This window comes from Trichosurus vulpecula, chromosome 4, assembly GCF_011100635.1.
Source record: "Trichosurus vulpecula isolate mTriVul1 chromosome 4, mTriVul1.pri, whole genome shotgun sequence".
NCBI classification, from domain to species: domain Eukaryota; kingdom Metazoa; phylum Chordata; class Mammalia; order Diprotodontia; family Phalangeridae; genus Trichosurus; species Trichosurus vulpecula.
In genome coordinates this window covers 142,251,826-142,396,004 of record NC_050576.1, presented here as the reverse complement: position 1 = coordinate 142,396,004, position 144,179 = coordinate 142,251,826, and the positions used below count along the sequence as shown (strand labels likewise).

Sequence of the window (144,179 nt, the reverse complement as noted above, 5' to 3'; positions counted from 1 at the left end):
TTTTTTTTAGTAATTTATTTATTTCAGTTATAAGTAAAAACAATGTTTAACATTTGTTTTTAAAACTTTGAGTTCTGGGGGTAGAGCTAAGATGGCAGCAGGAACTTGCCTAGGGCTCTCCCCCAGGACCCTCCAAACACTGATAAAAAATGGCTCCAAAAAATTCTAGAACTGCAGAACCCATGAAATAGCAGAGGGAAGCAGGGCTCCAGTCCAGGACAGCCTGGATCATCTCTGGGTAAGTTCTATCGCTCACAGAGATGGTAGTGGAGCAGAGCAGAGTCCAGCATGGGCTGTGCCCAGACCAACCACACCAAGAGCTGGGTGGAACAGGCCCTAGTGTCCTGAAACAGTGAGCTGTGGCAGTTACCAAACTTCTCAATGCACAAACACCAAAGACAACAGAGAAGGTTAGTGGGAAAAGCTGCAGGGGACAGAGTGAAAGGAGCTCATGATTTGGCCACCAACTTGGGGGCAGCAGATGTGGTGCAGATGCAGAACTACAGCTGCAGCTGCTTCTGGCCCCAGGCCCAACTGGTGGGAGGAATTAAGTGAGAGATCAGAGCAGGAGTGCAGAACCCGCTTAAGATTTGAGTAAGGTCTGGTTTGCAGTTCTTGGGGGAGGAAGAGTGCTGGTGTGGCAGAGCTTGCTATATAGAAAAAGCTCTGAAAACAACAGCACAGCCCCTCAAGCTTGGAACAAAGTACTCTATACTCTACAAGCAGTCCTACCCTGATGAAAAACCCAAGGGTCAAGTAAGTTGGCCGGGAACATGGCCAGGCAGCAAAAACAGACTCAGATTCAGATTTAGACTTTGGAATATTTCTTTGGTGACAAAGAAGACCAAAACATACAGCCAGAAGAAGTCAACAAAGTGCAAGAGCCTACACCAAAAGCCTCCAAGAAAAACATGAACTGGTCACAGGCCATGGAAGAGCTCAAAAAGGATTTGGAAAAGCAAGCCACAGAAATAGAGGAAAAATTGGGAAGAGGTATGAGAATAATGCAAGAAAACCATGAAAAACAAGTCAATGACTTGCTAAAGGAGAACCAAAAAATACTGAAGAAAACAACACCTTAAAAAACAGACTAAATCAAATGGCAAAAGAGTTCCAAAAAGCCAATGAGGAGAAGAATGCCTTGAAAAGCAGAATTAGCCTAATTAGCCTGGAAAAGGAGGTCCAAAAACACTGAAGAAAATACTACCTGAAAAATTAGATTGGAGCAAGTGGAAGCTAGTGACTTTATGAGAAATCAAGATATCATAACACAGAACCAAAGGAATGAAAAAGTGGAAGACAAAGTGAAGTATCTCATTGGAAAAACCACTGACCTGGAAAATAGATCCAGGAGAGATAATTTAAAAATTATTGGACTACCTGAAAGCCATGATCAAAAAAAGAGCCTAGATATCATCTTTCAAGAAATTATCAAGGAGAACTGCCCTGATATTCTAGAGGCAAAGGGCAAAATAGAAATTGAAAGAATCCATCGATCGCCTCCTCAAATAGATCCCAAAAAGAAAACTCCTAGGAATATTGTTGCCAAATTCCAGAGCTCCCAGATCAAGGAGAAAATATGCAAGCAGCCAGAAAGAAACAATTTGAGTATTGTGGAAACGCAGTCAGAATAATCCAAAATCTGGCAGCTTCTACATTAAGAGATTGAAGGGCTTGGAATACGATATTCTGGAGGTTAATGGAGCTAGGATTAAAACCAAGAATCAACTACCCAGCAAAACTGAGTATCATGCTCCAAGGCAAAATATGGATTTTCAATAAAATAGATAACTTTCAAGCTTTCTCAGTGAAAAGACCAGAACTGAATAGAAAATTCAACTTTCAAACACAAGAATCAGGAGAAGCATGAAAAAGTAATCAAGAAAGAGAAATCACAAGGGACTTACTAAAGTTGAACTGTTTTGTTCACATTCCTACATGGAAAGGTGATGTGTATAATTCATGAGACCTCAGCATTAGGGTAGCTGAAGGGAACATACATATACACATATGTAGACAGAGGGCACAGGGTGAGATGAATATGAAAAGATGATATCTAAAAAAATAAAATCAAATTAAGGGATGAGAGAGAGGGAGAAAGGGAGAGATGGAATGGGGCAAATTATCTCACATAAAAGTGACAGGAAAAATCAGTTCTGTTGGGAGGGAAGGGGGGCAGGTGAGGAGGGAATGAGTGAATCTTGCTCTCATTGGATTTGACCTGAGTAGGGAATAACATACACACTCAATTGGGCATCTTACCCCACAGGAAAGAAGGAGGAAGGAGATAAAAAAGGGGGGACAATAGAAGGGAGCGCACATAGAGGGAGGAGGTAATCAAAAGCAAACACTTTTGAAAAAGGACAAGGTTAAGGGAGAAAATTGGATAAAAGGGGATAGGATAGGAAGGAACAAAATACAGTTAGTCTTTCACAACATGAGTATTGTGGAAGTGTTTTGCATAATGATACACATGTGGCCTATGTTGAATTGCTTGCCTTCTTACCGCGGGTGGGTCGGGAAGGAAGAGGAGAGAGAATTTGAAACTCAAACTTTTAAAAGCAGATGTTCAAAAAAAAGTTTTTGCATGCAACTAGGAAATACAGATATACAGGCAATGGGGCATAAACATCTATCTTGCCCTACAAGGAAGTAAGGGAAAAGAGGATGGGGGGAGGAGTGGGGTGACAGAAGGTTGGGTTGACTGGAGAATGGGGCAATCAGAGTATATACCATCTTGGAGTGGGGGGAGGGTAGAAATGGGGAGAAAATTTGTAATTCAAACTCTTGTGAAAATTAATGCTGAAAACTAAAATTATTAAATAAATAAATGATTTCAAAAATAAAAAAAAAACTTTGAGTTCCAAATTCTCTCCTTCCCTCCCTCCCTGCCTCCCACATTGAGAAGGTAAGCAATTTGATATAGGTAATACTGCAAAATATTTCCACCGTAGTTATGTTACGAAAGAAAACATGGACAAAAAAAAACTCAAGAAAAATAATGTTAAAAAAAGTTTGCTTCAGTCTGCTTTCAGACACCTTCATTTCTTTGTCTGGGGATGGATTACATTTTTTTTTTTTATCAGAAGTCTTTCAGAGTGTCTTGAATGATTTTATTGCTGAAAATAGCTAAGTCATTCTCAGCTGATCATCCTACAATACTGCTGTTATTTCGTACACAGTATATTTCAATTTGCATCAGCTCATATAAGTCTTTTTAGATTTCTCTGATATCACCCTGCTTACATCAAAATACAAATTCCTTGGTTACAACATTGAATTGGACTTAGAAGAGACCTTGTTCTGAATTATATGTGACACGTATTTAGATGTACGACCATGGACAAGTCACTTAACCCATCTAGGCTTCACTTTTCTATTCCATAAAATAAATAGAATAGTTCTTACTGCATAAATTTGTTGTCAAATATGATGATACATGAAAAGCACTCGTAAAAACTCAAAGCACTCTTTAGACATGAGCCATTCTTAAGAAAGATCAACTTTTGTTCCTCCTTTCTTACACTTTGAATTCCCCATCCTGACTCTCCAGACTTCTTTCTCCACCCCTCCCCAGTGCTATCACCCTGAAATATCCCTCCAGCCCTGCATCCCCTTCCTCAGATTTTTTAGTAATTCCTAGAACTTAACATTTTAAGGAAGTAACCACAAAAACAGTGTTCATTCCTTCATTCCTTTCTAAGTTCTGTTTCTGTCTCTACAGACTTTTTTGTCCACCATTCCCCCATACAGGTACCTTTTTAGCTCCTCCACGTTTGCTTTTCACCTACTATTTATGAGCTGTCTTCCCTCATTAGAATATAAGTTCCACTATGCCCAAAGGGCTATAAAACTGCACACCCTTTGATCCAGCAATACCACTAATAGGTCTGTATACCAAAGAGATAAAAAAGGGGGAGGAGGACCCACAAGTATAAAAGATTTATAGCAGCTCTTTTTTGGTATCAAAGAATTGGAAATTGAGGGAATCCCCATCAGTTGGGGAATAAATGAACAAGTTGTGTTATATTAATGTAATGGAATACTATTTTGCTATGAGAAATGATGAGCAGGCAGATTTCAGAAAAACCTGGAAAAACTTACATGAACTAATGTTGAGTAAAGTGAGCAGAACCAGGAGAATGTGGTACACAGTAACAGCAACACTGTGCAATGATCAACTACAACAGACTTAGCTCTTATTAGCAATATAATGATCCAAGACAATTCCAAAAGAAATCTGATGGAAAATGCTATTCCCATACAGAGAAAGAACTATGGAGTCTGAATGCAGACTGAAACATACTATTTTTACTTTTCTTGTTTTTTTTTTCTCTCTTGGTTTTTCCCTTTTGTTCTGATTCTTCTTTCACAACATGACTAACGTGGAAATATGCTCTACGTGATAGTACATGTATAACCTGTATTGGATTACTTGTTCTCTTGGGGGTGGGGGGTTGCAGGGAGGGAGGGAGAAAAAATTGGAATTCAAAATCTTATAAAAGTGGATGTTAAAAACTATCTTTCCAGGTAGTTGGAAAAAAATAAAATCCTATTAAGTGGGGAAAAAAGAATGTAAGTTCCTTGAGGATATGGTCTCTCTTTTTGCTTGTGTTTGTATTCCTAGCACTTAGCAAAGTGTCTGGCACATAGCAAGTGCTGAATAAATGCTTGCTGTTGACAATAATATTTTTAAAATATTTTAACATCTGCAAAATTTTTTGAGGTAAATACTATTATCTCGATTTTACAGATAATCAGTGTGAATTAGTTGGTTAAGTGGATTGTTCACAGTTACGTAGCTAGTTAAGGTTACAAGGGAATCACATTCATGTTTTCCTGACTCAAGACCAGCACTCCATAATATTAACTCCACATTGCCTCTGTATATTACCTTGGTCTGAAATCACTATGGGGATCTAAAAACCAACTTTGTACACTTTCTAAACTCTACCCATTTACAGATCAGACCTTCTAAACCCTTCTCCCCAGTAGGATGTTGCTCATATACCATATAAGTCATTTTTTGAAATCAAAGTCCTTTGTGTGTAAGCCTGAGGACAATTACCTCAGATGAGGGAGGATGTGAAATGTTGTAGATGATGTGCAAGAAATGCCAGTGGCGGGAGTCAGCTAGCACAGCTGTACATTTTGCCTGACGATGAGGTGAACTCTCTACAAGAGCAGAAAGTGAAATTGAGTTTTGATAATGACTCTTCTACACAGCCTGCGTTTTTGAGTTGGGGGTTTCCTGCTGACAATTCAAGAAGTGAACAGCCATCTACATCACAGATGAGTCCAGGTGGGTGGTTAAAATAAGAAAAAATGAAAAGAAAATTTTACTGAGTGGAATATTATTATGAACAAGAAAATAAGCATTTATTTAGCACAGAGAGTATTTTCAGCTCCGTGTTTGAAATGGAAGCCCTCATTATCAAGCATGTCCCTCACAGTTTATATCCGTAGAGTGCTTGGCAGTTACTTTTATGGGCTGTTCATTTCAACAGACCAGTGAGGTGGATCAATATTATTCTCTCTGTCCTACAGATAAAACAACTGCAACTGAGGTAGGCTAAATGACCTTCTCAGGGTTATAGAAACTTGGTAGCAGAGCCAGAATTAGAATTCCGATTAAAGTCAATGATTTTTCAATGCCCACAAAAGGTTGTGTCTACAGTCAAATCAAATCAGGTTAAGTACTTTTCCCATGAATGAAGGCATGTCCTCATTGAATCTGAATAATTGAAGTGTAATACACATTTCCATATTTGTAGGCTTTCTGATGTTTTTACAAGGCTGGAAGTTTTAATCTTTCCAAATAAACCAAATAATTTGTTAAGTTTTTTTTATTCCACCCAGGGTTAGTAAATGTTCCCAAATTACTCCAGAAAATGAAAATAAGAATAATAATCATCATTTATATGGTGCATTTTAATTTTCAAAGGGTTTTACATACATTATCTAATTTGAGCCTTCAAACCAACCTACAAAAGACCAATTATAGGTATTAACATTCCCATTGACATAGGAGGAAACTGAGGCTCATAGAGGTAAAGTAACATAGTTACACAAAAATTAAATGTCAGAAATCAGTTTGAATCAAGGTCTTTCTGTCTATAAGTCTAGCACCTCTATCCAGTACACTCTAGTAGATTATTTTTCCACTGACCCTCCTTTTCATAAGCCAATACCTGTTGGTCATTCTTTTCATTAGGATTGATTAGCCTTCTGCAGTTGTAGTTACCAACCTGGATATCTGCTGTCTTCATCCTTTCAGTTCCACAGTAAGGTCTACTTCATCCTCCATTGCAAGCTTAGTAGCATCTCAGAGCCTGAAACTAATTGGACCCTTGGGCAGGAAAGAGATAAGATCTATGGATCCACAGTTCACACCACTTATTATTGAATGAGTCTTATGCTGGATTATATGTTGGTCCCATTCTAATCTAGTTCCTTGTTCCAGGTATCTGGGTCTTTGTTGCTTTGTCTGTTATAAGCAATCCCTTACTTTATTCCTCAGGATTATGTCCTAGCCATGTTGCCCTCAATGCAAGACACTGCCCTGGCTTCCTTACCTTTATCCTACTTATACTTGGACTAGACCCCAAACTTGCCCTTTCTAGTCCACTCTGGGACTTAACCTTACCCAAGAACCAAAATCTCTATGACTCAGCGTGTGAAGAGGACCCTATCTGGATTGCCTGCTGTACCTTGGCAGCTCTTCCAAGTGTCTAGGTCCCAATCTTGCTATCTTGTAGGCTATTATTCTCAAATAGTGATAGTAATAATGATTATTGAATTCAGAAAAAGATCACCTGTACTTCTGTTTGCTCCTTTTTTGTTTTTAGCATTTCCTTGATGTGCCACATTTTTCACAAGAAGGAAGCTAAGCAAATAAGTTATTTTTGAGAACATAAATGTAAACAAAGGAACAATCAATTGTTAGACATTACCAGTTGCTTAACTTTAAATATAACATAAGCATTTTTCTACATATACATAAACAAAAGTCATGAATAAAGAAGGAATACTAACACTTTACTATTTTCAACAGCTAATCTAAAAGTGAAGGAAGAATAATAGGCTAATTAAAGTGTTCCTATAATTTACAAACCAAATTCATTTTCTAGTTTAAAAAGGAACAAATAGATAACACTAAAGTGTTAATATTATTCCTATTAGAGGCCTAGCTGAAAATAATAACTGTTACCTATCATAAGTTAATTATTTTTTGTTTGTTGGTCATTTTGTTGAATTATATAAATTTTGGTTCGTTTCAGAACAAGGACTAGCTCTTTACCCCTTTTGTAACTTGCATAGTGAATAGTGATCAGCACATTAGAGGTACTAAATAAATTCTTAGTTGATTGATGAGGGCATTAGATTCTATGCATGAGGACTCTTTAAATACTTTGGAGAAAATTGTAAGCTAGGCGGCAACTAAAATTGTAAGATTATGTATCACATTTTTAAATTTGTGTGTTTTTTTCTGTATTAAAAGAAAATATTTGCAAATATTCTGTTCTGTTAGGTAAAGTATATAGTGTAAAGTAAAATGATACAAAGACACAACAAGGATCTACCAAGTATTTATTAGGCCAAGGAAAAGTTTACCCATTTATTTTATCTTTCCCTGCAAATAATCTTTACCAATAACCTGATATACCCCAAGAAGTCACTTGTTTTGTTTTATGGGACATTTCAGTGGTAATGGAATTTACAAATAGGTTGGCATCTTATTTGCCCTGCTCTATATGGCTTTGAGTTTGTTTATAGTGTACCTCTAGGGCTATGCTCAAGTATTGCTCCTGGACATAATGGGATTGACATTTGCCATGCAACTCTCAAGACTGAAATAAAACAACTGTTAATAAACACAGGTGTGTTCTATGTTTACACATGCCTACTGTAAATACTTTTAGCCATGCACACCAGGGAGGGATTATACCACATATCTTAATTAATGCAAGAAGAAACCTTCTGTATCACCTTACAATACTAAAATACTACACTTGTACATATTCTCTCTCTCTCCCTCTACCTCTATCTTGCTTTTCTTCCTTAATTCCTCTCTCTTTGGGACTCTTATGCTCTCTATATCCCTTCTTTATAAGGAGGCACTTTTCCAATTTATCACATAGAGACATTTATTACATTTAGTTTTTATTAGGTATTAACCAGGTCATTGTATGCACTCTCTATGGAAGGTGTATAATTAAGCCTAAAACATATTCAAATGCATAATCATAGGGGGTGAAAGACTTGGAACCCCCATTCCAAGATTCTCAGGTTGCAAGAGTAGAGCTTCCCTGTGAATTTCCAGCATATAATGAAAGAATAAATCTTCACAAATGTCTAGCTAACAGGGGGCTATAGGTATGTCTCAGATTCATATGGACATCCATTTTCTTCAAGAAAGGTCATCTGTTAATAAATGAAGGAAGACCAAGAACTGTGCTCAGTGCCTAGTAGTTCATACATTGTGTTCTTCTAATTCTGCCCAGGGCTGTTGACCTGTCAAGCCTCCAAGAAAATCTGGGCTTCAGTATCTTGTGCAATGAAAAGTATTGAGAGAGGGCAGCTGTATGCTTCCTAGGAGGGCTAGATTTCAGACAAAAATATTGGCCAGCATGTTAGGAAAACATCGATAATTTTGAGACACAATAAAATAAAATAAAAAGAGCCCATATATTTATCCATTCCCAAATTTTACTACAGGAACATGAGAATAATAATAAGGTCCTCTATGTACTGATATAAACAACACTAGATTCTGATTAGACAACATCATATTTTAAAGTGAACCTATGGCTTGCTACTATGGTAAATACATGATTATTCAATCTTTGAGAATGTGGTATTACATCATTTAATTTCCAAACTGTCAATAAAGATCTTCCTCTCTCAAAATTACTGGGACCTTCAAAAGCTGATCAGAGCACAGAATTCCCTTTGAAGGCAATGGGAGCTCCACATAGAAAAAAGACTCCATGCAGGTATCAGCAGATAGTGTTTTCAACCACACAGAGACACATAGACACACACACACACACACACACACACACACACACACACACACACATACACACACACGTAATCCAGGCCAAAGTTTACCTTGTCTTCACACTTCTTTGCTTATATCTGCCTGTGAATAGTTACATGGTTTTCTAGAATTGTTCTTTTTTATTGCTTTCCTAATAATATTCTTAAATAATCTCAAAACAGAACTACACTACAAGGAATATTAGGGGTGAAAGCACTTAAACTAGACCTTGAAGCATGAGTATGCTCTAGTTTAAGGGATGGGGAGAGAGTGCACATGAGGGGAAGAATGGTGAAAAGTCACAATAATAATTTAGATGTGTATTGGTTTATAACATGCTTTCATATGTACATATATATGTGTATGTATGTATGTATATATAGATATATAGCCTCATTATTTCATACTCTGTGAGGCAGGCACTGTTAATATTTTTATTTTCATTCCAGCAACAAGGAAATTGAAGGACAGGGAGTTTAAATGATCTGCTTCTGGTCACATAGTTGGTAAACAGCAAGGTCATGACTCATACCTATGTTTTCTGATTTTGATTCCAAACATCTTTCCACTATACTGAGCTGTATCTTAAGTAGTGGAACAAGGATAGGCAATGGCCAGAGGCAGGAATGTCATATTTTGACATTCAATTTGATTCAACATAAATTTATCAATATAAGAGGCCTGAAAAGCAAACATTAAGTATCTATTGTGCTCAACTACTGGGGAGAACAAAAATATACCTTATGTATAAAAGTATAGTCATTGCTCCTCAGGGAACCCAAACTTTAAGAGGAAAGACCAGTACAGACAACTATTTTGCAATGTAGAAAACTACAAAACAAATGTTATGTGAAGTTTAAGCAAAAGTTTGATGCTAGAGAGGGGAAACAAAGTGTGCTTCCTCAAGAATGTGTGTTTGTGTTGAGTATTGTTATTTGTTCAGTTATTTCACTTGGGTGGATCCCTTCATGACCCCATTTTGGGGTTTTCTTGACAAAAGTGGTGGAGTAGTTTTCCATTTCCATCTCCAGCTCATTTTACAGATGAGGAAAATAAAGCAAATAGGGTTAAGTGATTTGCCCAGGGTCATATAGCTAGTGAATATCTGAGGTCTTCAAACTCAAGCCTTCCTAACTCCAGTCCCAGAGCTCTATCCACGGTGCCACCTAGCTGCCCCTGTGTTGAGTGTGGATACAGATTTAATAGGTGAAGAAAGGAAGGGAGCGTTCTACAGGAAGTGGAACTATCTCAGCAGAAGTACAGAGATAATAAGAATATAGTACATGTTTGGGGTGGGGGGGGGAATCTAGATTAACTAAATCATGGAATCAACTGAGATGCCTTAGGGAGGCTGATGCAGTGGAAAGAGGGAAGAATTGAAAAGAGAAAGAGAAGAGAATAAGGTTTATATAGTACCTGCTATGTGCCAGGCACTATGCTTAGTGCTTTACAAACATTATCTAATTTGATCTTCATGTCATAGATACAGAGCTAGAAGGGATCTTCTTATATATACCCTTAATTTGTCTGTTTCCTAACACACTCCTTTTAACTTTATACCCTTGGGCAAATCATTTCACTACTGGCATTAGTGTTCTCATCTGGAAAATGAATAGTTTGGAATACATGGCATCCAAGGAAGATTCATGTAAAAATCTCTGATGCTATAAACCTATCATCCTATGCTCTGAATGACTATGGTTCTAGTGATGAGTGGTGCCAGACTGTGGGGGTCACAAATATCAATAAAAGGAGTCTGAAGTTGTTTCAGTGGACAATAAGAAATCATTCAAGATCACTGAGTGGAGAGATGACATGACCCAATCTAGACATAAGAAAAGCAGAACAGTTTGGAGAAGGGAGAGTAGAGGCAAGAAGAAAAGTAATGAGGTTACAACAGTGAAATGGAATTCTGTTTGGCACTGAGGATAAAAAATAAAAAGGATATAGATACCACTTTCAAAAAGAATAGTAAGGAGATGAGAGTTCTGAAGTCACAATTTGACTTTGATGATTTAAAGTGATATTCTGGATTCTATTTCACATTAAGCCTAATTCCTTTATTTAATTATCCCAATTCCATTAGCCAGTTAGTCTAATCAATTGTGCCTGGATTTATTAATGAGGCAGGGAGGAAAATTCTTCAAAAAAAGCAGCCAGTGCAGTGACGTTTGAGTTGTACAACATACATCCAGTCAAAAATCCATAGCCTTTTCATGCAAAGTCACGTTGGCCTTAAATCTTTGTACCCAGATGCATAGAGTATAATAATAAAGACAGTGAACTACAGAGTGTAATTAAAGGAGTAAAATTTTGTTTGTAGGCATCACTAACAAGTGGTAGGATGAGACTCAAGCCAGTATGGCTATAGAAAGACATACTTTTTTTTTCAAAAGTTAGTGAATAGATAAAATAGATTGTGAAGTAACATTAGAGAATCATGATTTATAGATTTGTAAGAGACAACAGAGGCCATCTAGTCTAATTTGTACATAAGAAAGTATCTCCCCTACAATGTATCTAAAGTGTTTCATCTATCCTTTGAAGACCTGGTATGAAGAAAAACAAATACTTTCTGAGGCATCTCATTCTACCCTCAGATACAGGAAATTCTTTGTTACATTAAGCCTCTCTGACATGTCTACCTATTGCTACTTATTTTATCTTCTTAGTCTATGGAGAAAAATTTTAATCTCCTTTCCATATAAGAGACCTTCAGGTATTTAAAGGCAGATACTGTTTTCTCCAACTTCTCTCTTAATCATCCTCAGCTAGAATTCAGACTAGATAGGGAACTGGACTTGGACTAAGGAAGACCTAATTTCAAATCCCTGCCTCAGATACTTGTCTACCTAGGTAACCCCATACCAGCCACTGTAGTTGGCTCAGCTTGCTCATAAATGTTGTCTCCTCCATTAGATTGTGATCTTCTCAGGGACAGGAACTATTCTTTACCTCTCTTTTCATCCACAGAACTTTACAAAGTGCCTAACACATAGTAGATACTTAACGAATGTTTATTGCTTGACTGGTTATTAGGAATTGTTAATAAATTTCATTTGTTAAATAAGGCAGCTCTTTGTTTTGTCTATTAACTAATTCAACTGGAGTTTTTGCTTTCCCTTTGTATTTTAGCTATTTGCTTTTTTATGCTTATTGTTAAATACAAGCTCACTTCATTAATCTTACCTTTCTAATATAAGCTTTCAGGAGTTAAGTTTGCTTGCAAGTTCAATTTTAGCTTTGTCTCAAAAATTTGATATGATATGTATTATTATTGCCATTATCTTTATTCCATCTTTACTTGTTTCTATCATGTGGTCTTTGAGGCAATCATTCTTTACTGAATTTTATTATTATTATGATTAATATTTATTGATGCCTTTCACTTCTAAATCATAGTAATTTCTGGATATACCTTCCCCTGCCACTCCCACATACACAGTGGAATTGACCTTACCTTAAAATGAAAGGGAAAACAGTAAAGAAAAGACAAAGGTGATATGAATTGACTATATTAGTAATCATCTACAACACGTTACTCATAATCTGCCGCCTCTCCACTGAAAGCAGGGAGGTACATTTCTCATCTCTTCTACACATTATACTTACACAGAATTAACATTTTGCTCTAATTATTTCTATTTTTATTTCAGTGGTCATTGCATTTGTGTGTGGGGGGGTCCTCCTTATTTTACTATATATCAGATCAAAGAAATATTATCATGTTTCTCTAAATTCCTCAAATCCATTCTTCCATATTGTGAAATTATATTCCATTATATTTATGTTCTGCAACATTTAGCCATTTCTTATCCATTTCAACAACTTTGATTCCAGTTCTTTGCTCAGCCTAGTCATAAATATTTTGGTATATATGAGACATTTCTTTCTTTAACCTCTGTGCAATATGTGTTCAACATCCTATTTCTGTGTTGGTCCGTGAAAACGAGGCAGCAGCATCAATTACATCAAGCTTAACATTGACCTTGGAATGAAAAAAAGGGGAAGAATATCTTCAACTCCCAAAGAAAGATGGGTATCAGCCTATTTGGTAGGAACAACATCCTAATGACCCCTCACCCCCATATAGATTAGGCTAGATTTTATTTTTGGTTTTCTTTCCTTCAAAGGTACTGAAACTATTTAGCAAATTTAATTGACTTGTGTGACTAAGGCTTAAGCCATTGACCAAACTTCCTGTACAGAAATAGCTAAGACACAAGGGGCTACAGTAACTCCCTCCTGTTTTTTTTTTAGCATGACTAACATCAACACAGAAGACTTGTACTCAGCTGAATTGAGGCTATATCTTCATTGAATATCCTTTCCCTGCTCTGAAAGTCCTTCAACTACTCTAAATGTTCCTCATCTGCTATTGTTAAGCAAACCTTCTTTTGTTAACTATTAGATACATTGTGTGCCTCATTTCATTCCAAAATTAAATTGATGTGACTAATCTGATCTGAGTTAGATCTGGCCTGCCATAGTAGTTAATTACATGTAGCCTGACTAGAACAAAAGAGATCAAAATGATCAAAACAGAAGAATTTACATTACTTTTTCATCTCTGTTGTGTGGTGGGAAAAGCAGAAGAAATAAATCTCCTCTCCTCCCCTCCCCTCTCCTTCCCTCCCGTCCTCTCCATTTCCTTTCCCTCCCCTCCCCTCTCCTCTCCTTCTCCTCTCTGCCTCCTTCACTCGCCCTTCCTCTCTCCCCTCTTTCTTTCTGTTCTGTCTCTTGTGTTTCTGTCTCCCTTTGTCTCTCTCTCACAAAGACTGTCTTAAAAATTTTATCCTAAATTTTAATGGAATTTCATATTTTATCTAGCTAGATATTTCTCCCACTGTGTACTTGTAAGAATTAATTAAATACTTCTCTTCTTCTGTAAAACTAAGTTGTCTCTGCATGAGGGTTAGCTCCCAACAGTGAACTCTGGGCCTTTTGCTAAAAGATCCCTAGGACTACTGGCAAAGAAAGGGCAGTATTCGTAGCATAGATGCATTTGGGTTGCAATTAGTAGCTTGGTTCAAACCAAAGTTGTCTGCAAAAAGGAATTTTGATAAAGTTATTTTGCAGCAACTTCCTCCTTTCTTTTCTCCTTTTTCTTATCTCTGCTGCCCTGTGATCACAGCCACTGTATAATTCTTCATTGCTTCATTGTTCTTCCAATATTTTGTATCACTTTATGTATTGCTGCTTTTTTTGAATTCTCACATGCAGTTCTAATGATCCATGTTGTATTACTTATTTTTTGTAAATGTTATATCCCTCTGAGAGACTACAAACTCCATGAGGACAATGATTTTTTTTTTGTATTTCTGCTAGTGCCTAGAAAAAACTTCGGAGTAAATATATAATACATTTTTGTTGAATAAATTAAACATGAACATGAAATAGGAATAATGTGTGGTCTATACTCACTATTGGAAGATGAATAGGGAATCCTTAGATGTTATCTTTTGGATCTAATATTTGCCATCTCCTGAAGAAGACATCAATTGAAAACACCAATAATGACGATCTGTGGTTAACTGCCCCTACCTCATTTGGCTGTCTAACAGGGAATAAGGCCACTACCCCATTCAAGCCCTAATTATTTCATACTTAGTCAATTGCAGTAACCTTCTGTTTGGCTTCTCTTAATCTAATTTCTTCCTTTTCCACCTACCAAATAAACATTCATTAGAACACAATATTCCCATATTTGAAAATCTTCAGTGGTTCCCTAACACCATAAATATGAATTACTGAGTCTAGCATTTAAAGAACTTCATGGTTTGGTACCAACTGTCCTTCCAGGCATTTCTTAGTACTCCATTTTACATACTGCTTAGGTTAGGTTTGTCTATAAGATTTTTGTTTTAACTCAACATGCTATTTTTTGTCTCTTTGCCCTGGTCCTGGCTGTCACCCCCACTTGGAGGTACCCCTCCATCTTGAAATTCATAGCTATTTTCAAGACCGTAATCTGCTACAGGAAGCTGTTTCTGACTATTTGAGTTCTTGGTGCTCTCTCTTTAATTCATTTGTTCAATATATTTGTATGCATATGTTTTCTCTCCCTTGTGGGAGGTCAATTTCTGGGGGGAACAATCCATTTCACTTTTGTCTTTGTATCTCCAGAACTTAGCATGATGCCTGGTTGATAGTAAGCACTTAATAAATGTTAGTTGGATGGTATTGAACAGTGTGGTCACTAAGCACTAAACTGTCCATGGATATGATCTTGGCTTAAGTGATGAAAGTCATTGTAAAGAAAAGAAATTCATTGTCCAATGCATCTTAAATAGTAGATTCTATACACAATATATGATACACCTCTTCATTTCAGGCCCGTTCAAGAAAAAGATTTGGTTGGCCATACCACCTCTAAAATGAGCGAGTAATGCCGGATAATTAGTAGTATATCTTCCAGCTTTAAATTCTGTATTCCTATGAATTTATAACCAAACAAGTTGCCTCCTTCCCTTTCCAACATATTTATTTCTTCATTCATTCATTCACTCATTCAATAAATGTTTTCTGGTTACATACCATGTGCAAAGCATAATGCAGGGAACAAACCTAATCTCATAAACACACACACACTTTGTTTTCATTCACTATCTATTATTTCATTTTTTAATTGTTGCTTATCATCTACTTAGTATGACAGATCACAACATATCTAAGCCTTATTTTCTACATTAGAAAAAATGGGAATCATAATTTTTGCACCATTTTCCTGGGAGATATTGTATGGATGAAATGATCAAACGAGACCCTGTGCCTAGAGCTTGCTAACTGAACAAAGCACTGTTATAATTATTGTCAAGTCCCCACTTCCCAATCAACCTTTGGTATCAGTGGATGAGGTACAGAAGTATTGTGCAGAGCAGGTCTTCCAAGTTTAAGAAACAAAAACAAAACAAAAAATTGTCCAACTATATAACTTCCCCAAGAACCCTAGTTAGAGAAAATTATTTTATGTTTTGAACAACTGTCAGTTTCTCATAGCAGGGGTAATATTGCTATATGTAAACCTGTAGAAAAGATTTTGCAAGGTCTCACTAGGTATACAATTTTATTCGATTCTGATAAAACGTAGTATATGCTTTATATGTTTTCATTGAAAGAGAAAAATGATCCCTAGTTTGCTTTGATAATGAAGTTTAGCTAAGATACAAGTAAATTAAGTTTTAGACTTAGGATCAATTAATCAAATAATAAGCACTTATTGTCTCTCATGTACTTGGCATTGTGCTAGGGATTGAGGATACACTTGCAAAAGGGAAATAGTCCTGGCTCTTAAGAAGCTTACAATCTACTGGAAGAATACAGACAGATGTGTAAAATTGAAGGGCCTATTGAGTGGGGCTATATGTGTGCATGTGTGTGTGTGTGTGTGTGTGTATCTTAAGTTAGGTTTTTATATTCCTTCTTCAAGACATTTTTCTGTTAGCTTAAATGCAAATAAAAGCAGTTTAGGTACATTTCATCTGTTCGCAACTAGGCACCTTCTAACAGCCCTAGGCAATCAATTTTGTTATGTTATGCATGGCAGTTACATTCACTCTTGATTGTTTTTCTTACCTTAAATATAGGTGATGATGATGATGATGATGATATCTTTTTTGTTCTCTATCACAATAGAATTTATGTTTTGAGTTAAAATAATGACATCCACAGTCTATGTGTATCCCTTTCAATTGTCATAATAACTGTACTATTCTCAGGATAGACATATACATATATATATATATATATACATATATATGTGTATAACATACATAAGATGATATAATCCTATATAAAGATGTAAATAATTTGCCCTTATTGATTAATAAGGTCTGTGGGGGCTTTTTCTCCCTGTTTACCTTTTTATGTCTCCTTTGAGTTTTGTATTTGAAGATCAAATTTTCCATTGAGTTCTGGCCATTTCATCAGAAACGTCTGAAATTCCCTTATTTCATTGAATGTCCATCTCCTTGCCTGAAAAAAATATGCTCAATTTTGCTGGGTAGTTGATCCTTGGTTGTAGTCCCAGCTCCTTTGCCCTTCAGAATATCATATTCCAATTTCTCCCGTCATTTAATGTAGAAGCTGAAAGATCCTGTGCGATCCTGACTATAATTCCATGATATTTGAATTGTTTCTTTTTGGCTGCTTGCGGTATTTTCTCCTTGACTTTGAAGTTTGGCTATAACATTTCTTGGTGTTTTCAATTTGGGATCTCTTTTAGGGGGTGATTGGTGGATTCTTTCAATGACTATTTTACCCTCTGGTTCTGGGACCTCTGGGCAGGACCTTCATTTTCTAGGAAAAGGTTATTTAAGTATTCTATTTCCTCTCCTATCAATCTGAGTTTTGTTGGGTAGGTTATTGTTTGTTGTAATTCTAGATCTTTTGCTTTCTGGAATATCGTATGGAAAGGCCTTCTTTTCATTAATGTGAAATCTTCTAAATTTCATGTGATCCTGACTTTGGCTCCTTGGTATTTTAACAGTTTCTTTCTGTATACTTGAAATATTTTCTCTTTGACCTAGGAGCTCTGTAATTTGGATATAATATTCCTAGGAGTTTTTATTTAGGGATCTCTTTTAGGAAGTATTGTTAGATTTTTGTCCCCATTACTATTTACTATTTTATCCTCTCTTTCTAGGATATTGGGGCAATTTTCCTGTATAATAATATCTTGAAATATGACATTTAGCCTCTTTCTTTGATCATGGCTTTCAGGTTGTCAAATAATTTGTATATATTCTTTCCTCAATCTATTTTCTAGGTCAAATGTTTGGTTTTTTTTTTCCTGATGAGACATTTGAACTTTTCTTATATTCTGCCCCCTTTTGACCGTTTTATTGTTTCTTGATGTCTCATGGAGCCATTAGCTCTGAAAACAGCAGCGCAGCCCCTAAAGCTTGGGACAAAGCATTCTCTACTCTACAAGCAGTCATACCCTGACAAAAAGCTCAAAGGTCAAGTAGTTTGCTGGGAATGTGGTCAGGCAGCAAAAAGGATGCAGACTGAGATTCAGACTCTAGAATCCTTTTTAGGGTGACAAAGAAGATCAAAACGTACAGCCAGAAGAAGTCAACAAAGTCAAAGAGCCTACATCAAAAGCCTGCAAGAAAAATACGAATTGGTTTGAGGCCATGGAAGAGCTTAAAAAGGATTTGGAAAACCAAGTATGAAGTAAAGGAAAAATTGGGAAGAAAAATTAGAGTGATGCAAGAAAACCATGAAAAACAGTCAACGACTTGTAAAGGAGACCCAAAACAGGGCACTAATGCACTCTTGGTTGATTTGTAAATAGGTCCTATAATTCTAAAGAACAATTTGGAATTATGCCTGAAGGGTGTAATGGCAAGCAAAGTGGGACTTTTTGATTTGCTCTTTTTTCTTTTGGAGTTCTAGATCTTCTCAGCACCAAGGTAATCAAGTGCCTTTGATTGAGATTTGCCTTTGTTTGAATGGAGTCATTGATTAATCAAGAGTCTTTGATGACCAGCTTAAGTCACAAGAAAGCCTAAGTCACATGAGTTTCAGGCACATGGTTGTGATGCTCTCTGTGGGCTGACCCTGAAGAAGTGTATGTATACTCTGAGGTTAGCATTTTGCTTGGGGCTCACTCATTGGAAGAGAGTTGCTGTGATTTCTCCAGATGAGATTCTGGGTAGCTGCTAAGAAGCCCCCTAGCTTTGAAAACCCAGATGTTTGTGTTTCTCTCTCTGGTAACTATGTATGTATTGCTATGGACAGATGGTTAGAAGCCCTGACTGATGATTTGTGTTATTTGCTCTATTTATATAATTTTTGCTTGTAATTTCTGTTTGTGTTTTCTCTGAAGTTTAGTGTTGACTTTTCTCCCTGAACTAAGTGAATAACACATGCGTATTTAATTAAAGTGAGATTGTAAACCCCTTAAAGTTGCTTTCCTTAGAAAAGCAGATCAAAGAATCTGTGCTAGCAGCCTTCCTGTGTGCTGGTGTTGTTGGTCTTACACCTCCACAGCAGCTGCTAACAGCATTGTTGTTACAAAGGGACAAAAAAAAAAACTGCGTGTGCCCTTTGAACCAGCAATGCCACTACCAGATCTGTATCCCATAGAGATCAAAGAAAAGGTAAAAGTAGTTGTATGTACAAAAATATTTAGAGAACTGCTTTTCTGTGGTGGCAATTAATTGGACATTGAGGGGATCCCCATCGGAATAGCTGAACAAGTTATTATGTATGGTTGTGATGGAATACTATTGTGCTTTAATTAAGGATGAGGGAGACGATTTCAGAAAAACACGGGAAGTCTTATATGAACTGATGCACAGTGAAATGAGTATAACCAAGAGAATATTGTACACAGTAATAGAATTATTGTAATGATGATCAACAGCGAAAAACCTAGTGACTCTGATCAAAGCAATAATCCAGGAAAGACTATTCCAAAGACTGAAGAAGAAAAATTCTAGCCACCTCCAAAGAGAGAACCAATGAATACTGATTGCAGATTAAATAATATTTTTCACTTTATTTTTCTTGGGGGATTTTTTGTATATGTGTTTTCTTTTGCAACATGCTAATATGGAAATATGACTGGCATGACTTCAAAGATATAGTCAATATCATTTAGCTTACTTTCTCAAGGGGTGAAGTTGGATGGGGAGGAGGGAAATAATTTACAACTCACATTTTTTTATGAAAAATAATGTTATTTTTAATGTAATTGGAAATTTTTAAAGAAATAAATAGAGGTGGCACAGTTGACAAAAATGCTGGGCTTGGAAACAGGAAGACTCATCTTCATGAGTTCAATTTCAGGCTCAGACATTTACTATCTCTGAGACACTGGGCTTGTTACTTGATCCTATTTGCCTCAGTTCCTCATCTGTAAAATGAGCTACAGAAGGAAATGGCAAACCACTCCATTGCCTTAGTCAAGAAAACTCCCAAAATGGGGTCATGAAGAGTTGGACATGACTGAAATGACTAAACAACAAAATAAATAAATAGATGAATAAACATTTTTGAAAAGAAATGCTAGGTATAGCAATAAGAAAGAAAAAGAAGTCAAAATAATGAAAATGGGCAACAAGGAAACAAAACTGTCACTCTTTGTAGATGATATGAGGGTATGCTTAGAGACTCATGGAGAATCAACTAAAAAAGTTAGTTGAAGTGATTAATAAGTTTGACAAAATGTCAGGATATAAATTAAACCTACATAAATCAACAGCATTTCTACATATCACCAACCATACCCAGCATGCATATCACCAACCATACCCAGAAGGAAGAGGTAGAAAAATAAATTCAATTTAAATAATTGAAGAATATGAAAAAATACTTGGGAGTCTATCTTCCAAGACCAACCTAGGGATTATGTGAACAAAATTACAAAATATATGTCATACAAATAAAGACAGATCTAAACAGTTGAAGAAATATTCATTGCTCATGGGTAGGCTGAACCAATAGAATAAAATGACATTCTATGAAGTTAATTCATCTGGAAGAACAAACACTCAAAAATATTAAGGAAATCAATTTGTTTTTAAAAGTGAAGGAAGCGGACCAGTAGTATCAGATTTCAAACTATATTACAAAGCAACAATAATCAAAACAATCTGCTACCAGCTAAGAAATAGAGTAGTGGATCACTGGAATAGATTAGGTACAAAATAGAGTAGTAAATTACCATAGTATTCTATTGTTTGATAAACCCAAAGATCTAAGATTTGGGGGTAAGAACTCATCATTTAAACAAAAAATGTTGGGAAAACTAGAACAAAGTAGGCATAGACCAAGATCTCACATCACAGACCAAGGTAATGTCAAAATGGAGAGATGATTTAGATATAAAGGATGACATCATACATAAATCATGGCAGCATGGAAAATATACCTGTCATCTTTGGGTAAGAGAAGAATTTATGACCAAATAAGAAAGAGGATCATGGGAAGTAAAATGGATGATGTTGATTACATGAAATTTAAAAGGTTTTTTTTTATTCACAAACAAAACAATGAGGTCAAAATTAGAAGGAAAACAGGAAATTGGGAAAGAATTTTTAAAATATGTTTCCCTTATAAAGGTCCTATTTCCCAAATATATGGGGAACTGAGTCAAATTTACAAAAATAAGTGTCATTCTCTAAGTAACAAATGGTCAAAGGATATAAACAGGCAGTTTTCAGGAAAAAAAAAATCAAAGCTATCGAGTCACATGAACAAAATGTTTTAAATCACTATTGATTAGAGAGATGCAAATTAAATCAACTCTGAGGTACCAACTTATACCCATCATATCGGCTAACATAAAAGGAAAGGAAAATGACAAATTCTGGAGGGGATGTGGCAAAATGGGGATACTAATCTGCGCTTGGTGGAGTTGTGAACTGGAAGCAATTTGGAACTATGCTTAAAGGACCATAAAAGTGTGCATACCCTTTGACCTAGCAACAAAACTACTAGGTCTGTATTACAAAGAGAACAAAGAAAAGGGAAAAGGACTTACATGTACAAAAATATTTATAAAATCTTTTTGTGGTGGCAAAGGATTAGAAATTAATGGGATATCCATCAATTGGAGAATGGCTGAACAAGTTGCATTATGAAATTTTCATGAAACTCTGTTGTGCTCTAAGAAATAATGAGGACAGTTTCAGAAAAACTTGAGAAGATGGTTATAAACTGATACAAAGTGAAGTGAGCAGAACCAGGAGAACAATATACATAATAACGACAGTCTTGTGCAATGATCAACTGTGATCAGACTTAACTACTCTGACAAAGGCAATGATCTAACATAATTGCAAAGAACCCTTAGAGAAAAATGCTATCCACCTCCAAAGAGAACTGATGAAGCCTGAATACAAATTAAAGCATATTTGTTTTATCTTTCTTAATTTTTTGCTTGTTTTGCTTTTTGAAATATGTCTAATATGGAAATATGTTTTACTTGACTTCACATAAATAACATATTATTGCTTCCCTTCTCGATGAATGGGTGAGAGGTAAGAGGGAGGGAGAGAATTACAGCTAATTTTATTTAAATAAATAAAAATAATTTAAAAAATAAAAACTCAACTCTTCACTTTCTCTTACCCCCACATCTAAGAAGTTTCATGTCCTTTTCAATTTTACCTCATCATCTCTCTGTATTAATTCAGGCACACATTAAGGCTCAACTCAAATATTGCAACAGCCTACTGATCCAGCTCCTTGCTTCAAGTTTCTTCCATCATTTAACTCTTCTACCAATCATCACCACAGGTACTGAAGTGATATTGCTATGTCATAGCAATGTCTATAGGTTTAGTGATCTTGGGTATGTTCAAGAAGTATTTATAGTTAAATAACAAAGCCTTTTTTAAATACCCACTATGTATCAGGCACTGTTCTAAGCACTGGGGACATAAACACAATGTTAATATATTAAACTCTGTTTACCTAAAAGTTTCCTTTTATCAACATACCAAGAGAAATATTATCATCTGTTCGTACCAGAGCAAAAGCAAAAGCATCATTTCTTAGAGCACAACTAGTATTTGGAAGTGTTCTATTTGACACTGAGATTCCCTTAACTATCCCATTTAGCCAAATCACATAGTACCTGCTGGTAAATAAGAAATCACAATATAAAATCTATTCTAGATAATGACTGGATAACTCTTTCCTGTAGTATAGGAAAGAAACAGTCCAGAATTTGGATAGGAATGTATTTATATATACATATGTATTCATATAACTGTATACACATATACAACACATAAATATAATGTCCATTTAGTGAGTCAAGAACAAACCCTAGTTCTCTTTGTTCCCAATTTTTGTCCTTTTTATTAGGCTACACTATCTCTTTTGGATATTATAAGTAGTATTACTTTATTTTGATGTGTGTGGTGGTGAAAGGGTGCTGAACACAATTTCTTCTGCCCATAAAAAGCACTATGGACTGGCTGCAGGCACCTAAGGCAATGCAAAGTATATGCTTACACCCTAGAGACATGGAGGTGGGGGAGGGCTGAGAAAAAGTCATTCTATCTTAGTTATCACAAGACCACAAAGTTATGTCTTCCAAAAGAGTAACCAGGATATTAGGTACAGACTCTGATCTGACAGTTCTAACAAAGAAGTGAGAACATCAGAGAGAAGTTAAAGTAAAAGGGAAGTTAAGCATTCCTCTGGATTAAGTTCTTCTATTCTGCCAATTTATTGCTGCTATACGAACCATAAACTCAACTTCATGATTCATAATTCTCTTTTGAAGTTGTCAGGATTATCCTGAATATGTTGCCATGTTTCCATGATCTAATGAGAATTCACAGGCTATCTGCCTGGTCAGGTATTGGTTCAATTTTCTAAACCTTTTAGTATTGATTCAGAGATTGTTGTGCTCATTTAGATGCCCTGGAGAACTTATTTTCATTGGTTTTAATTTCCTCTCTTGATTTATCTGCCTATGTTCAAAGTTTTTAGTGAAATTTTCTTCCTCCTGAGATCTTGGGTAATCAGAGCCTTTTTTTCCTTTATATTCCCTTATTGATTCCCTGATTCCTTGATTATATTCCTTTTCACATTTGATGGCAGAAATCCTAAGGTCAGGACCTTAAAATTGTTTCAATCTCCACTCATGTTGGGAAATTCATTTCATAATTTCCTTAATTCCTAACTCAAGTGACTTCTGGGGGAACACAGTTGACCCCAGCTGAATGTCAGCCCCTGTTTCAACAATTCAGCTAGCAGCGACTGTGGCTGTGTAAAACCAACAACAACCAGCACACAGAACACTGAAAGCCCAGGTTCTTTTGATCTGCTTTACTAAGGAAAGCAATGTTAAGTGGTTAACAATCTTACTTCAATCCAGCATACAAATATCATTCACTCAGTTCAGGGGAAAAAGCCAGCACCCTGAACTTCAGAGCAAACACAAACAAATTACAAACATCGACAGACTTTGTCTGATTCAAATCTCAATTCATAGTTACCAGAATTTAACAAAGTCTGAACATCCGGGTTTACAAGCTGGAGGGGTCTTAACTACTGCTACCCAGAGTCTCCACATCAGCACACCACCAAGAGTGAGAACCCTAAGCAAATAGCTCTGTCTTCTCTTTTTATGCACTCTTTAGCCATCATCAAATGACCAGAACTTAAGCTCTTACTATTGGCTATGGTCATAGCAACTCCCCTTAGGACCCCAGGGGCTTCATGCCCATATTGGCTTAGCACCTAGTAGCTAGGGGTTTTGGGCCTACCTGGGAGCAAAGATATAATCAGACCTCCTTTCATTGGCCCCACCTGGAACCCCACCTTAGTTACCAATGCAGCCACCTTTCTGTCAGGCCTGGTACAGGCCCAAACACATTCTGTCATCCAATCCAATTTTCTCTGATCTTTAGTTGTAAGGCAGAGACCTTATCTGCTTTCCTATACCCTGCCTCCTACATCATAGAGAGTGAAAAGGGGTAGAATTGCATTCTTCTGCTTGCTGCCACAGAAGAGAAGGTGCTGGTCAAGACAATATAAGTATATTCTGGCAGGTATTATAGTTGCAGTAAGGAAACTGTGGAGTACAATTGCAGTCAGAGTGTGCACATCTGTTAGAATGTAGCAGCTGGTGGAAGAAGCTAAGTAAGCCTATTAGGTATTAGGGGGTTAGCCTTCTCTGGTACTGAATCACTGAGGGTTTTACCTCACTAGACTTCTTGGTGTCTTGGCCTACAAAGATAGCTGTAATTTCTTTGATTCTCACATATATTTTTTAATAAAAGAAGTTTTGAGATTGGATAAGTGAAAATGTCCAGTCATCTATTTTCTTGATTATGTGACTCAGAAATTTGACCACTCAGCATTTTATTTTAATTACCTGTTTTGGTAAGGTCTGGTTTCCCTTGGTGAGAGACCTCATACAATTTATGGCAACTGTCTGATAAATCTCTCAAATTATCGTCTCTATAGCAAGGCTGTAAGCTAGATAATGATTCTTTAACTATTGTAAAATAGTTCCTGGTTTCAGGACTCCCCAACTTTCAAACTCTAAATTTCTGCCTTTCCTCAGTGGATAGACTAAATATGCAGGGAAATTCTAGAGATAAAGGAAAATATTTCTGATCTTTTCATATGTAATGATGTTGTCACTCAAACTCTGAAAGGCTGTGTTTTTTTTCCCCTAAGCCCTTACAAAGTGCTAATTCACACTAAAAGTGAGACAACTGTGGCACCTTTACATGTCATTGTCTCTCATATTGGCCCCTTACATTCCAAGAATGGCACCACTCCAAGTCTTAAAAAAATGTTTTACTCTTAATCCTTAAAACTTTTAAATGTGACTGCTTAGAGAGTGAATGAGTTACACTTTTACACAAAGACCAAAATTAAAATTAGAATTAAAAATTAACTCTAGAATCCTAACCAAATTCCATTTCTTGCATTTGAAATCTGCATAATACTTCCAATAAAATGAAGTATTCTTTGTACATCCTCTTAAAAACCATTTAGTAATGATGCTTAATGTCAAACAGCTGTTGTTTTCCACAAAGGAGGTTAGCTGTTGCTGCTGGATAAGTTATGTGTCATATATGAATGTGCAATTATCAAAATGATGCTAACAGTGTGTATATTTATGGAGGCCTATCTGTCCTACAGGATAAACTAAATGTCTTCCTGTACCTGAGCTGAAAATGGCTCCCATTAGGTATATAGAAAACTTGGAAACAACCTGGGCAAGAATGTGGAAACATTTTGTAGAATAAAAGGCTGTGCCATTTTACCCTACCCAAGGGAGTCCAAATATAGGTGGGAACTTTAGGTGTGTATGTGAAGAAATTTCATCTTCGTTTGTTCCTTGAGGGTACAAATTTGTATCAAAGATACTGGTGCCACCCTTAGCTCCTTACAATCTGCCATTATGCAGTGATTTTCTTTCCCAGCCTTCTCTTAGGTATCTAATCATACCTAGTAGGAGCAAGGGAAGAATAGGACATAAATTGGAAAGTAAGAACTACACACACACACACACACACACACACACACAAACTCACCTCCCCTTAGGAGCAGATGGCAATATAGAAAAATTTACTAATGCTAGGTCAGCCTTGCAATAAGGTAAATTGGGTTTCAAAACCTGCATTTGACACATATTGGAGGAGTCACCTTAAGCAAGTTACTTAATATACTTTCTTTTTGTTGCTCTTCAGTTGTTTTTCAGTCATGTATGATTCTCTGTGACCCTCTTTTGGGGTTTTCTTGGAAAAAATACCGGAGTGGTTTGTCATTTCCTACTCCAGCTAAGGAAACTGAGGCAGTTTGTTCCATTTATATTTTTCCAGGATGAAGGGGTGTGTGTTTGTGTGTGTGGGGGGGGGTGTTTAATTGTTTCTTGTGGAAGAAATAAATAGCTTTCTAATACCTTGTCTATACTGTTTATTGAGTATCTTTCTAATTACCTTTTTGGGGAGACCCTACAAATGAACCAAACCTAAACTTTAAATGATTTTTCCTTATGGCTCTGAGAAGGGGTTGTAAAAAGTCAAAGATAATGAGAAACCTCCTGACTTCTATCTTTGGTGACCGGATTCCACTCCAGCCTCCAATTTCAGACTAACTTTGAGCCCTCATCTGGAAGGCTCTTAGTAGTAAAGGGATCCTAGACCCCTGGTTCAGCAAGAGTTGTGGTTAAACCAAAAGAGGTAATAAATAAAATCTAACTGAAAATGAAGAGTACAGACAATGCATTACAGAGATTAAGAGGAGGAGAAGCTTTGCCATGGACTTGGATGGTCAAAGAAGGCTTCATAGATGAGGTGGGATGTGAGTTGACCATTGAAGGTTAGGTAGAAATTCTTTAGGGGGAAAGTTTTTCCAGGTAAGAGAGAATGAAAAAGGCACAAAGTTAAGAATGTGCACATTAAGTTTGGGTCATAGTCTGTAACTGATTTCTTCCTATAGAAGAGAAAAGCAAGATACCTAGAAAGGTGAATTTGGAACAGCTTACAAAGGGTCTCAAGTGTCAACGTAGGAAGGCTACACTTTATTCTGCAGGGAAAGAAAGATTAGTGAGCAGGGTAGAGATATTAAGAAATTGTTAATTTAGGAAGATCAAGATGATAGCAGTTCTTTGGAGAAGGACAAATTGGAACCTGGAAAAATGCTAATAAAACAAAAGTCAATTCTGTTTTGTTATCACAAAGAAGTACAACATATGATAAACATTTAAGTGTCTACTATGTGCCAGGCACTGTGCTGAGCACTGAGGATACAAAAGAGAAAAAGACTGTTCCTAGCCTCAAATAGCTTACAATCTAAACAGGGGAAAATTGTACAGAAAAGGAAGCTAAAGAGGGTGAGAGATGAGTATCAGAGGTTAGCTGGTACAGGGGCACAATGAAGATGATGGTGGAGTGAAGCCAAGCAGAGCAGCTGGTGGCAAATGAAGAGATGGCTGGCATTTTGAACCCTCTATAAAAGGAGGTTAGTGGGAGGAGTTTGGGCCCTGCCCTCCAGCCTTCTGAACAGAAGCTAAAGCAGCTAGGGAGGGTCCCGATAAGGTATGGGCAGCAAAGCTGAAGTAATTCTTATGATGATGAATTTCTTGATGATGAATTTATCCAGTGATAAGTTTATCCTAGAAAGGACATGAAGAAGTTGATGGGCAGAGCAGCTTGTGGCCAACAAAGTACAAGTAGCCAAATAAAGTAAGCCCCCTGAGTGGTTAGTGGGAAGTAAGAGATGTGGCAAAGCTTCAAAAACAATTTCTCTTCTTGACTTACTAGGTTTGGGGGATCCTGTTCATCCAAGGAAGTATCCATAAGAGTATTATTATTTTTTAAATATTCCTTTGTTGAGCAGAAAAAGAGTTATTTAATGAAGTGCTATCTCAGATCACATAGATAAGATTATAACAATGATTCTTGGTATTTAGAACTGCAAAGGATGTTAACTTTAGCAGAAAGCCTTGGGAGAATAAAGACAGGAAGTCTGTAGTCAAATTCTACCTTTGACACTTACTAGCTGTGCAATACTGCATAATTCGCTTCTCTAAGTCTCAATTTTGTCATCTCTAAAATAAGAATAATAAAAGATTCAATATGTCTTCGTGGGTTGTGATTAAAGTGCCTTATAAACTTATAAGCCTTAATTTGTGTAAACACATATGCATGTATATACATATACACATACATATAAGTCATTATGAGGCAGCCTTTTGGAGTTAGGGGGCCTAGGCTCAAACCCTAGTTCATTATTTATCAGTTCAGCCTGCTTGGGAATATCATTTCTTTCTTATTTTAAGACTTCTTAGCTTTAAAGAGAGCAGTGGATTGGATGATCCAATGAAAAATTAACGCATAATTGGCCATGAGAGAGTATAGGCTGAAAATATGAGTAACTGTTTTGAAAGCTTGGATAAATTCATAGATGACAGATCCAAAGCAGCCAAGGATATCTGGGACACATCTTTAGACTTTCAGTGTTATAGTCAGTGAAGAAAACAATCTCTTCTTATGACATGCCTCTTAGTATCACTGTCAGAGAGAAGAATGAACCATGAGTCTGAGGCTGTCTTTCTTAGTAAAAGAATTGGTCTTTCCTTTTTAGCAACAGATCATCAAAGTGTTCTCATAAGCAAGAAGATTATTATTTCTTCATGTGGCCTGTCTATATAAATGGACTCAAAAAATCCAAATCACTGAATTTCTGATTCATATTAAACTCTGTTTTAATAGAAACAGGTTTCAATTTCCTCTAAGTCTTAAGTCAACAACTAATATTCCAATTTGTCTACTTACTCATACAAAGCTTTAGGAATAACAAAATTAGTTTCTTTGTTTTGGTAATGGTACAACAAAACTTTGGCAGCCAATGATATGAGATATAACTAGGGTAGAGTCATCAAGGTTTTGTCCTAGGGCACTGAAATTAAAAGGAAGCAAAAAAATCTTGTTATTTAGCAGAATAGAATAGACTGATCTTCCCATCTATCAGGACTAGTAATTAACTAAAATGACTAAAATTGTGTTGATAATAACAATCTATATGAAAGTGACTAATTTCTCTTCATATACACTTGGGTTTAACTTAACTACTTCTAATATTTTTACACTGTGAATCACTAAGTTGGCTTTTTTGTGCCTTTGGAGCTTTTTGCTGCAAGTATCAATATTGCTGTCACCACTCTCCCACCATGAGACTCTTATTTATAAGTTATGCATACCATTACTATTAAACATCTCACTTACAGCAAGATTACTTTGCTCTTAGAAAAGAACAAAAATTATGACCATCAGCTCCTCATAGATGATACCAACCTGCTTGCTTCTTCCCTACAAAAAAAAAATACAGCTTCTTGTCAATTCTCCAAGAAGTATTTTATTCAGGTAGTTTTCATCATTCAAAAACTTCAGTTCAACAAAGATTTTTAGAATACCTAATATGTGTAAGGAGGATAAAAATTAAACATTTACATACACGGAAAAAGCATACAAAATGGCAAGCAGCATGAAGAGCACCCTCAAATCAAATTAACTCAAATTCAGTTTGGGGGAAGACCTCTGAAAGAAACACTTAACCCTTGAAACACTATGCCTCATGAGGGAAAATCCCCCAGGACATCATGAAGACCCCACCAGGGAGGCTAACTCTAGGGGGAGAATTAAGAAGGGGATAAGTCAGGGAAAAGTTCACTGTGGGAGTGAGCTGCCAGGAAGAAGCATCACATTTAAGAGTTCCATTTTAACTCATTATTGTATGTTACATGCTAAAATCAGTGACGTCTATTGGCTAGAGGAGTACAAGTGTTGTCAGTACCCTCTAATTTCCATAATCCTAGGACAAGCCTCAGATGGCTCAATCATTAAATAAGCTTTTATATGTATACATATATATATACATATATGTGTGTGTATGAATATTTGCATGTATTGTGTGTGTTTACACACACACATGTAAGTATATATTTAAATTAATGTGATTTCTTTGGAGTATTTCTATTATCAAAGATCACAACCTTTCTGCCCCTTAGAACATAGGTTTTGCCTTGCTATGGTAGACATTCTGAAACTAGATTAGTTGGCTCTGTCTTTCACTGGACCCATACTTAAACTTTCCTTCCTCTTTATGATCCTACAGTACTTGTGGTCCAATTTCATAACCTTCAAGAATTGAGTTCCCTCCATAAGACAATGAGGTAATGGAGGACATTAATAGAAAAGGTGAACATGTGACTTATTCAATTTCTGCATTCTTTTTTTTGTGAGAGACAGTACAGCAAACTGAAGAGTCAGCCTCAGAGCCAGAAAGATCTGGGTCCAGATCCTATATTTGAAATATCCTAAATCTGTGACCCTAGGTCTTAGTTCTTTAAGCAACTCAATAAGATGTGTTGTAGTAAAAGTGCTGACCTGAAGTGATAGAGATAATTTCCTCACCTGGGATTTCCCTTTACAATGAAATCACATATCCCCATCCTTATGTGGTGACGTTAGGTGATACAATCAATAGAACATTGGATTTTCCTGTAGTCTTGAGGACCTGAATTAAAATTCAGACTCACATACTTACTAGCTGTGACCCTGGGCAAATCACTTAATTCTATTACCCTCAATTCCTTCACTTGTAAAATGGAGATTATAACATCACCTAACTCACATGGTTATTGTGAGAATCAAATGGTATAATATTTGTAATGCATTTTCAATTCTTAAAATAGTATATAAACGCTGGCTGTTATGTCATTATTATTATTATTAATTATTACTATTATTATATCCACCTCAGAGATAATAATTCTGTTTCTGTGTCTTTCAGTCAGATAAATTAGTGCTGTTGGTTTACAAAAATCTTAATGTAATATATTTTCATAAGAACGCCATTCAATTTGGAGACAGGGAGCCTGGTTCACTGTTCCTGACTCACTGCTATATTGGCAGGGCAAATGATCAGTAACATCTCTTTCAGCTCTAAAGCCTATGTATATTTATTTACTTTATACAGTGCTCATCCTAATGCCACATGCTACTGTGCACTTAACAAATGACTTTTAATTATCATAATGATATGGTTTGATTGTTCTTAATTGGATATAGCACTTAGCATTGATAATCATGATCTGTAAACAATCAATATTTTGGCTGTTTACACTGTGCTCTGCTACATTTTGCTTTTCTATGCTGTGAGGAATTTGTAATTTCTCTGATGTAACAAGTCAGCTGAGGACAGCCTATTATTGTGAGTAGCTCATGGAGCTACACAGCATGTTTTCTAATCACTAACGCCACTTACAGAATGGAAGGGAAGTCTTGTCTTTTTTTTAAAGAATCATGTCAATATCTGAGAAGTTAGTTTATGTTTTACATCACTCTTGTATGCCTTATAGACATTCATCCTTCCTTCAAAGCATTTCAAAATCCGGGCTCAACTTTCCTTGTCATGTTATGGCTTAGTATTCCATACACTAAGAACATAGAGTTGGAAAGGTCCTCAGAAACCAGTCAATAGAAGGTGTTTGCTTTACAGATGAGAAAAGTGAGGCCCAGGGATTTCATGAGACTTGCCTTACGTCACATAGATAGCAAGCACTGAAGGCAGGATTGGAATCTACGACTATAGGGAGTGAATTTTTCCACTCTGCCAGGCATCCTCTTTTCTTTTCACAGAGGGGATGGATATTCAAGTGTTATAACTTGAAGTGTTAACCTCAGCTATTTATTTCTCTGGTGGGAAGAAAGAAGGAAGAAAATGTCAAAGGGAATCTAGCAGAGTAAATAGGAGAGAAGTCCAGTAAACATTTACAGATGCTTAAAATGAGGGAGCAGAATTTAAGTTTTCCAATAAGATTAGCCCCCTTCCTTTTTTCTCCCTTTAATTTTAGTTTCTAGGTGCAACTCAGTTTCTTTCTGTGTCTGTGACTATTTCATCACTGGAGAGAATATCCAAATAAATAAATGGGTCACAAATCCATTTGAGCATTGTATATTTGGCAAATGAAAAAGCTCCTCTATGCAGCCAAGATACTCTGGTGAGCCAGTAATGAACCTAAGTCAAATCTTTATCTAGGACTTTTGCACCAGTAACTCACAGCTAGCCCTTGACACTTTTCATTTGAATCCAAACAAATAATGTAACATGTAGTTAAGATGGGTCGGTCAGTGTATTTCCATGAAAGCTATAGTAAGAGAATAAACTGATAGTCTAGGCTTATCCCCTCATTTGGGACAAATAATTAGGTGCACTTTCAAATCCTACTTAAAACCATAATATTTAAACTTTTTAAATAAAAAGGGATCAGGACTAGTTTGAATTCTTTCATTTTTAATGTTGAACATCATTTTTCTCCATAGCTTCATAGGATTCAACTATTTAGAATTAATTCTTATTCATGTCTATATAAATTTTCTATAGGTTAATATTTCTAATATGCAACATAAGTACAGCAGGAATTTGATTCAATAGAAACATTTTTTCTCATCTTAAGGAAAAAGGGAGTCTAGTGCCTATTTTTAAAAGTATTTTTCTTTTAGAAAGTTGAAAAATATGATTACTTGGACATAGTTCCATAGCATTTTTTTCAAGCAGAATAGTAATCATGGTTTACATTTATGTACAATTTTAAGGTTAACAATGTGCTTTCCTTAAAATAGCCCTGTGAGCTAGGAAAATGTATTCATATGCTCATTTTTGAAAATGAGGAGAGGGAAGCAGAGAGATATGATAGAGATATAATGTCCATAATCAAGCAACTCACAGTAAGCATTGGTATATTGTCCCAAACCTTGATCTTCTAATTGCAAGCACATTGGCCTTTTTATTATACCATGCTGTCTCTAAAATATCTAGTGTCTGTATTCAATAATACTGAGAATACAAGCCAACACACTGATGATATGGCAGAACCAGTAAAAAACCTTCCAGTCTGAATTTAGTTAAATTAAAAACACTTATTAAGTACATTCTTTATGCAAATTAATGTTCTAGGTGCTAGGAATATGAAATTAGTCTCTGCCTTCAAATATCAAATTCTACTGGGGGAAAATATTGTGTGACAGGCATTGGGTAATCTTCAACACATCAACTTGCCAAAAGAAAGACAGAAAAAAGGAATAAAATTGAATACATTAAAATAATACCATGGGAGCTGCATGCCAAGGATTCTCCACCCATCCCCCACCTCACCTAAACCCAGGTTTGCCTTAAGTAGTCTATAGGCATGCCCTAAAGCCAGGCAATTGAAGAACATCATTCAGGCGCTCATACTCAGATTTACTCCTCAGTGACTCCTGCAAAGACCTAAAAATTGTCCCCAGTATTTTTACACTTTTTTGTTTCCTATAGGGTCAATAGCTAATTGATGATTTTATTAAGAACTGGATCTCCAAACCTTTCCTTTTGATAATTTTCCTAATTCACTGCCCTATCACTATCTGCTACTTTTGATCCTGTCTTCCTAAAACTTCCTAGTACAGTTGCCTCTTCCACTGAGTTATATAGGTTCCCAGACCAGATCTCAGTGTCTGATCATCCCTTTCTCAATAGCAGAATAGACTCAAGCCAAATCCCACACAAGGAGACTCCTTTCATACCTACCATTTCTCTGTCACTAAATGCCCTACCTCTATCTGTAATAGGATCAATCACTGCTGTTCCATTTGTCATAGTTTTTCTCTCATTCTCCACCCCCAGCATTGTCCTCAATGAACAACTCTGGGCTCACATTCAGCTATTCCAATGAGAAATGACCACAGAAGAGTGTTATACGGACTTCAGTGATCACCCTATGTGAGCTAGGAAAATTGTTGTCTGACCATTGAGAGCTCATGTGAACTGGCTGAAGAATTTTAAATTGATATTCTCAAAGGAGCATCTTAAGGTTGATTCCATAGGTAATTCTTCATTAATGTGGCAATTTTTACTCCATAATTAACAGCAGCAACAAAAATAGTGCTGCATTCAAGTTTTTCTTCCAAGTAGCTCAGAGGTAAAATTTTATTTTCATATCCACCTATCAGAGCTGGATTGAACATTTCTGTTTCCCACAAGGATATTCGTGCCATTGGGAGCAGTGAATGTCACTTTTTATCTGTCACATAGCAAACAATTTGACTTTGGCCTTAAAATTAACCAAGAATATAATATGTTCCCTTTTTTAACCAAATTGTGAATTACTCTTTGATTAAAGTGAGGTCTCTAAATTTAACCCTTGAACATTTTATGTTTCTATCCTTGTTTCCCAATGATTTTTGTGAAATAACTTGACTAGGATCATAAGATCATAGACACAGAAGTAAAATGGAGATTTGAAGGCATCTATTCCAACCCCCTAACTTTAGAGATGAGTAAACCGAAACTCAGACAGATTTATTTTGGTCTTGACATTAAGGGTAAAAATGTAAAGATTGAATAAGAATTCATAGAAATGTAGATTCTCAGAATGCTGAAAGTTTTATGAAGGTTCTCAGAAATTCTGGAGGTTCTTGATTTGGTACTTAATATGCAATATAATGCTATTTACATAATATATTAATATCTAATATGTTTAATTCATTGTATAGCTTCATTATACTTAGCAATATTCCCTGCATAATTAACAATAGCAATATTTTCGTTCAATGTAGTTTGGAAGCAAAATGCTCCTTTCATATACCTGTACTTGAGGACCCGTTCATAATCTTGAAATGAAAGGTAACATCTAGCATTTTAAAAAGAGGTATATGCTCTATAATTTTCATAGATTACTGTAAGGTTTTATAGGGCATGGATATAGCTTATCAAGGTATTTAACTTACTGTGTGGGAATTATATTTTAGAGACCATCTACTACTTTTCACAAATACAGCAAATGGGAAACTAGTCAAGAACAGGAGCTGACAGGTTCCACTGGAAGAGAAGTCATCTTTTAATGGTCAGAGGAAAAAGATCTAAGTACTGGTGATTAGTCACTGAGAATTACCAAGGAAGACATTCTCACCTGAACAATAGTGAGGATTATTGTCTTGCCAGAATGGTTGTGATATGGAGCCTATTGGCACTTATCAAACCCACTGACCACTACCCATTGTTGGTGATAGAAGTGGAGACAAATGTTACCAACAAAAAGAGTCTGAAAATCATTATTAGGAAAGCTTCTTAAATGGAAGGATTATTTCAGTCTTTGTACCTGTCTCCCCAAGGCCTAGAACAGACTGTGGTACATAGTGGCTTGTAATCAATACTTGTAGATTAATTAAATTGGTTGGTTAATAAGAAACTAGAGCCCTCAAGACACAGGCATTATTTTCATCACTCCTGTCAATTGAATGTATGGGCATCTTATAAAATAACTGAATTTCTGACCATGGCATAAGATTTTAAAATAAGTAGTACTTGACAATAATAAATAAATTAGCCTTGGCACATAACAAAGACTGGTAAAATGTATATTTACCCAAATTATCACAAATCACAAGACAAAGAGTTTAAAATTAAAAAGAGAAGTGGTACAAGAAACTGCCTATGCATATATGATTTGCAAAGCTAGATCCCAAAGAGATCACTACAAAGTAAGGGGAAAAAATAACCATAGGGAGGACAAGCAATTCAAAGGAGGAAAAAAATTAATTTAATGGGTGAGGGTAAAGGCCCTAGATGTTGATACACAAATGAACAAAATGTAATAATAAAGATTATGAACTATAGATCTTGACAAAACATGGCAATTTTCACTTTATATAATTACCATTGAGATTTAGTGAGATTGGACTCATGAGTGGAATGTAGATATGAAAGAGTTTAGTTACTCAAAAAGAAACAAATAAAAGGAGTTAAGGGATGAAATCTAGGAACTTGAAAGGAGAGGTGTGACACAGATCATTTGACTAAAGATCAAGGAAGGAAAAACAAAACAAAACAGGAGAAATGTTGTCAGGAAAGTACTCTATAAATCATGAATGGAAAGGAAGAAATAGACAAGGAGTTTGGGAAACACCGTAAACTTGTCACAGAGGCATGATATGGTAGTGACAGAAGATCAATTATTTGGACATTCTTTAAAGTTCTCTCTCTTACAAAACCAGAGCAAAGGATCATATTAAAAAAAAACTTGTCTTAATAATAATATCATGGTTCGAAAAGTAGAAAAACATCAAAGGGACTTTCTATTCTGAACTTCATTATAAACACCACTGTTTATCTTGGAAAGCCTGTCACTACCCAGTCCCAACCTACTTTTCCAGGTTCATTCTATATTACTACTCCACCTCTCATACTCTGCATTCTGGCCAAACTACCATTCTCTTTGTTCTTTGAACAAAGTATTTCATTGCCTGTTTCCAGGTCTTTATGCTGTTTGATCCCCATGAATGGAATGCTGTAACCCCTCTTCACCTCCACTCAGGAGTAGGTTTATAAATGTCTAACTACCAGCTCTTTGAAAATGCGTCATCATCATAATCATTATTAACAGTTTATCCATCACTTCATTCTCTAGACAATAAAGACAAGAAATTAAGTACTGTTTTTTTTAACATTCGCAGATTTCTGAGGTATAAATGCTCATCCTGAAAATTTTATGATGTAGTTTTCAAGAGCATTTTCATGCTGGCTCCAGCAAAACCATGTCCCCAAATAATATAATATTTGTTTTCCTTCAAGACACAACTCAATTATCTGTAAAGGTGGTGGCCAATTAAAGTCAATCAGTCAATTTCCCCATTTAAAATATTCCCAGTCCCTAGGTCTACCTTCAGACCCTGAAAGGATCCGTACTAGTCAAACTCTGGGGATGTGATTGCAAATGAGAATGGAGATGGGAGTGTGAACCCAGAGACTATATCTGTACTACACATCACCTTCTACATGAAAGCTTTATTGATTCCCCCAAAATGCTGGTGCCCTTCCATCTAGCCACCTCATATGTAACTACCTTGAATTTATTGGTATGTATTATACTTTTTGTTTCACAAATAGATTTTAAGTCACTTGAGAAGAGAAGCTTTTTCAGTCTTTCTGCTTTGTGTCTCCAGTTTCCAGGAAGGTTCTTGTCACTTAGTAGGTACTTAATAAACATGTACTCAGTCATCCTGATCCTTAAGGAAGAACTGAAGAATTTGTGGGGACTAGAAGATAAATAACCATTTTTATTAGAATTCATAACAGATAGTGAGAGAAAAACTGGTTACACTATGACATGTACAAATTGGGAGGAATGGAATTCTAAGGACTCAAAAAATGAGAGGTAGCATCTCATGGCCAAATATTCTAAGCAGCTAGGTGGTAGAGAATACAGACCATTGGACTTTGTGTCATTAAGGCCTCAATTCAATTCCTACATTAGAAATTCATTAAGTATCATCTTTGACAAGCTATTTAACTCAGTCTCAACTTCTTCATCTGTAATATTGGAATAATAGTAGCATCCATTTCACAGTTTTCTGCTGAAGCTCAACTGATAAATCAAGTTCTTTTCAAACCTTAAAGTGATACATAAATGCAAGCTTTTGTTGTTGTTGTTATACTCAAAGGGGGAGTTAACCAGAGAGAAACAGGAAGTTCTCAAGAACAAAAGTTTGAAGACACATTTTCACAAAAGGAAAAAAAAAACGGTTAGCTGTTTGTGTAAATAGACAAACATACATGCACAATATACGCATTGACCAATCTGGATTTTAAAAAGATGGGATTAGAAGATGGAAGTCAGAAGTAATAGAAATGTAAAAAAACTCAAAATGAGTTGAAATGGATATAAATGATATGGATGACAAAAAGGGTTTTTTTCTGCTATATTGTAAGAGGAAGATCAAAAAACAGATAGGATCACTTCTTGCAATGCTGAGGATAATAAAAATAATGGAGAACAGAGAGAAGTCAAAACCATTTGATGTTTATTTTGCATTATTTTTTTCTTCTAAAGATAAAGGCTAAAGCTGAAAACATAAAGAAAGATACTCTATCAATTATACTTTAGAAAGGATGTTCCTAGTTTCATAAAATCAGAGAATTAGAGCTAGGAGGGACTTCAATGGACACCAAACTCTCTCCTTTTAAAAGGGAGGAAATCGAGGGAAGTGACTCAGAACACAGTATCTGTAGCACAGTGAAGGATCACATCAAACAGGAGTAAATTTTGCCCTCTAAGATGTCAGTGCCTTGGTAAAAACCCCAGATGCCCTATTGTAGTTACAGCTCTGAAAATAAAGATCAGTAGAAAGACTTGTTATTGTTTAACGCAGTAAAGAGAAAATTTAGTGAGAACATAACTGTCTTAAAGTATCTAAAAGGCCATCATACTGAAATATGATTAGACTGTTTTGTATGGCCCCAGAGGGCAGATCTAGAAGCAATGTGCTATTCATCCTTTGAAGAAGACCAATAGCCTCACGGGGTAATGTCTTGACTTATGCAGGAAATGTATTAAAGTGAGGCAGAGTTATGATAATTTGTCAGCCTCATTCTCTCTTCCAGAACCATTTAAGCTAGTGTCGACACAAAAGTCAGGATGACTGCTGATGGCCCAGGAAGCAGTGGATGACCCTGGAAAAATTCAGAGGAAGATTAAGACTTTGAAAAAATGCAGCACAATCAAAGAATTCTCTCCCTCAAAAATGATGATTCCCCCTTCTCTACAGAGCTTAAAAGGGAGACTAAATGATTTGGGGGTAGGCTGGGGCAGTGTGGTAGCATGGAAAGAGCACTGGGTTTGGAGTCAATGGACCTGAGTTAAAATCCTGTCTCTAAAAACATTACCTGTATGACCCTGAGTAATTTTTTCTGGGCTTCAAGTTGTTCATTTGTAAAATGAGGGAACTGAACAAGATAACCTCTAAGGGAACTTCCAAATACTAATCTATAACCCTTCATTCTTTCTTTTCAGGTATGTCATACAGGTGATTACTTCCAGGATATGGATCATAATATATGACACCTGACTTCTCCTTAAACTCTGAGATTCTGTTCTGTTCATGGTTCTCTAAAATAGGGCACTTGGATGAAAATTTTGGGGGGAAGGGATGTACAACTTTAGGCTTGATGTTAAGAAGAACATCTTAATAATTAGAGTTGCTCTTGGTACTTTAGAAGTTAATGGGCCCACCTCAACAAACCAGTGGTAGATCCTAAGCCCCAGTGTGGGGGAGTGGGCAAATGCTGACACCAAGACTGCCCAGGTTCTTCAGCAAAGCCAGGGGAATGGGCAGACTCCAGCTCTAAGATCCCCTATGTACTTCAGTATAGCCCCAGGCAAAGAGGAAATCTCTAGCACTTACACTCCACATGCTTCAGTGTAGCCCCCAAACAGATTAACACCAATGCTAATGATGCCTAAGCAAAGAGGAAGATGCCAGTTGGGGAACCTGACAACATCCAGTATAATTCTGGGCAAATAGGCAGCCATGATCAGCTGGACTGCCATGTGCTTCAGTGTAGGCCTGGGGAAATGCAGAAACACCCACCAGCCTCAGCATGCACCAGATACCAACAGTAGGATCCCAGCTCAACACCAGGTAAGCTGCCAGACATCTATGGCTTCCATTAGCATCAGCCACTCCCCCCCACACCCTCAGAACAACATCACACACGAGGGTACCCCACGGGTCTTAGGGCAACATCAGTGCAGCATCAGGTAAACAGCCAGCCCCTACAACCCCTGGCAAAAGAAACCTAAGACAGTGCCTCTTCCACCCTAGGAGCAGAGCTCAAATTTAAAGGAAAGAGGAAAAGCCCCCAAAAGATGAGCAAACAACAACAACAACAACAAAGTATCTGACCATAGAAAGTTGTAGCGACAGGGAAGATCAAGACACAAACTAAGAAGAGGACAACAATGTCAAAACACCTATAGGCAAAACCCCAAAGAAAAGTGGGAAGTGATCTCAAGCCCAGAAGGAACTCATGAAAGAGCCAAAAAGGAGCTTTAAAATCCTATAAGAGAGGTAGAAGAAAAAATTGGGAAAAGGAATGAGAGAGATGCAAGAGAATTATGAAAAAAAGAGAGGCAAAATCTTAGAAAAAGAAAACAACTGCTTAAAAATTAGAATTGGTCAAATGGGAAAGGAGATACAAAAATCCACTGAAGAAAACAATGCCTTAAAGAGTATGATTGGCCAAATGGAAAAGGACGTACAGAAGCTAATCAAGGAAAACAAGTTCTTAAAACTTAGAATTGAGTAAATGGAATCTAATGATTCTGAGACATCAGGAATCAACCAAACTAATTCAAAAGAATGAAAAAAATGGAAGAAAATGGAAAATATTTCACAGGAAAAACAACTGACCTAGAAAAAAGATACAGGAAAGACAATATCAGAATCATTGGGTTACTTGAAAGCCATAAACAAAAGGAGTACTTGGACAGCATCTTTCAAGAAATTAGCAAGGAAAACTGCCCTGATATCATGGAACCAGATGGCTAAACAGGCATTGAAAGAATCCACTGGTTACCTCAGGAAAGGGAACCCAAAAATAAAAACTCCAAGCAACATTATAGCCAAATTTCAGAACAATCAAGTCAAGGGGAAAATAAAAACTACGAGGGACTATAAAGAAAAAAAATTAAAATATCAGGAAGCCACAAGCAGGATCACACAGGACTTAGAAGCTGCAACATTAAAAAAAAAAAAAAAAAACTTAAGGGCATGGAACATGATTTTCTATAAAGCAAAGGAAATAGGACAACAACCAAGAATCACTTACCTGGCAAAGTAAGACATAATACATCAAGGGAAAAATGGTTATTCAACGAAATATAAGTATATCAAGCTTTCATAAGAGAAGACCAGAATTAAAACAAAATTTGATCTCCAATGTCAAAACCCAAGAGAAGCCTAAAAAGGTAAAGAAAGGAAAAGAAAATAAAAGGGATTGAAGGGAGCTAAATTGCTTACATCCCTACATGAGAAGATGATGCTTGTAATTCTTAAAAAATTGTATCACTAATCGTACAGCTAGAAGGAATATACATGGACAGTGGGTATGGGTATAAGGTGAATTTGAGGGAATGACATTAACAAATAAAGGATGAGAAAGAGGAGTACACAGGGTGCAGACAGAAGGGAGAGGTAGAATGGGTAAATTATTTGACAGGAAGAAATACAAAAATCCTATTACAATGGAGGGAAAGATGGAAAGATAGACAATGGGCATTGCTTTAACCTTCCTTTCATCAGTATTGGCTCAAAATGGGAATAATATAAACAATCAGCAGAATATAGAAATCTATCCTACCCAACAGGAAAGTTGGAGGGGAGGAAACTAAAGAAAGGCTGCAAGGTGGGGTTGGGAAGGGGAGACTGACAGAAGATAGGGCAGAGCAGGGGAGGTGGCAGACAGAAGCAAAAAATTGTTGAGGGGGGAAAGGGTGAAAGGAGAGAGAAGACAAAAAGGAGGTTAAATAGGATGGAGGGGGGGGGCGGAGCCAAGATGGCAGCTGGTAAGCAGGGAATAGTGTGAGCTCGGTACCGAGACCCTCCAAAAACTTATAAAAAATGGCTCTGAACCAATTCTAGAACGGCAGAACCCACAAAACAGCAGAGGGAAGCAGGGCTCCAGCACAGGACAGCCTGGATGGTCTCGGGGCGAGGTCTATCCCACACGGAGCTCGGAGCTGGGAGCTGGGAATGGAGCGGAGCAGAGCCCAGCCTGAGCAGCATGGACCATCCAGACCAGCAGCCAGGCGGAGGGGGCCCTAGCGCCCTGATTCAGTGAGCTGCGGCAGTTACGAGACTTCTCAACCCACAAATACCAAAGACAGCGGAGAAGGTTAGTGGGAAAAGCTGCGGGAGTAGAAGGAGTTCACGGTTCGGCTTCCAGCCCCAGGGGCAGCGGAGGTGGGGCAGCTACAGCTGTTGTTACTTCCGGCTCCAGGCCCACCTGGTGGGAGGAATTAAGTGGCGGATCAGAGCAGGGGTGCACAGCCTGCCAAAGATCTAAGCCCATTTCGGGTTGGGGGTTGGAGAAGGAGCAGTGCTGGTGTGGCAGAGCTGGCACCTCCCCCCCAAATGTGGAACATAGAACTCTGTAATCTACAAGCAGTCATACCCCACTGAAAAACTCAAGGGTCAAGTTAGTTGGCTGGGAATATGGCCAGGCAGCGAAAACGCACCGAGATTCAGTCTCAGACTTTGGATTCTTTCTTTGGTGACAAAGAAGACCAAAAAATACAGACAGAAGAAATTAATAAAGTCAAAGAGCCTACAACGGAAACCTCCAAGAAAAACATGAACTGGTCCCAGGCCATGGAAGAGCTCAAAAAGGAGTTGGAAAAGCAAGTTAGAGAAGTAGAGGAAAAATTGGGAAGAGAAATGAGAAGGATGCGAGAAAACCATGAAAAACAAGTCAATGACTTGCTAAAGGAGACCCAAAAAATACTGAAAAATACACTGAAGAAAACAACACCTTAAAAAACAGACTAACTCAAATGGCAAAAGAGCTCCAAAAAGCCAATGAGGAGAAGAATGCCTTGAAAGGCAGAATTAGCCAAATGGAAAAGGAGGTCCAAAAGACCACTGAAGAAAATACTACTTTAAAAATTAGATTGGAGCAAGTGGAAGCTAGTGACTTTATGAGAAATCAGGATATTATAAAACAGAACCAAAGGAATGAAAAAATGGAAGACAATGTGAAATATCTCCTTTGAAAAACCACTGACCTGGAAAATAGATCCAGGAGAGATAATTTAAAAATTATGGGACTACCTGAAAGCCATGATCAAAAAAAGAGCCTACATATGATGTTTCAAGAAATTATCAAGGAGAACTGCCCTGATATTCTAGAGCCACAGGGCAAAATAGAAATTGAAAGAATCCATCGATCACCCCCTCAAATAGATCCCAAAAAGAAATCTCCTAGGAATATTGTCGCCAAATTCCAGAGCTCCCAGATCAAGGAGAAAATACTGCAAGCAGCCAGAAAGAAACAATTTGAGTACTGTGGAAACCCAATCAGAATAACCCAAGATCTGGCAGCTTCTACATTAAGAGATCGAAGGGCTTGGAATGCAATATTCCGGAGGTCAATGGAGCTAGGATTAAAACCTAGAATCACCTACCCAGCAAAACTGAGTATCGTGTTCCAAGGCAAAATATGGATTTTCAATAAAATAGAGGACTTTCAAGCTTTCTCAGTGAAAAGACCAGAACTGAATAGAAAATTTGACTTTCAAACACAAAAATCAAGAGAAGCATGAAAAGGTAATCAAGAAATGGAAATTGCAAGTGACTTACTAAAGTTGAACTGTTTTGTTTACATTCCTACATGGAAAGATGATGTGTATGATTCATGAGACCTCAGTATTAGGGTAGTTGAAGGGAATATGCATATATATATATGTTTATGTATATATATATAAGTGAATGTGTATGTATGTATGTATCTATGTGTATATGTATGCATGTGTATGTATGTATATATATATATATGTGTGTGTTTTTATATGTGTATATATATATATATATATATATATATATATGTAAAAGAGAGAGAGCAGACACAGGGTGAGTTGAAGATGAAGGGAAGATATCTAAAAGAAATAAAATGAAATTAAGGGATGAGAGAGCAACATACTGAGAGAGGGAGATAGGGAGAGATAGAATGGGGTGGATTATCTCACATAAAGGTGGCAAGAGGAAGCAGTTCTGTGTGAGGAGGGGAGAGGGCAGGAGAGGGGGGAATGAGTGAACCTTGCTCTCATCAGATTTGGCCTGAGGAGGGAATACCATACATACTCAGTTGGGTATCTTACCCCACAGGAAAGAAGAGGGAGGAAGATTAAAAAAAATAAAAGGGGGGGGAAGATGGAGGGGAGGGCAGATAGGGGTGGAGGTAATCAAAACAAACACTTTGGAAAGGGGACAGGGTCAAGAGAGAAAATTCAATAAAGCGGGATGGGTTGGGAAGGAGCAAAATGTAGTTAGCCTTTCACAACATGAGTATTGTGGAAGGGTTATACATAATGATACATGCGTGGCCTAGTTTGAAGTGCTTGACTTCTTGGGGAGGGTGGGTGGGAAGGGAAGAAGGGAGAGAATTTGGAACTCAAAGTTTTAAAAACAGATGTTCAAAAACAAACAAAAAAAAAAGTTTTTGCATGCAACTAAAAAATAAGATACACAGGCAATGGGGCGTAGAAATTTATCTTGCCCTACAAGAAAGGAAGGGAAAAGGGGATGAGAGGGGAGGGGCGTGATAGAGGGGAGGGCTGACTGGGGAACAGGGCAACCAGAATATATGCCATCTTGGAGTGGGGGGGGTAGAAATGGGGAGAAAATTTGTAATTCAAACTGTTGTGAAAATCAATGCTGAAAACCAAATATGTTAAATAAATAAATTTAAATTAAAAAAAATAGGATGGAGGGAAATACGGTTGGTAATCATAACTGTGAATGTGAATGGGATGAACTCTCCCATAAAGTGGAAGTGTACAGAATTCATTATTTGAAAAAAAACTGCTGGGAAAACTGAAAAACAATAGAGCACAAATTAGGTATAGACCAATATCTCACACCATATGCCAATATAAGGTCAAAATGGGTATATGATTTAGAAATAAAAGATGAAACCATAAGCAAATTAGAAAAGCAAGAAGTAATCTAGCTGTCAGATCTATGGAGAAATGAAAAATTCATGACCAAACAAGAGAAAGAGAGCATTATGAAATGCAAAACGGATAATTTTGATTACATTAAATTTAAAAACTTTCACACAAAGAAAACCAATGGAACCAAAATTAGAAGGAAAGTAGAAAGATGGGAAAAAACTTTAAAGTCACTTTTTCCTCATAAAGGCCTAATTTCTCAACTATATAGAGAACTGAGTGAAATTTATAAGAATATAAACCATTCCCTAATTGATAAATATTCAAAAGATATGAACAGGCAGTTTTCAGAAGAAGAAATCAAAACCATCTCTAGGCATATGAAGTATTGCTCTAAATGACTTTTGATTAGAGAAATGCAAATTAAAACAACTTTGAGGTATCACCTCACATCTATCAGATTGGCTAATATGAGGGAAAAAGGAAAATTATAAAGGTTGAAGAGGATGTGAGAAAATTGGGACACTAATGTGCCATTGGTGTAGTTGAGAACTGATTCTACCATTCTATAGAGCAATTTGGAACTGCTCCCAAAGGGCTATAAAACTGCATACTCTTTGATCTAGCAATAGTACTACTAGGTCTGTATCCCAAAGAGATTACAAACAAAAAGGAAAAGGACCTACATGTACAAAAACATTTACAGCAGCCCTTTTCATGGTGGCAAAATATTAGAATTTGAGGGGATGCCCATCAGTTGGGGAATGGCTGAACAAACTGTAGTATATGAATGTAATGGAATACTATTTTGCAATAAGAAATTATGAACAAGCAGAGGTCAGAAAAACCTGGAAAGACTTGTATGAACTGATGCAAAGGGAAATGAGCAGAACCAGGAAAACATTTTACACAGTATCAGCAATATTTTGTGATGATCAACTATAAATGACTCAGCTCTTCTCAGCAACACAATGATCCAAGACAAGTACAAAGGACTCATGAAGGAAAATGTTATTCCCATCCAGATAAAGAACATTCATGGATATTATGGAGGAAATTCTGGCTGAGGTATAGGTTGGATTAGAGGATTAATTAGCTCAATTCTAATTCAAAGCTAGTTTGATTCTATGGATAAAAAGTTTACATGTCCCCATAGCAAAAGTTAAAGAAATGCTAATTGAACCAACTAATAAGTTACAGAACCTAATTCTTTCAAAATTCTAAACTTCACTTTCATTAGTAAAGGGATACTACATAGTTTATGTCTAGGGGGATATAGTTTTATCAAAATAAATGTAATTAATATAACCAACTTAGTGCTAATTTGTACCATTTGAAAATGAAAAATAAAATAAAAATATTCACTATATGATCAATTGGTATTTATATACCATGCTATTCACAAAAAATGAAAAAAAATGAAATAAGTTTGAAATAATATTTTACCAAGAAAAAAATAACTAAATTTTCTCAAGGCATATTTGGCTAGACACAAGACAAAGGGACTCCAACTTCAGGGAGGAAATACTTTTATTTGTAACAGTGTAAACTCAGCTTGATGGTTACAATATTCTATAAGCAGCAATAGCCAAACTTTTCAACTACAATCAGTATTTTAGAAGGAAATGTAAACTAATATTGAATGAACCCTACTGGTTCATAAAAGTTAAGCTGTAAGAAATAATATGTTATTTCCCTCTATTCCTCTGTAAAAAGTCTAAGTTGGACCATGTGCATTTAAAATCAGAAATCATTTGACACTTGTTGAATGTATTGTAAGATATTTGTGTATTTGTGCACTCTGATATGTGTATGCATATTGTTTATACATATGTATATATGTGTGTTTATATGCATGTGTGTATAATAAACCTCTACATTTATTTCCTTAACCTAATTTCTATAAATGTCAGAAAGAAAATTCTAGCTCTCAGATATGGATCAATGCTGTTTAGATAAGAATGCTCAATCCTTTGTCTTTTTGTACCTTTCTCTAAAATGAGATTTATTTGCCATAGATAAAACAGGATATTGGTTGGGTCAATGTTCTGATGCTATTTGGAAATCTCTGTTTACTATATTCCTTTGTTCTTACAAAGTATTTAGGCATTACTTATTTGGTAAGAAGTTGACGGTTGGAGGCAGATGCTGATATTTGGAAACACCATAACTACACTGTTTGCCACACTGAGGATTGGAAAGTAATGGGACAAGCTGGGCCAGAAGGGTAGAGAAGGAAACTGGCAAACCAAGGCCTAGACATTGTTTAATACTAAGAAGGATAAAACAGTAATATTAGACAAGTTGATATCATGGCAGAGAAAGGAGTCCAGGAGGAGGGTCTCAAAGGAAGGAAGATGAAAATCAGCACTCAAAGGTCATTGATCTTATATAAGGAAGCAGCATTCAAGATTTGGGAGGACCGTAAAGATATAAAGATGAATATGGAATAATGAGAAAAGCACTGAAGTCCAAGTGAGCTTAGTATGGATAAGAAGGGAAGAGTGGTTCCTTAGCAGTAACTTCAACATGTAGATTTATAATTTCTGACCCATATTAAAAAAAGCTGTCATTTCAGCAGTGGGTCCCTGCTTTTCTCTATATATAGCTCACCAAAAACTTATGGGTATCTAAGAAAACTGCTGCAGATGCCTGTTAATCTCGGTATCAATGATATTGCAGTGCAGAATGAGTGCTACTCCTTTCAGGTGCATCTTACAATGATACGCCCTCAAAGTAGTACTTCTTCAGCCTTCACACTCCCAAGTCAAATAGTCTTTGAAGAGTATGTATTTTGGGCTGTATTTTAAAACAGAAACTCCAAGTGTTTAAAGTTACAGTTGGGAGCTTGTTAAAACGATATAATACCATCTGCTTTCTTCCCCAGTGCATTAAGATCAAGCTCTCTCTTCTTCTATATCAACAAGGATTAATTAAAAGCGTATTATGTGCCTGGTATTGTGCTGGGTGCTAGGCTAGGTTACAGAAACGAAATTTCCTGACTTTTAGGGTGCTCATAGGCTAATGGGCGAGGGGGAACATGAAAATATATGGGAATATATAAAAGAGGTAATAGATAATCTTAGGTCAGTGGTAGGAGAGCACAAGCAGTGGGGGTAGAGGAAGCTGGAAAACAAAACTTTTGAAGAAGGGGGTGCTTGAACTGAGTTTTGAAGGAAAACAGCAACTACCAAAAGGGGAAGTAAGGAATAAGCAGAATACACAGATGGAAGAGGAATCTATTGCAAAGGCATGGCAGAGGGAAAATAAATATAGTTTATAAGGAACAGGAAGAAAGACATTTTCACTGTACTCTGAAGTAGAGGGGAGTAATGTGTAATAAGTTTGTAAATGTAAGACAAGGCCAGCATGTGAAGAGATCTAAATGCAAGACAGAGAAAGTTATATCTGATGAATTATACTAGATCTGTGATTTTACTGCCACAGGGAAGTGTTAGGTGAGGGAACTCCTTCTACCTATAAAGGGTGGCATTTTCTCCACAATTTTTGTGTAGTTGTCCAGGGCCCTGGGACAATGTGACTTGCTGAGGAGTCACAAACTTTATGTGTAAGTGCAAGACTTGTACCTAGATATTATATGCATTGAGGGTGGATCTCTGTCCACTCAGCTTAATCCTAAAAGGAACAGCCTCTTAAGTATGTTAAATCATATGAGGAGATGGTTTAATTTTCACTTTCAAGAAAAAAAATAAAACATTTTGGCAGCTATGTGGAAGACAGATTGGGGTGAAGAGAGAAAAAAGATGGAGATAAATTATGATAGCCCAGGCAAAAGAAAATATGTGTATGTAGATATACATATACATGTGTATGTGAATGTATATGTATATGTATGTGCATATCTATGCACATGTATCCCTATATATGTATATCTATACACATATCTATGTATATCTACACATATACATATGTATGTGATCATACATAAATATATGATAGTATATTTAGAGGTGGGAGTTTAAAGTTTATCATCCTTCACTTTACAGATGAGGAAAGTGAAGCTACAGATGAAGCACAAAGAGGTTAATTTGCTTTGACAAGATCATACAACTAACAAATACCTGAGGTGGAATTTGAACCTAGGTCTTTCTGATTCCAAGTCTAGGACTCAATCTATCACTCCAAAGCCTGATGGTAGCAGTTACTGGCATAAATATAATTAAAACAATAGGAATCTTTTGTAGAAGTTGAAAAGGGATGGAATCAAGGGCATATGTAGAAGAATGGAAAGAGAAAATGGATTTGGAGTCAGAGGATGTGGATTCTATTCCAGACTAGCCTGGGAATTACGTCTGTTATTTGATTCTCTCCACTGGGATACAGTTTCTTAGTCTGCAGAATATAAGCATTAGACTAGATGACCTGCAAGTTCTTCTCCAGTTCTAAATCTCTGATACTTTGAATAGGGCTTTAGTGATTAGAAGGTTCACTTCTTCCTCATTTCCCAGAAAGTAGGACTGGGATGGATATAGAATGGCAGTTGAACTATCTAATGTGTTATTTGGTGAGAATATGCTCTAAAGTAATGACTATGAATTTGAAAAAGAAGGATCGAATAGGAAAGCCATTTGTACTTAGTGAAGTAATGACATGAGACGAATAAGTTAGAAGTACAATCCAATTTGCAACCATGGGGAACAGTAAGGAAAGTAGAGCCATTAGAATACAATGTAGATCTTTTCTTTAGGAAGGCTGGTTTCCCTAAACTGTCATTTATATTGAGCACAGAATTGATAGTGTAGGAAGGAAGAAGAGCAAGAGAGAAAGGTGATGGCAAAACAATGGAAGTCTTAAGAAATCAGGTTGTCCATTGCATGATGATCAACTAGGATTGACTTAGCTCTTCTTAGCAGTACAATGATCCAAGAAAATTTCACAAGACTCCTGATGATAAATGTTATCCACATCCAAGGAAAGAACTTATAGAGTCTGCAGATCAAAGCATATTATTTTCACTTTAGTTTTCATTTTTTTCCCTTTTGTTCTGTTTCTTCTTTCACAACATGCCTAATATGGACATGTTTTACAAAATTGCATATATACGTATATTTATAAGTGTATATATATATATATGTGTGTGTGTATACATATATATGTATATATATATAATCTATATCAAATTGTTTACCATATTAGGCAAAGGAGGAAGGGAGAAATTTGTAACTCAAAATTTTATTTAAAAATGAATGTTAAAATTATCTTTACATGTAATCAAAAATAAAATGCTATGTCAATTTAAAAATAAAATAAATCAGGTTACTTGGATGATTTTCCTTGCATATTGGTGCATTAGTGTGTAAGTCATTGTGATCAAATGCATTTCAATTTAGAAAGCATTAATTATATACCAGCCCGTTTAGTAAAGCTGGAGAGTTAATGCAAGATCTAAAATCATCTGGCCAGGTAGAAAGGGAATAGAAATGGAAATGCAAAGATCTGGCTTTAAGTTCTGTTTATTTACTAGATGTCAGTAGCACACGTAACAGATAAATCATGAATGGCCCATAACTAACTAACAGGAAGAAGAGAAGCAACAAAGCAAGAAGAGAATAGAAGTTTTTTTTTTCTCCAGAAGACCTGCTTGTAGATATTTGTTGAATATACCTGCTGCTTTCATCAAGTAATTGTGAGGATCTGCTAATAGCTGATCTGTTGCAACTTGGCAAAAAAGCAACAAATTATACTAGGAAAGGCTGGAGATTATGCTATAAAAAAATATAACTGGAGACTTTCCATCACAGCCCACTGCAGAGAGAAAATGTGCAGCAAACTGGCACTTGAGCAAGAGACTTAACAGCAGGATTTGCTAGTGAGGCACAAAGAACTGAGCATCTCAGTTTTAGCAGGCATAGAAAGTGAGAGTAATGCTCCAGTGACCTGCAAACTGTCAGCACCCAGGATGCCCAAGAAAATAGGCACAAATTCAAAAGGTGCTTGTGAAGGATGCAGCTGTAGCTGAACATTCCCAGCCTTTTGCTTTCTACCAAAGATCACAGACAGCTAACAGAATAACCCATTACATAAAATTTTCTCCCATAGTCCTACATTTGTATAGGTCATTCCTAATATTGATCTAGATATAGATATCTATAGATATAGATATATGGAGGAATCCACAATTTCAGTACTCAATGATGAGAGGAAATAGATTACAGTAATATTATATATATATATATATATATATATATATATACATATATACATTTGTGTGTATTATGTATATACTCAAACATATATATCATATATAATATCACCTATATGATATATTGATAAATGTTCCTTTTAGCACTGTTTGGGGTAGAATATTACTCACTTCCCTTAATTTCTCCTTTTTTATTATTCTTGATGTCTTCTTTCTCCAGATGAGTTTTTATTATTTATATTCTGTCTCTTTATATATGTAACACATAATTCATATAATATAAAGATATATACATATCTTTATTAGTTGTTTTCCACTGCCACTATTATAAGTTTACAAATTCTCATCCAAACATTTAAAGCCTTCCAAAATCTGACTCCCACCTACCTTTCTAGTCTTAAAAAAATTGATTTCCTTCATGTACTCTGAGTTCCAGTTAAATTACCATTCTATAGCCAAAGAAGAAATGAAATTATGATAGTATAATTAGATAACCCTAGCATCAGCTAAAGTTTAATTGAAATAATAACTTTAAAAAGTTTCTAAATACAAGATTAATCCATATATATCATCAGCATTTTTGTTTGTCCGCCCATCAAAAGCACCCTGCAGGAAGAGACAGAAAGATAAATTCCATTTAAAATAATGACTGGACATATAAAATAGTTAGGATTCCATATGTCAACATGCTCAAAAGAATGTGGGTCCAAGCATAAGTCATTGTTTAAGAAAGAAACAGGTGTTTATTAAATGCTTACTATGCACCTGGCTAAGTGCTAAAGTGCTAATCTCTCTACAAATATAATCTCATTTGATCCTTACAACAACCCTAAGAGGTAGGTGCTAATAGCATACCTATTTTACAGTTTACAAAACTGAGATAAACCAAAGTTAAATGACCTGCCCAAAGTCACAGGACTGGTAAATCTGGAAGGATGGATTTGAACTCAGGTCTTGCTAACTAGAGACTAAACATTGTATCTATTGTGCCAACTAGTTAGCTGTATTAGGGAAGTAGAAACCGGAATAATCATAGAAATATTTGTTAATGGCTCACAGGTAGGCCAAGCCAGTAATTAAAAAAATATATAATACTACGAAAATTAATTTACTTTTTTGATTCTATACCAGTAGAACCAGAAAAAATAATTTAAGAAAAACTTATCTAGAGGAGGAAGATGTCAAGAATCTCAAGAGAAATAATGAGGAAAAAAGTAGAAATAAAAGATAGCTAGTAATAGTCTATCTCAAATTGTACTAAAGGGAACACTTATCAAAAAGATTTGGTACTAGCTAAGAAATAGAGAAGTTGGTCAGAGAAACAGATTAATTATATAACATATGGTTTCTAAAGAATACAATACTTGCTGTTTGATAACCTGAAAGACCCCATAATTTACTATTTGACAAAAACTCCTGGGACAACTGGAAAGTAGTTAGGTACAACCTTGGTATAGACCAGGACTTCTTAAAGGGCATGTGCAATGCAAAGTACACATGCTTTGTGTTCAGAACCAAGGCTGCGGTGAAGTTGTATAATACAACACCAGCAAATGCTACCAGAAACACCTTGGAGTCATTATGCTTTTGATTTTTAATTAATTTTTGATCCTTGCATATTCAGAAACCTTTTATTCTTGCTAGAATTTTCTGGAGCCCATATGGGGTCATGACTCACAATTTTAGAAGGGCTGGTATAGACCAATGTCTCATGCCTCACACCAAAGTATTTCCAAATACATGCATGATTTAAGCATAAAGAATGCCATCATAAACAAATCAGAGGAGCAAAGAAGTAATTACTTTTCAGAATTATGGATAAGGGAAGAGTTCATGACTAAACAAGGGACAGAGAGGATAAAAAAAGTTTAAATGATAATATAAAATTAAGAACTTTTTTATAGAAACAAAACCAATGCAGTAAAAATTGGATGAGAAAAAGGTAATTTGGGGGGAAATCTTTGAAGTAGTTTTCTCACACAAAAGTATCATTTTGTGTATATATATATATATATATATATATATATATATATATATATATATATGTATAGAATTGATTCAAATTGTAAGACGAAATGTTTTCCTAGTTGATAAATAGTCAAAGCATATGAATAGCCAGTTTTAAGAGGATGAAATAAAAGTTATTTATTGATCTGAAACATAAGACTAATAATTAAAAATATAAATTATAGCAGTTATGAAATTCAATTCATACCCATCATTTCAGCAAGTTGATAAAATCGAAAATGAAAAATAATTGATAAAACCAGAAAATCTTCACGTTAATGCACTGCTGGTAGAGGAGCTGTGATGTGCTACAACCGTTCTGGAAAGAAATTTGGAATTGTACCCTGAAAGTCATTAAACTGTCCATAAGCTTTGACCCAGCAAGACCACTGCTAGGGGTGTATGAAAAAGAGATAAAAAGAAGACGAAAAGGCCCTGTATGTACAAAAAAAAATTAAAGTAGTTCTTTTTGTGACAAAGAATAGTAAACTAAGGCAGTATCCATCAATTGGGAAATGACTTAACAAATTACGGTATATGAACACACAAAAAGATATAATTGTACTAAAAGAAATAATGAAAGGGATGGTTTCAATTAAATCTGGACAAAATTGCATAAACCAATGCAGAGTAAAGATAGCAGAAAGAGGACAATTTATATAGTCACAAAAATATTATAAAAAAGGCAACTTTGAAAGACTTAATAAGTATAATAAATACAAAGAGAAACTATGATTCCAGAGGATGAATAATAAAGCATGTTACCCATTTCCTATACTTCCTGAAACAGATGAGATAAACTCAGAGTGCAAAAACGTGTTTATACATGTAGTACACACACTTCTAATGTCAAAATTTGTTTTGCTTCATTATGCATATTTTTCCAAGTGTTCCCTCCCTACTTCCTATTGTTAAGAGAAAGGGAGAGAATGCTGATTTTTGTTCATTCATTTAAAAAATAAAATTTATTAATATAAAATCTAGCCTAATGGCTATTACCCATGGTTGAGAGTATATTTCATTTCTCTCTGCTTTTACATGTCATTCCCCATGTCTAGAATACATTTATGCTTCATAAAATTTGTACCTCCTTTAAAAGCCCTAACCAAGTAAATATTTACTCTAACACGAAGCTTTTTCACCCATTTATTAGTGGTTTCTTTATCTTGAAATTGTTTTATATTGCTTTGTATACGCTTTGTAGCTACTTTTCTATGTCTATGGATGGTTCTCCTCAGCAGAATATATGTTCCTTAAAGTAAGGGATCATTTCACTTTTGTCTTTGTATCTCCAATTTGTAGGATTGAATTGCATTTTCCTAAGGTCATTCAGTACATTATAGCAAAACATAAATTCTGACATTCAGGAAAAATCATCTAGATAACCAGACATCCTGGAAAAATAATTTTGGGTCATGAATAAATCTCATCAGCTTTTTCTCTTTTAACATAATCAGGTCCGTAATCACAGCCAAAAGGCTCATTTAAAAACAGCAACACAGAAGCTTGGGGTGTCCCTTTCCAGAATGACTATTACATCAATGAAACTGTCGTCCTTTCAAATGTGGTTTAGTAAAAACACTGATCTAGGACTCTTGAAACTAGTCCTAGACAAATAATATTAAGTCATATAACTTTTCTGAGTCCCAATTTTCAGTAAAATGGGCAAGGAGAGATCACATAATTCTTCTCTAGGAAACTTCTAACTCAAAAATTTCAAAGCTGTTCAAATGTTCTGCCTACAAGATCACTTTAAAGTATATCCAAATGAAAAAAATATATTCTAACATAATCACTGCTATTGGCTTTTTTCACATTCTAGAAAATAAAACATATTATGAAAACCAACTAGAAAAGCTCAGTTTTATACAAGGTAGATCTTGTCTTCACACCCCCATACATCTGCTCTGTATGCATAAAGTCTTACTTTAAAAGAACCAAACATTGGCATGTGTAGGAAGGAGATTCATGATCGCCATTGTGCAACACTAACCAGATGACACTGTCACATAAACTTACATTTAGGTATTTCTTGGTCATTATTTATATAATCATTTCTGTTCATGATATATTTAATACTCTGGGGATATGTAGTCTAAAACTTACAAGTAAAACAAGTAGTTTTCTATTTGGTGACCAAATTATTTACACATAGAGACAATGAGCTGATAATTTAATTAATAGATTTTTGAGGTTCTTAGATTGATTTATACATCATCTTTTTATAACAAGCCTGTGCAATAGTTCACATTAAAAAATAGCAGAACACATAAAATCAGTATCAAGTTGCTTACCTTCTCTAGGGTGGGGGGAAAGAAGGGAGAGGATTCAGAAAGAAGGAAAGAATTTGGAACTCAAAAATTGTTAAAAATATATGTTAAAATTGTTTTTTACATATTATTGAGGAAAAAATAAAATTTACTTTTTAAAAAAAATAAAATAGCAGAGTTGTAATTTGTTGCATATATTGCCTACTTTGGACCTCACTACAATGTTGTAAGGTAGTTACTACAGATATTATCTCCATTTTGCAGTTGATAAAACTGAGACAGTGAGTTTAAATGATATCCCCATGGTCCCATAGCTAGTAAAAGTTAGAGATGTGATTTGAACCACAAATCTTCCTGACAAGTGAATTCATTTCACTATATCATACTACCCCTACAATCATTCAATCAATATGCTTTGGATGTTAAGATCATCAAAAAAAATTGAATTTGACATTTTAATTTTTTTCATTGTAGAAACATAGCCCAAGCCTGTGTCTACCCCAGCAATTTGAAACAGAAAGTTTCCACAGTTAGTAGGTCATAGCAGACTGTCTTATTTAAGTTCCATGGGGACATGAAGTTGGTATGAGCAACATCCTAATAAAGTAAATTCTAATTTCCCTTTTATCTACCCACATCCCACCTAAGGACTCTGGTTCTCCCATCTCCCTTAGTCTTCAATGAATGGCTACTAGCCTCTAACCCATTGGCAACCTGTAAAAGAACTCAGGGATTTCTTTTCATTTCTGTATTTGTATATCCAACCCATTAGCATAGTCCATGCCAAATAAGAGGCACTTAATAAAGGCTTGTTGGTTGACTGATTTACATAGTGATGATTAAAAAAAGTCCTACAAGAATGTCAGCATAGAACTTCTAAAGGTCTTCTCCAGGATACACACCTGACTCATGATTTTCTCTATAGTATCCCAGAACCCTCTTTTTTGATTTTTTTTTTTAAATTTTAAACTTAAATACAAAATGCGAAGAGGAAAAAAAAATTGCCATGTACTCAGCAGACCATAAGAGAGGATTCAATATAAAGCAATAAATTTCCCTTTCAAAAACCCAATATAATAAACACTACACATTATTTTCAAAGCTGCCCAGGTTTTCTTTGCTTCCTTGTTGGTTTTTACTTTTTGCCCCTTCTATCCTGCCCCTCCGCCGCACACTAAAGAAGGCTACCGTTAAGCATGGGTACACACACTTATATGCACATATACACTCATACACATATATTTTATGAGCAAATTCATCCAGTTCACATTCTAAGCTACAATAACTTGTATTTTCCTCCCTATTTTTCTTCACTATCATTCTTATCCTATTTACCCTTTCCATCCTCATTCCTGTAATTTACTTCTACCGACTATCTTGCCCTCCTATTCTTTAACCTACCCACCCCTCTAAAAGTCCCTTCTTTATCCTCTCTCCCTATCCAATCTCCTTTCCTTCTTATTTCTTTCTGAATTTAGAAGACTTTTATACATATATTTATATATACAGATACATACATACATATATACACATTTATATACATATATACCTATATATACATATACATATACATATATGTACATACACACACAGTTCCCTCTTTAACCCAATCCCAATGAAAGGTTCCAGCATTATCCACCTTCCCTGCTACTTGCTTCTTCTATATCAGCTTTTTTCCTTTTATGCTTCATTTTATCTCTTCCTATAGTTTTATTTTTTTATAATCACATGATCATACTGAGCTCAGCCCAAGCCTTTCTTTCAAACTACCTAAAAGATGACAATCATAACAGTATTGCTAATATTTTAACATATATAAAGTAAACAAAATTTGACCTTATTGAGTCCCTTATAATTGGTCTTTAATGTTTATCTGACATTTCTCCTGGATGTCATATGTTGAATTTGACCTTTTTGTCAGAAAAAAACTGAAAGTCTTTCAGTTCGTTAAATGTCTATTTTTTTTTCCAGGATTATACTTAACTTTCCTGGGTAAGCTACCCTTGGTTGTAACACCAGCTCTTTTGCTCTGGAGAATATAGTATGCTAAGACCTATGGCCCTTCAATGTAGCAGCTGCTAGATCTTGTGAAATCTTTATTGTAGCTTCATGATATTTTAATTTTCTTGTTTCTTCCAATATTTTCTTCTTAACCTGGGAACTTTGAAATTTGGCTATGATATTCCTATTCCCCTCCTGGGATCTCTTTCAGGTGGTGATCAGTGGATTTTTTTTATTTCTGCTTTGCTTCCTTGTTCTAAAACTTCAGGGCAATTTTCCTTGATAATTTCTTGTAATGTATTAAAATTCTTCCTTTAATTGTAATTTTCAGTTAGTCTGACTATTGTTATATTATTTATCTTTGATCTGTTCTTCAGATCAGTTCTTTTTCTGATGAGATGTTTCACTTTCTCTTACATTTTTCATTCTTTTGGTTTTGTTTTATGATTACTTGGTGTCTTAGAATGTCATTAGCTTCCCCCTGCTGAATTCTAATTTTCAATGAATTATTTTTTCCTTAAGCATTTGATTCTGTTTTTCTAGTTGGTTGACTTTCTTTTCACAATTCTATGATTTTCTTGGATTGCTTTTTTTTTCTAATTTTTCCTCAGTATCTTTTATTTGATTTTTAAAGTCCTTTTTTAAATTCTTATAAGAACTCTTTTTGTGCTTGGGACAATTTGACACTTCTCATTGAAAAAGAAGTGACTTTTTTAGCTCCATTATTTTTCTGTCAATATGAATGCAGGTCATCTCTATCCCCATAGTAACTATTTGGATTCTTTCTCCTTTGTTTATTATTTTTATTTATTTATTTTGTTTTATTTTTAGCTGCTATTAGTGTAATCAAGTTGTAGTCCCAAGGTATGGGGAATGATGCCCCAAGTCTCAGGTCCTTCTTACTGTTATTTTCGGAGGACTGCCTTGGGGCTCAAAATTGGGATCTCCTTTGTACTCCTAAACTATGGCTAGGGCCCCCAGCCACATTGTCCAACAAACAATCTTGTTCCCTGGGGTCCCTCTAGTGGCTGCAAACTACAGCTGCCCTCTCTGCACTGGAACTGAAAACAAGTACTCTGCTCTCCTGCAAGTACTCACAGCCAACAGGGTGTCCCTGCTCCTTTGCTACTGCACTCACCAGATACATGCAAGCTTCTTCTCCCCAAAGTAATCTGTTCAGCACAGCTGTGCTGGGAAATAGGTCCTTCAGTCTTCTCCTTCTCAGCTGTCAGATCCCCCACACTGCCAGCAAAGTGAAAGTTTCTAACTCTGAAACTCACTCCTAGCCCAGCTGCCCCCAGGGCTTGTTGTTTGTTGATTCTGCAGAGTTGGCCTGGAGGTGTTTGCACTTCCCTTAGGCAGAGCCTCTCTGCCCCTGGAGGTGCTGTCTTTACTAGGGCCTTCTCAAATTATTTTAGGAAAACAACTGCTTTTCCCTCTGTTTGTTTCTACTGCTCTAAGGTGATATTCTGTCTTTTTTGTGGAGGAAATTTGGAGAGCTGAAAGTTTTCTGACCTATTCTGCCATCTTCCCAGAATCCTCTGCCCCCCTAACCTCTTGATCCTAGAAGCTCACTTCACCCCTGGAATTCTCATATTGGAAGCACACTCCCAAGGCCTTTCCCTCTGACTGCGTGGTTTCTCCCATGATCACCATTGTAAAGAGGACATCAAGGCCAGGCATGTCTTCATTCCTCTCCAGGCTGTATAATCTATTTTGGGCTTTCTCTACTGGGTACTTTCATCTCCATTCTCCCTCCCATCTCACTTTTCAGGTTTTTTTAGTTTATATATACTGTCTTCCTTCATTAGAATACTTTTAAAAATCTATTTTTATTTTAATTCCTGTTACTTAGCACAGTGCCTGGTACATAGTGAGTGCTTAATAAGTGTGTGTTGACTAAACCATTTGAAGACAAAATATTTTTTAAAAAATGTTTCCCCGGAGGCGGAGCCAAGATGGCGGCTGGTAAGCACAGACTAGAGTGAGCTCCGTACCCGAGTCCCTCCAAAAACCTATAAAAATGGCTCTGAACCAATTCTAGAACGGCAGAACCCACAGAACAGCAGAGGGAAGCAGGGCTCCAGCCCAGGACAGCCCGGATGGTCTCTGGGTGAGCTCTATTCCACACGGAGCTGGGAGCTGGGAGCTGGAGGCTGGGAACGGAGTGGAGCAGAGCCCAGCCTGAGCGGCGTGGACGATCCAGACCAGAAGCTGGGCGGAGGGGGCCCTAGCGCCCTGAATACGTGAGCAGTTACCAGACCCCTCGACCCACAAACACCAAAGACTGCGGAGAAGGTTAGTGGGAAAAGCTGCGGGAGTGGAAGGAGTTCGCGGTTCGGCTTCCAGCCCCGGGGGCAGCGGAGGTGGGGCAGCTACAGCTGTTGTTACTTCTGGCTCCAAGCCCACCTGGTGGGGGGAATTTAGTGGCGGATCACAGCAGGGGTGCACAGCCTGCCGAAGATCTGAGCCCAGTCTGGACTGGGGGTCCTTGGGGAAGGAGGAGTGCGGCTCTGACAGAGCTGGCACCTCCCCCCCAAACGTAGAACATAGAACTCTGTAATCTACAAGCAGTCATACCCCACTGAAAAACTCAAGGGTCAAGTTAGCTGGTTGGGAATATGGCCAGGACGCGAAAACGCGCCCAGATTCAGTCTCAGACTTTGGATTCTTTCTTTGGTGACAAAGAAGACCAAAACATACAGCCTAAAGAAGACAACAAAGTCATAGAGCCTACAACCAAAGCCTCCAAGAAAAACATGAACTGGCCCCAGACCATAGAAGAACTCAAAAAGGATTTGGAAAAGCAAGTTAGAGAAGTAGAGGAAAAATTGGGAAGAGAAATAAGAAGGATGCGAGAAAACCATGAAAAACAAGTCAATGTCTTGCTAAAGGAGACCCAAAAAAATACTGAAAAATACACTGAAGAAAACAACACCTTACAAAATAGACTAACTCAAATGGCAAAAGAGCTCCAAAAAGCCAATGAGGAGAAGAATTCCTTGAAAGGCAGAATTAGCCAAATGGAAAAGGAGGTCCAAAAGACCACTGAAGAAAATACTACTTTAAAAATTAGATTGGAGCAAGTGGAAGCTAGTGACTTTATGAGAAATCAGGATATTATAAAACAGAACCAGAGGAATGAAAAAATGGAAGACAATGTGAAATATCTCCTTGGAAAAACCACTGACCTGGAAAATAGATCCAGGAGAGAGAATTTAAAAATTATTGGACTACCTGAAAGCCATGATCAAAAAAAGAGCCTAGATACCATCTTTCAGGAAATTATCAAGGAGAACTGCCCTGATATTCTAGAGCCACAGGGCAAAATAGAAATTGAAAGAATCCATCGATCGCCTCCGCAAATAGATCCCAAAAAGAAATCTCCTAGGAATATTGTTGCCAAATTCCAGAGCTCCCAGATCAAGGAGAAAATACTGCAAGCAGCCAGAAAGAAACAATTTGAATATTGTGGAAACCCAATCAGAATAACCCAAGATCTGGCAGCTTCTACATTAAGAGATCGAAGGGCTTGGAATGCGATATTCCGGAGGTCAATGGAGCTAGGATTAAAACCTAGAATCGCCTACCCAGCAAAACTGAGTATCATGTTCCAAGGCAAAATATGGATTTTCAATAAAATGGAGGACTTTCAAGCTTTCTCAGTGAAAAGACCAGAACTGAATAGAAAATTTGACTTTCAAACACAAGAATCAAGAGAAGCATGAAAAGGTAATCAAGAAACGGAAATTGCAAGGGACTTACTAAAGTTGAACTGTTTTGTTTACATTCCTACATGGAAAGATGATGAGTATGATTCATGAGACCTCAGTATTAGGGTAGTTGAAGGGAATATGCATATATATATATATGCATATATATATGTTTATGTATATATATAAGTGAATGTGTATGTATGCATGTATCTATGTGTATATGTATGTATGTGTATGTATGTGTATATATATATATATATGTAAAAGAAAGAGAGCAGACACAGGGTGAGTTGAGGATGAAGGGAAGATAGCTAAAAGAAATAAAATGAAATTAAGGGATGAGAGAGTAACTTACTGAGAGAGGGAGATAGGGAGAGATAGAATGGGGTGGATTATCTCACATAAAGGTGGCAAGAGGAAGCAGTTCTAGGAGAGGAGGGGAGTGGGCAGGTGAGGGGGGAATGAGTGAACCTTGCTCTCATCAGATTTGGCCTGAGGGGGAATACCATACATACTCAGTTGGGTATCTTACCCCACAGGAAAGAAGAGGGAGGAAGATAAAAAAAAAAAATAAAAGGCAGGGGGATGATGGAGTGGAGGGCAGATGGGGGTGGAGGTAATCAAAACAAACACTTTGGAAAGGGGACAGGGTCAAGGAAGAAAATTCAATAAAGCGGGATGGGTTGGGAAGGAGCAAAATGTAGTTAGCCTTTCACAACATGAATATTGTGGAAGGGTTATACATAATAATACATGTGTGGCCTAGGTTGAATTGCTCAACTTCTCAGGGAGGGTGGGTAGGAAGGGAAGAGGGAAGGGAATTTGGAATTCAAAGTTTTAAAATCAGATGTTCAAAAACAAAAAAACTTTTTGTATGCAACTAAAAAATAAGATACACAGGCAATGGGGCGTAGAAATTTATCTTGCCCTACAAGAAAGGAAGGGAAAAGGGGATGAGAGGGGAGGGGGGTGATAGAGGGGAGGGCTGACTGGGGAACAGGGCAACCAGAATATACGCCATCTTGGAGTGGGGGGGGAGGGCAGAAATGGGGAGAAAATTTGTAATTCAAACTGTTGTGAAAATCAATGCTGAAAACCAAATATGTTAAATAAATAAATTGCATTAAAAAAAATGTTTCCCCATCTTAATTTATTTTAAAGGATTGGTTTTAGAATTAAAAAAAATAAATTTTAATACTAATCATTTTAAAAATCATTTTGAAGGTGATCGTGCCTGAAATGAGAGTAAGAAAAAAAATGAAGCTTTAAAGAAACTACACAGATCAACTATAATTTAATAGAAAAGAGTTGACTGAAGACTAGGACTATACCTGTTTTCAGTACAAGAAGGAGTTATAACAAATGAGAGTCAAATCACCACCCACAGAAGGGTCAAGACTAAGGGAAGAGAGGCAATCATTTTTTTGAGAGAGAGATATACTATAGAATAAGAGTTTAATATCCTTAGAGCATTGTCATGGAGTTAAATTCATGTACTTCAAAATGACTACATCCAAACTAGCATTTCACTTATGAAAACACTGCACAACTAAAAGATTATCTATAATGTGATCCCAATGAACCAATGTTTCTAGAAATAAAAACACCCTTAGCCTTCCTCTTCATTCAACTAGAGCTAAGAGAATTAAAGGATATAAAAGAGAATCTGTTAAGATCCAAAGAGCTGGAGATATCACTTCCAGGGGTGGAGCCAAGATGGCAGTTAGAAAGCAGGGACTTGCCCGTGAGCTCCCCACCATGTCACTCCAAAAACCTATAAAAATGGCTCTAAACAAATTCTAGAACTGCAGAACCCACAAAATAGCAGAGGGAAGCAGGGATCCAGCCTGGATGGTCACTGGATGAGGCCTATGGTGCATGGAGTGGAGGAGAGCAGAGCTCAGCATGGGAGGCAGCAGGACCAGCCAGACCAGGAGCTGGGTAGGACAGGACCTAACACCCTAAAGCAGTGAGCTGTGGCAGTTACCAGACTTCTCAATCCACAAACACCAAAGACAACAGAGAAGGTTAGTGGGAAAAGCTGCGGGGGACAGAGTTTGAGGGTCGGCCACTGCCCCAGGGGCAGTGGGGGAGGTGCAGCTACAGAACTACAGCTGCAGTTACTTCCAGTGCCAGGCCCACGTTGTGGGAGGAATTAAGTGGAGGATCAGAGCAGGAATGCAGAGCCTGCTGAAGATTTGCATCAGGACCAGGTTGGTGGTTCTTGAGGAAGGAGGAGTGCTGGAGTGGCAGAGCTGGCCGTATAGAAATAGCTCTGAAATCAACGGCACATCCCCTCGAGCTTGGAACAAAGTACTTTTTGCTCTACAAGCAGTCATACCCTGACTAAAAACTCAAGGGTCAAGTAATTTGGCTGGGAATATGGCCAGGCAGCAAAAATACACCTAGATTCAGTCTCAGACTTTGGAATCCTTCTTTGGTGACAAGGAAGACCAAAACATACGGCCTGAAGAAGTCAACAAAGTCCAAGAGCCTACACCAAAAGCCTTCAAGAAAAACATGAACTGGTCTCAGGCCATGGAAGAGCTCAAAAAGGAGTTGGAAAAACAAGTTAGAGAAGTAGAGGAAAAATTGGGATGAGAAATGAGAATGATACAAGAAAACCATGAAAAACAAGTCAATGACTTGCTAAAGGAGACCCCAAAAAATACTGAAAAAAGTATTGAAGAAAACACTTTAAAAAATAGACTAACTCAAATGGCAAAAGAGCTCCAAAAAGCCAATGAGGAGAAGAATGCCTTGAAAGGCAGAATTAGCCAAATGGAAAAGGAGGTCCAAAAGACCACTGAGGAAAATACTACCTTAAAAATTAGATTGGAGTAAGTGGAAGCTAGTGACTTGATGAGAAATCAAGATATTATAAAACAGAACCAAAGGAATGAAAAAATGGAAAACAGTGTCAAATATCTCATTGGGAAAACCACTGACCTAGTAAATAGATCCAGGAGAGATAATTTTAAAATCATTGGACTACCTGAAAGCCATGATCAAAAAAAGAGCCTAGATATCATCTTTCAAGAAATTATCAAGGAGAATTACCCTGATATTCTAGAGGCAGAGGGCAATATAGAAATTGAAAGAATCCACAGATCACCTCCTCAAATAGATCCTAAAAATAAAACTCCTAGGAACATTGTCACCAAATTCCAGAGCTCCCAGGTCAAGGAGAAAATACTGCAAGCAGCCAGAAAGAAAAAATTTGAATATTGTGGATACACAATCAGGATAACACAGGATCTGGCAGCTTCCACATTAAGGGACCGAAGGGCTTGGAATATGATATTCCAGAGGTCAATGGAGCTAGGATTAAAACCAAGAATCACCTACCCAGCAATACTGAGTATCATGCTCCAAGGCAAAATATGGATTTTCAATAAAATAGAGGACTTTCAAGCTTTCTCAGTGAAAAGACCAGAGCTGAATAGAAAATTTGACTTTCAAACACAACAATCAAGAGAAACATGAAAAGGTAAACAAGAAAGAGAAATCATAAGGGTCTTACTAAAGTTGAACTGTTTTGTTACATTCCTACATAGAAAGATGATGTATATGATTCATGATACCTCAATGTCATAGTAGCTGAAAGGAATATGCATATATATATATGTATATATATGTATACAAATATATACATATGTGTGTGTCTATGTATGTATATATGTAGGTATACACACACACACACACACACACACAGGGCACAGGGTGAGTTGAATCTGAAGGGATGATATCTAAAAAAATAAAATCAATTTAAGAGATAAGAGAGGAATATATTGAGAGAGGGAGAAAGGGAGAGATAGAATGGGGTAAATTATCTTGCATAAAAGTGGCAAGAAAAAGTGGTTGTGCAGGAAGGGAAGAGGGGGAAGGTGGGGGGGAATGAGTAAATCTTGCTCTCATTGGATGTGACCTGAGGAGAGAATACCATACACTCAATTGTGTATCTTACCCCATGGGAAAGAAGGAGGAAGAAGATAAAAAAGGGGGGATGATAGAAGGGAGGGCAGACGGGGGGAGGAGGCAATCAAAAACAAAAATTTTCAAAAAGGGACGGGGTCAAGGGAGAAAATTCAATAAAGGGGGATAGGTTAAGAAGGAGCAAAACATAGTTAATCTTTCACAACATGAGTATTGTGGAAGGGTTTTACATAATGATACGCATGTTGCCTATGTTGAATTGCTTGCCTTCTTAGGGAGAGTGGGTGGGGAAGGAAGAGGGGAGAGAATTTGGAGCTCAAAATTTTAAAAACAGACGTTCAAAAACAACAACAAAAAAAATAAAGTTTTTTCATGAAACTAGGAAATAAGATACACAAGCAATGGGGCATAGAAATTTATCTTGCCCTACAAGAGAAGAAGGGAAAGGGGGATAGGAGGGGAGTGGGTTGACAGATGGGAGGGCTGACTGGGGAACGGGGCAACCAGAATATATGCCATCTTGGAGTGGGGGGAGGGTAGAAACAGGCAAAAAATTTGTAATTCAAACTTTTGTGAAAATCAATGCTGAAAACTAAATATATTAAATAAATTTTAAAAAAAGAGAAATCATAAAAAAAGAAAGTATAAAAAAAATTGTCTCAATTCTAACAAAAGAAGGGAATTAGAAAAAAAAAAGATCCAAAGAGCTGAAACCCTTATTCAGACTTAAGTGAGTACTGAACCTTTCTTTTTTTTGAATTTAAAGAACATTTTTTAAAAATTTCAATTCAGTTGAACAAGCTTCCACTAAGTACCTACTATGTGCTAGACACTTGGGGAACAAAGCCAAAAATAAATATATAGTTTCTGCCATCAAGAATTTTGCATTTTTCTGGGGGTAGGGATGATATGTGGGTCATGGCATCACACAGGTAATAAATATAAAACATATAACATATACAAAGTAAATATGTGGCATTTACTGTAGGATGTGTGAGAAAATCTTTCATTTGGAAGGATTAATCAAGGCCTCATGCAGGATTCTCCTCCCCGAGAAAAAACTATGTATGCATGCATGTGTGTGTATGTGTTCTTAACTGGCTTTGATATTGCTTCCAACCAGTTTGAAGTACATACAAGAGACTGAGAAACACAATATCATTTCTCCTATCTACTTTGTGACTTGATCATTTGACTGATCAATTGATTATCTGAAATAGCTTTAAAGAGAGGAAAGCTATGGTTTCAAACTCTTTCAGCACAAATTCAGGTAGGATTCAGATGGCTTGTTTGGCTCTGTGTGTGTGCATATATACATATGTACAGATTTTATACAAATGTACATGTGTATATATACACCCAATATGTTTGCATATATAAATATGTGACTGTGTGTGCCTAGTGTATTTATACATATACATATGTATGGAAAGGGAGATGAGAGAGAGAAAAATCGAAACAGGAAAAAGAACAAAAGGCAAAAGGGAGGAAAAAGAGGGAGGGAAGGAGGGAGGAACAGAGAGAGAGAGAGAGAGAGAGAGAGAGAGAGAGAGAGAGAGAGAGAAAAGGAGGGTGCAGGGAGGGAGGAGGGGGAGAGAGAATAATCTGGATCACCCTGAGTGAGGTTGAATGTCATGTGATGGAAATATTTAAAGGGCAAAATAAACCCATCCTAGAATGTTTTTCCTGACCTCAAGACACCTGAGAATGATGATTATTTTTATTTTATATATTGGGGAATTAAAGGGTGATCATTAGATTGGGACTAAAGGAGGAGACACTACATGGGTTGCCAGGGTCAACTTAAGAAGGGAGGAAGGGGCAGACAGAAGGAGAACAGTTCTTTGTGAAATTATCCCACTCCAAAAAATTTCCCCCATTGAAAGCACTAAGGAAAATCTTTAGATTATTTTCTTGGTTACTTGTTTTATTTAGCCTATTTACCTTATGTAAGATACTTTCTCCTTAAGGTACTTCTTTTCATATTTTTAAATTTGTTATAAATTATCTGTTCTAATTGAAAAAGATTGAGTCCTGAGATAGCTGTTACTTATTTTGAATGTTACATTCTATAGTCTACTGAATTATACATATATCACAATTGTTCTATGATAATAGGACACATTTGCTAAATTTGTTTATAGACAGAAAATTAGTATTTATTAACCACAAGGTAGGGTGGAGTCATTCATAGAAAGGACTTCGAGTCTGGACACAGGAAGATAAGAGAAGAGGTAAAAGGACAGATTTAAGAGTTGAATCAGCTAAGCTTGAAGCTGAGATTGATGTATACTGCATTTGCTGTTGAGGAGTAAATCCGGTTGAGCAGAGGAACAGCTTGAAAGCAGAGAATTAGAGAAGTCACGAAGAGGATCAATTAGTTTGACTGAGATACCATGCTCAGTAAAGTGGTAGTCATGAACAATGTAGATCAATTCAGCCTAGCTGTGGAAACATCTGTTCAACAGAGAAGATACATTATGAAGGGAAATTTTAGGATTGGTTTCTGAAATAGAAAGAGAATAAGAAAGTTTAAAATTCCAGAGTTGTGAGTTACTCCAAGCACCTGAGTTTTCCTCAGCTGTATACCTCTTTGGTAGGTTTCCTTAACTGTATGCCCACTTTCCCCTGTAGATCCCCTATAGATTGGTGGGACAGTGTGATCCAGGTTTGTGTGTGGATTATGAAATATTTATTATTCCATTATTTGTTTTAATAAATGTATATTGGTGATATTATTTCCTTTGCACATTGTTAAGCATTTTTGCGTTACTATTGTGAATAGCCGATTCTGTTTAAACGGAAACACATTGAGGGGGCTCTAGAATTGCAGTGTTGAGTAAAGGAAATATATCCTTTCATAACAAAGATATCCCTGGGAGAGTTTGATTCTAACTGGGTGGTGGTGATATATCTCTGGGAAGATCATGAAGAGAATTTTGGAGTGAACAAGCTAGTCAAAGCAGAAATAGTATGCAGACCCTTTGTGAGGTGCTTCTGTATGCCACCACCATGTATCCACCAAACCTGTTTTTTTCTGCTCTGTTTTTTGGTATTTGAAATTATCTTTTGGGGAAAATAATCTATCTAAGCCATCTTGCAATATCCTCTTCCACCAAATCCTTGGTGTTTTTATGTCAAACCTCTGTTTCAAATTATTTCTATAGCCTCTCTATCTTTTCCTTTGTTCTATGCCTCACAATATCTCAATACACACAGATTTGTCTTTTAAGGATAAATGAGTTCCCCTCTCTATTCCTATCCCCAATGTGAAAGATTATTTTTTAAAAAGGAGAAATGGAATTCTCAATGATATTCTCTAAGGAATAGTAATGTCCTTGGAGAGACATGAAAAATATGTAGGGAAGAACCCATTAGGCTTCACTCTTATTGACTCATCTGGCAGAAAGATTTTACAAAAACATAGTGACATCCAACCTAGTTTCAAACCCCAACAAAAATCAAATGTACCTTTAGTAGAATCAGTTTCTCCTATATCAAAAACAAACATAAATTGTACATTGGCCTTAGAAAGCATATGTTAGTATAGAAAATTTGCAGTGGAGAACATAGTGTATCCACAGTTTTGTAACTTTAGAGGGAGCCCCAAGGAGTAGTCATTACTTCACAAAGCTAGAAAAATTAAAAAAGGTGATCAAGAAGTAAATGGAAATAATTGTATAATATAAAATCACAAAGTACCCAAACTCATATGGTAGGATTTAATCGAAATGAAACTCAAATATTGAAAGATTAGGGACTTCAAATTAAAAATAGCTTGTCTAAATTCTCTGTTGAATCACCTTAACATTCATATTTTGTTGCACAGATTTCTTATTATGCGATATTTTTAAAATAATGAAAATAAGGATGAAAGTGCATGGAAAATAATTAACATTCATATCATTCCCACTCTGCTCTAAACACTTTGTAAATGTTATCTCACTTGATTCTCACTGAAGTAGGTGCTGTTATGTTTCACTTTACAATTAAGGAAAGTGGGGCAGGACAAAATTTATTGACTTTCCCAAGGTCACACTGAGGTAAGGTTTGAACTCAGGTCTTCATGATTCCAAGTCTAGTGCTCTATCCACTGTGACATCTAGCTGCTTAAAATATACTAAATCACAGGTGTAGTAGGAGAAATATCCTAATCCCTACCTCCGTGCAAGTTAGGCTATTTTTTCTTTAAAAGAGATTGTCCGCATTCTTAATGTGCGTTGGCTGTGTCATGCCCCTGCATTACAACATTGCATTAGGAAACAAATATATATAGGGAAATCTTCTTGGGAATCTTTGAATCTTCACGAGGCAAAAAAATACCCTAGGGAGTTACACAAAACCTTCATATACATAAAGAAACCCCAAACTACCAAAAACTGTGAAAGTCAACCCCCTTTCAACTTTGTCTCTTGTAATCTCATTCCTTGTCACCTTGCTGATACTTTACAGTATTATATTGGTAGTTTAGTTAACATCAGTCTTATTAATGATGAAACCCTGTTGTAATACAATGTGACTAGTTATCCGCATCATGTGAATAGGATCACCATATTAAATTTTCTGGTTTGAGCTACGTAAAATCATTCAATCCCTCTGTCTCCACCACAAATTCATAGTACCAAGTGGACTACTTCTTTCATCTGCACACACTTTATAGCTACCCAGTACCCTCATTCTGGATTTATTGCTTTTTGCCCTTCATTCACTAATCTTTATTCTCTTTTTATTTGACTATTTTTTTCTTTCCTAAAAGAAAAGTATAAAAAATTCCTAAGTATTCACAGGCCAGAATTGAATCTTTAGGCTTTCTTTGGTTTTTCTCGTTTTTGTTTTGTTGTTGTTACTAATGTGATGTTTATTCCTTAGTCAGATATCTCTGGGTGGTCAAACTACTGATTTGATTGATAGTGCAAAGATCAAACTACAAATCTAGAAGATTGAAAATGAGGGAAAAAAGCTGGAAAGAAATTGAAACAAGTTCAACCTGACATGTTTAAATAAGTAATTGATGCAAAAATTAGGAAATGGACAGACAAAAGGGATATAGTTGCTGAATAAAGAAGTTTAACTAATGAAAATGTGATAAGAAAAGACAAACAGAAACATGGAACTTCAGGGAAACATATATCTAGAATATAATATCACTTTTAAAACATACAGAGAAAGATTATGGAAGATGATGAGCTATATAATTTTAAACATCAAGTAGTGGAGAGAAAAACTCATACAAAGAAAATTTGACAACAGCCTCAATTTACTAATGTCCTCTAGGGGGCTTATCTCCCAGGCTCTGGAGCGGAAAAGAGAGGTAAACAAGAGCCTTCTCTTCCACTGTGTATTTTCCATCTCATGGTGGTGAGACTCCTACAGGAAGAGGAAGAAGAGAGGTGACACACTTTCCATGTGGCTGCACTCCTTTAATCCATTGTTCTGATCTCCAGCATCAAGTTTGTCCAAAGACTGCTGTGGATTTCTATCTCCATACTCTTGATACTTAAGGCTTCCCTGCCTGGCTGATTATAACACCTGGCCTAGTTTCCTGGTGTCCTGATATTCTGGTCAGAAGATTCCACTTGGTAAACCTTGAGTATTTCATCATGGATGGCTAGTTGTCTTGAAAGTATTCTGATTGGGGGTCATTCCTAGTGTTCTGGAAAGTTAGAGCATCTATGAGGACTGCAAATATGAATTCAGGTTTAAATGAGCATACAGTTACTGAAGCTGGGCCTGGATGTAGACTGTCCTCTTCTTAACCTTTTTTTCTTTAGTAGAACTGTCACTGAAAGACATGGACTTGGGTTCCAGGGATGAACCTTTAATATCCCATTCTGTTGAACTCCCATTGAGTATGATTGGACTTCCATGAGCCAAGTTTAAGTCCAAAGTCTGCTAGGTTACTCTCATCTGACTCTTGCTCCTGCTGAGCTATAGCACTTGGGTCTGGATTCCTGGATTCCTAGGTCCCTGTGGCTTGATGTTCTGGGTAGGAGACTCCATTTTTTTCTTTCTTTGTTCCCTTCTTCCTTACTTTATTTTCCTTCCTTTGTTTCTTTCCTCCTTTCATTTTCTTTCTCCCATTCTTTCTCAATGGCTCTGTCTCTGTCTCTTTCTATAAGCGGTTTCCTGGTGTCCCTATCTCACCCAGGTAGAAATGCAGTAGCCACTCACCCAAATGCACTTAACTAATGCAGAATCTTTGACCTGATCCATTATCAACTGGGATCATTTCACTTGGTGTCCTTTCATTCATGAAATTCATCATATTGGTGCCAAACTTGGCACACACAACTGATAGGCTTTTGCCCTACTGCTGCTCAGAACTTTTGAGCTCAAGTGATCCACCAGCTTCAGCATCCCCCAGTAGAAGGAATTATAGGTACACTGCACCTCACCTCAGTCCAGACTTGTTAAAGCATGGATGTCTATGTATATAGTTTTAGGACAAATATCTGGATAGTTTCTGTGTTGTTTCAACAGTTAATGAACTAAAATGCCTATATCTAGGGATCATGTTATTTTTGGCATTAATATTCTAGTCAAACAAACTATCTATCTGAATATTTCATTAAGTTGCTAAGCTGGCTAGCATGTCAGAGAATTACCCATGACATTTTCAGAATCTAAATTAGCAGAAAAATTTTGCATACGTCTTAAGTGCCAAGCTTCAGAAGATTATAGAACCTAACTCTGCAGTCATTCCAAGTAGTAAATGTTAGAGGTCAGAATGCACATGCAATATTATTCTGGCGAGGTCATGACACACAACAAAGAGTCCATTTAAAAAGAAGAAGAGAGAAACTTCTTTCTTCACCTCATAGACCACAGTGGTCATTCATCAGAGCTTGAGATTTGTCTAAGTTGACTATTCAATTGCAAAAAGATCACTAACATATTAAATTAATATGTAAAAAAGATCACTTGAGGTCTCAAAGCTCATTCCCAAATGTGAATGAGTTCTTAACTCAAAATGAATAGGAATTCATTTACATGTAATCATTATGCTGTTTAATGGCAAAATACTTCAAATTTCCTCCCAGACAATGTTCTTTTTCCCTAAAATTCTCCACTAATGTCAAAGGGGAAAGGGTTAATACCCTCCAAAAATCCCTTCTCTGGTAGTTTGTTTCTACAAAACTATTTCCAGACCACTAGAGGCTCTGCTGTTACACGTGCAGCTGATAACACACATGAAAATAATTTTCTTTTGTGGCAAGGGGAATCTACTGATGTCACAAACTGAAACCAAAGCCCTCACGCCATTACATATGATGACTATGAATGCATATTAATGATTTAATCCATCCATCAATCAATCTTTAAGCAGTCTGAGGCAAGTAGGTGACATAGAAGATAAATTACTAGACTTAGAGTCAGGAAGGCCTAAGTTTTAATCCTGCTTCACATATTAGCTATGTGATTCTGGACCAGTTACTTAACCTCTCTCTGCCTCAGTTTCCTCAACAGTAAAAAGTAAAACAATAGCTCCTACCTTACAAACTTGTTGACAGGATTAACTGAGATAATATATGAAAATCTCCTTATAAACTTTAAACCACTCTATAAATATTAGTATTAAGTGCCTACCAATATGTGCCAAGTGCTGTACTAGGTACTAAGGATACAAAGGCAAAAGTGAAAACCTCACCTGCCCTCAAAGAACTACCTGGCTAATAGTTGAGAGCAGGTTTCTTAAATTAGAAATACCAAAAGCCAAAGGAAGCACTAAGAAAATAAATCCTAAGAATACTCATTCTTAGGAGAAAATAAACATGATGGTAGCATCAGGCTGAGTGAGAGGGAGATAAGTCACTTATTTAACTTGGCTACCCTTTGGTTTCTCCATCTGCCTTCCAAGGATGGCCACCATGTTCATCTGTTTCCTCCACTAGAGTGAAGGGAAGATTAATGTGTGTTTACAGAGAAAGCCCATCTGCCTATAAAGCCAGCTCAGCCAAGGCAGTTAGAGATAGCAGCATTTCTCCAAGGGAAATACCAAACATTTTCAGGGTCTTGCCAGTTTCCAGACTTAGTTCTTCCTTTACATTTCACTTTCCTTTTCCAACAGTGATGCTTTTTAAACAGAGGGGATGCTATTTATTGTGTAGCAGCTAAATAATTCAGATCATATCATCTGAAGCTTTCCAGCAATATTGCAACAAAACCTTTCAATCACATGAATAAGTGATCATTTTGAGTATAGATCATTTCACATTATCTGCCCTTTAGGTTTATACAGTTATCATACCATGTCTTAAACAGAAATCATATTTGAGAGCCAGGAAGTCTTGAATTAGTCTTGCTTCCTTCCAATCCACTGGTATTTTGATTTTTTTTTTTGCATTTGGAATTTTCTCTTGAAAATTTATTGTTGTTTCGGTTAGTTAAAATTACCTAATATCTTATAGTGCTTATTATCCCCATCATATAATTTAACATTTGACTATAATCTCTTTTTTATTGCTTCATAAATATTTAATGTATAAGTAATAAGAATTATCAGTAACCCCAACACTTCCTTCTCTACCTTCAACAAGAACAAGACTCTGGCTTGATTTATTTGTGATATTAGATAGTTGTTGCCCTGGTTGCACTTACACTAGGAAGAATTTTTTTAAAAAAGTCAAGGGAAATAGTACCTAATTTGGGATTAGATCTCACTTGTTTTCTGACTTTAATTCAATTTCTTTGAAAACTCTTACTTTTTGGTCTCAACATTTGCTAGCCTTCATCTTTGAAGATTGCTTGATACCTCAAACCGTGCCTGAGGGTGGGTTTTTATTCAATTTAATTCCCTTCAATTCAATTTAATTCTGTTCAAAACATTTATTAAGCGCTTATTATGGGAAATACATTGTCCAGGGACCAGAGACACAGAGACAAAAATAAACATGCAAACAGAAAAAAAACAATCCCTGACCTCAAGGAGCTGACCATTCTTTTGGAGGATTATAATACACAGATAAATAAATTCGTCATAATCTGAGGAAAGATTGGCTATTTACAAATAAGAGGATTGGGAAAGGCATTCTCTAAAACAAGGGTGGAGAATGTGCTGCTTCTAGGCCACATGTGGCCCTTTAGGTCCTCAAGCTGGGCCCTTTGACTGAATCCAAACTTCACAAAACAAAGCCCCTTAATTAAAGGATTTGCTCAGTAAAATGTGGACTCAGTCCAAAGGCCACACCCAAGGACTCAGAAGGCCATATGTGGCCTTAAGGCAGCAGGTTCCCCACCCTTGCTCTAGGAGTTGACATCTGAGCTTAGTCTTAACAGAAGCTAAGAATTTTAAAAGGCCAAGGGAAGAAGGGAATACATAGTAAGGATAGATAATACCCTGTGTGTAAAGGGAATGGAGTTTCATTCTATCAGTTGGGGGAAAAAAACATTTCTTAAGTACTTACTATGTGCCAGGCACTGTACTAAAAAGTGGGGAGGACTAAAGAAAAAAATCAATGGTCCCTGCTCCAAATTGGCCAAATGGAGGATATAACCTATAAATAACTATTTGCATATGTAGCAGGGTTTTACACACGCCCAGATCACCTAAGATAGAGGCACTCAAATGGAAGACAGCACAGTCCTGTAATTTGGAGAAGGCATTCTGCATTCCCCTAGTACATGAGTGAATTTTTCCATTGGCTGGAAACAGGAGGCTTCCTTAAAAGTACTATAATTGAGGTCTTAATCTCACTTTCTGGCTGCATCCTTAGATGAAAGTCTTGTTCCCCTAAAGTGTGGGCACCATGCACCAAGCTGGGTGAGAAAAAAGGTTATGTTCTTTTGCTTTATCCCTTTAGGCCCCGTGGACCTAAGAATCAGGTTTGGGGTTTTCATTTGTTTTGTTTGTACTTTTCAGTTCCAAGTGAAAGAACTGGAGCCCTAAGATCCAAGAGCTCATGCCATAATGACTCTGGAATCAGGATTCCAGGCCAGATGTTACTATAAACCCATAAGGGAAACCCTGAGAAGCCAGGATGCTGAGACATAAATATTGGAGGGCTTTTCACTTGAATTGGTGGGATTAGTGCTGTACAGAACTTTAAGCTGTGAGACTAACCCTCTTCCCCTCCCCAAAGTGTTGGAGTATAGTGGGGGTAATTATGCCCCCCAAGGTGTTGTTAGGGCTGTTTGCATGTTTGTTCTTGCTCTATCTTTGAAATAAATATTTCTTTGTAATAGCTAATCTGACTGTTATGGTCTTAAATCAAACTGGGAGACTAAGGACTCCCTAAAATTCAGAGAACAGAATTGCTGAAGGCTCGAAACAATTGCAGGATATTCTCTAACCTAACCTGAAGGGTACCATAGAACCTTGGGAAAGAAATGAAATGTAATTTACTTGGCTTTCAAGCATCAGGTGCCAGTATACTCACTGTTGCATATACATGATATACACAATATAAAAAATAAAGTTATCTTAGAAGGGAAGTACCAACAGTGATTGATGAGGAGAGTAGGAAAGGCCTTTTGCTGACAGTATGATTTGTACTAAATATTTAAATCAGAAGGTGGAAATAAAGGGGGGTGAAGCATTCTAGGAATGAATTTCAGACAATTAAAAAACATGAACAGAGGTCACCCAAGTTGGAGGAGTAGGAATAAATAGTACAGCCCAACTACCCCTCACAATTATTTCACCTAAACCTATAAAATCTACCAGATCTTGTTCAATGAGGAAATCCAAAGAATATTCACAACGAGTCACTTTTCCAGCTCAAGTCTATATAAGGAGATAGAGGTCTTTGGATATGAAAAATGAGGTCTGACCAGTAGGTTAATACATGGATTCTTATAGCTGAAGGACTGAACTATGGCTTGCAATTATTCTCTAGGGCAAGAAATGGTAAGAGATCTACACCTTTGAGCAGCATGATTTTGTGGATGGTGCAGGAAAAGAATTAAATGGGCAGCCCTACAATTCATATATCAAAGATGTGTTACATATCTGGAGTAGAATGACAAGGCAATATGCATCCAGGATAACAGACTAGGGCAAGGAGAATTTGTGGGCTGAAATAGTGTACTAAGCAAGAATCAGAAACAAAAACAAGGAGCAGTTGTGTGGCTGTGACCCTGAGAGCTCAGGAAGATTTCAAAGGCAGTTCTCAAACCAACTTGAAGCCTATAGTATGATAAGCTGGGCAAGGAGCTCAAATCAAGAAGAATGCAGTTCTGTCATTCTAATTCTGAAGGGATCTTCCAGTTAAGAGACAGTGGCAGTAGACAACAGAAGTCCATTTTACAACTAGGGGCAAGCCCACAGTTTCATTACTGAGCTCCAAACTCAAGTCAGGAGCTTACAGTGCTCAGATCAAGAAGGTAGCAATCACACCCCTCTCTGTATCAGACAACTATGTGCACAGCAAAGTCTTGTAGATCTCTCATTGAAGATGCCTCTGAGATCCTTGAAGAGCATTTGGCTTAGTCTCCATAGACAGCAATAACAGGACCCAGGAGACTACAAAACAAAAGCAAGTATATCTTAAACATTTCCCCCAGAAATTTACTCTATCTAGTCTTCATAAAAAGTTTTAATCAAGAATAAAGATTGTAAAAAATGAATAAACAGATGAAACCAGATTGCAATATATGGAGTTATTATGATGTGAGAAATGCTTCAGAAACAAATTTAGAAGATAATGACTCCCAAATATCTGCCAGCAATATCATAAAGAAAAACATAACTTTAGGATGAATTCAACTATAACACATTTCATAAAAATACAATATTTTTAAAGAGTTAAAGTTATTTTATAAATGAAAATGGTAGGGAAAATGTGAAAAGAAGAGAGAACTAAGAAAGAAATACTTGGAATGAAAATTAACAAGATAGCATAAGAGGTAAAACCTTAATGAAGTTACAGACTCCTTGAAAACTGAAATGGACCAAATAGAAATTAACAATTCGATGACACAACAAGTAATATTAAAGAAAAGTAAAAACAAAACACTAAATAATAGAAGAAAATGCAAGGTATCTCTGAACAATAGCAACTGAACTGGGAAATAGTTCAAAGAGAAACAATATAAGAATCACTGGCCTGAAAGCCATGACCCCCCCCCCCAAAAAAAAGAACCTAGAAAAGATATTTCAAAAAATCAAAACAAGAAAACTGTTCAAGTCTATTAGAAAAAGAGGTCAAAATTTAGACAGATAGGTATCTAGATATATAGATATAGCTATACACACATACACACACTGACTACTTCCTGAAAGAAACACTAAAATGAAAAGTCCCAGGAACATAATAGACAAAAATTTCTGGTCTAAGACAAAGAAATGCAAATGACTCACAAAAATTTGAGTATTGAGGAATCACAGGATCACAAAAGACTTATCAGTCACTACCATCATGAAGGGATGGGATGGGAGGACTTTGGAATATGATATCTTAAAAGACCAACACAAGAATAATGTATCCGGAAAATTTTAGTTTGATCCCACATGTGAAAAAGTGAATCTTTAATAAACTACCAGACTTTCTAACATTCCTTCTGAAAAGATAAGAACCAAATAGAATTTTGAAATAAAAGCATGGGAATTAAAAGAAACATAAAAAAGATAAATATCAAAAAGGATGAACAAAAATGGAAGGGGTGGGCAAGCACTTATTAGTTCAATTATATTCCAGGCACTATGATATGTGCTTTACAAATGTTACCTCATTTGGTCTTCTTGAACACCCTGAGAAGTAGGTGCTTTTATTATCCCCAGTTCATAGATGAGAAAACTTACGCAGACAGAGGCTAAGTGAATTTCCTAATGTCAGACAATTAGGAAGTGTTTGAAACTGGATTTCAACTCAGGTCTTCTCGACTCTAGGCCCAGCAACCTATCCATTGTGCCACCTACTTGCCTCTAATGAAGTTACTGTATCATAATATAAGGAGACAAAAAAGAGAAGGGTAGGGGAAATTATTACACATAATTGAGATAAACAAATAGACAACCATAAAATAAGGAGGAAGGGGTAAGGGAGTAACATGAATCTCACTTTCATCTGAACTGGCAAACGTATGGAAGAATATAAAGTTCATCTGATTCAATAGGGAAGCAAGAAGAAAGGGGGAAGAGATATGTTACAAATGGAGAAGAAGAGAGAGGAAAAGAAGAAGGAGGAAGAGGGAGAAGGAAGAGATAGAAGAGGAAGAAGAAAAGAAAGTAGAAGAGGAAAGGAGTGAAGGAAAGAAGGAAATGTAATAAAAATACTAGCATTTATATTTATATGATGTTTTAAGGTTTGCCAAATGCTTTACAAACATCTCATTTTATCCTCACTATAATCATGGGAGATAGATGCTGTTATTTTTATTCCCATTTAACAGACGAGATAGAAGTTAAGTGAATTGGCCAGAGTCACACAGCTAAGTAAATATCTTAGGCTGGATTCATATTCAGGTATTCCTGAATCCATTTCCAGCTTTCTATCCGTGGAGACAACAAAATAACTCTAATAAAAACATTAGTAGTGTATTTATGAACATTGTATTTCTACTATTCACCTCTTGATGATTATGAGACAGATAATGAGCATATATTGAGAAAGGAACAATGACCAAATGGTAGATGACTATAAACTAGGCCCAGAAAGCATGATATATAAAGATGGATTGAGCCTCAAAGTAAAAGATGATACTGAGGGATAAGGACACAGGGAAAATCTGTGAGTCAATTAAAACAGGAGTGTAGTCCCACTTTTTCTGGCCAGTAGGCAAAACATGGGAGAACATGCAGAAGTACTAGAGACAGTGTCCAGGGGTGCAGTGTATTGTACAGAGAGATCTAATTGGGTTTCCTGGTCAGTATATACTTAGTGATTCATACTTCTGTTGTCTGAACTTCATTTCCAATGTCAGAAACTTTGCCTCAATCCCAATGGCAAGGGGACACTGCACAGACAGAAAGGAAAGGAAATGGAGGGAACTCTATATTTAACTTCCTAGGAGTTTAAATGTGAAAGGGGGCAAAAAAGCAAAATTATAGGTTGATAGCTTGTGGGTATGGTAAGTTCAAGGAAGGATTTTTTGAAGGGCCTTGTCAATATGAAGGCAGTAAATAGTTTTTAAAGCAATTTAAAAGCAATACTGAACAAGTCCATAGATATGGAAAGACTGAAGTTTGGCGAATGGGGGAATAATTGTAAGAATAATTTGTCACAAGAGGTTGGAGGAGTTGTGATCAAAGATATAAGAAAACAAATTGGAAAAGGGCCATATCTTCAACAGAGACCGAAAAAAAGGATTGAATTCGGGATTTATGTTAAAGGGTTTTCAGAAGCAGAGGAGAGTGAAGGAGATCAAGATTAGTATGGCTTCTTTCCCAGGTAAATTATGAGGTAATATCTTTGGCTGAAAGAGTAGGACAGGGTAGTATGGGAGGGCTGAAAAGAAAAGTTTTGAAACAACTGTTGTGGGAAGTGTGGCAGGAAAAAAAAAAAACAATTAGAGAGGGGTCTTATTTCCGTGGAGGCCCAGTTCAGATTAGGAAACAACTTTGTAGCTATCTCAGTCTTTATATATGATTTCCTCTAGCCCTATTCAATAGCACATGAGTAGGAAAGGAGGAAATATATGCCAGGAACAATCCAGGGTTGTAGTTTGAAAGTATAAATAACAATAGGACAAGAGCACAAGGGACTTAGGAGCAAAGGATAGCATAACTTTGAAATGGTTCATTATTGGGTGGAATTCGGAAAAGGAAGAAAGTGAAACCATAGTAAGAGCAACGATCTGAGAAACAAATGAAGGATGAAAGAACTGAGATATGGTGAAGAAAAAAAAGAGTTTTAGGAGGAGCAAAAAGGAAAAGATATAATGATACAACATTAGAGCTGTACAAAGGAATTTCAAAATTTTTAAAAATGGAAGTGAAACATTTGTAAGCAATGACAAAATCAAATGTGTAATTTTTCCTATTTATAGCTGAGTTGGAGTGAAGTTATAGGTTTTTAGATCACAGGATGTTAGATTTAAATTTGGAAAGGAATTTAGAGACTGTTTAATCTAATACTCTAATTTCAGAGTTGAGGAACTGAATCAAAATGACTTGACTAAAGAACAGTGTTTGGAGAACACACTTCCAACAGATGCTGTCTTGTATTGTTACTATTCTCTTTTTTGTGGCAATAAATCAGTTTAAAAGTTCTCAGAATCTTGCCCTCTTGGGGAATTAGAACAATATTATTTATTCTCCAATATAAAGCATACAATCTGCATTAAAAACAGAATTCACTTTATGTCTTTGTCCACTTTACTCTTTCTCAGACCAGAATAAAGAAAAAAGATTATTTTACCAGTCCTTTCCTGACAGTAATTTTGCTTTATTTTGACAGTTGACCAAAAATAATGGAGCTTTGCAAAGGTTCATGAATACTAGACTCCCAATAGAATGCATTATCATATTGATTTGAATACATCATAGTTCTAACAATGCTACTACAAACAGTATAATTACCTGTAACAAAATTCTGACATAATTCTATTTGATTCAATATATACATACATATATGCATATTTAGACACATATACATACATAATACATACACACTTTAGATAGATAGATATAGCTATAGATCAATGGAATTCCATAGGGTACAGAGCTCTATACCAAATGTTACAACGATACAAAGTTTAGATAAGTAATAAACCTGAACTTCATGGAAATTCTAGCCAGGTAGGGGAATATAGCATAGGCAAAGCTTACTGTAACATAGAATATATACTTACTAAAGGACAATATCAAAGAAAGAGAAGCAAATCAAATTAGAAAGGTGGAAGGGAAGTCTATGTGAGGTCAAACTGGGAAAATGTCATCAGCTAGGGGAATCAGGAAAGATTCCATAGAGAAATTTGGGTTTGCTTGGGTATTCAAAGAATGGTCAAGAAAAATTAAATCCCTGCTTTTAAGGAGGTTACAGTTTATTGTCATACTGAGAGAGATGGAATGTGTATGTATGTATGTATGTTTGTATTATATATACAGGCAGCTAGGTGGTAAAGTAGTTAGAGTGCCCTTGTCTGAAGTCAGGAAGACTTATCTTCTGGAGTTCAAATCTGGCCTCTGATATTTACTAGCTGGGTGACCCTGGGCAAGTCATGTAGCCCTTTTCCCCTGAGTTCCCTCATCTGTAAAATGAACTGGAGAAGGAAATGGCAAACCATTTAAGTATGTTTGCTAAGAAAATCCCATTCAGGAACACCGACAAGACTGAATGACTGAACAAAAACAACAAAATGTACACATGTACACACACACACACACATGCAGACATATATACATATATATATATATATATATATATATATATATATATACGTATGTATATCTATGTTTATATACACACAACTTTATGATATAGAAACAAGGTAACCTTAAAGGGAAGGCATTAACAGCAAGGAGGACCAGGAAAGTTTTTTTTTTGTTTTTCTTTTTGTTCTGTTTTTTTGTAGATGGTGGTATTTGAACTATGTCTTGAATGAAACCAGGGAATCTCAGAAATGAAGATGATGAAGGAGCACATTCTAGGCATAGGGACAGCCAGTAGATAAGCACAGAAATTGGAGATAGAATTTTATGTGACCTAGAATCAGGAAGACCTGAGTCCAAATCCTTCTTTAGAAATATACTAGTTTTCTGAACCTAGGCAAGTCATACAACCTCTCCCAGCCTTAGTTTCCTCATTGATAAAATGGGAAGAATAATAGTACCTACTACCTAGAATTGTTGTGAGAATTAAGTAAAATTTGATTTGTGAAATGCTTTGCAAACCTTAAAGTGCACTTCAACTTTAAATAGTATTCTATCATCATGATCATCATCATGTCCTCCTCCTCCTCCTTCTTCTTTTTCATTTTTATCAGCATATAGGCCTGTATGGATGGACGTAGATTATGTGGGGAGAAGTAATATGCAAGAAGACAGGAAAAACAGGAAGAATACAGGTGTTAAAGAGCTTTAAATGAAAAAGAATGGGGTTTATATTTGATCCTAGAGCCACTGAGGGGGACACTGAAGTTTATTGACTTGGAGAGGGCAGTAACAGGGACAGATCTGCACTTTAAGAAATTCACATGATAGGTATGTGGATGGGGTTCTGGAGTGAAGATAGGGCTATACAACTATGGTTTGCTATGCAACTGATGTCTATTTTTTTACATTCATTTGAAGGCTCAAAAGAAATTCTCTCATTTTTTAATTGAAATGATTTTTCAGCTTGACTTAAATGTAATCAACTCAGTCCTAATTCTTTATTGCTTCAGCATGTAACCCTTTGCTAAAGTGGAGTGCACAAAACTTCAGAATGCAAAAGGATTAATAAGTTTCCAACAGGCAGGACTAAAATTACAGGACTTTTGCATCCCATCATCTAAGAAAGAGCTTCCCATGTGGGAGTGCACATGTTCTAAATCCCTGTTATACTAATGAATAGTGTTAGAAACTGTAAGAGGGACCTGAAATTAAAAATGTTCATTTACCAAGAACATAGCTTGTAAAAAAATAGGGACAAGAACTACCTTGGTTACCAAAGACTTAGAGGAGGGGAAGACAGAACAGACAGTCACTAATTCTTAACTTCTTTGTATCAATGCTATCCAGTTAGTCACCTCCACTTGGAATAGAATCAGAATCAGGGGATTATATATCATCAGTAAAAGTGGACCAGTTGCTAATGTCTGAATGAAGGAGGTTGCAGAACATAGTGTAGAGAGCAACAGGTTAGCTGTCAAGACATTTGACTTCTAATACTGGCCCTTCTAATTAGCTATAGTCTTTGACAAGTCATTTAATTTCAATGGGCTTCACTTTCCCCATCTGTAAAATGAGAGGCTTGGATTGGAATATCTGTAAGGTCCCTTGTAGCTCTTAAAATATGTTGTACTAATCCAGGGCTCAAGGAACTTTAAGACTCAGAACTGAATTATACTGTTTACATATTTGATATTTTTAAGAAACCTTGGCAGCAGGACTCTAAGTTATTGCATTAGATATGCATCTTTTAAGCTCACAGATGAGATTTGAAAGAATGCCTTGAATTTATTGTAGCATCTTAGTGCAAAATGCTGGTGAGAATTGTACTACAATGAGCTCATTATAAATTCTACGTATGTGAGTCAGTGGGAGAGTTGTATCTTTTGCTGGTCCACTTAGAGAAAATGTTATTTTTATAGATAAAGAGCCCACAATTTACACATGTAAATCAATGTTTAAAGCTGTTTCTGAAAAAACTGGACTACTTGAAATGACAATAGCAGTTTGATCCAATAGTCTTTACATTCATAGAATTTAGAGCTGGATAGAGATCATCTTATAATTTTACAAATAAGGTAACTGAGGTCCACAAAAAATTTGAAAGAAACTATGCTTGACACTTAATAAGTCTAGGACTCTAAGGTTCAAACTAATGTCTTATATTCCCTGTTATCTAAGGTATAAAAAGTCCAACTCTAGAATCTTTCAGGTATGATGGACTCCCTACTGCCCCATGAGTCAATATACCTGACTGTTCCTGTTTTCATACAGAAATGAAAGGAACTATGTCCAAACGAATCACTTCAGTATCTTTGCTGAATATGCTTTGCAAGTTACTCTTAAGTATATTTCTTTTTAAAAACATTATATGGTCTACGAGTGCCTCATTTCATTGTAGACTAACTTGAGTCAAGTCTAATCCAGAACACTAGCCATGTGAATACAACTCAGATGAACTTTCCATTTTGCCACCAGTTACGCCATCCTACCCATCTACCTAAGCCCAGTTAAGTACTTAAATATTCAAAGAATATCTCAGTGTGCTGGGCTTTTCCATATCTATTCATTGCTAAATGATACTATTTCTTGGTACATAAAAAATGACTAATTTCTTTTAATCTCTACCTATAAATTCTTCACTTAGAACTGGTCAACTCATATCTGAATTCTTCTCATTCACCTTTTTTTTCTTCTCTTTTAAATCTTTTGATCTACTGCTAAAATGAAGAATTTTGTTATTTCCTCATACAGGAGAAGTGTTGAGCAAAATTACCTGGTACAATTCCTTCATTTCTGAAAAATTGATTCTATCTGACATTTAATTATATTCTATAAACTTTAATGGAGCAATCCACTAATTTCCTCGTAGAAAAAAACTTACAATAATATAACTTAGCAAGTACAGCCTCCCATTGAAATCACTAACCTACATCTCAAAGAACCAGAAGATGTGTTCTTCATTCAGAACAATAAATTATGCTAATCTTCTGCCTTTAAAAAGAAAAGAAAATTGAGGTGAAAATTCTAAAGAAGAGTCTATATATAATGTAGTTTTGATAATAACTTCTGTTTCCCTCTATACTCAAAATAATAAGTACAGTGACATGTAAGTTGAGTCATATTTAGCAAGATCCTATGTTGGCTAAATGGAACCTCCTTTCTGTCTGTATTGGGTATTGTTGGCCCTCAATACCTCATGTCGCCCCTAAGGTTGGCATTATATGTGGTCGTAATATGATGGTGCTTCCTCAAAAGGTGGTATTGTGCTGATACTAATGCTAGTGTGTTTTCAAGAATCTAAGTCAATCTATTTCTGGAATAGATCAACCAGATCCTATGTTTGCCAAACTTTCTGAAACTTTATTGGACCTCAGATTTCAATATGTGGCTATTCTCTGCAATGGGATGAATAGAAAAAAAAATTAAGTAATATACCAGGTTCAAAACTAAATGCTGAGGATACAAATACAGAAAGGAAGGTAGCCCTGACTTTCAAGGAGTTTATATTTTAAAAGGAGAATAGAACACATAAAAGGTGGTAGAGGATGGGAAGGAGTGATTTGGTCATGGGAATTATGGGAAGCAATGAGTAGAGTCATGAGGCTATTGATTAATAATCTTTTCTAGGAATAATAATATTGATTTTATTATTGCTCCTATAACTAGAAGTATAAATGAGTGGTTGGCGGGGGGGTGATGTGGTAAGGAAGAAGTTTGTAGAAAAGGTGGTGATAGATGCTGGCTGGAAAGCAGGGACTTGCCTAAAGCTCTCCCCCAGGACCCTCCAAGCACCTATAAAAATGTCTCTGAACAAATTCTAGAACTGCAGAACCCATGAAATAGCAGAGGGAGCAGGGCTCCAGTCCAGGACAGCCTGGATGGTAGCTGGGTTAGGTCTATTCAACCTTGCTGGGAGCAGAGTGGAGCAGAGCCCAGCATGGGCTGCACCCAGACCAACCAGACCAGGAGCCCAGGGGAACAGGTCCTAGCACCCTGAATCAGTGAGCTGTGACAGTTACCAAACTTCTCAACCCACAAACGCCAAATACTACAGAGAAGGTTAGTGGGAAAAGATGCAGGGACAGAATGAAAGGAGTTCCTGGTCAGCCACCTCCCCCGTGGCAGAGGTGGTGCAGCTGTGAGACTGCTTCCAGAGCTATAGCTGCAGTTGCTTCAGGCCCCAGGCCAACCTTGTGGGAGGAACTGAGTGGCAGATCAGAGCAGGAGTGCAGAGCCTGCTTAGATCTGAATCCAGTCTGGGTTGGCAGTTCTTGGGGGAAGAGGAGCACTGCTGTGGCAGAGCTTGCTGTGTAGAAATAGCTCTGAAAACAACAGCACATCCCCTCAAGCTTGAGAGGAAGTACTCTCTACAAGCAGTCATACCATGATGAAAAGCTCAAGTAGTTGGCTGCGAACATAGACAGGCTGCACTGTTGTTTTCAGAGCTATTTCCACTGACATGGAAAATAGATCTAGGAGAGATAATTTAAAAATTGTTGGACTAACTGAAAGCCATGATCAAAAAAAGAGCCTAGATATCATCTTTCAAGAAATTATTTAGGAGAACTGCCCTGATATTCTAGACCCAGAGGGCAAAATAGAAATTGAAAGAATTGGGGGTGGAGCCAAGATGGCGGCTGGTAAGCAGGAACTAGTGTGAGCTCCATACTGAGTCCCTCCAAAAACCTATAAAAAATGGCTCTGAACCAATTCTAGAATGGTAGAACCCACAAAACAGCAGAAGGAAGCAGGGCTCCAGCCCAGGACAGCCTGGATGGTCTCTGGGTGAGGTCTATCCCACATGGAGCTGGGAGCTGGGAGCTGGGAACGGAGTGGACAGAACCCAGCCTGAACGGTGTGGACCATCCAGACCAGAAGCCAGGCAGAGGGGGCCCTAGCGCCCTGAATCAGTGAGCTGCGGCAGTTACCAGACTCCTTAACCCACAAACACCAAAGACTGCAGAGAAGGTTAGTGGGAAAAGCTGCGGGAGTAGAAGGAGTTCGCAGTTCCGCTTCCAGCCCCTGGGGCAGCGGAGGTGGAGCAGCTACAGCTGTTGTTACTTCCGGCTCCAGGCCCACCTGGTGGGAGGAATTAAGTGGCAGATCAGAGCAGGAGTGCACAGCCTGCTGAAGATCTAAGCCCAGTCCGGGTTGGGGGTTGGGGAAGGAGCAGTGCTGGTGTGGCAGAGCTGGCACCTCCCCCCCAAACGTGGAACATAGAACTCGTTAATCTACAAGCAGTCATACCCCACTGAAAAACTCAAAGGTCAAGTTAATTGGCTGGGAATATGGCCAGGCAGCAAAAACGCACCGAGATTCAGTCTCAGACTTTGCATTCTTTCTTTGCTGACAAAGAAGACCAAAACATACAGCCTAAAGAAGTCAATAAAGTGCAAGAGCCTACACCAAAAGCCTCCAAGAAAAACATGAACTGGTCCCAGGCCATGGAAGAGCTCAAAAAGGATTTGGAAAAGCAAGTTACAGAAGTAGAGGAAAAATTGGGAAGAGAAATGAGAAGGATGCGAGAAAACCATGAAAAACAAGTCAATGACTTGCTAAAGGAGACCCAAAAAAATACTGAAAAATACACTGAAGAAAACAACACCTTAAAAAACAGACTAACTCAAATGGCAAAAGAGCTCCAAAAAGCCAATGAGGAGAAGAATGCCTTGAAAGGCAGAATTAGCCAAATGGAAAAGGAGGTCCAAAAGAACACTGAAGAAAATACTACTTTAAAAATTGGATTGGAGCAAGTGGAAGCTAGTGATTTTGTGAAAAATCAAGATATTATAAAACAGAACCAAAGGAATGAAAAAATGGAAGACAATGTGAAATATCTCCTTGGAAAAACCACTGACCTGGAAAATAGATCCAGGAGAGAGAATTTAAAAATTATTGGACTACCTGAAAGCCATGATCAAAAAAAGAGCCTAGATACCATCTTTCAGGAAATTATCAAGGAGAACTGCCCTGATATTCTAGAGCCACAGGGCAAAATAGAAATTGAAAGAATCCATCGATCGCCTCCGCAAATAGATCCCAAAAAGAAATCTCCCAGGAATATTGTCGCCAAATTCCAGAGCTCCCAGATCAAGGAGAAAATACTGCAAGCAGCCAGAAAGAAACAATTTGAGTATTGTGGAAACCCAATGAGAATTACCCAAGATCTGGCAGCCTCTACATTAAGAGATCAAAGGGCTTGCAATACAATATTCCGGAGGTCAATGTAGCTAGGATTAAAACCTAGAAACACCTACCCAGCAAAATTGAGTATCATGTTCCAAGGCAAAATATGGACTTTCCATAAAATAGAGGACTTTCAAGCTTTCTCAGTGAAAAGACCAGAACTGAATAGAAAATTTGACTTTCAAACACAAGAATCAAGAGAAGCATGAAAAGGTAATCAAGAAAAAGAACAAGAAAAAGAAATTGCAAGGGACTTACTAAAGGTGAACTGTTCTGTTGACATTCCTACATGGAAAGATGATGTGTATGATTCATGAGACCTCAGTATTAGGGTAGCTGAAGGGAATATGCATACATAAATGTTTATGTATATATATATGGGTGAATGTGTATGTATATATATATATATCTATGTGTGTATGTATATACATATATATATATATATATATATATAGAGAGAGAGAGAGAGAGAGAGAGAGAGAGAGGGAGAGAGGGAGGGAGAGAGGGAGAGAGTGAACACAGGGTGAGTTGAAGATGAAGGGAAGATATCTAAAAGAAATAAAATCAAATTAAGGGATGAGATAGGAACATACTGAGAGAGGGAGATAAGGAGAGTTAGAATGGGATGGATTATCTCCCATAAACGTGGCAAGAGGAAGCAGTTCTGTGGGAGGAGGGGAGAGGGCGGATGAGGGGGGAATGAGTGAACATTGCTCTCATCAGATTTGGCCTAAGGAGGGAATACCATACATACCTAACTGGGAATCTTACCCCACAGGAAAGAAGAGGTAAGAAGATAAAAAAAATGGGGGATGATGGAGGGGAGGGCAGATGGGGGTGGAGGTAGTCAAAAACAAACACTTTCGAAAGGGGACAGGGTCAGGAGAGAAAATTCAATAAAGGGGGATGGGTTGGGAAGGAGCAAAATATAGTTAGTCTTTCACAACATGAGTATTGTGGAAGGGTTATACATAATGATACACATGTGGCCTATGTTGAATTGCTTGACTTCTTAGGGAGGGTGGGTGGGAAAGGAAGAGGGGAGAGAATTTGGAATTCAAAGTTTTAAAAACAGATGTTCAAAAACAAACAAAAATGTTTTTTGCATGCAACAAGAAAATAAGATACACAGGCATTGGGGCATAAAAATTTATCTTGCCCTACAAGAAAAGAAGGGAAAAGGGGATGGGAGGGGAGTGGGGTGACAGAGGGGAGCGCTGACTGGGGAACAGGGCAACCAGAATATACGCCATCTTGGAGTGGGGGGGAGGGTAGAAATGCGGAGAAAATTTGTAATCCAAACTCTTGTGAAAATCAATGCTGAAAACTAAATATGTTAAATAAATTTAAAAAAAAAAGAAATTGAAAGAATCCAATAATCATCTCCTGAAGAAGATCCCAAAAAGAAAATGCCTAGGAATATTGTCACCAAATTCCAGAGCTCCCAGATCAAGGAGAAAATACTGCAAGCAGCCAGAAAGAAACAATTTGAGTATTGTGGATACACAATCAGGATAACACAAGATCTAGCAGCTTCTACATTAAGGGATCAAAGGGCTTGGAATATGATATTCTGGAGGTCAATGGAACTAGGATTAAAACCAAGAATCACCTACCCAGCAAAATTGAGTTTTTCAACAATATAGAGGACTTTCAAGCTTTGTCAGGAAAAGATCAGAGCTGAATAGAAAATTTCACTTTCAAACACAAGAATCAAGAGAATTATGAAAAGGTAAACAAGAAAGAGAACTCATAAGGGACTTACTAAAGTTGAACTGTTTTGTTTACATTCCTACATGGAAAGATGATTTGTATGATTCATGAGACCTCAGTATCATAAAAGCTGAAAGAGATCCACAGATTCATGGACCATCATCCTATTCTCTTGTACTATGTATAGGGAAATGTCATTTAATTTGTTGTTTGTGAAATTCAGAATATATTTTTAAACCACAGCAATAATCTGAGAAGTGTGACAGGTTGAACTGAATTGACCACTGTAAGTGAAACTACATTTTATCATGCAATTGATAAATTGTCTTCTGTATCTAGAGAGCTATGTCCTCAGTTTAGCCTCCCCCCAAAAAAGTAAAGAAGTTCAACTCAATACTGCCTGGATCCAGGCTACCCAAGACTTTCTTGTGACTTATCTTGTACCCTGGGAGATTTGAACTTACCTCATCCCAGGCGGTGAACTATTTCATCTTATTAAGGAACAGAGGCATAACTAAAAAGTCTCCTAACCTATGAAACTTGAGAGGTCCAAGAATTATGTTGGGGGAAAATTCTTGAGGTCCCTCTGTAGCTTCAAACATCTAGAAGAGAATAAGAAATCTAGAGTGGCTTTATCTCTATTTCTTATCTTTTCCAGGACAGAGACTGGAAGATCAACCCTGCTAGCCAGAGAAAGGAGTGTATAATGACATAGAATGATGGAAGCAAATTAGGAAAATGGGACGTGATTCTCTGGGTTTGTCACTGGCAAGATTACCACACAATACACTATTCAATTTTTCAAAATTTTAAGAGAATAATAGGACCACTGAGTCAGAGACAAAGGTTTAGAGTTTTACAGGACCTTAAAGGACATGTAGTTTAAACTCTTCAGTATATAGCCAAGAAAACAAGGCCCCAATGAGGTTGGGTGACTTATCAAAGGTCACATAGGTGTAAACAATACAGGCAGGATCTGAATACTTCAATGATCTACTTTTCTTTCTTTTCTTATTCATTTTTTGGGGGGAGGCAACCTTATTGTTAGCACTTTCTTCTATCTTCCTTCCACACTCCTAAATGTTTAATTATACCACTGATGCCTTCAACTTTTTCATTTTATGAATGAGTAAACTGAGACTGAAATAGGCAAATTGATTTAGCCAAGGTAAGAAATAAACCATACTCTTATTTAAAACGAAAATAAAACATCAAGATGTCATACATAGTTCTGATTCAATTTATGATTTCCAAACCTACTTAAATATCACTTTCTTTTCCCAAAGATTTAAGGCCCTTAAGCATATCTCCTGCTCTCTCCTGGTTTTATTTTTCTGATTCCTTTTATTTCCCCATCATCTCAAACCATTTGTGTTGTTGACTTACATTTCCTAAGTGTGTAGAGATGGTTTTGTTCATTTTTTAGGCTTATGCCTCCATGTTTCTTTTTGTGTATTCATCCACCTCCTTTTAAGATCATTGAAATTTTACTTCACCAGGAAGTCTATTTTCAGGACTAAACCAGTTTACAACAAGGATTCAGTCATTGCTTGGAGGCAAAAACATCATAGCTGACATTTTGTATTATATTGTTCATTCTCTCCCTAGATATTTATTATTTAATTGGTCTATTTTATTCACATTATGTGTAAATAGCAACTGAATTAATCAGTTCTTATTTATGCAAACAAGGGTAATGTGGACAGATGAAAAAAAGAAGTAATTGATCTTTGAAAGTGTTTATATCATAATCCCAAACTCTGTCACTTTGGATCCTATTTTCATAGCTAGTAACATTAGATTTGACCTTCCTCTCCAGATCACAGCCCTTCCCACCTTTGGGAAAGGTACATGTGAGCAGTGAAGGGATCAGGAAGCACTGGCAAGAGAATAAATTAGCTACATAAAAGGCTTAAATAATGAGGTAACAGAATAATGATCCCTGAATAATTGAGAGTGACCTATTTTTCAGCAAATCAGTATAGGGACATAGTCCAGATCAAATACCTCTCTTCATCACAATCAAGAAGTGATGGTTAGAGATATCCTTGCCTCTCATGAGCAAGAAGTAGCTATCTTTGCTCAAGGCAATTTGAGGAAAGGGAAGTCAAAGAAGCAGAGATGTATGTGGGAGGAGAATTTCTGTGTAAAGTGAACATAGCTCCAGGGCCTTCTACAAGAGGAGAAATTAACATTTTTTCATAACAATGACTAAAATGTCAATGTAAAATAACAAAATCATTATAATTATTATCATCATCCAAATGATAATGGCACAAATTCATAATTTCTACAATAAAGACTTCCGGTTCATTTCTCCTTTATTATTATTGAAAAAAGTGTTATTTTATTTTTATATATGGGTAGAAATCAAACATCGTTATACATGATTTAGAAGATAATGTTGGGAAGATGGCTGAGTAGAGAAGCATGTAGCACAGCTCTCCCAACATTCCCCTCCAAATGACTTTAAAATAATGCCTCAAAATTTAATTCTAGAGTGGCAGAGAAAAAAGGTCAGAATGAGACATTCTTCCAGCTTAATATAAGACAGGAGGTTAGAAAGAGAGATCTGTGACACAGGGTAGGAAGCTGGCCCAGACTTCAAATGGATGAGATACCAGTGGTGAGACTAGGTGGTAGAGAATCTCCTGAGGCAAAGATGGTAAAGGGATTTGGCAATTGGTCAGAAAGAGATGACAGGGTACTCCTGCACTGGACACAGGACCAAATGCTATTCAGCAACTCCATTGCCTATACTCACTTCCGGGTCATCGGTCAAGGTCAGAGAGGAATGTTTTTGGTCAAGAGGGAGAAGGAGTCCTGAGTGGCAACTGTTTGGCGACTCCATTGCCTATACCCACATCTGGGTCACACTTCAAGGATGAAGAGGTGCACTTTTGATCAAGAGGGAGTTGAAGCTCTAAGGGGCAGTATAACTTTAGGCCTCAAGGGATCAGGGACCCTGAGGAGTAATATCATTTCCAATCCCAAGGGAAGAGGGCCCCTTCTTGGAAAAGGAACAGAGTGCAGACCAAGAGAGCAATCACCACAGCTCCCCACCCAGATCGCAATACCTTCGCAGTGCTGAAAACCTCCAAATCCCCAGAATTAGATCTGAAAACAGCAGTGCAAAAACGGCTGAGGTATGAGATAGATGTTAATAGGTATTAATGAAAGAGAGGACTTTAAAGCATTTCTGATGAAAAGATCAGAGCTGTATAGAAAATCTGACTGTCAAAAACAAGACTCAAGAGATGCATTAAAAGGTCATGATGAAGGAGAAATCATAAAGAAGTCAAAAAGGTTAAATTGTGTACCTTTCTATATGAGAAGATGATACATGTATCTTCTAAGAATTTTATCATTACTAGGGCTATTAGAAAGACTCTACATAGAAAAGGGCTGCAACAGTGAAGTGAGTCAATTATTGTTGGAATGATAGGGGGGAAATGGACAGGTGAGAAAAAGCATACCCCAGAACAAGTGGGAAGAGAGAGGAAGAATAGGAAAGTTATTTCACAAAAAAAGAAACAGGTACACAAAGAAGAGCTTTTACAGTGGAGCGGGAAATGGTAGGGGAGGTGGACAATGCTTAAACCTCACTCACATCTAGTTGGTTCAAAGAGGAAAATACACATACTTACATACATGCATACTCAAGTGGTAATAGAAATCTTTCTTACCCAACAGGGAAGTAGAAGGGAAAGGTGATAACAAAAAGGGGAGGCACTCAAAGGGAAGTGAGATAAAAGAAGGCAGTGGTCAGAAGCACGACAGACTTCAGAGGAGAGACAGGATAAAAAAAGAGAGAAGAATAAAAAGAAGAAATCAGGATCAGAGAAGTGCACAGATAGCAATTATAACTGTGAATGTGATTTGGATGGACTCACCCATAAAATGGAAATGGATCACAGAATGGATTAGAAACCAGAATTCAACAATATGTTGTTTACAAGAAACACACTTGAAACAGAGAGGCACACACAGAGTTAAAATAAGGGACTGGAGCAGAAACTATCATGCTTTAGGCAGGAGGAGCTATCATAATCTCAGACAAAGATAATGTTGGATAAATTATTCAGTTGCATGTGAAGATTTTTTAATTTGAACTCCACTGTGAATTTCTGGAATTGTAACTATGGAATCTCCATGGAATCTCTCTGGACACTCAGTAAAGCTTTTTTAACATGCTACCTGCAAATCTTTTACATTCCACAAATGTCTACTATTCCCATGGCTTGGTTCCCTAAAGTAACATTCCCCTTTTCAAGGGAGCATGGGAATTATCTGTGAGGAGATATTTAAGATTGAATTAGATGTATAATATAAAAAATAGGTCTTAGAAAAATTATAATGTACTATGAGATCAATGTAGACCTTAATTATTGAAGCCTAATTTAAAAAAAAAGAAACCATCATCAACATATTAAGGCAATATTTTAAGATTATAAATTAATTAGAAATTAAAACTGTAAGTCAATTCATTTGACTTCAATATAGCTAATGTAAAAATATACTTTAAATACCTAAGGGCATCTTTTTTAACTATATCCATGAGTTTAGGACTTTCCTAGTGAAAGAAAATCCTTCTGTGCTATCTGAACAATTTCACAAACCTACAACTTAGTGTCTAAGCATATAAATAGCTAAAAATCAGGAAATATTTGATGGGAAAACCAAGTAGAGAGAAGTTATGAATTTGCCAGGTTGGAAAGGACTGGTTTTAATTTTTTGAGCCTGGATATATTGTAAAGAGTTGGAATTTCCAAACCAATATATTAAAATTCAGTTACAATATGGAGAAAGGCAAAAGGAAATGCACAGAAAATGAGTGAGGTTCCTGGCGGTCTTAAGAAAACATATTTTTGAATAATTTTCATCCCAGACTATTCATATGATCATTTCTAATCACAACATTTTTAGAAACAGCACACTAATCATTATTTAGATTTATGCAATGATAGAACTGCAAGAAAACATAGAGATCATTTAATCTAACCTTTTTTTTCTTTAACAAATGAAGAAATTGAAGCTCATTGAGGTTGTAATTTTCTTAAAATCACAAAGCTAGAAACAGAGGCAAAAGTCAAACAGAGCTGCTGATTCCCAGTTCAGGGCTCCTCATCCCATACCACATCAACTTTTGTAATGGAATTTGATTAACTGAAAGATTTGCAATTTTCTTGGTGTCAGCACAGTCTCTACCAATGCACTTTGTAATCTCTTTACTCTTCCTAGGTGGTCTTTGAGAGGTGCTATGACCAAATCTCTGATTATGTGCTCCAAATTTAGGTAAATTGGTTTAGTGTTTGTCCCCTAATTGTGTTATTTTTGTCGTTCTTGTTCATTTGTTTCAGTCTAAATCCAACTTTTGTGACCCCATTTGGGGTTTTCTTGGCAAAGATGCTGGAGTGGTTTGCCTTCTCCAGCTCATTTTATAGATGAGGAAACTGAGGTAAACAGGGTTAAGTGACCTGCCCAGGGTCACACAGCTAGCATCTGAGGCCAAATTTAAACTCAGGTGTTCCTGACTCTGGGCTCTGAACTCCATCCATCGTTCAACCTACCTTCCCTCTACCATAATTATAGTTTCTCCTAATTAGGAAAGAAGTTGAGAAAGCTTACATTCCACTGGCATGGCCTTCAAAAACTTAGTGTCATCTCCATAACATGAGGTTTTAGAGATGGACACGAATTCATGTTATAGGAGGAAAATTTGATACACAGATATGGATTGACTTCTCACCATTGTAAAACAGTAATAGGTGATATCATTGGGAAATACTGTGTCTTTCTTTATGTCTCCAATGCTTATGGCCCATAGTAAGTGCTTGATAATTATTGCTATTTTTAATGATGATGAGAAGGTGGAGGAAGAGGAGAGAAGAAACTGAGGCTATAACTATAGCATAATACATTATAAATGACATATAATGTGAAGCAAGGAAAGAAAGAAACAAACAAACAAAGGAAAAACCATGATCCTAAGTTGGGGACCTTCAATACATCTTTAAAAAGGTGAGGGGGGAGGGCAGAGATGGTTTGTGCTAAATGCATGCTGATAGGAATTCTTTCAGAGAAAGAAAACGACTCTTAGATGGTTGTCCTTTAGGCCACTGAAAACCAAGGGGTACAAACCAAAGACTTTGGGGAATCATCCATGTAACTGCCTTTCTTCTCAGATACTCAGAATACTCGTTAAATTTAATTTGATGAACCCTCACATTTAATTTATAATGAATATCCTAATTCCCTTCAAGGCTCAGTTGAAGCCCGTTCTCCTCAGACAATACCCTTCTTAATGTCCCTAGTTGTTATAGCTGTTTCCTGTCTAGTAAAATTACTCTGAATTTACTTTGTAGGTATTCCTTTTTTCAACTTATCTCTACATATGTTATATAATTCAGAAAAAAATTAAACTCTCTGAAGGCAGGTATATTTCACCTTCCTTTTTGTATCTCTAATGTTGAGTACAATTCCTTTCACACAGTACCCATCTAATAAATATGTATTCAAATGCACTGAATAAAAATTAATGGTAATAACTGACATCTTTATAATGTTTATTGTATTTTACCTGTTATTCACAACAACACTGAAGTGGACACTTATTATCCCCACTTTACAAAGGAGAAAACTGAGGCATACACAGGTTAAGGATGTGTTCAAGATCGTACAGCTATTAAATGTATGAAACCAAATTTGAATTCAGGTCTTCCTGACTCTAAGTCCAATGTTCTCTCCACTGGACTACCTAGCTACCCAGAATGTCAAACCACATTTCCATTTTATACACAGGAAAATTATATGGCTATCTATAATTTACATTCAGCCTACCTACTCACTAGCAATTGATCTGAACTTTATTTTAAGGGTTCACAAACATATTCTGAGAGAATTTTAGGAGAAGGGTCCCTCACTGGAATCTTTTAATCATAGTTCTGGATTGTCTTTTCCCAAAATGTACATATGGTAAAATGTACTTATGTAGTTTCCCATTTAATTTTTTCACACCTATAAAGTTCACATTTAGAAGTCTCAGCACAAAACACATAATTGTGTTTTTAACCACATGTAACATTTCCATTTCTTTATTCTTGTTATAAACTCCTACAGCAAATCTCTCTTTGGCCTCCTCTGATCTGCTGTCAAGTCTCCTGAATTCTAGAAAGAAAGCTCACTATATTTTTGTGCTAAGGTATCGTCATAACTATCAGTGAAACTCCAAATCCTAGAATAGGACATTGTACATAATGGGTGATTAATAAATGTTTAATTAAAAATTTTTAAAAATGATATTCATCCACTGCCACCTCTTTGTCAAGTTCTATACTGTTTTACACACAGATCACATCATTCAAGACCAAAAAGTATCTGCTCTGAGAACTCTAAGCTTTCTTAGGCATTAGAATATCGAGAACATTAGATAACCTGTTTAGAAGGGGACCCAGCTCATATCCTGAATTGCAGAATCCTTAACATAATTGTGTGAACCTTTTCTTCTAGGAACTTCTAGGAACCCAGACTACATATTGGGTACTTCTTAGGTGTGCCTCTCCTCTGCAGCTTTAAAAGGAGGCTCTAGAGCAGGGGTGGGGAACCTGCAGCCTTGAGGCCACATATGGCCCTCAAGGTCCTCAAGTGTGGTACTTTGACTGAATCCAAACTTCAGGGAATAAATCCCCTCAAAAGGACTTGTTCTGTAAAACTCAGACTGAGTCAAAAGGCCACATCCAAGGACCTAAAAGACCACATGTGGCCTCAAGGCCACAGGTTCCCCACTCCTGCTCTAGAGTAAGTATGGAGCACATGTTTGGCTCTATGTGCAGTGACCCAGTAGCTACCTCATTCTTTCTCAGAGTAGTGAAACTATGCAAGATCCTGGACTCCTCAAAATTAGACTCAATTTGACTGTGCACTGATTGACTCAGTTCAGTCATGACAGGACCTTAGAGGAGTAATCACTATCAGTTGGTAATTCTCCATACTATGGTATGAGTATTCCTAGCTCCCATTCCCCTTACTCACAGACTTCAGAGTCAACATCAGCTGAGGATATACAAAATAAAAGAAAAAACAAAGAAACATCTTCCTCTTTTCTCTCCCCTATTATCATTGCAATGCATCTCAATGACATTCTTTCCATAAATCATATAATTCCCTGCAATTCCAATGACTTTCCCTGTAATCTTAACTGTATTTTACCAAATTTACCCCTGAAGATCTGTTCTGAGTCCTTTTCTCATTTTCCTCTGCACTTCTTCCTTGGTGATCTTAGCAGTTTTCATAGGGTCAATGATGATCTCTATATAGATTACTCCCAGATATTTCTATTTAACCCTAATCTCCACTATGAACTCTAATCCCGTATTACCAGTTGCCTGGTAGACATTTCTACCTGTGTGTCCCAAAGGTATCTTCAATGTAACAGGGCCAAACCAGACTAATTATACACTCTTCCCCCATCCCCATCAAATCCCTCCTCCAAAATTCCCTATTTCTGTTGACAGAGTCTGAGACAATTTGACAAACCTGATATCTTGTAAGCTCCACGTGTGTTTTAATGCCTAGGCATGTGAAGTTGGCCCTATCTTCCTACTTCCCTTGAAATAGCTTCAGCTGGACAGTTCTCACATAGCAACACCCTCAGTGGAAGCAGCTGTCTCTAAGAGTAGATAAGAGCACCAGGAAGAAAAAAAGATTTAGAAGGAAAATATACCTTTCTAGGCACTGTACAGAATCATTTATAATACTTGGGGTATGTTGTCTGGGTCGTAAATGTTAATGGTGTATAAAAGCCTCCAATCCCAGAAAGGAGAGTTAACAAAAAGCAACATTTGGGCAGGGAGGGGGGAAAAAGAAACAAACAAAAAACACCAAAACACATTCGAGTCTAGAAACCCAACCTCCAATGATTAAATTTCCATAAATAAAAGCAGTGCCTTCAGAATAAAGGTCCATTCTTCATGTATTTTTAAAACCTGTTTATTCTTCCTTCTACAGGGTTCATTATTTCCACCCAGTTTTGGTGTGGGGCACTTACTCCTAAAGGTCATAATCCAGCTCTAATGTCACTGCAATATAGATAGAGCTTAATAAATATCTGTGTTGATCATAATAATGATGAGAGGACCATCCTATATTTTTTGGCCTATTTAGAAGCATACTTCAAATCCAGTACCTACCCTTACTATTACTTCTGGCAAGACATTCTACCTCAAAATGGAAGACAACACTATCTATAGTAATCCAAACCTCGAAAATAATTAAATACAAAAAATCTAAAATGTCACTGCAAAGATGTCATTTCTTATATTTGTCTTTTGTAAGAAGGTACTTGAAGACAGATATTACATCTTTTATTATCTTCTATTCTCAGAATCATTCTCAAAGTTTATTCTCCCTCAATATCCACCCTCCATCCAATTATTTCTTAAGTCCTGATGATTCTGCCTCCTCAACTTTTTTTTGCATCCAATTTCTTTTATTCATTCATATAGCCATGACCTTATCTCAGGTCCTAATAATTCTTACCTTGACAACTACTCTTTTTAGTTGTTCAGTTATTTCATTCATGTCCAGCTCTTCATGTCTCTGTTTCAGGTTTTCTTGGCCATGATACTAGAGCTGTTTGCCATTTCTTTCTCCAGCTCAATTTATATATGATGAAACTGAGGCAAATAGGGATAAGTGACTTGCCCAGCACCACACAGCTAGTAAGTGTCTGAAGCCAGATCTGGACTCAGGAAAGTGAGTATTCCTGACTCCAGGTCCTGCACTCAAATCACTATATCACCTATCTGCCTCTATGGACAACTCTAATACCTTCCCTCCCCCCGCCCCAATTCATCTCTTCTCCTTCTCTCCCTTCTCCAATCCATCTTCCTCACAGCCACCAAACTTTGATTTCAAAAGCACTGGCTTTTTTATATATTGCTCCTCCATGCCCAGGTCCTTGTCTTTAAGGTAAATTGACCTACTTAGTCAACAGATGATAATCCATTTCCTGGCTCCATGTTTTTGCAGAAGCTATCTTAAATAAATTGAATATTCCTTCTGACTACTATTTCTTGGGATTTCAAGACAGATCAAGTTCAGTGTTTAACATAAAAATAATATTTACATATTACTTCCTCTGTGGTAAGTGCAATACAATTATTACCCCATTCTATGCTTAGAATAACGCTAGAAAGTATCATGGTGTCATGAACCCTTTCAAGGGAGTATTTGTCTATCTTCAGAAAAGTTCTTCATCCACCATCATGTGTCCCAAAATGGATTTTTCTAAAGATAGAAACATATTCCCTTGAAAAGACCAATGCCAAATAATTGACTATAGACCTGACTATTATACTTCTTGGGTAGTGTAAAGAAAATTGAATGAATTGGGAGTTCTAGAATCAAATTAACCCATCATCAAAAGAAACTAGACTGGGGTGGGATATAGGGAGAAAAAGGATGTTATGCAAGGCTAGTCGACAATTCCTAGCTCCAAACTAGGCAGAACACAGTATAGCATAGGCTCCCTGGGGCAGCAGTTCTCAAAATTTTGGTCTCAGTAAGGCACTCTTAAAAATTTTCAAAGAATCCGAAGAATGTTTGCTTATTTGGGTTATAGCTGTTTTAGAAAATAAAACTTATTGATAAATGTTAAAATATTTATTGTTCACTTTAAAATAACAATAATAAAACTTTAAATGTTACCATAAATGATATGTTATGAAAAATAATCTCTTTTCAAAAGCAAAAAAGGATATAGTGAGAAGAGTGACATTGTTTTACATTTTTGCAAATATAATGTCTGCATTAATAAAAAGTCAACTAGATTCTCGTATGTGCTTCTGTATTTAATCATTCAGTCACAATATTTTGTTTTAAATATATTAATAAAATATGGTCTCATACAGAACTGCTGTTGGAAAGTATTTTAATAGCCTATTCAGGTAATTCTGAATATTCTTCTTTAATACTATTTCTAAACTTGAAAAGTGGCAGTTTTATAAGTCAATCACAATGAGGAATGTGAACCAATACGAACAAATTCATTGCACACTGTTACATTAAAAAACACTGTTCTATCTTGCAGTTCCAATGGATCTTTTATCCATGCATCATCATGTAATTGTGGTTCACTGACGTATTCAGATTTTCCACATTATAGAATATTAAAAAGTTATATTTGTTAATACAAACATTCTCACAATAAAAATTTAAGTTTGGGGAAGCTGTCACACTCAAGGCAGCAGAAACAAGTTTCCCCAAATTCTATTTTTTTTTGCTTGAAAGTATGAATTTTATCATTGGAGAAATATATTGTCAATATTTCAGCAGTTCATTTTCAAAAAAAGTTTGGTAAATAAATCTGAGTAATCATTTCTCAGTCATTCTTTCATGTAAAAAATGATGTTACATGAAAAAAGTCTAGTTTAGCTTGCAGTGAAATGATTGTACAAGTTCTTGACCTCAAGACAACCATTATATTTAGATATTTACCAGCAATGCTTCAAGCATACATCTGATTTCCTCACAGAGAGATTTAAAAAGGCTTTTTCAAGGGTCAAGATTTCATAAAATTAATGGGTTTATTTCTTTGTCTAGTTTATTCTTGAGAGAAACTGATATATTTTTAAAACTCAATCAATCAATATGTATTAAGTACCTACTATGTTCTGTATTAAGTACCTACTATGCACTGTGAAGATAGAGAAAAAAGCAGCAAAAGACAGTCTCTGCCGTCATGGAGTTTACAATCTAATGGAAGAGTCAATATGAAAACAAGTATACAAAAAAAGCAAGCTAATAGAAGATGATTAACATAAGGAAGGCACTGGAATTAAGAGGAGTGGGGAAGACTTCCTTCCTATAAAAGGTGTCATTTTAGATAGGGCTTGAAGGGAGCCAGGTCAGTAGTAAGTATGGTGGAAGATTGTTTCAAGGCATGAGTCAGAGAGAATGCCTTTGAATGAATTTGAGAGATGGAGTATCTTGTTCCTGCAACAGGTAGGAGGCCATTGTCAGTGGATCAAAAAAAGATGTGGCAGAGATTAAGGTGTAAGATGACTAGAAAGGTAGCAGGGGGTTCAGTTATAAAGGACATTGAATACTAAACAAAGAATTTTGTATTTGCTCATAGAGGCAATAAGAAGCAACTGGTATTTATTGAGTGTGAGTATGTGGGGGCAGAGAGGGGTGGTGGTGGATAATGTGACATGATCAGACCTATGCTTTAGGAAAATCACTTTAGTGGAAAGTGAATGGCAGTAAAGAATACAATGACTATAGATCTCATCTGGTACCAGTACTTTAATTCCTGCTAAGGCCCAAGGAGTTTTCCCCACAATTGCTCTTGTGTAATTAGCGCAAATGTCAACCAAGTTGTTCCAAGACTAATAACCAGATTAAAAAGTAATTCAACAGTTTTATTATTTCCTTATCACTTGCATTTGTTATCTAGTACTCACATAACAGGTCTTTGATGATCATTTGGGGCTGATATTTGGTACTGTGTTTGGTGCTGAACAAATACTACAAAACAAGTTCAGCCATATCTACAGCATCATCCACTTATAAGGCAAAATAACAATTCTGAAAATAAGATATTAACTCAGTTTTCACGTTTACAGATAAATCTTTATTCCACTGGTTATTTAGCCTCTGGAAACTCTACTTGACATTTACTAATGAGAGAATAAGATTAAAAAAGGAAAATAGTATCTTAGTATTATTATGAAAACAATTTGATCTCATGGACCCCCTGAAAAGGTCTCTAGAATCCTCGGATCCTCTTCAAAAACTACTACCTTAGAATGTTTCTCTCACTCCACCACAGTAAATTAAGCTGGTCCCTTAAGAAGATACCTAAGTGTTACATAAGGAGATTTGGGGCAGATAAGTAGGCTATGTAGAAAAGAAACACATATTTTAAAAGTCAAATAGGAAAAATACTTCTCTATCCTGGGAAAACAGTAAATGCCAGTGATACTTATGTATCCTGAAGTTTTAAATACATGTGTGTTTGACACATCAAGAAGAGTAGAGGCAAATGTTTCTGTATTGGCTCTCCCCTCACCTCTTCTATTCTCTCTGTTTTTAGAGTTGAACTTACAGTACCTCAACTTTTTTTTTCTGCCTAAACAGTATCTCCAACAGAGCTCCCAAAGAATATTAACAGAATCCAGGGGAAAAAAAAAGTATTTGTTGTTCTGTCTTCCAACGTATACTTTCCTTGCATATTGCATCCCCCTTATATGTCCCCAACATTCTATTTGTGTACACATTTTCCCCTCAATATTCTATCTACATACATATTTACTTTCTCTCTCTCATGAACCTTCATCCTATTCCTCTCCATTATTTGTGTATCTTCTCTGTGTTAAAATCAAAGCTCCTTAGGCAAAATAATTATGTGATTGATGAAAAATGATTCACATGTATATCTGAAAATGAAATTTCTCCAGTATGATCAATGTATATTTTAAATCTGCTGGCCTAGTAATTTTACGTGCCTTGCCTTTTTCAATAAAAGATTTGTGAGCCTGTGATTTTTGTGGGTACAATATTCCAAGATGCAAAAATTGGTGAAGCTAATAAAAGATTACAAAGTCACAAGATTACATTTCAGAATATTTGTTGACTAAAAAAATAAAAATGCTAAGAATTTATTAAGTACGTACTTTATTCCAGGAACTAGAGATATAGAGAGGAAAATTAAAAAAAAATTGTTTGCCCCTAAAGAGCTTACATTTTCATGAGAAGTCTTACCAAATTCTACCTGCAACAGTTCAATCCAGTAAACCTTATTGTGCAAGTTATCTTTCTAGGCAGAGAGAAACAAAGGCCAAGAAAAGACAACAATCTTTCAATCTCAAAAAAAAGTCTGCCATCTACTAATGGCCAGACAGTTTAGACAAAGTTGTATCTCATTAAGGAAATAGTATAGATGATTTGGAGAATTCCATATCTTAAGGTCATTCAAAAATACAAGAAGGCAGGTTTAACATCACAACAAAACCTGATAACAAGGCTAGTATGCTCAATGAATTGAGTGAATTGCATATGAACTTTTTGTACAAATACAGCCTTATTTAAAAACCTGGGTGCTTAAATTTTTGCTTGAGTGTTGGAAAAGGTACAGGGAATTGAGAACTAAAGCTAGAATCTAAAAGACTTCAGGTCAAATCTGGTCTCACACAGTTACTAGCTGTGTGATCCTAGGTAAGTCCCTTGACTTCTGTTGACCTCATTTTCCTTATCTGTAAAATGGAGATAATAATAGTACCTACCTTTCTGTGTTGCCCAAGTATAAAATGAAACATTATTTAGAAGACACTTTGTCAAAATTATATCATTATATTAATGTTTGATAGTAGTAGTAGTAGTAGTAGTATTACCATCATCATCACAACTGCATTTCCAACCTCTTCCTCCCTTCCTCATGCATCTTGTGCTTGTTCCTCTTTGCTTGTTATTTCATACCATTCATCTATTTTTTCAAACTACTGTCTTCTGTTATTATCCCTTCATGAATGGTGATTTATCTTTGTGGGCTGAACCACCAGATTTGGCTGACCTATCATTGCAGTTCACGCCATAGAAGGATTTTCACTGAAACCTTTGCTTGATACGTGACCCGGCTCCACCTTTCACTGGGGCCTAAGAATAGCATAACTAATTTCTACACATACCTTTGTCTCCTAAATCACTGTGGCTATCTTTAAAATAGTATTACATTTTTAGATTTACAACAAATTCTCTAGGATACAGATTTATGGCTGGCAAAGAAAAAAGAAAAATAAAATTATCCCATAAGTATATGTAAATATTTGGTCAATTTCAAAGGAAGTTGCCTTATTACTAAATAATGGTATAAGATTGTTATATACTATTTCTTCCTAAGACGAGATAGCTTCATTCATAAACAAGGTAACAGAAAGAGAATATTCTATAGAATCAGGTCATATTAAATGCTATCATAACTACTATAAAAATCATATTTTCAAATGCCATTTTTTTGTTCCAAAATGTTTTTCTTCCAACTAAAAAGTTTATTTTTTTATCTTAGTCACTGGCAGCATTATAACTCATCCATACATATTGAAGCATAAATGTTAATGCTATTAACAGTTATTCATAACTCACTTTCAGTCATAGTCATAAATTTTAATCTGAAAGATCGTAGTAATTTTGTGTTTTAAAACTTGTTTAATGACCCAATATTTAATGTGTAAATGGACAAGTAGGCAATTTTTTGGAAAAAGTGCAAATCATAATCAACCTTATTAAAATGTTTTAAATCACTTAAAACAAGAAAAATGCACCAAAAAATAACCCATCAGAGAAAAATTTCAAACACCAGAGACAGAGAGATTAAGGGAACAAAGGCACACTAATGCACTGTAGGCCAAGCTGTGAATTGTACTAGTCAGTCAGAAATAAATTTTGATCTATATCCCCCTTCCCAAACCAAAAAAGCATGTATATTTTAACTTATTACTATCACTAGCTGGCATTTACCAAAAAGAGGGCAATGACAGAGGAAAAGTACCTAAATGTCCAAATAAATTATAGCCACACTTTTTATTGTAAAAAATAACTGGAAACAAAGCAGGAATCTATGAATTATGGAATGATTGAGCAAGTTATAGTATGTGGATGTCATAGAAAACTTTTTTTTTCGTAAGAAAAGAATGAATTTAGAGAAACTGTAGAACACTTGTACATACTGAAGCAGAATGCGGTAAACAGAGGCAGGAGAATTCATACAATGGTCACAATAATGTAAAGGAAACAACTTTGAAAGATTTCAGAACTCTCTTCAATGTAGGGACTGTTCGTGACTTTAGAAGGTTGACGATGAAGCATATCCTCAACTCTTTATTGAGAAATGAAGAACTAGATGTGCAGATGAAACATTTTTAGGCAAAAACCAATGTGTTCATTGGTTTTGCTTGATAATATATCTTTGTTATAAGGGAGAACTTCATTTTTTGGAAAGGAAAGATGGAGTTAGTGAGTGAAACATAACAAAAGGAAAACAAGAGCATCAATGGAGCATTTCAAAAATACGAAAAAGAGAAATGAAGTTCAAAAGGAGACACAGAGAAGTAGGACATTTTGTTACTATCATTTTTAATTTAATACATAAAAATAGAATTAGTTTTATCTATACCTCTTTTATATTCCTTTTTATTTTTAATGATTAAGATTTTTTTTATTTTTAGTTTACGTCAGTTCCACATAATTTTGAGTTCCAGATTTTCTTCCCCCCCCCTCACCAAGAAGGCATGGAATCTGATATATCTTCTACATATAACTTCACATTTAACTTATTAACACAATAGTCAAAGTGGGAAGAAGAATTATTACCATTGGAATGAATCATGAGAAAGAAGAAACAAAAACAAAAACAAAAGAGAAAAAAAAAACTGACAAAAAAAGGAGAGCAAACAGTTAGCCTCAATCTGCGTTCAGTCTCCATAGTTCGTTCTCTGGATGCAGATACCTTCTCCCTCATGAGTTCTTTGGAGTTGTCTTTGAACCTTGTATTGCTGAGAAGAGCAAAGTCTATCAGGGTTAGCCATCGCAGAATCCATATATCTGTGGTTGTGTATAATGTTCTCCTGGTTCTGCTCCCCTCGCTCAGCATTATATCATGTAGGTTTTTCCAGGTTATTATGAAGTCTGTATCATTCCCACTTCTTATAGCACAGTAATATTCCGTTACCTTCATATACCACAACTTGTTCAGCCATTCCACAATTGATGGGCATCCCTATGATTTCCAATTCTTTGCTACTACCAAAAGAGCTGCTATAAATATTTTTGTACATATGGGTCCTTTTCCCACTTGTGTGATCTCTTTGGGATACAACCCTAGAAGTAGTAGTGGTGGAAAAAAGGGTATGAACATTTTTATAGCCCTTTAGGCATAGTTCCAAATTGCTCTCCAGAATGGCTGCATCAGTTCACAACTCCACCAACAATGTAATAGTGTTCTGATTTTCCCACATCCTCTCCAGCATTTATGATTTTCCTGTTTTGTCATGTTAGCCAATCTGACAGGAGAGATGTGGTACCTAAGAGTTGTTTTGATTTGTATTTCTCTAATCAGTAGTGATTTAGAGCATTTTTTCATATGCCTATAGATAGCTTTAATTTCTTCTTCTGAAAACTTTGACCATTTCTCAATTGGGGAATGACTTGTATTCCTATAAATTTGGCTCAGTTCCCTATGTGTTTTAGAGATGAAGCCTTTATCAGAGACACTAGTTGTAAAGATTTTCTCCCAATTTTCTGCTTCCCTCCTAATTTTTGTTGCATTGGCTTCTTTTATACAAAAAAATTCAATTTAACTTAATCAAAATTATCCATTTTGCATTTTGTAATGCTTTCTATCTCTTGTGGTGTCATGAATTCTTTGCTTTTCCATAAATCTGATAGGTAAACAATTCCTTGCTCTCCTAAATTGCTTATAGTATCAGCTTTTATTCCTAAATCATGAACCCATTTTGACTTTATTTTGGTATATGGTGCAAGATATTGGTCTGTGCCCAGTTTCTGCCCTACCATTTTCTAACTTTCCAAGCAGCTTTTGTGAAATAGTGAATTCTTAGCCCAGAAACTGGATTCTTTGGATTTATCAAAGAGTAGATTGCTATAGTCGTTGACTACTACATCTTGTGTACCTATCCTATTCCACTGATCCACAATTCTGTTTCTTAGCTGGTACCAGATAATTTTGATGACTGCTGCTTTATAGTACAGTTTAATATCTGGTATGGCTAGGCCCCCTAACCTAGCATTTCTTTTCATTAATTCCCTAGATAATCTAGATCTCTTGTTCTTCCAGGTGAATTTTGTTATTATTTTATCCAGCTCTGTAAAATAATTTTTTGGTAGTTCAGTTGGTATGACATTGAATAAATAAATTAATTGAGGTAAAATTGTCATTTTTATTATATTTGCTTAACCTAACCATGAACAACTGATGTTATTCAATTTATTTAGATGTGCCTTTATTTGTGTGAGAAGTGTTTCGTAATTATGTTCATGTAGGCCCTGGGTTTGTCTTGGCAGATACATGCCCAAATATTTAATAGTGTCTCCAGTAAATTTGATGGAATTTCTCTTTCTATCTCTTGCTGTTGGGCTTTGTTAGTAATGTATAGGAATGCTGAGGTTTTATGTGGGTTTATTTTATATCCTGCAACTTTGCTAAAGTTGTTTATTATTTCAAGTTTTACTTGATTTTACTTGATTCTCTTGGATTCTCTAAGGAAATCATCACATCATTTGTAAGATTGATAATTTAGTTTCTTCTTTACCTATTCTAATTCCTTCAATTTCTTTTTCTTCTCTTATTGCTACAGCTAATGTTTCTAGTACCAAATTGAATAGTAGGGGTAATAGTGGATGTCCTTGTTTTGCCCCTGATCTTATTGGGAATGCGTTGATCTTATCCCCATTACAAACAATACTTGCTGATGGTTTTAGACAGATGCTATTTATAATTTTAAGGAAAGCTCCATTTATTCCTATGCTTTCTAATGTTTTTAATAGGAATGAGTATTATATTTTGTCAAAGGCTTTTTCTGCATCTATTGAGATGGTCATATGGTTTCTGTTAGTTTTGTTGTTGATATGTTCAATTATGCTAATAGCTTTCCTAATATTGGACCAGCCTGGCATTCCTGGAATAAATCCTACCTGGTTGTAGTGTATTATTCTCATGATAAGTTTCTGCAATGTTTTTGCTAATATTTTATTTAAAATTTTTGCATCAATATTCTTTAGGGAAATTAGTCTATAATTTTCTCTGTGTTTTGTCTCTTCCTGGTTTGGGTATTAGTTCCATATTTGTGTCATAAGAAAATTTGGTAGGACTCCTTCTTCACCTATTTTCCCAAATAGTCTACAAAGTATAAGAATTAATTGTTCTCTGAAGGATTGATAGCATTCACATGTAAAACCAACTGGCCATGGAGACTTTTTCCTAGGGAATTCATTGATGGCTTGCTCAATTTCTTTTTCTGAGATGGGGTTATTTAGGAATTTTACTTACTCTTCTGTTAACCTGAGCAATTTATATTTTTGTAGATATTCAACCATATCCCTAAGGTTGTCAAATTTATGGGTATACAATTGGGGAAAATAATGCCTAATTATTGTTTTAATTTCCTCTTCATTGGAGGCGAATTCACCCTTTTCGTTTTTGATACAGGTAATTTGATTTTATTCTTTCTATTTTTAGTTCAAATTGACCAAAGGTTTATCAATTTTATTGTTTTTTTTTTCATAAAACCAGCACGTGGTTTTATTTGTTAATTCAATAGTTTTCCTGATTTCGATTTTATTAATCTCTCCTTTGATTTTCAGTATTTCTCATTTGGTATTTAATTGGGGATTTTCAATTTGTTCTTTTTCTAGCTTTTTCAGTTGCATGTCCAATTCATTGATCTCCTTTTTGTCTATTTTATTCATGTAAGCATTTAGAGAACTGATTTTGCTGCATCCCATAAGTTTTTGTGTGTTGTCTCATTATTGTCATTCTCTTGAATGAAGTTAATAATTGTTTCTATGATTTGTTCTTTGGCCCACTCATTCTTTAGAATTAGATTATTTAGTTTCCAATCAATTTTTTTGCTTATTTTTCCATGGTTCTTTGTTACAAATAAGTTTTATTGCATCATGTACTGACAAGGATGCTTTGACTACTTCTGTCTTTCTGCATTGGATTGTGAGGTTTTTATGCCTTAGTATATGGTCAATTTTTCAGTATGTGTCATGTACCACTGAGAAAAAAGTATATTCTTTTTTATCCCCATTCAACTTTCTCCAGAGGTCTATCATATCTACCTCTTCTAAAATTCTGTTCACCTCCTTAACTTGTGTCTTGTTTATTTTGAGGTTAGATTTATCAAGTTCAGAGAGGGGTAGGTTGAGGTCTCCCATTATTATAGTTTTGCTGTCTGTTTCTTCCTGTAACTCCCTTAACCTCTCCTCTAATAATTTTCATTCCATGCCACTTGGTGTATTTATGTTAAACAATATTTCTTCATTGTTTATGCAGCCTTTTAGCAGGATGTAGCGTCCTTCCTTATCTCTTTTAATTAGATCTAACTTTGCTTTTGCTTTATCTGAGATTAGGATTGCTACTCCTGCTTTTTTGTACTTTAGCTGAAGCACAATATATTCTACTCCATCATTTTACCTTTACCCTGTGTGTATCCCCATTTCAAACGTGTTTCTTTTAAACAGCATATTGTAGGATTATCATTTTTGAACCATTCTGCTATCTGCTTCTGTTTTATGGGAGAGTTCTTCCCATTCATGTTCACAGTTATGATTACTGTCTGTGTCTTTTTTCTCCATCCTATTTCCCCGCATTTATGCTTTTAATTCTCCCTTTCCCCTTCCACTCCTCAAGAAAGATTTACTTTTGACAGCTGCCTTCCACAGTTTACCCTCCCTCTTAATTCCCTTCCCTTATTTTACCATTTTCCACTTGCTACTTCTTTCCTCCCTTCTAACCACCCGCCTCCTTTTTTCCCCTCTTTGCCTTCCTCCTGCCTGTAGGACAAGTTAGATTTCTATACTTCTCAGGTTCCTACTTGAACCAAATCTGATGAGAGTAAAGCTCAAATACTGCTCTTCTCCCTCCCTTCTTTCCTTCTACTACAATATGTTTTTGTGCCACTTCATATGATATTATTTACCCTTTCCTACTAACTCCTTACCTCTTCTCCCAGAAATATCTCTTTACATCTCTTAATTATATTTTTATCATAATATCAGTTATTTTATACTGATATCCACAGTCTATGAATATCCCTTTCAATTGTCGTAATGGGTATACTGTTCTCAACATTGAAATATATATATATATATATGTATATATGTCAATATATTATATATAAAATAATCCTATATAAGGATGTAATTAATTAGTCTTATTAATTAACTACGGGTCCCCCCCATTTACCTTTTTATGTCTCTCTTGAGTTTTGTATTTGGAGATCAAATTTTCCATTGAGCTCTGGTCTTTTCATCAGGAAGGTCTGGAATTCCCTTATTTCATTGAATGTCCATCTCCTTGCCTGCAAAATTATGATCAGTTTTCCTGGGTAGTTGATCCTTGGTTGTAGTCCAAGCTCCTTTGCCTTTTGCAATATCATATTCCAATTTCTCCTGTCTTTTAATGTAGAGCTGAAAGCTCCTGTGTGATCCTGACTGTAGTTCCATGATATTTGAATTGTTTCTTTCTAGCTGCTTGGAGGATTTTCTCATTGACCTGGTAGTTCTGGAACTCGGCTATAATATTTCTTAGAGTATTAAATTTGGGATCTTTTTCAGGGGGTGATCGATGGATTCTTTCCATGACAATTTTACCCTCTGGCTCTAGGACCTCTGGGCAAATTTCCTTAAGGATTTCAGATGACAGTAAAGCTCAAATACTACTCTTCTCCCTCCCTTCTTTCCCTCTACCATAATATGTTTTTGTGCCACTTCCTTTGGTGTAATTTACCCTTTTCTACTACCTCCTTACCACTTCCCTCATAGCCTTCCCTTTATATCTCTTATTTATATTTTACATCATTACATCAGTTAATTTATACAGGCATTCACAACCTATGTATATCCCTTTCATTTGTCATAATAGTTGTACCATTCACAAGAATGACTTATATATGTATATATATATACATATATATATATATATATATATATATATATATATATATATATATATATATATACATCAAAAACACACATAAGATGATATAATCCCACATAAAGATGTAAACAACCTGCCCTTATTGGTTAATAAGGTTTGTGGGGTTTTTCCCCCTGGTTACCTTTTTATGTCTCTCTTGAGTTTTGTATTTGGAGATCAAATTTTCCATTGAGTTCTGGCCTTTTCATCAGGAAGGTCTGGAATTCCCTTATTTCATTGAATGTCCATCGCCTTGCCTGGAAAATTATGCTTAGTTTTGCTGGGTAGTTGATCCTTGGTTATAGTCCCAGCTCCTTTGCCCTTCAGAATATCATATTCCAATTTCTCCTGTCTTTTAATGTGGAAGCTGAGAGATCCTGCGTGATCCTGACTGCAGTTTCACGATATTTGAATTGCTTCTTTTTGGCTGCTTGCAGTGTTTTCTCCTTGAGTTTATAGCTCTGAAATTTGGCTATAATATTTCTTGGTGTTTTCAGTTTGGGATCTCTTTCAGGGGGTGATCAGTGAATTCTTTCAATGACTATTTTGCCCTCTGGTTCTAGGACCTCTGGGCAGTTGTCTTTGATAATTTCTTCGAAGATACTGTCAAGGCTCCTTTTTTCATCGTGGATTTCCGGTAGACCAATAACTCTCAAATTGTCTCTCCTGGATCTATTTTCCAGGTCAGTTGTTTTGCCAATCAGATATTTCACATTTTTTTCTATTTTTTCATTCTTTACATTTTGTTTTATTACTTCTTGATGCCTCATAGATTCATTAGCTTCCACTTGCTCGAGTCTAATTTTGAATGAGTTAGTGTTTACATTTTGCTTTTGAGCCTCCATTTTCAATTGGTTGATTTCGCCTCTCAGGGTGTCCTTTTCTCTCTCTAGATTCTGAATCTCCATAGCCATTTCGCCAATCTTATTCTTTAGGGACTTGATGTCATCAGTGGATTTTTTCTCCCTTTTTTCCATTTTTTCCATATTTTCTTTTAGCTCCCTAATTTGGTTTTTAAAATCCTCCTTTAGCTCTTCCAGCAGTGCTTTTTGGGCTGGAGACCAGTTCATATTAGCTTTTGAGGTATCTGTTGTATCTACCGTGTCATTGCTACCCTCTTCTATGTTGATATTTTGATCCTGCCTGTCTCCATAAAAAGTATCTATTGTCCTCGGTTTTTTTGTGTTCTTCTTCATGTTGGTTTGCCTTTTGCTGGCTTTACCCCGAATTTCTAGCTTTGGTCTCTGTGTCCCAGCTTTCTTATTCTGGGGGTTGTGAGTCCAGAATTATAACCTTCAGTTTCCTGAGGTGTGGGGGAAGGGTCTGGCTCCATGGCGTCTCACTCCCTATGGGTGCTCTCCAGCACTTGCTTTTCAGCAATGGTCTCAGCTGTTTGTTGTTTGAGCTGATGTCTGGCACTTCCCCTGGGGGAGCAAGGTTACGTCTGGGCTCCTGGCGTTGACCCCTGCCGACTCTGCCCCTCTGGGACTAATGAACTTCTGCTATTTAACCACTGAAGCCCCACTGCTTTCTGCTCAGTTCCAGCGTTCTATTTTTTTTTTCCCGAGGAATTCTCTGGGTGAGGGGGGGGAGGGATTAAAGCTATTTACCTGGCCATTGAGTCTTCCGGAAGTTCAAGAAGCTGAGTTCCTGGGTTTTGCAAGCATCAGGAGTGGGTGTTTTCATGGCCGGTGGCATTGCGCTGCCTCTCGTCGCTCCCACAGACTGCCGTCCTGTGTTGGGAGTCCTGGGGATCTCCGCCGGTTTCGGGCGCCCAGCTTTCTCTCAGCCCGTCTCCCACGTGGATCTCCCGGCCAGCCGCTTCCGCCTTGGTCTGGAGCAGCTCCGCACCGAGCACTCTCCGAGCCTGCAGGCTCGTTCCTCCGGCCTTTCAGACTCTCCCGGCTCGGAAATTTGCCCCACACAGACTGCTTGCGGTTTCTGACTCTCTCAAATCTGCTCAAATTCACTTTTTTATAGGAATCTGACAGACCTTGTGAGAGAGCTCCGGTAAAGCGCTGCCTTCACGTGGCCATCTTGGCTCCGCCCCCCAAATGCCCATAAATTTGACAACCTTAGAGATATGGATAAATATCTACAAAAACATAAACTGCCCAGACTAACAGAGAAGGAAGTGAAATTTCTTAATGACCCCATATCAGAAAAAGAAATTGAGCAGGCCATCAACGAAAGATACTGTCCATGCTCTTTTTTTGTTCATCATAGCTTTCAGGTAGACCAATAATTCTTAGATTGTCTCTCCTGGATCTATTTTCCAGCTCAGTTGTTTTTCCAATCAGATATTTCACATTTTCTTCTATTTTTTTTTCATTTTTTTAGATTTTGTTTGGCTGATTCTTGATGTCTACTTCCCCAATTCTAATTTTTAATGTTTTGTTTTTGTCCTTTATCTTCTCTATCTCCTTTTCCCTTTGGTTGATTTTACTTTTCAATGATACATTTTCTCCAATTATATTCTGATTTTCCTTAAACAATTCCCCAATTTTACCTTTTAAAGATTTGTTTTCCTCTGTGAATTTTTTTTCCATTTTTTTCTTTTATCTCCTTAATTTGGTTTTTAAAATACTCCTTGAGTTCTTCCAGTAATGATTTTAGGTATGGAGACCAGTTCACTTTCCTTTTTGAAGTTTCAGATGTGGGTGTAGTGTGCATGCTGTCCTCTTCTGAATTGGTATTTTGATCATCACTGTCTCCTTAATATGAATCTATCATCTTTGAAATCTTCTTGCAATTCTTTTTCATGGTATTTTTTTCCTCCTGGTTTCTGAAGCGGATCTCTGCTTCAGGGGCTCAGAGGGCTCTGTCCCAAGTTTCTTGGGTTGGGATCTAGCTTTATGTGCTATGGCCTCTTGTTTCATGAGGTGTGGCAGTGGGGTGGTCTGACTGCTAGGGGGTCTCCTCTTCCGAAGGACTGGTCTACAGAATGGGTGGTCTCAGCTCTTGTCTGTGCTGGTGTCTGCCACTTCCCCTGGCTGTGCAAAGCCAAGTCTGGGGTCCTGGTGTTGACATTAGTTAGCTCCACCCCCTGGGGCTCAGTTACTCTTGTTGTTCTGCTGAGGTGGGGCCTGCTGGGACCCCTCTCTTCCTGCACTAGTCTCCTTCTGCCACCACAGGAAGGCCCCTCTCCCCCACTTCTCTTGCTACTGAAGCCCAAATTCTGGCTCCTCTGTTTCTCCTGAGTTATCATTCTCTGGGTTTATTCAAGGGAGGAATATGAGCCATTTTACCTGGCCATCATGGCTCCTGGAAGGTGAAAAAGGTGAGTTTCAAACCTTTAGACTGTGGGTTGGAAGCCTCCAGGCTAGCTGCTCCTGTGGTCGCAGGCTCTTCACTCCAACAGATTCCTGTCCTGGGCTGAGAGGCCTGGGGCTTGATCATGGCCGTATTCGACACTTCTGCCTGTTCCTGACCTGGCATTTTACCCTCCCAGGGACCTCCCAGACTGTTATGCTTGCTTTATATTCCTTTTTTTTTGTTATTAAAAGGTTCATGTTTGTTGAGTTTATTAAGTTTATAATAAAAAGAAAGAGAATAGTTTGTTATTTTACTTCTTCCAAACAGTGCCATTCAGGCTAAACAACAAAGGCCTTTGCCCTTTTAATTTTGCATAAATATTCAGTTAATTATTACATAGCTGGGTGGATATACCAGGGGACTGAAGGGGGGGGGGGTAGAGAGACAGAAACAGAGAGATAGAGACAGAAATTGAGTTACAGAGTGAGAGAGAGAGATAGAGAGAGAGAATGTTTCTTGTATATGCTGAAGGGTGGGAAGTGGAAGCTAAGACACCTTTCTCTGCCAAAAAAGTTAGCAGTATCAGATGACTATATTATATTTCACTTTAAGACATTTTTATTTAAGTACCTATTTTAATACGGGATGATAATTGTAAAGCATTTATCACAGTGTCTACCACATGGTGCCCCCTTCCCTCTCTGTGTGTGTGTAAGATACTGAGGTTACAAAGAATAAAAATTGCTCAGCCCTCAAGCACCTAGCATACTAATAGTAGCTTACATTTCCATCTTACTAATATTATTTAGCCCCCCAAGAATCCTATGAGGTAGGTACTATTATTCGCATTGTTCATGTGAGGGAACAGCCCCAAAGACTTTAAGTGACTTAAGATGTTCATACAATTAGCTAGTGAATTTCAGAAGTAAGATTTAAACATGGGTCTTTTTGACAGCCAGCACATCAGCTACTATACCATTCTGCCTCTTTTTTGCTTTTGTTCTATGGCAGAAGTCATATAATTGTTGATTCAAAGTTGGAAGGGACCTTATAAGTTATCTAATTTAGCCCCCTCCTTTTGCATAGGAGGAAACAGTGCCTCAGAGAAGTTACGTAATATGCCTAAATTTTCATAAATAGAAGTAGTAGAGTCAGGATTCAAGTCCATGAACACCAATTATAAATCTATACCTCTTAGGCACACAGAAAATTATAAGTCAAGGTATTCTAAAGGCAGACAGCTAAGTGTCACAATGGATAGAGTATCAAGCCAGTAGTCAGGAAGACCTAAGTTCAAATCCAGCCTCAGACACTTACTATCTGTGTGACCATGGGCAAGTCATCTAATCTTGTTTGCCTCAATTTTCTCATCTATAAAATGAGCTAGAGAAAGAAATTGCAAACTCTTCCAGTATTTTTGCCAAGAAAACCGCAAATGGAGTCACAAAGGGTTCAACAATATTAAAATGACTGGGCAACAATTATTAATATACTAAGAATAAGGAGACAATCAGACAAAGTTTCACAGAAATTACCTCTGAACTATTCTCCGAATGAAGACAATATTCTGAGAGATTGAAATCAGAGTGCTTTCCAAGAATAAAGAATATTTTTAAACCTTACAATGGGTAATAAAAGTACAAACAGATAACTTAGCATTAAATAAATTAAATATAGTTTCATGCTTTGTTGTTAACTGTTGGGAGCAGGTATAATTTTGATTCAAGTGAGATTGGAAAACTGTCACAGCAGGTCTAAATCAATTGAAAGCAATGCATTTTATAACTTATTTTATCCAAAGAAAAAATAAACTATATAAACACAATCACTACCTGATCTTGAAAGTATCCTAATGAGTTTAAGCAGGACTATGGGTTTATTTTCCAAGTGAAGTTAGACATGGGCAATAAAACCTGATGAACAAAGAAAACCTGATGAAATGCAGTTCTATATAGTTCTATATTCAACCTATTTTTCACTCATCTCCTTATTGTGTCCCTCACAGTTGACTGAAGGAAGCAAATCATTTGACTGATTCTTCAAACTTCAGTTTGTGAGAAAACAGAAAAGGACAACAAAGAGCAAATGAGTCCATTACATTCCATTAAATGGCACCCCTTACACTAAAGATCTATTCTGATGGTTCATTGTGGTACAAAGTATACCTTTGCCCTTTACATAATGTGCCAGAAGAACACAAATTCTACCATGCTATAATGTCTTTCAATATGAGTCTAATTATCACATACTCTTTATTGAAGTATTAACCAAGCTAAATTCAAAAAAGAGAGACATTTTTATTGTAGTCTTAGCTTCACTATTAATTATCCATATGACCACTAGCATGTCAATTTTTTTCTGTGATGTAGCTTCTTCATCTCAAAAATTATGCCAATGCCACCCCCTCTGTAAGCTAATATGGATTTCAGTTCAAATCTTAAGGATGTCTATTGACCATTTACCCATTTTGGTTCAATTTTCCTAATTTAAAATTGTAAAACTCTGAAGTTAATTTTAGTCTAGGTTTGTGTGTGTGTGTGTGAGAGAGAGACACAGACAGAGACAGAGACAAAGAAACAGAGAGAAACATGGAAACACAGAGACAGAAACAGAGAGAGACAGAGACAGAAATAGAGAGACAGACAGAGAGAGCATAGATTAGACCTCTGAGGACACCAGATGCAATGAAGATGATGTCTGAGTTGCCTTCTAGTTTTGATACTCTATGACAAACTCCCCAAACAAATAATAGTCCTATCACATTTTGTGAAGGTGCAATAATACTTTAGATTTGAAGATCTTTCCCACCCATTAATAGGCCATGTGACCTGCTTACATCACAGGAAGCCTAAATCCATGTGGTTGGAGGAGCTTGCTGAGAGAAAAAGGAAGTTATGTCACAGGAAATGCAGAGAGAGCAGTTATGGAAGTTAATGACAGTTGGAGCTAAGGGAAAGAGAGTCGACCTGTGATAGCTGTACTATGAGTTTTTAGAAAGGCCCCAGCAGGGAGCAGAGAGGTTTTGGGATGACAAGGCTCCATGCTGTGCTATTATGTATTGAATTCTTTGCTGCTGTGATGGATTGGGCAGATGGCTTATGGGATATGGTCCTCTTGTGTCTAAATAAATGGTTTGCTTCTACCTTCTGTGTGGAGAGTCTCATTTTTTTTGTGATACATAGAACCACATAGGCATTTTAGCAATTACCATCTATATTGTTATTGTTGCCTTACTGATACAGAAGGCAACAATTGATTTGGTCACATATTTTATTTTTTGACCAGACCTACAGTTTCATTATAGAAAACCCCCTCTACCATTTTTGGATTGATACCTGCTCCACCACTTATGGTCTTAATTTTTATTCAAATCTCTATGTGATATCATATGTGAAATGAAGGAGGTGGATTCAATGATCTATGAAGTTCCTTCCAATTTCTAAATGTAGGATCGTATGAGCCTATGACAATCAACTTGGGCTAATTCATTTAGTAAATATTCAAGTTCTTGAGTCTAGCACAATCTTATAATCTTGGACATGATATTGTAGCATAAAAACAACATTTCTCCTCACTGGTAAACCACTTAGGATCTCTTTATGAATGGTAAGCTAGTACTTACAGGAGGCTTGTCAAATGATAGTCTAATTATCAAAGTCAAAGAGCTTTTCTTCTGTAAATGTCCTTCTGACAAGTCTTGAACTGTTTTCTTTGTTTGCTAATAAGTTTGGGAGGTGTATTTCTTCCCCATTCAGGAAGAGAGAAAACTAATGTGATTTCCAGACTGGAGGATAAAGTTTTTTGATTCTTTGGTTTTTTTTGTTATTTGCTTTGTTTTGTTTTGCTACAGCTACAGGTGTGACAGTATGGATAGTAGAGGAGAGGAGAGGCAGAGAGAGGAAAAGACTGTGGTACAAAATTGTGCCCTCCATCATTGGTTCCTATTCTCTCTTTTCCTCCCCTCTTCAAGTCAAGTCCTGTCACCTCTATGTAATGTTTGCTCCAGCCATACAGAAAACATTATTGAAGTTTCAAAAATTAATGTTCCATGACTTTCTCACTTACCTTTTTTTATAATCATTGGTTTGTTGGTAAAGTGGGTTTTCTCATCCAGGAATTATATCACCCATCATTAATCCACCATTACATCAATGAAATCATGGGTCCAAGCCTGATGCCTAAACCAATCCCAATCTCATTTATTTCACACCAACACTACCACTATACCCCATCAACTATTAGTTTGATGAGAGCAAGGACCACATTTTAGTGAGCCATCACACTCTATATGGAGAACATGAAGGTGCTTAATGGATGCTATTGAAATTGAAGTTTATCCTATGTTCTCATTACAGGAATCTAAATTAGAACTACATTTTCTAAGTCAAAGAAATACAAGCTAGTCAAAATCAAATAGAGAACTGAAAGGTAACTCAAGATGAACTTGGACACAGGGCTTAATATTCAAATAGCTAAAGTGTACTAGAGTCAAAGAGCTTTAACCTAAACATCAACAGGAGTGTTTTTGTTACACATTTCATATTATTCTTGCCCAAGTTATTCATGGAAAATACCATAATCCCTTAGTTAAGTACAGAGTTGAAATCAAAACACATAAATCAGTAAGAGCATTTTAAAGATAGCAAAATGACCCAAACATATGGTTTGTGTTGGCAAGAGACTATTAAGCTTCAGAAAAATGAGCAAATGGTATGTTCAGCTTTTGCCAAGGACATTGGGGGTAATTAGTCTCATCCAACCTCCAAATTCTGGTCCAACACACACACAAACACACACACACACACACACACACACACACACACGCAGGCACGCACAAATATGCGTTGCCTTTTAGCATAGGAGTCAGGCAAAACATACATTTAGGTACTCAAAGTGCTGTCTTTTCCTCTGCCCTAGATCTATGCTTTGGGCATAACAATTGTTATGGAAAGCTTTGGGAATAACAATTGTTTCAGTGTGTAAAAAAAAGTAGGACTGGACTGGCTCATGTCTAGCTTTGTACATGTGTCATTCATAGCGCACATGTGAAGTGGAGCATTTTACATGGACCTGTAGATAGCCAGATAACTAATATGTCATGGAATTTCTAGCTACGTTCAAGGCTGTGCTCAAGTATGAGATCCTTCATGAAATCAAGTTGTTAGTACCTTCCCCATGAATTTTGCTTTCTATATATTTTGTGTTGAATTATTTTTGTGTATAACCCCCATCCCTGACACCTACATTCAGTATAGAAAATAAGCTCCTTGAAGGCAAGAGTTCTTTCATTTCTCTTGCTTTGTCATCCTAATGCCTTGTACAGTGACTGGCATATAATAGCTGTTTAATAAATACTTCAACTGAACTGAACTGAACAGAACACAACGAGGTGGGAGAATACTGACATTATAACTTCTTATAAAGTTCAGGAAAGTAAAATGCTCACAAAAGCTTGAAATATAGATATCCATACACACGATACATATACATGTATATTTACATATACATATATGTATGCATATACAAATACGTATGTATTTAAATATTTAACCAATAAATAAAAGTGTCTAATATAGACATCTCTTTACTTGAAATTTTTAAACAAATATATGACCTTACACTTGTAGCACGTAAGTTAAAGTGTAGTTAGAATTCATGATTGACAGCGGATCATTTGAGCTATGATCCATACCCCCCCCCAACTAAGCTATATATTTTACACTGATGGCTCAAAGTTTCTGGTGGATAGTAAGCACACTGAATAAAAAGAAATCAATTCTATTGAAAAATTTCTTTTTTTATGCGTATCTGATCAACATTAAAAGTCGGCACAATTATACTTTTTGTAATGCAATTTATACGTGGAAAAACAGAACTGCAGCATTCAGGGCATACAGTGAATATAACCTACACATCTGATAGTGACACAAAGTCATAACTTTGATTAAAGGAGCAATTTATTCATAATTTTCAATTATACAAATGTTTATCCAACTTTTCTCCTACTTTATGTGAAAACAATTGCAATTCATTAATGTCAGTTAATTAGGAATATAAAAACAATTGTCAATTTCCACCTAGGGGATGGGGTGGAGGCCATTTTCCAACTTTGCTTAAGTTTCATTTCCATGTCCTGGATCTGTATTTCTTTCTCCTTAGGACCATTGTGTGCAATTAAGCGTAGTTAGGTTCGGATTCACACCTGCAATAAGACACACTCCCAACAGAATAATGCTTTTATTGAAAGACGGGGAAATGCTATATTGGACCTACAACCACATTAATCAACAATTCCCAATAACACAGTTAACACAGTGATAAGGACAAAAAAACAGACAACATAGAAGCTTCACCATTCAGTGGAACTCCAGCACCCAAGGTTTCTTCAAAGCTGAGAAATCCCTAATTTTCAGCTTCTCAAGGCCCTGAACGGGAGAAATCCCAGGCAGGGCATCCTCTCAGTAGGTGAGATTCCAATGTGACTCACCCACATGGCGACTTACATAGGGCCCCGAACAAAGAAAGCTCAAAGCTAACTGTCCCGGATGTTTCCTGCCAGAGAGGGGAGTCACCCGAGACAGTTCGTTCTTAAGAACAGGCTAGGTTCTTAGAAGGCAGTGTCTCAGGAATGTTTATTGCTCTTTGTTCAGGGCTTATCATGTCCCCAAGCAGGAAAGTCCAAAGGTTTGTTAAAGGGGGAGGGAGCTCATGCAGAGGACAACCTGATGCATACGTGCTGGGCTTACACTGTAATATGGAGGGTCACATATATACACACACACACGTATATACATATATATATATATATATGTATGTATGTATGTATATATACCTATATGTATATACCTATATGTATGTATATATGTATACATGTATACATATATACATGTATGCATATGTGTGTGTATGTATATATATAATCATTTTAACTGCTGGCTAAGGTAAGAACAATCTGTGGCCATGCCACAGAACAAAAACATTGTTTAAGTGAAAATTAGCCCCCATCAACCTGATGTACTATCAATAGTGTCCTGTTCTAGTCCAGTGACATAATATTTATAAGGAGGGAAAAAAGCACTTAGTATAGAGCCTGGCACATAGCAAGTGCTATATTAATGTTGATTCTCCTCCCCTTCCATAGTCAACTGAACTGACTAATTAAAGCTTTAACCATCAAACAGTTAAACTATCTCCTGTCACTAACTTTTTCATAGTTTGATGTCCTGTATAAAAGAGATGTTTTTCAATCTTTCAATTGATTAAAGGAAAGAATTATATATCTTTATTGATTAATTCCCTCATTTGTCTACTATATCTAAGTGTAAGGTGGAAACAAAAACATTTTTCTTATGAAAACTCAGCTGATATTTTCAATTAATCATGTTTCTGTTTTTCTTAATACTAAAATTTCTAGTTGACATTTATCAATTAATATTAAAATACATAACTACACAACAACATGAAACATCTCTGATTTTAACAGATTGGAAAATATGTGGTGCAAAAGACTCCTATCATATTACTAATAACAAGCCATCTATAACTTCGCAGATAAGACCTAGGCAGTTGCCCAAGACACAGAAGTCAAGTAACTTGCTCTGGTCACACGTTGATGTGTTACAGGTAGAATTTGACCCCTGGTTTTCCTGACTCAAAAGTCTAGCACTCTAGTTAATATGCCATACAGCCTTTAAATATTTAAAAATTCAATAAAATATTGCTTGAGTTGAATATGACTTGAATTCACAATAGTGTTCTTAAAACTGGCATTTTAGAATATCTAAAATGTGATACCTCAAGTGCCCCTCCCACCTATCACACCAAAGCAGCTAGGGCCTAGTCAGGGGCAGCAGAGTGCTATAAAAGGAAGTATCTACCACATTAAAGATTTCAAATCTTTCTCCTCCACCAATTTCCAGAGAGATTGATTGCCATCATGGGAACAGAACAGAAAATCATTTAGGTTGGGGAACCAAGGCATTTCTTGAGGACTAGGAATTTCAGAGAATGTTGAGGGAGAAAAGGCAGTCTGATAATCTCTATTCCAAGAAATACACTTTACAAAAAGGACCTCAGTGCTAATAAAAAGTGATGAAAAGTGAACTAGAGAATATGTTCAAGGTGAGGCACAGTCAGAAAGGAAGAATACTATAGTCTTTTTGATCTCCTTTTATAAAGTTCTTTCAGTTTTGCTTGGCTCTTGGGGCCACATCTATTAGGATGCTTCAGATGCATTAGATGATCATGCCTAATACTTGATTAGACCTTTTCATAAAAGCAATTTTTATGTAATTTAGAAATCTTGACCTCTCTCAATCTTACATTCTAATTACTTACTTAAATGACTATCATTAAAAGTTTACAAAGCATCATCTTCTATGTTGATTAACGGCTGCCTACCTGCATGTAGGAAGCATTAACCAATTCCTTATGAATTTGGCATCCTTTGGTATTACTCACCCATTTTCTGAATGGAATGCTACTGCTTACAAGGCAAAGGAAGGATAATTTTTTTTTTCCTTTAGGAAGGAGCATATAACTTTTAAATGTTGAACCAAATAGATAAGTAAAGGATATACTTAAAAGGAGGCAGAAGTTATTGGAAATACTTTGAAGAGGGAATGATGATGCCTGAAGAGTTTATAGCATCAAAGGGAAAATATTTCCTTTGCCTCTATATACAGATAGCATCCTCCACAGCTCCAAAGGAGAATTTGAGAGTGAATGAATAAGTGAAAAAGCATTTATTAAGTACCTACTATATGCACTGTTAAATAATAGAAATATAAATGCAAAAGCAAGACAGTGCCTAACATCAAGGAGCTTACATTGCAACAATTGCATTCTCAATTCTAGTAGGGGGAGACAACAGATATAGGGGAGTGGAAACCAGAGAAAGGAGTCCTGGTCTGTAGAATCACAAGTATTGTGAGTAAATTGTCATGCCTTTTCTAGAATTAATGGTAATGTTCTTTCGATTATTGTCCTCAGAACAAGAGGGAGGAAGTATGGGTAAGGGAGAGGGAGATGTGTGCAGAGGGCACAGTAAGCAAGACAGACAGACACTGGGAGTTAGAGCCTGGGACAATGAAGTAGGAAGGCTGTTTCAGATTAGTGGATTTTCTTACTAGCCTTTATATAGAAGAGATTGGATAAATTAGAAAGTATGACATTTGATGGAAGCAGATCACATGATTTCATTTAGAATGGTACTTTAATGTCTACCTCCCTTTCCCCAATTGCTTATATGTGTATTTGCCCAGTCATTATACCCAAGACCCAATTATTACAAAATTCCTGCATATGAGTTTGATTAGGATATAATAGACATGCTAGTCCATGTTTTACTTTATTGTAATGTTATTTAAGACAGCCTCTGTGATATACTGAACCAAAACCATACATTCCTAGTAATTGCTCCTCTGAGAGAAGCTTGTTAAGATTGAGTGGATCTGGCACATGGTTTTAGAATAAGTAGGCCAGAATCATGGTTATATTTTGGAATCCACTTTAAAATTCGGATTATATATTAAATTTATGTCTTAGTTCTACATGGAATAGAAGAAAGGCAAGAGGGAAAGGGCACAGTAGGTTCACAGTCAAAGCCTACACCACTCACAAATTCAGAATAAAAGCACCAACTTAGAACTTCACATTGAGATGACGAAGGACTAAGGTTGTTTGATGCCATCAGATGAAATAAAGAAGCAAAGGTTTTAACAATGCCAAATATGGATGATATAAAATTATTCTATAAGTAACCCATTTTCATGTGGGAAGTCAATTTTCAAAATAATTCCACAAACTTTTAAACCTCTAATCCTGTGAAGTAAGCATTATTATGCCTATTTGGAGGATCAGAACTCAGCATCCTACCAAAATCCTATAGAAAATAGCAAGTCTGGGATTGGAACCCAGTATTTTTTCCTAATCCAGTATTGCTTGCAGTAATTAACATTGTCTTTCGATTAAGGATGGTTGGAAATTTCTGTCTTAAATTCCAGTACTTTCTTCCCCCTAAAATATGGTGGCTGAGTTTCAGGAACCATTAGTTCTCAGGCTAGTTACACAAGCAAATGTCCTAGTCCATCCTAGAATCTTTCTTCAATTTATGTTTGTGTGTCTTTTTCCTGCTATGTTCAGAGAGTGAAGATCTCAGTTAAGCAACAGCACAGAAACCATTAATTGAACCAGGAATAGGTGGAAGGTATTCATCCCTCACTTCTTTTAGACCATTGTTAGGGGTGTTAGTCTTGCTCCAATTGATGCTATCTTTTGTTTTAGGGACCCACAGTGATCCCCACTATGACCTGGGATTGGAGTCATGGCAATCTTGGAGCCAAAGTTCTAGGTGGGATATAGCAGCCAGCCAGCTTGGCAAGGAAGCTCTAAGAAGCTAGGGTGCCTTAAGACTTGAGCCTAAAGGAGATTTTGGATATGGGTCTGGGACTGTGCTCTATAAGAACTGAGTTAAGGAATTTACATATTTGTATACCTTGGAAGTAAATATGTCTTTGCAAAAGCTAATCAAATTCTCAGTGTTTAAATGGAACTGGGGTGCAGTGGACACCGCCAAACCCTACATTTAAGAGAACACCACAAACCAGTTGCATTGACGTAATTTAGTACATTTTTCATTTGTTGATTGCTTCACTGCTTAATCCTTTTCGTGTCTTTAAATTGTAAGTATTACGATACTGATACGTTCTGTATTAATGAGTTTTATATATAAGCATTGATAGTAAGTTTGTTGTAAGAACTCTAGCATCACTAAATTACTACTGTCTAGTAGAAATATTCATATTGTTCTTTAACAGTCAAACCAAACTAGGTTGCTTTCCTATAGGATGTTGGCTAAGCTATTTGTATATTTGTTTCGTAACTTTGAAATAGTTATTTGTTAAAGCTAAAAAATATTTGTGTGGTATACAGGTTAACATTCTTACTATGTGGGAAAGGAACCATGTGAACAAAAATAATTATAGTAGTGCTTTTCTGGCAATAAAAGGATAGCAACATAGTGAGACTCTATTAATTGAGGGATACCTGAAGAAATTGTTTTCTAGGAATGTAATAGAATATTCTTGTACCAAAAGAAATGAAGAATATGAGGAGTTTAGAGAAACTCGAGGGGTGGGGGAAGGGAGAGAGAAAGCATGAAGTAAGCAAGACTGGGCAAACAGTTCACACGATGACTACAATAATAGAAGTCAAAAAACAATGAAGGATATCAGAACTCAGTTCAATGTAGCGGTCAATCTTTGCTTCACAGGACTAAGGCAACAAACTTCCTTTCCTGAAGTAGGGAAATGGTAGGCTCTAAGTATAGAATGAGATGTGTTTATTTGTTTTGTTAAATATAATTATTGATGTTTTAGAAAGGCAAGGATCTTTTAGGAAAATACCACTTACAATGTGACAGCAATTTAAAAAAATAAATAAAATTATTGCCACTAGTGAAACTGAATTACTTGAATGACAGTTACTAACCATAAAATGTTTAACATTCATACTTCACATTTCTCATGAAATTCTCCTAGGGAAAGGAAAATATACATATGCTTTGTGATCAGTTGGCTAAATTATTTTTATATGCACTCTTGCAGCCGGCTGTTCTCTGAAATAGTCTGCTGAATCTTGGCTCATTGCCAAGGTGAAAGAGATTAGCTTTATCAAGGTCTCTGAAGATAAAGGTTCTGGACTGATTCATGTGACTAAGGTCATAATCACATGGTCAACGTTCAAAGCATTTTCAAAGGAACATATAATATTTCATTCATGAGGGGACAGTTGTAGGTAATTGTTACAAGCTTCAGAGGCTAGAAAAAATAAAGTTGGTAACATTACATGGATATGGTCACCCAAATCAACTTTACATTTTCATTGAACTGGTATTGCGAATGAATCATTAGATAAGGAAAGAACACAACCAAGAGGCAGGGGGAAATGCTTTCTCCCCATTCGTTCTCCCACTTCCTCCCAGTGAAGGATAATGAAGCCCTGCAGGTGACCTTCAGATAGAATAGAAAAATTGGATTTCTAAATACCTTCTTGCATTTCTTCACATTGTTTTTCAAGTTCAGTGAAAAGTGCTTTCCTTTGAAGTGTTCATTATAGTAGTACTTCCCAAAATGAGAAGTCAGGATGTTGGAAGACGAGGTCAGTCAAGGTTTGAGGGGATGTGGAAATCGGTGGCAGCATCAAATTATTAGTTATATGAATGGTATAAGGCAGCACCCACAAGTTTCTGGGTTTTTGTTCTATTTCCAATGTCACATGCATGCTTTTATGGACTCAATGGCCTCAGAACTAGGACTTAGCTGTTCAGAAGACAAAAGTTTCAAAAAATGAGCCAGAAGTTTATCATTCTAAGTTATTTTGGGGGGATCTCAGGGTTCAAAATGAAAATACTGGAGAATTACACATTTATAGCCTCTTTGTTCCAGAAAGTTCTTAATTAGGCCATATATAAAATGCATTGTTTCTTAAAACCTGAACCAATGAATTTTGAATCAAACTATCGAAAGGACCTGTGATGGCAAGGCTACAGATATTTACTCCTGTGATTCAGAGTAGAATCCTTTCCTGCCTGACCAGACCCTCCCCAAAATTCACCAAATGGATTTGGACATGTTCACCAAAATCTTTTACCTTTAGTAGTTTACACATAAAAGGAAATGAGAGAGAATTTTAAGCTCTTTAATTTTAGTTTCTTTTCATACGAATGATGGAGGCTGGACTCCCTTTCTAATGTCTTCTTGGTAGGCTGCAGCCATATTGATATGCTGTCTATGTCAATTACTACAACTACCAATAAATCTCAATATGTTCTATCTCCTTTAGAACCCTTCAAAGGAAAATATAACCAGTAAAGAAAGTTTGTTTCATTGAGGAGGAATAGGAAAAAAAAATTACATGTAATTAGAAAATGTGCTAGATTATTTTCTACTTTCATGGCATCTTTCTTCTTCAGGTTGCCTCCCAACTCTCAGACATCATCAAAGATTGTCCTTTCAGATTCCCATTTTCCCTCATACAAATGAATCCAGACAGTTTGATAGGTTTTTATGACAGATTTTCTGTACTGCAGTAACTTACTAACATTAAGATGAGCACTTCCTCTTCATTACCTTCATCAGGCTATCCATCACTATTCTTACTTGATTACAAAACAAATCAACTCAACAAATACTGATTAAATGTCTGCTTTGTAGAGGAATTTCACTGGATGCTATCACACTCTGCTAAATTGCATAAAATGTAAAAATACAGATTCATAGGTTTAGAATTAGAAGGGATCTTAAAGGCCATCTCACCCAACACCCTCCTTTTATGGATGAAGAGACTGAGGTTCTATGTGGTTGTTTGTCTGTTTGTGTCACAGAGAGGTTTTGAAACTTAGGTCTTCCTGACTTCTAAGTCCTGCATTTTAACCACTAGAAAATGCTTCCTCTTAGAGACATCCCTCTGTCTCTACTTGTTGATATCCTTCTCATTATCTGGGGGCCAATTCAAATGCCACATGGTTTTTCTTTCATTTGATCTCATAGCATATTCTGTGAATTTTATTCATGTATCTAATTTTAGTTAGCATTATATTTTTCTGGCTACATGTCTTATCAACACTTCATCCACATCTTTCCATCACCTCAACCCCTATCTAAGCTCCTTAACTTGAATGAAAGAGCCATGTCTTCTTTCATACCTGCCCTGCACATAGTAGTTGCTTTACTAACGGTGACAGAATGAATATACACATCCTAATTCCATCATCATGTGAAATGTTACTTTTTATATCACTTAAGACAAAGTTTCAAATTGTCCTATGAAAAATGTTTTGCCCTAAGCTAAAAAATTAATTTATAAAAATATAAAATTATTTCATAAACAATTCTTTTTTTTTGTTTTTCTTTACATATTGAAATGTTTGTGTTGATAATTGCACCCATAGTAAAAAGAAAGAAAATATGTTTAAAATCATTTCAAAGGAGGAAAGGTAAGAAACCCAATTTGACCTCTCTCTATTCCCTAACATTTTCACTTTACAATTGGTTGATCTTCTTCCTGAGTTCAATTTACATATAAGAAATAGCCTTAAGTGTATACTCTACCATTGGTAATATTTTATTTATAGCTGAATCTCTCTTGTCAGGTATTCAATTTACTAATGACATAGATAGCTAACCTGATCAAAACTTACATGGAGAAGAGGAGGAAGAATTCATCTTTTATGCAACAATATCCACATCTATCAAGGTATTTTCTGCCCTACTTACAAGTGACAAAAATGATGATAGCAAACAGTTTGAGGGTATCATTGTACAGAGACATGAGAGAAATTACTTCCATAAAAATTTCTTCTGGTTGATCCTTAAATCCAGACTTTCAAATATGAGTTCCAAAATGTGCTGCCCTATCTTCTTGTATTTTCTTATGTTCTCCTGCCTTATGTCCTCACTATTTCTTCAACTCACCTTTCATATTCCAACATTAACATGGCTAGGACATTGCATTTTCCCCACGTTGAGCAACAACATCCTTTCCATCCTCCCTTCAATTCCTACCACTTTCATGAGGTCTTCCCTAATTATTCTTATCTCAATTTCTTAAACACAGGATAAATATCTATAATTCTGTATATATTTCTAGGTATAAAGATATAACAAGGAAATATAGATTGAATAGTATCAAATATGCAAGTACTTTGCAAACATTAAAGCATTGGATAAAATTATTAGTATTGTTATTATAGATGCATATTAAGAGGTAGGATGCTATGGCAGATAGAATTCTGGCCTGGGGAACAGGAAAACCTGGGTTTATATCATGGCATTCCAACTCAGTCCCCAAAGCATGTTCTAAAACTTTAAATTAATGGCAAATTTCTCATCTACTGTGAAGTTTCGATAATTGAGTTCCTCATATCAGGAAAATCACAGTTCTAGATTAAAATAAATCTTCCATGTAAATTATTTTCATTTATGTCTGTTTCTGATATAAGTTGTATTGTAAAACCTTTGAAGGCAGTTTCCATAATAGCTATTTATATCTATATCTGCTTACATCTGTACATGTGAGACAGTTACAATCTCTTGGTGCTTTTTTCCTGGACAACTTGGGACTGGATCCAAAGCTATCTTCCTTATGCCTACAGGAAGTGTAACTGCATTAATTATCCAAAAATGAATTATGGTACCTAAATTGGCCATGAGGTGGTACCATACATTATCTACCTTCTTCCACCATTTTCACGATTTTGTTGCAGCACAAAGCACTTTGAATTAACTCCCACTGACAAACTTCAAAATAAACCTAGGGTGTGAAATGGAATATTGAAATATGAATATAAGCCCATGCTTGATGGAAAGGAATAAAGCATGGATCTATCCATACTCTATCTCAAGATTACACACTAGAGATATGGGAAAATGCAGAAGACAGAGAGGTAAATCAGTCCTCCCTCCTTGCACATTCTGGCTTGCTCACACAACAGGATTCACAACAGCTAGAAGTCTCAACAACTTGAGATCTTTTCTCGTATAATCTCTAAGTACCTGTTTCTTTACTAAGACCAGGATCTCTCTCACAGTCCTTGCTCCCAGTCTTCTCTCACTTTAGGGCTTTAGGCACATTGCAACTACAGACCTGGCCATAACCTTCTATCTAATGGAAACTTAGAAGGCCAAGTCCAGAAAAAAAACAGCAATTTGCCATCACTGTTCCCAAATCTGAAATCTGAAGCAAAATGAAACGACAGAAATAGATGGAAACAAAATTTAACATAGTACATCCTGTCTCCTCTTGCAAAGCTTCCTAACACAGACTCAAAGTAGGACAATTTCTCCTATTTTCTCTCTGTCTTAGTGAGGTTGGGACAATCACACTTCTAGTGGATTACCAAACAAAATATAATCAACCTGTTTCTTTCTGTGGAAACTTTGTGTGCCATAGAATCTATACAGAGATGAAAAAGTCATAGTGAAACTCTGGCTACAAACAGGTGTGTGTGTGTGTGTGTGTGTGTGTGTGTGTGTGTGTGTGTGTGCATGAATACTCACACAAGCAAATGAATACACATGTAACTTTATAGATATATATGTATATACATACACATGCACACACATTCATACAGAAATAAAAAAGTGATACAGAAACCCTGGTTACAAATGAGTATGTATATATGTATCTATTCTATAAATGACACCCGGTCTTACAGCATTCAGTACAGTGGTCCCTGTAAGACATAATTTTCCATAAGCCCTCATGACTAACAGCATCAAAGGCCTTGGTCAGATCTATTAACATTTTATACAAACCTCTGTTCTGCTCCTGGCATTTCTTCTGGAGTTGTTGGGCAGCAAACACCATATCAACTGTTCCTCGGTCCCTTCTGAAGCCACACTGGCTCTCAGGTGGATGGCCATCTTCCAGGTGAAAGATCAGCCTATTAAGGAGGACTCTGGCAAGAATCTTGCCAGCAATGACCAGGAGAGAGACCCCCACTGTGATTGTCACAGGACAATCTATTTCCTTTACCTTTATAGAGATGGACAATGGTGGCAGTCTTGAACAAAGTATGGATCAATTCTCTGCTGCTTGTGCTAACTTTGGCCTAATAATTAACATCAAGAAAACACAGGTGTTCCATCAGGCACCACCACACTGTCCATATGTGGAACCATCAGTTACAGCAAATGGAGAAGTTTTGAATGTTGTGGATAAGTTCACTTACCTTTGTAGTATATTTTCCAGGGATTTACATATTGATAATAAGTTTGATGCAGGCATTGCCAAGACTAACTCGGTGTTTGGGAGGCTATGAAGGAAAGTATGGGAGAGAAGGGGTATTAGACTGATTACCAAACTGAAGGTCTACACAGCCATTGTGCTGACCTCATTGTTGTATTCCTGTGAAACCTGGGCAATCTACCAGCACCATCACTTCCATTTTAATTGTCTTAGGAAGATTGTGAAGACCACCTGTCAGGATAAGATACCAGACACTGAGGTCCTTACTCAAACTAAACTTCTGAGAATTCAAACTCTGCTTCATAGAGCATGACCCTGATGGGCTGGCCACGTTGTTCTAATTCAAAACATACACTTGCCAAAACAATTACTTTATGGAGAACTCACACATGGCAAGCATTCACATGGTGGTCAGAAGAAGAGATACAAGGACACTCTCAAGGTCTCTCTCAAGAACTTTGGAATTGATTGTGTACCATGGGAGACACTGGCACAGGACTACTCAGAATGGCATGCCCACATCAAGGAAAGTGTGGTGCTCTATGAGCTAAGCAAAATCAAAACAGCTCAAAGGAAATGCAGGATGCACAAGTTTGGAGTATTCCCCACAAATGTTCACATGGACTATTTGTACCCAACCTGTGGTAGAGCATTCTGAGCTCATATTGGTCAGATCAGCCACAGTCAAATACATTGAAACTTGACTCTAGCATAGTGATGTCATTTTGGTCCTCTTCATGAATGGAGGAGGACAACCAACCAACCAACCCTGTGAGAACACAGTACATTATTATAATGGATAAATTGTACTCAGTAAAACTACGATTAGCTGCCTAGATGTTAAATGTGCTTCAGCTTATGGGGCAGCTAGGTGGCAGTGCTCTATCCACTGGCCTGGAGTTAGGAACTGAACTTGAGTTCAAATTCAGTCTCAGAAACTTACTAGCTGTGTGATCCTGGGCAAGTCACTTAACCCCGTTTGTCTCAGTTTCTTCATCTGCCAAGTGAGCTAGAGAAGGAAATAGCAAGCCATTCTAGTATCTTTGCTAAGAAAATTTGAAATGGGGTCACAAAGAATTGGACATAGCCAAACAAACAATAACAAAGCTTATGGCCAGGATTTTAAGCCAGTCACTTCAAATGTGTTATATTAACAAATTACACACCCAACAGATGTTTACTTACAGTGAGTTGACAACAGACTTATTCATGTCAAGATTTATTCGTATAGCCATCTTTCCCAGCCATATGTAAAACCATTTGATCCATGGGAGTTATTAGCTCATCAGCTTCTTTCTGAGATGGTAGGCAAATGAAAAAAAAGGGGCGGGGGGATTTGTGAAAGTATTCCGGATGTTTTGCAAAGAGGTTTGGAACTATAAATTCCAAAAAGCTGAATTACAGTAAACATTTAATAAGCATAACCTATTAAATATTAATAGGTCTAGGATAGAATCTGATTCAGACCCTTGAAACACCAGTCTTTTCTCTGTGTTCCTGCAGACTGAAGATTTCCTTCTGTCCAAGCCTTATGAATAAATCATATAATTGGTCTCCCTGATTCCAAAATATCCCTTCCTAATTCCCCTGTTCAAAGTTGCCAAAATAATATTCCTCAAGTTTTCACCAATTTTTTTTCTTTCCCTTCCTTTCTCATGTTTTTCCTTCCTTTCCTTTCCAGCAATTGAAACCGTCCATAAACTGTCACCTATCTACCTTTCCAGGCTGATAAAATGCAACTTCCCTCCAAAAACCTGATATTCCAGTCAGACTGGACTGCTAGCTATTCTCCAAACTCAGTACTCTATGTCTCACCTTTACACAATTGCATCAGTTGTCCTTGATGGCTGTAATGTACTTTTGTCTTCCCTACTTTACAGAGTCCTTGATTTCCTTCAAGGATCAACTCATGTGGAATAATAGTCTCAGTAAAGCGTTTCCTGATTCTCCTCAACTAGTCTTCTCTGACTCAATTTAACTTATATTATACTTATATGGAACACACTAGATCACTAATATAATATGCTCTTTAGAATAGGAATTGTGATCTTTTTGGATGTATAAGGAACAGTAATAAAGTAAACATGTTATAGGGGCTAGAAAGTTGGCCTCAGGGTCACAAACACTGGGGTTTAAATCTTGCCTCTGGCACATACTGGGCTGTTTGATCTCTCAAGTTTTTTAATTTTATCATGCTCCAACAACTCTTTAAGATTGGAAGTTGCAGCATGTTTGTTGATTTGCCCTGGTAGAAGAAGTTTCTTCATCTGTTAGCTACCAATATCAATGAAATCACAGTAGCTTGTAATGGAAGGTGTTTAATAAGTGTGTGTGTGTGTGTGTGTGTGTGTGTGTGTGTGTGTGTGTGTGAGCACATGCATGCAGTGGATGGACTGACCATTACATAGAGTAAAGCAAATTCTAAAAGTGCTTTATTGGATATGCCCCAGCCATATTGTATTTTCTCTTTTCTTCTATCTGACAAAATGGAGAGTTCTCAATTTGATTAGGACTATGCAACTTACTTCAAAGTCTCCAACTTAACTTGTGCATGAAGCAACCCCCGAATTATTAGCCAGCTTGATTTAGTCATAAAGAAAGCTGGAATAATTGGGACATATCCAGTCCTGTGGGGTGAGATAGTAAAACTGGCTTGTCTATTTGGTTACCACTTTATCATAGGTGCACTATTATTATGCCAGCTTAAAAAAGCAAAGCAAAACAAAACCTACTGAATCCACATCTAAAGAGTTGATTCAGTGGCATAATATAAAAAGCCTTAATTCTAACTGTACATAATAAATCACAATTCCAAAAAAGTTAAATAAGTTCTTAAAAGTCCTATAGCAAGACACTGGAACAAACAAAATTAAAACTAAGTTGGATTCCCGATTAATTCCACTTAGTACTTGAAGCTCCCTAAACATGCAAGGGTTTGTGCAATTTAATGGTTCTGCTAAAATTGTCAGGGGCATCAGGCTCCTTCTACAGCCTCAAACAGATCAGAGGACAACATTTTCCCACAGACTAGTAGGCCTGTGAGTGTTTCTATAAAATGATCCAGGTAACCCTAAATGGACTAGTTTACTCTTCAAGGACTACAGATAGCCTCTCGATTGAAGGAAGCTACTACAGATCTTGGATAAAAAGCTCAATGGCCTATTATCAGCAAGACCATCCAAATATTTGACTACTGTGCTCCTAAGCAAGGATTCCTTATATCCCCATTGTGGACAGCTGTAAAGAATAAGACTAAGAGGAGGAAAGAGCAATAATAATGATAGAAGGCAGGGAATCACAGGCCATTTTAAGGGAAAGATATTTCTGGCAGCATGGTAGAAGGCATCAAAAACAACATGCACATCCAACATTCAGGACACAATACCTAACATAATCTAGAAGGAGTACACAGAATCAGGAAGTAAAATTAGAAACGTACAGTGAAGTCAAATAATAGACATCCTTGAATACAAGTCCAAGAAGAAATAAACTGAAGTGTACACACTATAAAGGGTCTTTGATTGATTTTTAAGGAGAGGAGACATGATCAAAGCAATAAAGTAGGGAGATTAATTAGGCTGGACTGCCTCAAGTTTCTCCCCACTCCAGGGCATCCTCCACCAATTGTCAAAAGGATTTTCCTAAAGCACAGGTAGAACATGTCATCCCTTCCTTCCCCTTACTTAGTAGTTGTTTTCTCTTGCTTCCAGAATCAAACATAAAACCTACTGTTTTATATTCAAAAACCTTCATAACTTCTATCTCTCCTACCTTTCTAGGTTTCTTAAATCATAGATATCCTCTTGTATAATCCAATGACTCCTCGATGTTTCTTCACAGAAGACACACCATCTCCTGATTCCAATCATTTTACACTGACTGTCCCCCATGCCTGGAATTCTCTCTCCCTTCATTTCTGCCTTCTGCCTTCCTTGACTTCCTTCAAGGCCCAGATAATACATCATCTACCATAAGCCTTTCCTGATCCCCCTTATGTCAAGTGCCTTCCCTCTCCAATTTGTCCTGTATATGTTTGTTTCTGTCTTTAGTTGGCTGACTGGTTAGTTTTCTTTTTGGAGGGTTTTTTTTTTGTTTTGTTTTAAAATTTCTGTTTATCCTCAGGTGTTATTACAATGCATATCAAGTAGTAAGCATTTAATAAATGCTTGTTGACTGAGTGACCAACAGGGAATAATGGCATTGTTATATAGGCTAGTAGTATTGATGACTTGCATTCAGATCCTACCTCTAACACTAGCTGTGTGACCCTGGACAAATCATTTAGCCTCCATGTGAGTCATGCAACTACCTAGGATTTAATTACTAATTCATAAAAACATTGCTATCTGCTTAAGGAGGAGGAATTTCCATACTTTTTGCCTCATGTTGATGAAATCACAGAGGTAATCTGAAAGTAGGATATGAAATGATAGACACTGGAATCATGGAAACCAATTAAGAGGCTACTGCAGTAATTCAAGTATTAGGTAATAAAAACCTGGATTATGGTTTGGCAATACATACATACATACATACATACACACACATATATACACACATAGATATATGTACATATATATATATATATGTATGTATGTGTGTATGTATGACAAAAAATGTGCAGATTCCCTGGTGTCTGCATTTATATTTCAGTTCCATCAGAATATATTAAATAATAAGATTTTGAAGACATGAATTTTTGCAGACTTAGCCAAAGTAATATTCTAGAGAAAGGGATAATTTAGCCTTATATGTTAGAGCTGCCCCAAGACATTAAGCAGGGATTTGCTTGGTCAAAGATAAATCAATCTTTATATTTGGCAAGTGGATTGGGGACCTGGAATATGGTCTCCACCACTATCTCTGCTTTCTTACTGGTAGTTTTGTTTCCAATGTCTACATATAGGTATTTTTTATGTGATGTAGATTTTTTTCCCAAATTTTATTGAATATGAAACATATCTCTACAGTTTCTATTGAGGAGGTTGACCACGTCCACGACCAAATCCACCTCTAAACTGGAATTCTGTTGCTGACCCAGCCCCGGCCTCAGCCTTCTCAGCACCAGGAGAAGCAGCACTTCGTCTGTATGTGTCTCTGTCAGCTTCACCCCGAGTAAGCCGGGCAGGTCGCTCGCCCTCCAGACCTTTGGGCCTTGGCCTTCCTGTCTCAGGACGACTTCTTCGGAGTGTGGCAGGCACAATCTCAGGGGGCAGGTGAAGGTAATCCCGGAGGTACTGAATGCCTTCATTGGTGAGGTACCAGTAGAAATGCCTCCATGCAAACTGCTCCTTAACATAGCCACGAGACTTTAGAGACTGCATGGCCTTCATGACACGGAGATTGGGCACATGCTTGTCTGACAGCTCAGGGTGCTTTGGCATGTTGACATCCTTCTTGGCTACCATCACTCCCTCCTTAAAAAGGAGTTCATAGATAGCAATTCGGTTCTTCTTGGGCATCAACATCTCGGCGGTGCGGCGGGTGCTGCTCTAGACGGAGCCCGGGCTAGAAAGTCTGTGATGTAGATTTTAATGCATTTATGGGTAAAATCCTTTCTTTGTTTTTTTGAAGATGGAAGTTTCAAATATTATGATACCCCCCCCCCACTTCATATCATGACAATGTGGTATGTTGATAAAAAAACCAAGATAGAACCTACTCAAACAAGCTCTATTATAATACTGACTTTTGAGGAATAGAAGTTTATCCAAGTCCAAGTTATCTGACTTATAAAAACTGATTTTGGTACTCCATGACTAATATGGTAAAAAATTCACTTTCAGAAATTTACTTAAGCTCAATATTTACTTAGTCAACTACATTATTCCATCAGTACTCCCCTAACATACATAAAATATTGATTTAGCCCGATTAAATATGGATATGCATATCTACCAAGTTTATATTAACATTTAATTTGGTACCTCACAACTAGAGAGATTTCTACAAACTGGAGGAGATCCAGAGGAGAACAACACAACTAATTAAAAATTAGGTAGACACTGACAAGTAAAAGAGGACCAAAAAAGACTATTAGGATGACTTTAACTTTGCAAGTAACAAGCGAAATAGTGTTATACAACACTTTGATGATTAGTGAGTTTTTCTCCTCCCTGAAAGTAGATTAGAAGATATTAGATTCATATATAATATATATATATATATAAACTATCTACATATGTATAAATTATATAAATATATTTGTATAAAGATATATTTATATATGCATAATGTAAGTATGTATATACATGCATATCTACGCATCCATCCAATAACACAAGATTTTTCTAAGAATCAAAAGAGATCATTTATGTAAAATAAAAATATTTTGCAAATCACACCTATTTTAATATATTTGTTATACCTCAAAGTCATTCTCAAGATCACTCTAAAAATGATCTATTTATAAATCTCAAATTTGAACAAACTTAGGCCAATCTGTGTAATGCCCAGAAGCCATTCCAGCACTATATTCTCCATTTTTTCTAACAATGGAAACATATAAAAAAATTAGGTAGGGAGTGGAGGTGGGAGTAGGACAAATATTGCAGAATCTGTGTTAGGTAAGGTTAATATATATAAAGGGTCTAACAAAATAGAAAGTACATTACAGCATATAGACAAGTGATGAACTGGATATAAAGTTTACATACTTGCTATCAAAAACATTAATTATTTAATTATAAACTTTTGCTTGCCTTTACTGATTTTTTAAAACTTTTTGCATGTTTTTAAAATTTATTTATTTTTAGTTTTCAACATCCATTTCCACAAGATTTTAAGTTGCAAATTTTCTCCCCACCTCTATCCTTCCCCCACCCCAAGATGGCATATCTTCTGATTTCCTCTTTCCCCGGTCTGGCCTCCCTTCTATCACCCCACTCCCCCCCCATCTCCTTCCCCTTCATATTCTTATATGGACAGATAGATTTCTATACCCCATTGCTTATACATGGCATTTCCCAGTTGCATGTAAAAACAATTTTCAACATTTATTTTTAGGACTTTGAGTTCCAAATCCTCTCCCTTCTTTCATCCCCACCCACCCTCCTTGAGAAGGCAAGCAATTCAATATAGGTTATACATGTATCATTATGGATAACACTTCCGTAATAGTCATGTTGTGAAAGATTAACTATATTTCTGTCCATCCTATCCCATTCCCCATTCATTCAATTTTGTCCTTTGACCCTGTCCTTTTTCAAAAGTGTTTGCTTTTAACTAACCCTTCCCCAATCTGCCCTCCCTTCTATCATCCCCTCCTTTATCTTTCTCCACACCCCGCCACAGCTTTTCTGTATGGTAAGATACCCAATTAAGTGTGTATGTTATTCCCTTTTTAAGCCAAATCCAATGAGAGTAAGGTTCACTCATTCTCTTTCACCTACTTGCTCTCCCCTTCCATTATAATAGTATTTTTGGATGGAGGAAGGCAGGGCAATTGGGGTTAAGTAACTTGTCCAAGGTCACACAGCTAGCATGTGTTTTAAGTGTCTGAGGCTGGATTTGAACTCAGGTCTTCCTGAATCCAGGGCAGGTGCTCTACTCACTGCATCACCTAGCTGCACCATAAGAGCTTTTTCTTGCCTCTTTTATGGGAGATAATTTACCCCCATTTTATCTCTCCCTTTCTCCTTCTCCCAATATATTCCTCTCTCACTCCTTAATTTTATTTTCTCAGATATCATCCCTTCATATTCAACTTACCCTGTGCATATATATATATATATATATATATATATATACATATATATATATATATATATATATTCACACATACATATATACATACATATATATATATATTTTCCCTTCAACTACACTAATACTGAGAAAGGTCTCATGAGTCACAAATACCATCTTTCCATGTAGGAATGTAAACAGTTTGATTTAGTAGGTCGCTTATGATTTCTCTTTCCTGTTTACCTTTTCATGCTTCTCTTAATTCTTGTATTTGTAAGTCAAATTTTCTATTCAGCTCTGGTTTTTTTCATCAAGAATGCTTCAAAGTCTTCTGTTTCATTGAAAATCCATTTTTACCCTGAAGTATTATACTCAGTTTTGCTGGGTAGGTGATTCTTGGTTTTAATCCTAACTCCTTTGACCTCCAGAATATCATATTCCAAGCCCTTTGATCCCTTAAGGTAGAAGCAGATAGACCTTGTATTATTCTGATTGTGTTTCCACAATACTTGAATTACTTCTTTCTGGCTGCTTGAAATATTTTCTCCTTGAACTGGAAACTCTGGAATTTGGCTACACTATTCCTAGGAGTTTTCCTTTTGGGATCTTTTTCAAGAGGCAATCAGTGGATTCTTTCAGTTTCTATTTTACCCTCTGATTCTAGAATATCAGGGCAGCTTTCCTTGGTAATTATTTTTTGAAAAGATGATATCTAGGCTCTTTTTTTGATCATGGCTTTCAGGTAGTCCAATGATGTTTAAATTATCTCTCCTGGATCTATTTTCCAGGTCAGTGGTTTTTCCAATGAGATATGTCACATGGTATTCTATTTTTTTCATTCTTTTTGTTCTGTTTTATAATTTCTTGATTTCTCATAAAGTCATTAGCTTTCATTTTCTCCCTTCTAATTTTTAAGGAGTTACTTTCTTCAGTGATCTTTTGGACCTCCTCTTCCATTTGGCCAATTCTGTTTTTTATGGCATTCTTCTCTTCATTGGCATTTTGGAGCTCTTTTGCTATTTAGTTTTTGTCGATTTTTTTAAGATGTTATTTTCTTCAGTGTTTTTTGGGTCTCCTCTAGCAAATTGTTGACTTGTTTTTCATGATTTTCTTGCATCACTGTCATTTCTCTTCCCAATTTTTACTGTACTTATCTTACTTGATTTTCAAACACCTTTTTGAGCTCTTCCATGGCCTGAAACCAATTGATATTTTTCTTGAAGACTTTTGATGTAAGACCTTTGACTTTGTTGTCTTCTTCTTGCTGTATGTTTTGACCTTCTTTGTTACCAAAGTAAGACTCTATAGTCTTAGGTTTTTTATGCTGTCTGCTCATTTCCCCAGCCAATTACTTGGCTTTTTAGCTCTTTGCCAAGGTTGAACTCTGCTTCTAGAGTGGAGAGTGCTCTGTCCCAAGCTTCAGGGGTTTTGTGCTGCTTTTTTCAGAGCTAGTTGTAGGCACCTGTAAATTTTCAGTTCTTTTGAGGTGGTATGATCCAGTGAGAGGTGTTTGCTCCTCTCCTGGCCTGTGCTCTGGTCTATGAGTGATCTCACACACTCTTTTCTGCCATGTAAATCTACCAAGAGGACTCCCTCTCCACAGTCATCATAAGCTCTGATACACCAGCAATCCTCCTCACCCCGGGACCATGAACCAAGACTGCAACCCTGATCCAAGCAGAGCAAAGCAAAAGAATCCTGCCTCAGCATCAGCAAGGAGGTTCCTACACTCCTGCTCTGATCAGCAGCTTGTTTCTTCCCACCGTCTGTGGGCCTGGGGCTCCAGAAGCAGCTGCCACTGCTGCAGCCACCTCCACTATCCTGGGCCTGGGGTGAGACTGGGCCCTTCTCTCAGCCAGGTCCAACAGAGTTTTCCCACTGATCTGCTAAGTTGTCTTTGACATTTGTGGGCTGAGAAATCTGGAAACTGCCATAGTTCAGTGATTCAGGGACCTGATACCTGCTCTGCCAGGTCTGCTCTGGCCTGGTCTGTCTTGGCATGGCCCACATTGGGCTGCATTCCACTCCCAGACTGGTGTGATAGACCCTTCCCAGCAACCATTCAGGCCATCTTGGGCTTGAGACTTATTTCACTCCATCATTTCATGGGTTCTGTAGCTCTAGAATTTCTTTAAAATCATTTTTACAGGTATCTTTAGGTCTTTGGGGGAGAGCTCAAGGAAGTCCTTGTTTTCAGTCTGTCATCTTGGCTCCGTCCTTCTTGCGATGTTTTCTATGGTCAACACAGATAGGAACTGGGCCTATGAAATAATTAGCCTATATATTGCCAAAAATTATTCAAGAAAGTTTGAGCTGAAATTTTGTTTCTCTTTTTTTCTCTTTTTATTTCAACAGCAAATAGTAAAACTTAGATTGCATATTTTATATCATGAATTGAAATATATATTCCTTTAATGAGGCATTCTAGAATTTTTTCAAAATGGAATCTGCATACTATCAATCAGTGATTTTGACTTCGATTAGTGGGCAGACTTCATTCTTTTATCTTTTTGAAAACTTTGGAAAACATTTGTATCTTTCTAATCTCCTTTTCTCCACAGTGTTTCCAAGTTTCACTTCCACTTTCACTGACAGTAGTTGACAATCACATTTACCAGTCTCTATGCCCCATTCCTGACTGCCCAATTCCTTATTCTCATTCCCCTCAACTCACCCCCCCCCATCAATATCCTACCTCATACCTATCATACCTTTCATTATGCCCTCCAAAGACAACAAACTTCTTTTCATCTTATATCTTTTCCTTTCCCATACTTTTCTCTTAGTGATTTCTGGCTCCCACAATGACACAGCCTCCCTAGCCACTCTTTTTAGCACTGGCTTCACTTTTACTCATTGCCTCTATTCACTGGTCAGGGTGAGGTTGCAATACTCCTTGCTCTCCATTGACACTTTAAGGTTCTCTCCCTACCACTATCTCTCAGTAATACCTCCTCCTTTGATATATATACAATCCATATATACCCACTGGTAATTGTTATCTGTACACTTCCAGGTCATTTTTGTTCCATGGTCAATAATTTCAGTACTTGTCATAAAATCTTTGCTCCCCAATTCCTGTCCTAATACTAGGGGACTTCAATATACGTACTCAAACACTCTAAACTTCCAGTTCCTTAACTTATTCATTCCCCTTCACTTACTCCTCCAATCTGTCTCAGTCACATACAAAGATGGTCATACAATAGACCTTTCCACTTATTCTCATGTTCACGAATTCTGAATTTCCCTTATCTGATCACAATCTGCTGGCGTTCTATCTTTCAATTCTACCCTCTCCCTTCCAAATCCAAATCCTGTTCTTCATGTATACTGTGACCTCCAATCCTATAACCCCACAGTTTTTCCCCAGGCCATCACCCTTGCACCAACTACACTCCCTTCTTTTCCTAATTTGACCCGTTAGTGAACCAGCTCTACTCTACACTGTCTAACTGTCTTGAGAAACTTGCCCCCACATTATATTGCTGATTACCTCCAGCCAAGCCCCAGCCACTGCTTACAACCTAGATGTTATCCTCAACTTCTCACACTCTTTTGCCCTCCATAACCAATCTGTTGCCAAGGTCTGCCAATTTTATAAATATAAAAGTTAATTCTTTCAAATATCTCTTGATACTGCAACTACCATGGTAAAATCCATCATCTCTTTATATTAGAACTATTGCAATATTCTGCTGGTTGGTCTGTCTGCCACAAGTCTCTTACCAATCCAGTTCAACCTACCATCAATTGCCAATGGGATTTTCCTAAAGCATAAGTCGATCATCTCACTCTCTACTCAATAAACTCCAGTGGCTTCCTGTCACTTCTAGGATCAAATATAAAATCCTCAGTTTGGCTTTCAAAGCCAATCAAAACTTATCCCTCCCCCACTTGAGTTTTCTAAACTTCTTGCACATTATATCCCCCCACCCCCATAAACTTTTCTAATCGGTGACTTTGGCTTCCTTGCTATTACTCAAGGAAGACACTCCATTTCAAGGGCCCAGACATTTTCTCTGGTTGTCCCTTTGAGATGCAATGTTCTTCCTTCATATTTCTTTCTCCTGGATTCTTCAAGTCCCTGCTAAAACCCCACCTTCTATAGGAAGCCTTTTCCTACCCTCCTTAATTCTAGTGTTTTTCCTCTGTTGTCATTTTAATTATATTAACATGGCCTACCCCTGAGCAACTGATATTTTTCCAATTATTTACATCTGACTTTATTTGTGTGAAAAGTGTTTTATAATTGTGTTCATATAGTCCCTGGGTTTGTTCTGGCAGGTAGAGTCCCAAATTTTTTATAATGTCTGCAGTAACTTTAAAAGGAATTTTTCTTTCCATCTCTTGCTGTTGGGCTTTGTTAGTAGTATATAGAATTGCTGATGATTTATGTGGCTTTATTTCATATCCTGCAACTTTGCTAAAGTTGTTTATTATTCCAAGTCATTTTTTGCTTGATTCTCTATGTATAGCATCATGTCATCTGGAAAGGGTCATAGCTTTTCTTCTTTCCCTATTCTAATTCCTTCAATTTCTTTTTCTTCTCTTATTGCTAAAGCTAACATTTCTAATACCACATTGAATAACAGTGGTGATCATGGACATCTTTATTTCACCCCCATCTTGTTGGAAATGCTTCTAGGTTATCCCCATTACATATAATGCTCGCTGCTAGTTTTAGGTAGATGGTACTTATCATTTTAAGGAAGGCTCCATTTATTCCTATGGTTTCGGTTATGTTTGTGGTTGATATAATCAATTATGAAGATAGTTTTCCTAATATTGAAGCAGTCTTGCATTGCTCATCATTTCCTAAAGCACAAAATCATATGCATTCCATCACAATCATATACAACTTTTTTAGCCATTCCCTGATTGATGGACATCCCCTCAATTTCCAATTCTATGCCATCACTAAAAGAGCTGCTATATTATTTTTTGGTACATATAAATCCGTTTTCCTCTTTTTTATCTCTTTGGGGTATAGATCTAGTGGTGGCATTGCTTGGAAAAAGGATATGGATGGTTTTATAACCCTTTGTGCATAATTCCAAATTGTTCTCCAGAATGGTTGAATCAGTATACACCTTCAATAGTACATTAGTGTATTATTTTTTCCCACATCCCATCAAACATTTGCCATTTTCTTTTCCTGTCATATTAGCCAATCTGGCAGGTGTGAGGTAGTATCTCGGAGTTATTTTAATTTCCATTTCATGAATAGCAATTTAGAGCATTTTTTAAAAATATGACTATAGATAGATTTGATTACTTTTTCTAAAAACTGCGTGTTCATATCCTTTGACCATTTATCAATTGAGGAATGACTCTTGTTTCTATAAATTTGCTTCACTTTTCTATATGTTTGGGAAAAGGAGTATTCATGAGAAAGACTCACTTTTTATGCTTTTTTTGAATCTTGTATTTGAAAATCTAATTTTCTTTTCAGGTCTGGTCTTTTCCTCAGGAATGTTTGAAAATCCTCCATTTCATTGAATATCCATTTTTTTTTCCCTAAAGGATTTTACTCTTTTGCTGGATAGGTGATTCTTGCTTGTAATCCTAGCTCCTTTGCCCTCCAGAATATCATATTCCAAGTCATCCATTCCTTTAATGTAGAAGATGCTAAATCTTTTCTTATCCTGATTATAGCTCCATGAAATTTGGATTGTTTCTTTTTGGTGCTTACAGTAGTTTGTCTTTGACCAGAGAGGTCTGGAATTTGGTTATAATCATAGGAGTTTTCATTTGGGGATCTCTTTAAGGAGGTAGTCACTTTATTCTTTCAATTTCTATCTTTTACTCTGGCTCTAGAATATCAGTGTAGTTTTCCTTGATAATTTCTTTAAAGATGATGTCTACCCTCTTTTTTGATCATGACTTTCTGGTAATCCTATACTTTTTAAGTTATTTCTCCTGGACCTATTTTCCAGGTAAGTTCTTTTTCCTATGAGATATTCCACATTTTCTACTATTTTTTTTCTTTCTTTTGATTTTGTTTGATTGTT

At 36.6% G+C, this 144,179-nt stretch overlaps 1 protein-coding gene across 1 annotated transcript; it reads right to left on the bottom strand.

Annotated features, from left to right (window-relative positions):
* Positions 1–135,407: 135,407 nt before the first annotated feature.
* On the bottom strand, positions 135,408–135,985 carry LOC118848402 (40S ribosomal protein S10-like). The gene has a single exon (XM_036757260.1). It carries the CDS (start codon positions 135,945–135,947, stop codon positions 135,453–135,455), a length of 495 nt encoding a protein of 164 aa, XP_036613155.1. The 5' UTR covers positions 135,948–135,985; the 3' UTR covers positions 135,408–135,452.
* Between the last annotated feature and the right edge of the window lie 8,194 nt (positions 135,986–144,179).

Bases quoted from the DNA above. Each gene is read 5' to 3' on its own strand.
- LOC118848402 (XM_036757260.1), bottom strand. From the start codon at position 135,947: ATGTTGATGCCCAAGAAGAACCGAATTGCTATCTATGAACTCCTTTTT.